At 42.6% G+C, this 144,179-nt stretch overlaps 2 protein-coding genes across 5 annotated transcripts; one reads left to right on the top strand and one right to left on the bottom strand.

Annotated features, from left to right (window-relative positions):
- Window positions 1–65,090: 65,090 nt before the first annotated feature.
- On the top strand, window positions 65,091–83,956 carry ncln (nicalin). Of its 2 annotated transcripts, none has more exons than XM_060941180.1 (15): window positions 65,091–65,365; window positions 67,866–68,056; window positions 68,147–68,288; window positions 68,651–68,745; window positions 69,454–69,534; window positions 70,105–70,208; window positions 70,318–70,406; window positions 70,639–70,778; window positions 72,660–72,838; window positions 72,918–73,005; window positions 73,644–73,682; window positions 76,171–76,334; window positions 76,458–76,511; window positions 81,450–81,528; window positions 82,046–83,956. In XM_060941180.1, exons 1-15 carry the CDS (start codon window positions 65,191–65,193, stop codon window positions 82,106–82,108), a joined length of 1,683 nt encoding a protein of 560 aa, XP_060797163.1. In that variant the 5' UTR covers window positions 65,091–65,190; the 3' UTR covers window positions 82,109–83,956. The 2 variants fall into 2 exon arrangements, with proteins under 2 accessions (XP_060797163.1, XP_060797162.1); XM_060941179.1 differs by having other exon boundaries at window positions 68,144–68,288.
- cers1 (ceramide synthase 1) lies at window positions 83,954–136,537 on the bottom strand. 3 transcript variants are annotated; one of them, XM_060941182.1, is made up of 8 exons: window positions 135,954–136,537; window positions 135,569–135,820; window positions 111,513–111,672; window positions 96,788–96,968; window positions 93,732–93,893; window positions 91,533–91,680; window positions 87,008–87,147; window positions 83,954–85,751 (listed from the first exon to the last, which is right to left on the bottom strand). In XM_060941182.1, the coding sequence occupies exons 2-8, from the start codon at window positions 135,797–135,799 to the stop codon at window positions 85,712–85,714; spliced, it is 1,062 nt and encodes a 353-aa protein (XP_060797165.1). In that variant the 5' UTR covers window positions 135,800–135,820; window positions 135,954–136,537; the 3' UTR covers window positions 83,954–85,711. The 3 variants fall into 3 exon arrangements, with proteins under 3 accessions (XP_060797165.1, XP_060797164.1, XP_060797166.1); XM_060941181.1 differs by having other exon boundaries at window positions 135,569–136,537; XM_060941183.1 differs by lacking the exons at window positions 135,569–135,820; window positions 135,954–136,537 and adding an exon at window positions 122,081–122,100.
- Between the last annotated feature and the right edge of the window lie 7,642 nt (window positions 136,538–144,179).

Raw genomic sequence — 144,179 nt, 5'->3', positions numbered from 1 at the left:
GCAAGCCCCAAACCATCCTTTATTATTATTATTATTATTAAATTGTAGAAGTCTGGGAGGCTTGCTCCTCATACAGTTATCAACTTGGGGCCAATTTAGCATGTTTTAAATCTGAATTTCTTGCGTTTGCTTACCTCAAAGTGTCCGCAGATCATGCACAGACTTATCCATTATATCCACAGTTTTTTGCCAAGTCTCACACAGGTTTCTTTCAAGTCTACTGTTGGGCCAATAAATCATAAATAAAACAGCTCAGATTTGTTTGTTTAAGTCGTTTGCCAGTCCACTTTATTCTCGTGGGTTCACATACCGCTGCCGTTATTTTCCCCAATCACAAGTTTGTTGGTCTTCCAAAATGGCGCAGGGTCTGTTTACTTCCGGTTTCGGGTGACGTCAGTGAAAGGGGTCTATACTTAATGATCTATTCTAGCCTAATCAGTCAGACCCAGACCTACCCGTGCACTGGCAGACTGGTGCCTGAAGGGGGCCCAAGGGGTCATCACAACCTACCCTACGGAGGTAATTTTGGTTTTCAGTTTGTTTGTTTGACTGTGAACAAGATGACGCAAAAACTACAGGCCCAATTTTCATGAAACTTGGTAGAAAGGTGAAGCATGGGCCAGAGAAGAACCCATTACATTTTGGAGCGCATTCGACTCACAGGGTGGCTCGCCAAATTTAGTTTCCCTTTCACCAACATTGCAGCATTTGGCCTAAGGTGGTGGTCTGAGCTGTCCGAGCGCCCTTATTGCAACTCCTTTGACATACGTACACACACGTACAGATGCAGTATTCACTCCACTTCAGTTACAATGCCATTCTGTGTTAGCAAGCAACGGACACAGAGGTTTGTGCACAATTCAGCCTCAGATTCTGAGATCACGGACTCATGTTGCCAGTTACCAACACCTTGACTAATGAATCAATTCTGCTCCATAGACCTAATATATAAACGGGCATGACATAGAGATAACTAAAAGGAGTCAGAATTTGTGCCTCAACTGCCAAATACATTAAATTTATAATTGGCAACAGGGAAAAAAAAAACAAATCATGCACTTACCATTGGTTTTGTTCATAACAAAACAACACATCTGCTGATTGAGTCTCCACACGTGGACGTTTATGGAGTAAAAAAAAAAATTCTTCATTTTGATAATGCTAATGCTAATTTACAAAAAAAATTGTTCTTGGGCTAACAGGATGTGAAAGTAAACTCAAAAGTTCAATGTGTGCTGCACCCTTTGGCTGAAACAGTTCACCTGTGTTGGCTTTCTGTTTTTTAGTCTAAAAAATATTCGGTTTCTTTTGTTAATGTATTTGTTTATTTTACAAAATATAAATAATATTTACATATTAAACATTAAAAATTCTAAATAAACCACAGAAATTTCTCGGGGGTGCTATGGTTATCCTGGGGGAGCTACAGCACCCTGAAGCCCCTCCCAGGTGCTGGCCATGCCTGAAAATGTTGGAAAGCTTGAACCTATAGCTTTATTGTTGATTGTTACGAAGTCATGACCCTGGAGACTCATTCTCATTATCTCTAGCCGCTTTATCCTGTTCTACAGGGTCGCAGGCAAGCTGGAGCCTATCCCAGCTGACTACAGGCAAAAGGCGGGGTACACCCTGGACAAGTCACCAGGTCATCACAGGGCTGACACATAGACAACCATTCACACCTACAGTCAATTTAGAGTCACCAGTTAACCTAACCTGCATGTCTTTGGACTGTGGGGGAAACCGGAGCACACCCACACGGACAACATGCAAACTCCGCACAGAAAGGCCCTCGCCGGCCACGGGGCTCGAACCCGGACCTTCTTGCTGTGAGGCGACAGTGCTAACCACTACACCACCGTGCCGCCTAATACCCTGGAAACTCTTTTCATAAATGTCAAATAGATGCCTCTTTACAGAAAAACTCCTTTAAGTCCCTGTGACTGAGCTGTTACGATAGAAATGATAACATATTAGAATGAGTTCATTAATATAAACCTGCAATTTGCACCTTTACTGCTGTCCTCCTGATCAGAACCAAGAATTCAAGCAGGATCTGAAGAACAGAAACAATTTTTTTTTAGCAAGATAGATGTCCTTTATTTGTTGGCCTTATTCCCCGGCCTTATTCGCCTTGCACGTTCGCCTCAAATCATTTTGTGTAAAAGAGATCTCCAATATTAAAAGCCATGCAACGTTTGAGACAAAAACACAAGTGTATCACACAGAAACACGTGATGGAGTTTTCATTGTGAAAGCAGATAGCTGATTGAGACCTCAAGGCTCCTCTTTCACATGCAGCTGTAAATCTCACCCTGCCTTTATAGCAATGGTACCTCCCAGACATGAAAGGATGAAATCTAAAGTTAGACTCCTGTGTGCAAAAATGGCGTAACGAGGCGAGATCTATGGCGCACCTGAGATATATGACGACCATTATTCACTTGTAAATGGAGGTGACAAAAAGGCCCTAAAATAAGGAGCTGGCCATAATTCACCCTGACTGCCTTTCACGCCCAGGAACACCACAGGGTGTGTTTTTTCCAGCAAGTACAAAGAAAGCAAGCAGAATTAGGTTAAGAGGCAAAAATCACACCGTTCAAGAGCCAGACCTGACTGATGACTGACTGACACAGTGGCCTCGGTTGTGGTGGAGTAATGAATATAAACAGATACAGCACTTATTAGAGATGCAGCAAATTTACCACAGCCTCGCATGTCCAACAGAGTTCATATTTCATCAAAGCCATATAAATTTTATATTCCCAGACAGTATGGGAGGACAGAGAAGTGCGGATGGTGGATGCGGTAGGACTCCTGTTCCTGCTGAGCTGAGCCAGTTCTTTGTGAACACACTGATACCAACTCAGCAGGCACCGGAGGCCTCGGCCCTCTGAGCTTGCTACCTCATTTTACCCTGTGTTTCTTACTATTTTTAAATGCACTGAAATGAAGTGTACAGTAGCAATCAAAAGTTTGGACAGACCTTCTAATTCAATGTTTTTTTTTCTTTATTTTTATTCGTTAAAAGACACTTCATGTCTTGTAGTCGTTAGCACGGTCACCTCACAGCAAGAAGGTTCTGGGTTTGAGCCCAGCAGCTGGCGGGGGCCTTTCTGTGTGGAGTTTGCATGTTCTCCCTGTGTCTGCGTGGGTTTCCTCCGGGTGCTCCGGTTTCCCCCACAGTCCAAAAACAGTGGTTAGGATTACATGGGGCAGCCTTGGCCTGAAGGTTGGGCTGAACTGCTCCCCGGGCGCTGTAGCATAGCTGTCTACTGCTCTGGGTACGTATGTGTGTGTGCTCATTGCACACTTGTGTGTGTGCATGTGTGTGTTCACTGCTTCAGATGGGTTAAATGCAGGGGAGGAATTTCACTGTGTGCTTAAGTCTGTGCTTGAGTGTACGTGTGATAAATAAAGGCTTCTTGCTGTTAAAGTAACGATGGATGTCGTTTCTCTTAGTTGAGCGGTTCTTGACATAATATGGATGTGAAATAGGGCTATTTACTGTATTTTTATTATTTACTATTTACTGTTTGATCTCAAATGCATTAAGAAGGCAAGAAATTGCACTAATTATCTTTTGACGAGGCATAGCTGTCAATTGAAAAGCATTCCAGGTGACTCCCTCATGAAGCTGGTTAAGATAATGCCAATAGCATGTAAAGCATAATCAAGGTAAACGCTGGATACTTTGAAGACTTTAAACTATGAAGCATATTTTGTTTTTTAAACACTTTTTTGTTTACCACATAATTCCATATATTTTCCAGATGTTTTTTCATAGTTTTGATGTCTTCAGTATTGTTCTACAGTGTAGAAAATAGTCAAAATACAGAAAAACCTATGAATGAGTAGGTGTGTCCAAACTTTTGACTGGTACTGTATATCGAAATGTACACAATTTAAAAAAGGCCCGGTGTCACAAAATGTATTAATTACTAAGATCTGAAGAAGTGACTGATGATAGATAGCTTTTAATGATTCATGATTAGTTTATGGCTATACAGAAGATAATTCAAAGTGGTTATATTTTGTTTTTGTTGTGGAGTTTCACGTTACCACTTTTGACTGAAGTCATGGACTCTGAACAGATAAGAAGTTCACAACTGAAAAGTTGCTGTACTACAGACAATTTTTTTTCATATGCTGCTAGAGGGGCGGCACGGTGGTGTAGTGGTTAGCGCTGTTGCCTCACAGCAAGAAGGTCTGGGTTCGAGCCCCGGGGCCGGCGAGGGCCTTTCTGTGCGGAGTTTGCATGTTCTCCCCGTGTCCGCGTGGGTTTCCTCCGGGTGCTCCGGTTTCCCCCACAGTCCAAAGACATGCAGGTTAGGTTAACTGGTGACTCTAAATTGACCGTAGGTGTGAATGTGAGTGTGAATGGTTGTCTGTGTCTCTGTGTCAGCCCTGTGATGACCTGGCGACTTGTCCAGGGTGTACCCCGCCTTTCGCCCGTAGTCAGCTGGGATAGGCTCCAGCTTGCCTGCGACCCTGTAGAACAGGATAAAGTGGCTAGAGATACTGTAATGAGATGAGATGCTGCTAGAGTATTTTTTGCTCCAGTACTCAATTTGGACTGCTGAATTATTTCATTGTATCGACATCCAGATGGTGGTCCACCAGCTACTCTAACTCATTGTGAGTGAATGTTTTCATCGGCCAATTCAAAGTTAAACTTCCCATTAGATTTACAAAAATTTCACTGACTTTCTTTTTTACTTGCATGCACTTGCTGATAAATGTGAACCAACCATAACTTGCTAACTGCATTCACAGCACCCACAAATTTCCATAAAAGCTCACAGAAAATTGAAAATGACAACTAAAGCATGACATGTGGCTAAATCTTCAGCACTATGACTCCTGCAGACAGACAACCTCTTGCGCCATTTATAGAGTGCCAATACCTTTGTCCTAATTGACTATCTAGTTTTCGTTGACCGGCGGCACGGTGGTGTAGTGGTTAGCGCTGTCGCCTCACAGCAAGAAGGTCCAGGTTCGATCCCCGTGGCCGGCGAGGGCCTTTCTGTGTGGAGTTTGCATGTTCTCCCCGTGTCCGCGTGGGTTTCCTCCGGGTGCTCCGGTTTCCCCCACAGTCCAAAGACATGCAGATTAGGTTAACTGGTGACTCTAAATTGAGCGTAGGTGTGAATGTGAGTGTGAATGGTTGTCTGTGTCTATGTGTCAGCCCTGTGATGACCTGGCGACTTGTCCAGGGTGTACCCCGCCTTTCGCCCGTAGTCAGCTGGGATAGGCTCCAGCTTGCCTGCGACCCTGTAGAAGGATGGAGCGGCTACAGATAATGAGATGAGAATGAGATGAGTTTTCGTTGACTTATTTTTGCTTTCTTTCAGGTCATTAATATGGAGTGACTTTCACAAAATGCTCATTAAATTGGTGTGTAACTGAAATAAATAAGTGATTTAAACTTAGTATAATCAACATATAAAATTGCAGTAACTCATCCGCAATGAGATTTGAAGCTGAACAATTGAGATGAGTCTCCTTATATGTGAATTTACACAAACTCAGAAGAGGTTGGGTTTTTTTTTTTTCAAACTAACTGGATTTTACTGAACACCATGTTTCTGAAGTAAACACTCCTGCAAATGATTCATGAATAAATTCATACATATCTACACTGACAGTCTTGAAGCTCCAGTGCAAAACTATCCATCCATTACCTGCAACTGCTTGTCCTGTACAGGGCTGCGGCAAGCTGGAGCCTATCCCAGCTGACTACGGGCGAAAGGCGGGGTACACCCTGGACAAGCCGCCAGGTCATCGCAGGGCTGACACATAGAGGCAAACAACCATTCACACTCACATTCACACCTACGGTCAATCTAGAGCCACCATTTAGCCTAACCGCATGTCTTTGGACTGTGGGGGAAACCGGAGCACCTGGAGGAAACCCACACACACACGGGGAGAACATGCAAACTCCACACAGGAAGGCCCCCGTCGGCCACTGGGCTCAAACCCAGGACCTTCTTGCTGTGAGGTGACAGTGCTAACCACTACACCACCGTGCCGCCCCCAGTGCAAAACTAAAGAAGCTAAAAGTTTGGAGCAGACCCCAACCATGTCTTGGCTGATCAACTGCATTTCTTATAAGACGGAAACTGATTAAATTTCATTTCTGTTTCCTTAATTCCAACAAGAGGAGAGGTATCATTATTATAATAACAGCTACACATGAATTGTACAAATGAGCAATGACGTGTGTTGGACATGTCTGAGTAGCTGAAATGTGGAATGTGACCTTGACATTAATCTCCACTCTAATAGTAGTCTGACCTTATGCCTAATCCAGATATGAGGGCAGGCTTGAGATGTAAATCAACTCTATTATTTAGAGCCAAAATGGCTTTTGAGGGCGCGTTAACCGAAAACTGCCAAGCCGTAACCGGTTTGACATTTACAGCAAACAATTCTGTGCCTACCTGGCAGACCAAACCAGTTTGTTCTTTCATCATCCCATCTGTTAGGCTCTGTTGGGCATTACCACAGTGACTGGTAGAAATCCAGGAGAGCTTTGCAACATCCTGTTAGCTTTCTCACTGCAGACGCTGAACTTAGCCACTGTGAACAGTATATTTAATGGATCAGTGCTCACCAATTAGCTAAGCTCTGCGCCTTGAGCAAACGACGAGATGGTACATGAGGCAAAAAGGCAGTTGACTGTAGTATGAATCATAAAAACATTTCCTGTAAAAGGAGCTCTAGTTGAACATCAAAAGTCAAGGTGGCTTGTTAGACGAGCATGCTAGCATGCAAAACTAGAAGAGTTTCCGTTATCCCTGAGAGCATGTGATATTCACTGCTTGTGTTACTGAGTTTGGAAAACATACTGAAGATAATTGCTCTTAAATGACCTGGAATCTATAGGGATTGCAAATGCAATGAGAAAACACCGCTTCGTTTAGCGGCACCGCCACAACATGCAAAAACGTGCACAGCATCAAAGGCAACTCTGACGATTAGCTAATGTCAACAATTTGTCCAAGTTATGCTGTAGTTGTATATGTACAGCAATCCACTGACTTCTTTCATCTTTTTTTTCGATCATCCTTCTACAGCTATAAGGTGAAGTGATCTCATCTGGAAAGTCCGCCGGTGTGCAGTTCCGGGAGATGGTCAGCACTATGCGAGCCGTGCAGGAGTGGAAATCCCTGGCAATGTGATTTTTTAACTTCTGTTTGTCCACCAAATCACGGTGCCAGGAACCCTCTCCACCACAGCATGGCTACCATCACAAGGCTTTCACCAGCTGCACACCACACGCTCCTCAGAGTCTCACTGTGCCCTGCGGAGAGAGAAAGAAGAGTTTAAATATCCACTAAATCCAAGAAATGTTCACCCAAAGCGACTCTTGGCCATACAATATGGCTGTATTCATGGGCTTATGGGTTTAATGAAAAGCTATAACTACACAAAGAAATTAAACGCACTGTGCCATGTTGTTATAGGAAAATTATTAAGGACAGGGTGATGTGATGAAATGGAGTTATTGTTACCACCCTGGAGTTGATTATTTTCTTCTAACATTATGTCCTGAAGTGATTTATTCCTCTGAAACCACAGCTATTTCCCAATCATTACAGTTTTTTAATTACAAAATGCCATCATACTTTTTATCCATTTATAGTTAAATTTAATGCTGGGGATACATTTCAAGTATGTCTACGTAACAAGTTAATTCTTGTTCTCAATTACATTACAGCAGCTATAAATAGACATCCCCTTACCAGCCTCTCTTTTTTAAGGTAATAAGACATAAAAATGCAGTTTGTTATGGGACAAAGAAACTCCTCTGTCCTGAAGATGTTAGAAAACTTAAAGTTACAGCTTTACGTCTGACTCTTACAAAAGACTGACACTAGAGAGGGACTCCTTCCATAAATGTTTGCATAAACACCTCCTTACAGAAAACATCACCCTATCAATGATTTTACACATTTATAATTTACATCCACTGTACAAGTCCATGTGAATGAGCTGTTGCAATAGAAACAATAATGTATTAGAGCAAGAACAGGCACTGCTGCATGATAGTGAGCAGTTAAAGGTGCTGACTTGCAAAGTCACCCGAAATTTTCAAATTTTTTTTTATTGTGCATGGCATTTTCCTATGTCCCGCAAGAACAATATCATGTGGACGAGATGTGATCAGGGTCGCTTTTCTCTGTTTTGGGACTGTTTTCCTCCCTCTTGAGGTAAACAGTGTGGCCCTACAGAAACAGCCGAACACGAGGAGCCTGAACTCATCTCATCTCATTATCTCTAGCCACTTTATCCTTCTACAGGGTCACAGGCAAGCTGGAGCCTATCCCAGCTGACTACGGGCGAAAGGCGGGGTACACCCTGGACAAGTCGCCAGGTCATCACAGGGCTGACACATAGACACAGACAACCATTCACACTCACATTCACACCTACGGTCAATTTAGAGTCACCAGTTAACCTAACCTGCATGTCTTTGGACTGTGGGGGAAACCGGAGCACCCGGAGGAAACCCACGTGGACACGGGGAGAACATGCAAACTCCACACAGAAAGGCCCTCGCCGGCCCCGGGGCTCGAACCCAGGACCTTCTTGCTGTGAGGCGACAGCGCTAACCACTACACCACCGTGCCGCGGAGCCTGAACTAATTAGCATAATTATGGAACTGGGTCACACCAAGATGGCAACACACGGAAAATGCCGTGACTCTCCGTCGACCTCGGAGAGTTCTGAGTCGCAGGTATGTACTTTGTGGTTGACATTCGCGAACAGATCCGTGAAACAAAAGGCGAATATATATTTTCTCTGTTACTGCTTTTGTGTTATTGTTTCCTTCTCTGTAAGATCAAAACATTAGGTGTATGACTCTATACTCGCTACTGTGGAATCGAGCCTTCTAAGGCTAAGATAGCTAAGGGCTAGCTAGAATGATTTAGTTATCTGTCCAGAAAAACGACATGCCCTCTAACCTTGCTCTATCTTGCAGTTGCACTCACTAGGCAGGCTTTCCTTTTCTTTTCCGCTGGCTTTTAGCTGGCGGGAGCGCGGAGTCTGCCACGTTTGCCCACGCCGACTTGTTTTGGTTGAAAGTAGGTCAAACACATCCCACAGTGGTCACGTGATATTGTTGCTTACTTGCTTCGGGAATTTTCGGAATCGTAAAATGCGGGACGCGTTTTATCTCTGCAAAACATTTACACGTGGGATACATGGTGTGTGCAGCAGCGAAACATCTCGAAACTCCAACAGCAATAGAAATGGAACATTTTGCCCAGAATTCAACTTTGCAGTCAGCACCTTTAAGTAAGGAGATAGTAAAGCTCATTTTTATGTATTGTAATAAACCAGCACATTGTTTCTGCTCACTACAAAAAATATATTATTAAACAGATAGTTCTGGTCCACTAATTTGATTGGACAAGTGGCATTCCAAGAGTGCTGATATTCAGTATAACAGCACTGGTGCATTTCATGGTTTATATCACTTCTCAGAGTTCCCTACAGAAAATTCTACAACCCCGATTCCAAAAAAGTTGGGACAAAGTACAAATTGTAAATAAAAACGGAATGCAATAATTTACAAATCTCAAAAACTGATATTGTATTCACAATAGAACATAGACAACATATCAAATGTCGAAAGTGAGACATTTTGAAATTTCATGCCAAATATTGGCTCATTTGAAATTTCATGACAGCAACACATCTCAAAAAAGTTGGGACAGGGCAATAAGAGGCTGGAAAAGTTAAAGGTACAAAAAAGGAACAGCTGGAGGACCAAATTGCAACTCATTAGGTCAATTGGCAATAGGTCATTAACATGACTGGGTATAAAAAGAGCATCTTGGAGTGGCAGCGGCTCTCAGAAGTAAAGATGGGAAGAGGATCACCAATCCCCCTAATTCTGCGCTGACAAATAGTGGAGCAATATCAGAAAGGAGTTCGACAGTGTAAAATTGCAAAGAGTTTGAACATATCATCATCTACAGTGCATAAGATCATCAAAAGATTCAGAGAATCTGGAAGAATCTCTGTGCGTAAGGGTCAAGGCCGGAAAACCACACTGGGTGCCCGTGATCTTCGGGTCCTTAGATGCCACTGCATCACATACAGGCATGCTTCTGTATTGGAAATCACAAAATGGGCTCAGGAATATTTCCAGAGAACATTATCTGTGAACACAATTCACCGTGCCATCCGCCGTTGCCAGCTAAAACTCTATAGTTCAAAGAAGAAGCCGTATCTAAACGCGATCCAGAAGCGCAGACGTCTTCTCTGGGCCAAGGCTCATTTAAAATGGACTGTGGCAAAGTGGAAAACTGTTCTGTGGTCAGACAAATCAAAATTTGAAGTTCTTTATGGAAATCAGGGACGCCGTGTCATTCGGAGTAAAGAGGAGAAGGACGACCCAAGTTGTTATCAGCGCTCAGTTCAGAAGCCTGCATCTCTGATGGTATGGGGTTGCATTAGTGCATGTGGCATGGGCAGCTTACACATCTGGAAAGACACCATCAATGCTGAAAGGTATATCCAGGTTCTAGAGCAACATATGCTCCCATCCAGACGACGTCTCTTTCAGGGAAGACCTTGCATTTTCCAACATGACAATGCCAAACCACATACTGCATCAATTACAGCATCATGGCTGCGTAGAAGAAGGGTCCGGGTACTGAACTGGCCAGCCTGCAGTCCAGATCTTTCACCCATAGAAAACATTTGGCGCATCATAAAACGGAAGATACGACAAAAAAGACCTAAGACAGTTGAGCAACTAGAATCCTACATTAGACAAGAATGGGTTAACATTCCTATCCCTAAACTTGAGCAACTTGTCTCCTCAGTCCCCAGACGTTTACAGACTGTTGTAAAGAGAAAAGGGGATGTCTCACAGTGGTAAACATGGCCTTGTCCCAACTTTTTTGAGATGTGTTGTTGTCATGAAATTTAAAATCACCTAATTTTTCTCTTTAAATGATACATTTTCTCAGTTTAAACATTCGATATGTCATCTATGTTCTATTCTGAATAAAATATGGAATTTTGAAACTTCCACATCATTGCATTCCGTTTTTATTTACAATTTGTACTTTGTCCCAACTTTTTTGGAATCGGGGTTGTATTTCTAGCAACAGTCTGTTACTGGAACCCTTACTACACTTACTATGGGCTGCCAGTCTGTCTGTGTGTTGGCATGGCAACATGCAATGCTATAGTCAGCTGTATTTCCATTGACGGAGCAAAATAATCTAAATATTTGCCCATATTATGTCTGAAATATCATTGGGTATTAATTTCTTGTTTATAGAACTGACATATAAAAGCAATATCACAGTCGTTATCTTGCTGTTGTACTGAATATAAGCATTACCTGCAGCCTTGTGCCCATGCCCGAATCAGCTGTGCTGATATTTATTACAACAGCACTCTTGCTCATGTGATATGGCTTAATTATTCTATCCACATTCCCTGGATATAAGCAATCACACACTGATTGGCTACTCTACTACTACTAGGCTATCAGCTTTTGTTTTTGTTTGTTTTGTTCAGCAACACGCGCCGACATTTTGTTTTTTCCCGTGAATTGGGAAAAACAAAATGGCGGCGCGTGTTGCTGAACCAACCGAGGACGAAATAAAAACTCTACTCGAAAACAAAACCCCAAAAAATGCAAAAAAAAAGCAACAAAATATGGAATAAAAGTTTTTGATGGTAAGAATGTATCTTTTACATTTTTTTTCAAGAATTATTATTATAACATTTTTCACAAATTGCTACTGTCATTTCGCCGGTTTGTTTACATTCTAAGCGGAAATGATTTTGTCGGACGTTTTGTATAAAGTTTTTATTTATCGAATTTGCAAAAAATAAAAACGCTCTGTTTCTCAAAATCCAGAGAATGCGGATAGAATAGAACAGTTATTCCACTCAATCTCATCATACATGGCTTATAGCCAACTTGATGCCTATCAGCTCGTGTACTCGCCTCATATACGTGCCTTGTTGGCTATCACCTCGTGTACGACTTGATTTCATGGAATAACTGTTATATATGCCTTATCTGAACACCAATTTAAGTATACAACTAGTAAGATTAGGCACAAAAACAGCACCACAACTTCCAGTCTGCCCTCTCAACTAAAAAAAATGATTAAAAAAATGAAAAGCAAATATATAAAAATCAAATTAATAAATTTAAATATTTCTTTAAAAAAATAATATAAACTACTAAAAAAATTACACAAAAATGACTTAATTTTTTTTAAACATGGCTGCATTTAGCTGATTCTATAGCAGTTTTGTTTCCCCCATCATTAGACTACTTTACTACAAATTCATAAATCATTTCAGAAAAATGATGACATGCTTGAACTTGATAGACTTAAAGCTGGAATGCAGTCATGCATGTCTGGATATGAATTTTCTTAATGTACGGTATATGAAGTGGATGAAAAAAACATGGATCGAAGTTAAACAGCAGATGAACAACATGTAGACAGTAAGGCTGGGCGATACGACAAAAACATCACATCACAATTCTCAAAGACATACAGTATATCAGTATACACTCACTGGCCACTTTATTCGGAACACCCATCCACATGCAGAAAAGATTCAGACAGTTTGCAGTGTGAACAGGTATTAAGCTCTCTCTCTGTTAAGGTATTACGTTCCCAGATTCTTATTTTAGATCCTGATGATGCGAAACATTTCTCGACCATTCTCGGCCCTCTGAAGTGTGAACCGATCCATACTGCAAGTGTGTAATCTGCGTTCCTCAGCCAAACAAATGACCAGATAAATAAAAGAAGAGAGAATAGAAATATGCAACATTTCAGACCAAGGCCGAGTGAATAATGTTCTGTGTTATTGTTACCATCCTCCACTGGAACATTCCTGCACCACCCTCGCACTGGTCTCCATAATGGCTCGATTATGACGTGCCGTCTGCTGAACTGTCTGATTCTCTCTGATAACTCCACCACAACATGACTTATTACAGCGCATTTTCCATCTTTTAGGCTTCCCGTACACAGCACACACTGTACGCATCCTGTCATATGAAAAGTGTAGATCACACATCCACAAGTGCATGATCAAGTTATTATAAAAGTTGCGCAAATTAAAGTTCTGAAGTTGCAAAATAATGAATTATTATACTTATGAAAGCTTATTAGTAATTCTTCTCGTGACATCTCTTTGATACTGAAAGAATAGTCATTTATATTTTTTTTATTAAAGAAATATATTTTAGACAAGTTTACAATCATTTTTAATTCTGATGGGCTTTTTAAAAAAAAGCCTTTGAAATGTATTTTCAGTTTCTGTATTTCTATTAATATTCATTTTCATTAATATTCTATTTATTTTTGATATTCTATTTATTTATTCTATACTTTAGATTCAGTTTTGACTTTCGACACATTTGTGTTAATTGCGTATTCAATTAAAAAAAATGTTTATTTATATATTATATATTTTAATTTCGTGTCGGCCCTGTGATGACCTGGCGACTTGTCCAGGGTGTACCCCGCCTCTCGCCCGTAGTCAGCTGGGATAGGCTCCAGCTTGCCTGCGACCCTGTAGAACAGGATAAAGCGGCTACAGATAATGAGATGAGATGAGATATTTTAATTTCTGATATATGTCTAGCCCTTTTAGCCATGCTTTAATTTTTTATTTATTTTTTCTTTTTCCTTTTTTAAAATGTACATTCAGATATATTCTATTTATACGTATATTCTATACTTTAGTTTTCGTTTATTATTATAAATTTATTTATTTAATTTCAGGCATGTCATCTTGGTAAGTAAGTAAATAAATAAATACGTTTATTTTCCCCTCAGTATCAGCCCTGCCAGCAGGCATTGTTCACACTAGAATTTGAGCGTATAAAGTACTGACAGAAATGGGAAGGCACTGTGGACAATATAAGCTAAATACATTCTGACCTAATACAATAAACACATACGAAACCTAAATAAACTCCGACATCATCCAACAGGCATCGATTGTATATTTACACCATTGATGACGATAGAAAACTTCAAGCTAGTCTGTGAGTGGAACAATGCATCACAGCTGCTATGCAGTTATTATCGTTTACTGTTAAAGACAACATGTTCTGGTTAAATACACAAATAAAAAGAGTAAGTGAGTTAGGGGAAGACCAGAGCACTCTGCGAATAAGCACCGAATGCTATGAGGAGCTCAGTTCTACTGAACCATCATGCAGTAAAAGGTCATGAGAGATGAGCTGGGGATGGATGAGATAATACTCCAGTCTCGTAGCTTCTGACGTGAGATCAGAGTAGGCAAAGTGATCTGGGTTTGAAATGTCAGCTCTCACTCCTACACACGTCCCTACAGCACAGTATTAAAAGATTACAGCTTCTTTCCTGAGTGGCGGCGGTCAGAGTGAACTGGAAGGGGTGTGGATTCCTCCTGCTCAGATTATACTCTGCTAATGCATGAGTTTCAAGTGATGTTTAAGTTTCCATCAATGAAGAGTTATAACATCAACAAAACTGACTTCTTGTTAAAACTGTTAATGTTATAGTCATGCTGTCTGTTGTTGCCCAAATGAGGATGGGTTCCCTTTTGGGTCTGGTTCCTCTCGAGGTTTCTTCCTCATGTCGTCTGAGGAGGTTTTTCCTTGCCACCGTCGCCACAGGCTTGCTCATTGGGGATAGATTAGGGATAAAATGAGCTCATGTTTTAAGTCGTTCAAATTGTGTAAAGCTGCTTTACGACAATGTTTATTGTTAAAAGCGCTATACAAATAAACTTGACTTGACATGTATGAATGATACAGTTCACACATCAGAGGACGATTCACTGCGACAAGATCGAGAGCTGTCCCGACACAATACTCTCTTAACAGCACATCTTAAAGTGTTTTATTCATCTTGTAGACTCGCAATTCAAGCTTTTATAAATGGAAGAATATGGTGTATGTTTTATCTTTTTTTTAATTTTAAGGTATTTTTTGGGGGCTTATTTCACCTTTATTGGATAGGACAGTGTAGAGACAGGACAGGAAATGAGTGGGAGAGAGAGACGGGGAGGGATCGGGAAATGACCTCGGGTCGGAATCGAACCCGGGTCCCTGGATTTATGGTATGGCGCCTTAGCCACCTGAGCCATGACGCCCCCATGTTTTATCTTTTTATAATCGCATTTAAGATACACTACCGTTCAAAAGTTTGGGGTCACCCAGACAATTTTGTGTTTTCCATGAAAAGTCACACTTTTATTTACCACCATAAGTTGTAAAATGAATAGAAAATATAGTCAAGACATTTTTCTGGCCATTTTGAGCATTTAATCGACCCCACAAATGTGATGCTCCAGAAACTCAATCTGCTCAAAGGAAGGTCAGTTTTATAGCTTCTCTAAAGAGCTCAACTGTTTTCAGCTGTGCTAACATGATTGTACAAGGGTTTTCTAATCATCCATTAGCCTTCTGAGGCAATGAGCAAACACATTGTACCATTAGAACACTGGAGTGAGAGTTGCTGGAAATGGGCCTCTATACACCTATGGAGATATTGCACCAAAAACCAGACATTTGCAGCTAGAATAGTCATTTACCACATTAGCAATGTATAGAGTGGATTTCTGATTAGTTTAAAGTGATCTTCATTGAAAAGAACAGTGCTTTTCTTTCAAAAATAAGGACATTTCAAAGTGACCCCAAACTTTTGAACGATAGATAGATAGATAGATAGATAGATAGATAGATAGATAGATAGATAGATAGATAGATAGATAGATAGATAGATAGATAGATAGATAAGCCTTTAGTGTCATTGTAGTTATACAGTGAAACTTAGGTTGGTAGTGCTCAGAGAAAACAGCAGCAATAAAAAGAATATAAATAAAATACAAGAGAAAAAGTAAGTGAGGGAATTGCAGTGTAGGCAGATACTGCACAATTGTAATAGGTGTATTTACATTCCTATGTGTAAAGTGATCAAGTAAGTAAAATAAAGTGCAGCGTAAGCAGATATCGCACAGATAGTAATAATTGTATTTACAGTTCTGAAAGTAAAGTGATCAGTGCGTTAACAGCAACTTGGGGTGTATATGTGAGGGGTGTGTGCGGTGTGGTGTAATGGAGGCTACAGCTCTGGGGAAGAAGCTCTTCCTCAATCTATTTGTGCGTGCTCTGATGGTCCTGTATCCCTGTATCTTTTGCCCCACAATACTGTGAAAACAAGTTATTTCCTGCTCTCCTTTATGTTACAGCAGGTATAAACAGTCACTCCCTGTTACCAGTATCTCTTTTTTCTCTCTCTCATGAAGTTAAGAAGACCAAAAAAAAAAAAAAACAGTTGCAAATGACAGGTTTATTAATTAATTGGCTTCTTCTAATACATTATCATTTCAATATTTATCATAGTAACACCTCATTCACAGAGGCTTAGTGACTTGTACAACGGACGCTCCACATAAACGGATTAAAAATGTGTGTAATCATAATATAGCTAGATCACCTCATAACCCCTTCATGTTCACTGTCAACATTTCCACATTTGCCAAATAATGTCTGACACATTTTTTTTTTTGAAGACATGTTCAAATCAAACAACATACTGAATGAATGAAACTAGCTTAAAGAATATAACGAACCCTTGGCGCCTCATCTGCGTGTGTAAAAGCTGTAAATGGATTGCTCATGGCCGGCACGTTCTCTTTCTGTGCATGTGTGAGCTTGAATTAATCGCACACGGCGAAGCTCTGGTGTGTACTTGTTTACTGCCTGGTTGTAAACGTAAAAATGTGCTGGTCTGGCCTGTTAAAGAGTGCTGCTTGCATGTGTTGGATTATACTCATGGATAAGAGGAGTGAACATTTACAAGTGAATTATATTTGAGATTCTACAGTACACTCAATTCAATATTAGCTATGTTCTACGCAAACAACACCTGACTTTAACAGCATTAGAAGCAAACAAGATTCAGCAAGTTAGTCTTGTTCAGTCAGAACATAAATACAGTGTATAGGAATGCTGTTCTGCTAAATCTCTTAATTAGAGCTGAAACGCCAAACACAGCTCACATGAATCTTACTAAATACCTAGGATGCTCATATAAGATATGGCAGACTTGGATGCACCAGAAATCTTCATGAAGATGCTATTTGATTTGAGTTTTTAAAACATTGTACTACTAATATTACTAACGCCTCATCAGTGCTTATTCTGTACATCCCAGCTAGCCTGAAAGCCAGCCTGCTAGTCCATCCTGCTTATTAAAAATAAAACCTATAGCTTCTTCTCGCTGAGCAAATTAATTTTGAATGTTAGCTCAAATAAATAAAGCATTTTATAACAGTATTAGCCAACCAAGTATGTGTTTATCCACACACAAATCTAACCAGTTAATACTGCTAGTCATTTTGGTTTGTTAACCATCTCTATAGCTAGCGATTTCTGATTCATGCTGCCGTCATCTGCTATCAGAATTAAAGGTAATATAAATTCCAAACGTCAAAATTTTCATGTCTTTCAAATCACAATTTCTAAGTGAGTGGGAGCTCCAAAACCAATTTTGAACAACTTTTTACTAACCTACTTTTTCATCATGGCTGAGTAAGGACGGTTTCAGTAGTCAAAGATTTAGTTTTAACTTTATTTTTCTGAATGCAGCTTTACTTTTAAAGTGTAACTGTTTATTTTTTTGCCCCAAAGGGAAATGTTAGGAAGATACCAAAATAGACCAGAGTAACTGTAATTGAATGCATCTGTTCAAGTTAGATTCAGGACTAATCCATGTATCTAGGGATAATTTAGCAAAACAAATTCAGCATACATAATCGTTGCCCTTACCCCAAATGCAGCTGCTCTAATTACAAAACTAATGTTGGTAATAAATAGTGAAAGTCAACTTCACTTGTCCAGGGTGTACCCCGCCTTTCACCTGTAGTCAGCTGGGATAGGCTCCAGCTTGCCTGCGACCCTGTAGAACAGGATAAAGTGGCTACAGATAATGAGATGAGGGGATAAAATGCAAGAATTGGAATAAAATGTCATTGGTCAGCCATCTTGGACAACTGACATCATCTTTTTTTTCCTGTAGACATGTTTGATATTGCTCCACAGATCCTACTTCCTAAAGTGTAAAGGCGTAATTGTACTCAAAAGCTGAGTGTTAGTCTATGTGGGTAATATATTTACAATTTTAACTTAAGGAAGAACAGCACCATGAAACATTAAAAATATTTCATTCACTCATCTTCAGTATGTTCTTTATCCTGCAGGGTTGTGGTGGATCTGGATCTTATCCCAGGAACACTGGGTGCAAAGTGGGAGAACTGACTCATGGGGAGGCCCATCCATCAGGCACCATACACACACATTCACACCGAGGGACAATTTAGTGTAGCCAATATATATATATATATATATATATATATATATATATATATATATGCAGCATGGTGGTGTAGTGGTTAGCGCTGTCGCCTCACAGCAAGAAGTTCCTGGGTTTGAGCCCAGTGGCCGGTAAGGGCCTTTCTGTGTGGAGTTTGCATGTTCTCCCCGTGTCCGCGTGGGTTTCCTCCGGGTGCTCTGGTTTCCCCCACAGTCCAAAGACATGCAGGTTAGGTTAACTGGTGACTCTAAATTGACCGTAGGTGTGAATGTGAGTGTGAATGGTTGTCTGTGTCTATGTGTCAGCCCTGTGATGACCTGGCGACTTGTCCAGGGTGTACCCCGCCTTTCGCCCGTAGTCAGCTGGGATAGGCTCCAGCTTGCCCGCGACCCTGTAGAACAGGATAAAGCGGCTACAGAGAATGGATGAATGGATAATGTTTTTGGGAGATGGGAGAAAAACAGAGAACCTGGAGGAAATCTGCAAGAACGCAGGGAGAAACTGTGAAAGTCCACGTAGACAGTAACCCACACTAAGGACTGAACAGAGGATCCTGGAGCTGAAGAACCAGCAACGCTACCTGATGTGCCACCATGCCCGCTGTGTGGATTTAGGTAGAACATTTGAGGTGAGATAAAAGTGCTTAATGAAAACGAATGAATGAGTTACTTGATCATGATGATACCCTCACCACTCCAGTGCAAACCTAGAAAAGCAAACATCTGGCCCTAGACACGGCTTGGTTTACCATGTTTGGGCTCGGAGTATAATTGTCTAGATTATTTTTCTCCCCAAAAGTATTCCTTTGTGTTTGTGAGCCAAAGGTCCGGATAAGGGCAGTGAGTGAGGACACCACATCCTCACCCACCAGTGACACTGGACCAGTCAGACACTTCCAGGCGAACCGCTTCACATTAATTATCCAATTACACACACTACTTTTTGTTCCACAAGAAAATACTATTAAAATATTTCTTTATACCTTACAGAGAGAGAGAGAGAGAGAGAGAGAAGCTTACCGTAGAGATGATATTCGGATATCTGGTGACCGAACAGCACCAAGCGATAACGATAACGGCAGAGCGGTGGAGCTCCTCGAGCCGTTCCGTTCCGTTCTGATTTATTTCTTTGTTTTCATTTCTTCAGTCAACGAAAAAAAATCAGGCGCGTGCAGTCAGTCAGCGTGTCGGAAAAGTTTGAAAATGAAGTTCACGCGCAGCAAACACGCGCATCCACCCACCGACACCGGACTGCGCGCGCGCGTGAGAGAGAGACAGAGAGAGAGACGCGCGCGCGTGCGAGAGAGAGAGAGAGAGAGACGCGCGCGCGAGAGAGAGAGACGAGAGAGACGCGCGCGCGTGCGAGACAGAGAGAGAGAGAGAGAGAGAGAGACGCGCGCGAGAAAGCGAGCGAGAGAGAGGCGCGCGTGAGGAAGGGAGAAAGAGAGAGACGCGCGTGCGAGAGAGAGGCGAGAGAGACGCGCACGAGAAAGAGAGAAAGAGAGAGAGGCGAGAGAGAGAGAGAGAGAGAGAGAGAGACGCGCTCGAGAAAGAGAGAGAGGCGAGAGAGACGCGCTCGAGAAAGAGAGAGAGGCGAGAGAGACGCGCGCGAGAAAGAGAGAGAGGCGAGAGAGACGCGCGCGAGAAAGAGAGGAGAGAGAGAGACGCGCGCGAGAAAGAGAGAGAGAGAGAGAGAGAGAGGCGAGAGAGACGCGCACGAGAAAGAGACAAAGAGAGAGAGACGCGCGCGAGAAAGAGAGAGAGAGAGGCGAGAGAGACGCGCGCGAGAAAGAGAGAGGCGAGAGACAGAGAGAGAGAGACGCGCGCGAGAAAGAGAGGAGAGAGAGAGACGCGCGCGAGAAAGAGAGAGAGAGGCGAGAGAGAGAGACGCGCGCGAGAAAGAGAGAGAGAGAGGCGAGAGAGACGCGCGCGCGAGAGAGAGAGAGAGAGAGAGGCGAGAGAGAGAGAGGCGCGCGAGAAAGAGAGAGAGAGAGGCGAGAGAGACGCGCGCGAGAAAGAGAGAGAGAGGCGAGAGAGAGAGAGGCGCGCGCGAGAGAGAGAGAGAGGCGAGAAAGAGAGAGAGAGAGAGAGGCGAGAGAGAGAGAGACGCGCGAGAGAGAGAGGCGAGAGAGAGAGAGGCGCGCGAGAAAGAGAGAGAGAGAGGCGAGAGAGAGAGACGCGCGCGAGAAAGAGAGAGAGAGGCGAGAAAGAGAGAGAGAGAGACGCGCGCGAGAAAGAGAGAGAGAGGCGAGAGAGAGAGAGGCGCGCGAGAAAGAGAGAGAGAGAGGCGCGCGAGAAAGAGAGAGAGAGAGAGAGGCGAGAGAGAGAGACGCGCGCGAGAAAGAGAGGCGAGAGAGAGAAAGAGAGAGAGAGGCGCGTGCGAGAGAGAGAGACGCGCACGAGCTCTCGGTCTAGGTCTGTCTTTCTTTTATTCCTTCTCTTTCTGTTTTGTTTCTCTCTCTCTCTCTCTCTCTTTATGGGTGTGGTGCTTTTCTTCACAGGCATGGTAATACAACATGACTTAAACTAATTAAAGCACAGTATTTAGCTCCAGTATCGTGCATGTGTTCATCATTCTTTAGCATCTTGCTCCAGGTGCCTCCTCCTTCTCCTCCTCATCACAATCATATTAACCTGAGAAAAACAGCATCTCTCTCTCTCTCTCTCTCTCCACTAGACCTACAAACTACCCTCCTTCTGTAGTCTCGCTGTTTTAATGCAGTTAAATGTGCATAACACACATCAGATAAATGGTATCTGAAGCTTGTCTTTAGGGTTGGTGAATGTAGCTAACAAGAAACAGACATGAGGCTTCCATCTGGGTTTCCATTAAAACCTGATTCATGTTCAATCTGAAACAGCGAACTAAACAACGACTAATGGAAACATGTGAATCTCAAAAAGGAAAAATCTCTTAAATATCGCAAAAAAAATTGTTTATATGTTCACATAAGGTGGTTTCGGACGATTTGACAAGGCAATATTTCGTAAAATAGAAATGGAAACTTTTTTTTTTGCACTTAAGCTGAACTGACTGTACCAAACACACAGGTCATGAGAAAAATGTGTTTCCATTTCAGTTTTACCACTCATGCAAGCATGGAAGCATTTTTGCGATGTTTGAGGAGGGTTTCTCAAAATTCATATGTTTCCATGACTCACTTTTTAGTTGATAGTTTCAAACTGTGCATTAGCAGGGTAATGGAAACACGGCTGATCAATTCCTGGCTACTAGCTTAGCATTACTCAAGCTACATGCTAAGTGCTCATTCATAACACATTTGCCTCATTTGGATGAGCAACATTATTTATTAATTGTATATTACAAATAGTTTTATTATTATTATTATTATTATTATTATTACACAGCTATAAGTTGGTAGCTGGAATCGAATTTCAGTACTGAGGGCAGGCTACATCTTGTAACCTTAGGCCTCAAGTACTTTTCTAAGGAGGCGTGCTGTGCCAAGGAGGGCTGCCTTCTGAAGCAGCTCAATCTTCGTGGTCACATCAATCAACTCAAGGTGTTTAGTTAGGTTTGGCGTGACTGTGCTCAGCACGCCCACCACCACTGGAACCACTCTTGCTTTAAGGTTCCATAACTTTGCTACCTCCCTTCGCAAATCCTGGTACTTATCAATTTTCTCATTTTCTTTTTCAGCAACTCCAGCATCTCCAGGGATGGCGATGTCAATAATGTTGCACAAACCCTTCTTTCTATCTATCACCACTAGGTCTGGTCTCCTTGCTTGGATGTGGGAACACGTCTGGATATTGAAATCCCATAGCAACTTCACTTCTTCGCTCTCCATTATTATTATTATTATTATTATTATTATTATTATCACTTCTGAAGCAAGATTGTTCCCTCAGATTTTAGGCCACACCCCATATCTGAGTGCTGAGGAAGAAAGGTATCTGGCTTTGAGATGGAGGTGCAACTGTTTCTAGCTTGGAGATGTCCTTTTGTCCTTTTTTTGTCCATAATTATCATCCTTGACATTGATATCTATGCCTGATATGTGGATGGGGTCACAGGACATTTTATATATATGCAACGTACACGTTGCAATGCATAAGTATCCATGTGAAACCCCTAAATTAGTTATTTTGGAAGATATTATATTTGGAAAAAATGGGGAAGCCACGGCCTAATGGTTAGAGAAGCAGCTTTGGAACCAAAAGGTTGTCAGTTTGATTCCCTGGACCAGCAGGAATGGCTGAAGTGCCCTTGAGCAAGGCACCTAATCCCCAACTGATCCAGGTATGTTGCTCTGGATAAGAGCATCTGCTAAATGCCATTAATGTAATGTTCAGCATCACGGGTGCAGACAGAGGGTGGGACGGGTGGGATTCGTCCCACCCAGATTTAAATTCACCTCGTTCGGTCCCCCCCCCCACTTATAGGGAGGAAAAAACATCTATGCTGTCTTTCTTTGCATAAGGCAAACCTCACGGAAAAATCAAAAGACTAATTACCATTCAGTTTATTGAGGTGCACAGCAGTACATACATAGTTGCAACAACTCACATAAAACAAAACAAAGACTGATATTCGGTTGGTTGAGCTGCGCAGACTGCACAGGTTGCGAGCTCGAGCTTGGTTGCTATGGTTACCCACAACAAGTTTGACTGGCATATCGGGGACAGCTCCTAGTTCAGGACCCCAACACGGCATGATGAAGGGTGCCAAACCAAAAAGGCAGAAAACGATTGCATCGTTTTTTCAAAAAACAACGACTGTAAGTAAACTGTGCCTTACTTTATCATATCACCTTGCAATTTTTTGATAGTCTGTTCAAAGTAATGTCGTAGTGAAAGTAAAATCATATGGAGTAGAGATGACTTTCTGGTAGCCTCCTTCTTTCGGTGGTAGCCTGTAGATACAGTGCTCAGAAGGCAGTTTTAATGTTTAATCTGGCGTTCCCTGCCATAATTTCAGCGAGCATATTGTTTCATAAGGAAACTTTGAGAAGAGTTGTTGACTGACTGCTGCTCACGCAACACACAGGCATAGTTAGAAAGTCAACACATGTTGACAACACATGGCAGGGGCGCAGATAGGAATTTTGAACTGGGGGGGACTGAGCTGTCAGCAAATGATTCCATTTTGTGTGTGTGTGTGTATATATATATATATATATATATATATATATATATATATATATATATATATATACACACTACCGTTCAAAAGTTTGGGGTCACTTTGAAATGTCCTTATTTTTGAAAGAAAAGCACTGTTCTTTTCAATGAAGATCACTTTAAACTAATCAGAAATCCACTCTATACATTGCTAATGTGGTAAATGATTATTCTAGCTGCAAATGTCTGGTTTTTGGTGCAATATCTCCATAGGTGTATAGAGGCCCATTTCCAGCAACTCTCACTCCAGTGTTCTAATGGTACAATGTGTTTGCTCATTGCCTCAGAAGGCTAATGGATGATTAGAAAACCCTTGTACAATCATGTTAGCACAGCTGAAAACAGTTGAGCTCTTTAGAGAAGCTATAAAACTGACCTTCCTTTGAGCAGATTGAGTTTCTGGAGCATCACATTTGTGGGGTCGATTAAATGCTCAAAATGGCCAGAAAAATGTCTTGACTATATTTTCTATTCATTTTACAACTTATGGTGGTAAATAAAAGTGTGACATAACATTTTAACATAGCCTATGGAAATCCAAAGTTTGCACATTATCATCATGCACAGAAATTGCAAAACTGCAAAACTAGTTTTAAAACCGCTAAGTTCCAACTGTTAAACATAGTGAGAGGCTGGGCTACGTGTGTGTGTGTAAAGTGTAAACCAGTGCATCCTGACTTTCTAACTATGCCTGTGTGTTGCGTGAGCGGCAGTCAGTCAACAACTCTTCGCAAAGTTTCCTTATGAAACAATATGCTCGCTGAAATTATGGCAGGGAACGCCAGATTAAACATTAAAACTGCCTTCTGAGCACTGTATCTACAGGCTACCACCGAAAGAAGGAGGCTACCAGAAAGGCATCTCTACTCCGTACGATTTTACTTTCACTACGACATTACTTTGAACAGACTATTGTAACCGAGCGTTGGTACTTATCTTATAAACAGAGTTTTGTAATAACTGAGGAGACACACGTTCGGAGGGAGACACAGATCTACATCCGTTTATTAGAACCCTTTTTCCCACCATTCCAACTCACACACACAGATCTCGCGAGAGCATTAATACATTGGCAGTCCTATGGAAAGTCCCCGAGGGGATAACATGCATTTTAAAGCTCATATTAAATCTGCTATATACGTCCCCCCCAACGAGAATAAACGTCCCGTTTATAACAAAACAAGACACAAAACAAGGAGGGAATGCATGAAATGAAAAAAAACCACAGCATGAGATATGAAAAAAAACACACTAAACAGAGACAATGCTGGCTAAACACCAGCCTAGACCCATTGCATAGGGAATACAATATAGCAACATTGCACATCCTGTTTTTTTTTTGTTTTTGTGTCAACATTTTTTTTTCCGACAAGATCACGGAACAACTTGTCACAAATGCACAATCAGTAAACAACAAAATCACTCAAATGACCAGGCGCTCTAAGCACCCTACCTGCCCTGCTACTGACCGGTCCAGGCGACACAGTGGCCTCTGCAGAACAAGGCAACTCAGCAGAAGCCGGCAGGTCATCCAGGCCAGCATCTGGTAACACAGGAGAACCAGGGATGGGGGACAAGGAAGAGTCTAATGTCAATGGCTGAGGGGGCAATTGAACTGGTAATGTATAAGGTCTCAGTCTGTTATAATGCACGACCTGTTGCCGCTCATCACTATTGAAGGGGTTGGAGATGCGGTAAGTGAGGCCGGGAACCTCACCTGAGTCCATCACCTGCAAGACCTGATAAGGCCCTTTCCAGTGAGGGGCTAGTTTCATGCGACTTTCAACCGGGTTGTCAAGCCACACCATAGCACCTACTCCATAGGGTTTGTGCCTTGCCCTCTCATCATGGTAAAGCTTCTGGCGCTCATGAGCTTCAGCACTACGCATTCTGGCTCTACTGAAAGCAACGTCCAGTTTTGTTTGTAAAGAGGAGGCAAACTCTGTGTGAGACTCAGGACTCTGCGACTCAATAACATGGGTAGGTATCAGTACGTCTACTGGGACTCTGGCTTCGCGCCCATGGGTAAGAAAGTAAGGAGTGTAATGTGTACTAGCATGAACTGAGGTATTGTACGCAAAGGCCACCTGTTTCACATAATCGTCCCAGTCACCCCCACAGTCCAGTAATGTTTTAGCCAGTTGATCAATCAAAGTTCTGTTAAAGCGCTCAACCATCCCATCCGATTGCGGATGGTAGGGAGTAGTGCGCGTTTTTGTTATCTTTAACAGACGACAAAGACCCTGCACAATGTCCGCCTCAAACTGCCGTCCCTGATCGCTGTGCAAGCGCTCAGGTACACCGTGTACCAGTACATAATCTTCAAAGAGGCACCGTGCCACTGTTTGTGCTGTCTGATTAGGTAGGGGATAGAGATTAACAAACTTCGTAAAATAGTCCTCGACTACCAGTACATACCTATTTCCTCTGCTAGCCACTGGCAACTCAACAATGTCGGCCGCCACTCTCTCAAAAGGACAAGTCGCACCAGAGCCTCCCAGCGGAGCACAACGAGATGGCACTGGGGACCGACGCGTCTGGCATGCCTTGCACTGCTCACACCATATCTTTATGTCTCTGAACATGGATGGCCAATAGCAAGTCTGACGTGCTCGTTCCCACACACGCTCCACCGCAAAGTGGGCTGACGCGGGGCTTCCATGCAGCTGCTTCAGGAGGTCAGGTACCAGTGAAGAGGGGACCACAATCTGATGGAGCCTCTCACCACTGCAGGGGGAGACAACAGACCGACACAACAGTCCATCTCGCATGAGCAGGCGATCAAACTCTGCCCACAGTTTCCTCACATTAATAGAGGCCCCCCTCAACTGCGCCCTAGACGGCTTTCGTGATGATTTTAGCCAGCTGCAAACAATCTGAATATCCGCATCTGCCTCCTGATGAGCTTTAACATCCGCCAGGTCATGGTCCAAGGCGAAAAACAGTGGCTGAATAGGCCTTGGGTCACCAGTAGATGCTCCTAATGACCCGCAGGCTACTGTCTGAGGCTGCTCAGGGGAGGGTGTGGTACTGTCTATTAGCTGGTGAACGGCATTAACCCCTCCTGTGGTGTCAGGTGGGTGTATTTCACAATCAGCTCGGCTGTCTCTCTCCGGGTGTCGGGAGAGAGCGTCAGCATTCATGTGACGTTGACCATCCTTATACACTATGTCCCAGTTAAGGGGGTCTAGCTCCAAAATCCATCTACCCCGTCGGCCAGTTGGGTCATCACCAAGCGCCATGCGTCGCAGGCCCAACAGAGGACGATGGTCAGTGACAATGGTAAAAGGCCTAAGCCCAATGTAATGCCGGAATTCGCGAACAGCCCATACAACTGCCCACAGCTCGCGGTCAAATGTTGACCATTTCCGCTGTGTTTGGCTCAGAGTCTGGCTGGCGTAAGCCACCACATGCTCCACCCCTTCCTTTATCTGAGCCAGAACAGCACCTACAGCCTCCCTAGAGGCGTCAGTGAACACCCTGAAGGGCATACTGAAGTCTGGGAGGGTCACGATGGGAGCAGAGGATAGCACGTCTTTAAGGTAACGAAACGACGCTTCACAGTCCACAGTCCATTGAAAAGGCACGTTTTTACCCATTAAGTGATTCAGGGGAGCAGTGTGTTTGGCAAAATTGCGTACAAAGCGCCTATAGTATGAGCATAAACCCACAAATGCCCGGACTTCTGACGTGGACTGAGGGGCAGGCCAATTCTTGACCTTATCTGTGTTTTTTGGATCGGGCTGGAGACCCTGCTGGGAAATTACATGGCCTAGGAAAATTACATGATTTCTGGCAAGGTGACACTTGGACGGATTTAACTTAAGACCAGCGGCCTCAATCCTAGCAAGTACTTACCTTAAGCTGGAGAGGTGCTGTTCGAATGTGTTACTATACAGAAGGACATCATCTAGGTAAACCATGCAAATATTCCAAGGCAAACCCCTCAGAACTAACTCCATCATCCTTTGGTACGTGGCAGGTGAGTTAGATAAACCCATTGGCATAGAACGCCATTGGTAAAGACCCCTACCTGTAGTGAATGCCGTTTTTTCACGGTCCTGCTCAGCGACCTCGACCTGCCAGAACCCGTTTGAAAAGTCCAACGTGCTGAACCACACGGCGCCAGCTAGTGCATCCAGTGTGTCGTCCACCCGCGGCAGAGGGTGGCAATCTTTCACAGTCACACTGTTAAGACGCCTGTAATCAACACAGAATCTCCACTGACCATTTTTCTTTTTGACTAAAACGACCGGAGAGGCCCAGGGGCTGCAGCTCTCCTCAATTACACCATCAGCTAGCAGGTCAGCCACTTGTTTCTCAATCTCGGCCCTTTTTTCAGGAGTGGTGCGGTAGGCCCGTTGTTTAATTGGTGGGTGATTCCCTGTATGGATACGGTGTTGCACAAGCGTACACTTGCCGACGTTCCTATCATTGGAAGAAAAAACATCCCTATACCGTAGGAGCAATGCAGACAGAGCCGCTTTCTGTGATGGTGAGACAGGCGAATCGGCTAGCGACACAGGGGGGGTCAAATCAGAAAAAGAGGGGTCATTAGCAGCCACCGTGGCCACAACGTGTGGTAGTGCATATATGTCTGCCTCGTCGACAGAGTAGATCTCCCCTAGATGAGTGCCTTGTTGTAAAACAACATCACCTTTAGTGGGGTTCAAGACCCGAGCACAAGTCATCCCATTTTTCACTGATGTAACTGTGTGTGCTACCACTAGGCTAGAGCTATCAGGGATATTGGGCTCTAAATGGCCGACAAAATTACACGAATAGGCCTCGGATGATGTAGGTGGAAGGACATTAACAGGCACAATAATTTCACTAAGTGGGGGGAAAGTCATAGTGTTGGCTATGGTGACATTACAGCATACAGGGGTTAGGTCGTTTCTCGTAAGTAAGGGGATGGTAGAGCCCTGCAGTTGAACCCTGCCGTACGGGAGGTCCAAAAGAGCATTGGTTTTCAGCATGAAATCCCAACCTAAAAGCACAGCTTGTGTAGTTCCCCTAATTACATGAAAAGTGTGCTGCCATGATGCTGTCCCCAACCACAAAACAACAGATATAGTACCCAAAGTGTCCAACATTTGTCCATTCACTGCACGGGCACTGACATAGTCTTTCTTCAGGGGACGGTTACGAAGTGCAGGTACAGACGTGCGGAAGTCAGCACTAATAAGAGACACACTTGACCCAGAGTCTAACAACACAGGGACTACTGTGCCTTCAATCACACCATTAACATAGGATACAGGGATCTCACCTTCAGTGCTGTTCACAGAGTCATACATTACAGGGGTGCTGCCACAGGTAGTGGTTGAAGGGCCCAAGGAAAGGGCAGCTGGCGTTCGGCCCGCAACATCAGCTACACCCCGTTTCCCTGATGGCTGGACTGGTGGTCGCTGTGTGGGGAGATGAAGCGCACACCCCGTCTCCTGTGAGCGTCGTCCTCATATTGCATGCGTCGACCCGGGCTGGGGCTGCGTCCTCTTGGTGACCAGGTAGCACCAGGGCTCCGACTGCGGGATGGTGTGAACTGGCCCCGGTCTCTGCCAGGTGACGGGAATCTTCTGTCACGCGAACGGCTATATTGAGGCTCATGTGACACCTGCGACTGGCATCCATAGCCTCCACAGGTGCAACGGCATGACATCCTCCCTGGTGAAGAAGAGCCACGCCACCCCCCTGGACTCGTCCTCGTCCGCAGCCGTTGATTCTCCTCTGCCATCCTTTTCATGTCGACTCTCATCTCCCTAAGCTCCTCCGTCAGGCTGTGTACCGCCCTGTGAAGCCCTCCATAATCAGTCACAGAATGAACAGAGGCGATATGCCCTACTGCGCTGCCAGCTGCTGTGACTTTGGAGGCAAAGTCCTGCTTGACTGCCTCTCTGGCGTTCTCACAACGCTCAGCAATCACCAACGCCTCCTCCATGTCTGTGGCACCTTGTTCATGACACTTGAGTTTAAGTTCAGAATCGAGACCGCCAAGGAAACGGCGGAATTTCTCCTCTCTAGTCGCATTCTCGCCATAGTCTGGGAAAGCCTCCGAAACGAGACGGCTGATCTCAGCAGCATAAACAATGAGGCTCTCGTGAGGAGCGCGTGGGCGAGCCGACAGGTCGGTCCTGAAACGGTTCAAAAACTGCTTACGACCAAAGGCTTCTTTGAGTCTCTCTTTCACTGCACTGTAATCGCTCTGCACTGTCGCGGGCAGATTATCCCACAACAGGAATGCAGCTTTGCTCAAACGGGTTGGCAGAATCCTTACAAGTTCGTATTGATAGTCTCTTTCATTGCCCCGCTCGGTGAGAGCGCGCACTGCTACCTCAAATTGACGTGCCCAGCAGAGAAAACTTTGTTTGTCGTCTTCACCACAAAACGGAGGTGGGAGGTCAATCTTCACTCGAGCAACGTGATAATCCTTCCCCTGACGAAAGGGAAATGCATCCAAATTCTCTTCCTCTTTGAAATACATTTCGAATTGTCCACTAACTACTCCACGCTTAGGTCTGAATTAGCAGAGGAAGCCGTACATGCAAAGCTAGGCACGGATAGTTAACAGCGGTATACAAAAACTGGTAAAAGAAACGACTATTACAAAATAACCGTTCGTAAAACAAATTCAACCTACACCGCTGCCACCAATGTAACCGAGCGTTGGTACTTATCTTATAAACAGAGTTTTGTAATAACTGAGGAGACACACGTTCGGAGGGAGACACAGATCTACATCCGTTTATTAGAACCCTTTTTCCCACCATTCCAACTCACACACACAGATCTCGCGAGAGCATTAATACATTGGCAGTCCTATGGAAAGTCCCCGAGGGGATGACATGCATTTTAAAGCTCATATTAAATCTGCTATACTATCAAAAAAATTGCAAGGTGATATGATAAAGTAAGGCACAGTTTACTTACAGTCGTTTTTTTTTTTTTTTGAAAAAAAAAAAAGATGCAATCGTTTTCTGCCTTTTGGCACCCTTCATCATGCCGTGTTGGGGTCCTGAACTAGGAGGCGCTGTCCCCGATATGCCTGTCAAACTTGTGGGTAACCATAGCAACCAAGCACGAGCTCGCAACCCGTGCAGTCTGCGCAGTTGCAGCTGTATGTACTGCTGTGCACCTCAATAAACCGAATGGTAATTAGTCTTTTGATTTTTCCGTGAGGTTTGCCTTATGCAAAGAAAGACAGCATAGACATTTTTTCCTCCCTATAAGTGGGGGGGACCGAACGAGGTGAATTTAAATCTGGGTGGGACGAATCCCCCCCGTCCCCCCCTCTATCTGCGCCCGTGACACATGGTGGGGTTGGGGTTGGTTTGCTGGCAGCTTTGTCCCCCCCAGTTCAAAAAACGTATCTGCACCCCTGTTCAGCATATACATTTAGTATGCTGGGTTTATGGCTGAGTATTTTGCTCTATTTTGTCCCATAGTGGAATCAGAGACTAGTTCTTTTGTCCATCCATCCATTATCCATAGCCGCTTATCAGGGGCAATTTCTCAGAGACAACAAGGGAAGCCGAGCTTCCCCTAAAATTCTCTCCCCAAACTGCGGCGTCTACGACGTTGAATTCTCATTAAAACAATAACTTGCATAACATAATATATGCCCAAGATTGTATTTATGTTCATAACTATCCTGTAACTTATTTGAGTGATGTCTGACGAACTTGCAGTTCGCTACGAGAATCACCTTTGCTGCCAGGCTGTAACCTTTCGTATTTCAATGGGCTCTATGGACTGGCAGCAGTGTTGCCAGATTGGGCGGTTTTAAGTGCATTTTGGCGGGTTTTGAACATATTTTGGGATGGAAAACGTCAGCAGTATCTGGCAACACTGACTGGCAGCCAGGTATCCGTTGCAGTCTACGAGACGGCTCTGAACAGCCAATTTCAGCTAGTTGTTATTGGTTAAAATCAACAAAATCGTCACTTCCAGGGAAGCCGGGCTTCTCTGGGACTAAACGAGACAGTGGGAGGGACAAGAAGCCGGGCTGATAAAGGATTATTGGAGGTAGTGTTTGAAAGACATGAGGAGGGCGGTACTTTGGCGAGGAACACGGAAGTATGATCAGTCCCTAGCGGATGTCGAGAAAGTGTAGTCGTGTGCTAAAGTGCTGTCCGAATTTCTTTTCATATAAACGTTTCTTCTCATTGATGTCTCTGTACATTACTCTGTAAATAAATGTAAATATTACTCGTTGTGCTCCGTTAACTTTCATCCATTCTATCAGTTTGATCATTCGTGAATTCACTCGTTTATTTCATTTGTAGTTCAATCTGGTTGTAGGCTAGCTTGAGCCTTATTGGGATCTGCAGTGCTAGCTGCTAACAGAAATTGGTAAAGTCTCTGGAAAGTACAACCAGCTGGTATGACAGGGTCACAGACCATTTTCTGGAAAAGGAGTGGAGGGCAGAATTTGTGTATAAATAGTGTTCATGTTCATGAATCTGAAGTGTGTATATTGTTCAGTAATGTTAAGAGAATGGTGGGCTCTGTGTTATAGGTTATACCATGATATTCAAGGTTCTGTGTGTTGCATAGCCTACCTGGTTATGAATTTCCAGACTGTGTTGCAGAAGATGTTCAAGGTTATGTTGCACAGCTGGGTGTTGTGTTAAAGACTCTGTGTTGCATATCAGGGTATGATGTTCAAGGCTCTTTGTTGAATAGCCAGTGATTTTTGGATGTTTGATATTTTTGATTAAGGATATGAGGCACTAGCCTGGCAAGCCAGACTATAACATGAAATGTACTGTACAAGCAAAAATACTTTCTGCCACTAGGTAGGGTTGTCTAGTTCACTATGCTAATGGGGCACACCTTTCTATGCTTTGATATCCGGCCTACAGGTTTTACGATGAATGCGTAAAATGGGCTTCCCCTGTTTTAAAAACCAGCAGCCGCCACTGCCGCTTATCCTGTACAAGGTCACAGGCAAGCTGGAGCCTATCCCAGCTGACTATGGGCGAGAGGCGGGGTACACCCTGGACAAGTCGCCAGATCATTGCAGGGCTGACACATATACCCCCTTTCCACCAAATCAGTTCCAGGGCTGGTTCGGGGCCAGTGCTGGTGCTGGTTCACAACTCGTTCAACTTGCGAGCCAGCTGAGAACCAGTTTGCTTTTCCATAGCTTGTGGTGCTAAGGGGAGCCACGTCATTACGTCGCTGTATACGTCAGTTACGTTGCTGTATACGTCAGTTACATCGCTGCGTTTGCATAAACTTTGGCGCGAATATCGAAGCAACAACAACACGGAGAAGAAGAAGCAGCAACAACAGCAACAACAATAATGGATGACTTCACATTTGTACAGCTGCTGCTTCTCGTCGCTTAAAAATGGCGACCTTTTGCGGTCTTGCGATTGTTGTTGGTCTTAACAACTCCGCCCCCCCGCTGACGTAAGCGGTTCTTTCCTCTGGCCCAGCAAAGAGCTGGTACTACCCTGGAACTGGTTTTTCTGGCCCCAGAGCCAGTTCTTTGTCAGTGGAAACAGAAAACCCGGTTCCAAACTAAGCACTGGCCCCGAACCAGCCCTAGAACTGCTTTGGTGGAAAAGGGCCAATAGACACAAACCATTCACACCTACAGTCAATTTAAAGCTACCAGTTAACCTAACCTGCATGTCTTTGGACTGTGGGGGAAACCGGAGCACCCGGAGGAAACCCACGCAGACACAAGGAGAACATGCAAACTCCGCACAGAAAGGCCTTCATTGTCCACTGGGCTCGAACCCAGAACCTTCTTGCTGTGAGGCGACAGTGCTAACCACTACACCACCGTGCCACCCCAGCTCTTTTGCCAAATATTTACATAAGACATGAAATAAACTACAATCTGGGAAATGGTGATAACATGTAAACTGTATAATGTTCCCTTTTATCTAAAGGCATAAAAATATGTAGAACTGAGCAGAGACTGTATTATCAATCACAATACAGTATATTTTACCAAGGCTTATTTTTGCTATCTTTGCAGAATGTTGACATTATACTGTGAAAATGCGTCTCTTCCCCAGCTAATGAATATAAATTATTTAATAATAATACTAAATAACATGTAAAGGTCAGAGAATTTAACCAGTGATTTTTTAATGAATGAGATTGTGTCTGTTCCTCAGCAGAAATATGGAGATATTTTATGAATTCTCATAGTGAGCTTGTTTCCCTAGTGCCAGTCGCTGATCACTTTTTCTTCCTAGGTGCCAGTCTCTTTCAGTGTGGACTGTGGTTGTTGGGATGCCTTGTCTAATGCTCGGAAAAATGCCTACTATCCAAACACACACTCATAACTATGCATGCCCACACACACACACACACACACACACACACACACACACTATGCTGTGCCCACTGGAGGCCTGTGTGCTATGTGACCAATGCTCAGGCTTGCTGCCCACACCCAGCACCAGTCAGACTTGGTCTGTTCACAGACCCAGCTTAGCAGCCCAAAATGCGCTGTTTATCCTCCAATTCACAACTTTAATTGGATAACAGCCTGTGTTATGATTCAGTCAGGATCTGATGTAAGTGAAAATATTTTTGATGAGTTATGGTTTGGCCCTGATGGTTATCGCTGCCATTTTGTATAAACGGAAATACTGGAGGAAAATAACTAAGCAAAAAAATGTAATACCGACAAATAATTTGTGTCTCATTTCATTAAAATCTTTAAAATGTCTGAAGTTTGAACCCTCATGTATTTGCTAAAAGCTGGCTAAAATATTTTGGGGAAAAAAAACAGAATAAAAAACTGAAGACTTTCACATGCCAGAAAACTTACTGACTGTTACAAAGTACTGCAGGAGGCACGGTGGTGTCGTGGTTAGCACTGTCGCCTCACAGCAAGAAGGTTCTGGGTTTGAGCCCAGCGGCCGGCGAGGGCCTTTCTGTGCGGAGTTTGTATGTTCTCCCCGTGTCTGTGTGAGTTTCCTCCCGGGTGCTCCGGTTTCCCCCACAGTCCAAAGACATGCAGGTTAGGCTAATTGGTGGCTCTAAATTGACCGTAGGTGTGAATGTGAGTGTGAATGGCTATTTGTCTCTGTGTCAGTCCTGCGATGATCTGGTGACTTGTTCAGGGTGTACCCTGCTTCTCGACCATAGTCAGCTGGGATAGGCTCTAGCTTGCCCGCGACCCTGCACAGGATAAGCTGTTATGGATAATGGATGGATGGATGGATAGACAAAGTGCTGCCACTGGATACTTCTTCCATAAATGTTCAATAAATATTTCATCACAGAAAATCTCACCATATCAATGATTACAAACCTGACAAGTCCAAGTGACTGAGCTGTTACTAAAGAAATGATAATGTATTATAACAGCTGTGATTTACAGCTGAACTGCGCTGCTGTTATAGAAACTTAATCAAAACCTTTTGACAAATCCAAATTGCACTGTGATATAATGAAATTTAATACCGGAAGGTATCATGGAATATTCATAAACATTCTGTATTTTCGCATCTTGAAGATTTGGCTTTGGACCTCAGATAGAGTTCCCCATCTGGCTGCCACGCTTCCTCACCACATCAAAGACTGAATGACACAGAGCACAAAGACAGCTTGTTAACACCACTCATCCCAAATGAAGTCCATTCCAAGACCAAATCAGTCATCAATCATCCCCAATGTCCAAGGCCAAATCAGCCCAGATCACTCCAGTGTTGAAAACCTCCACATCACCCCAAGTCAAACTGCATGAAACAGATCAGCCCAAATAAGCTCTGATCACTGCAGGCTTTAAAAAACATTCTAAATCACACCAAGAATCTCAGAAAACTCCAGATCACCCACAAGCTTTCTAACCCACAGCCGAGTACACAGAAGCCCCAGTTTACCCCAAATCACCCCAAATCACTCCAGATCCCCCTAATCCGCAGCCCTCAGATCAGTCTTGATTATCCAAAATCAGACATAAGGTTATCCCAGAGATCCCAACACCTTTTTATTTTTATTTTTTTCTTCTCTTTGTTTTTCTTTTTGTGTTTGTATAGTTTGATGTTTGTTTTTGGTTTGAATGTTTTGTCCACCAATTGTGGCATAGCTCCAGACCCAGTTTTGGGCGTCGGTTTCCTTCAGGCCTTGGTGCGCCGTGGGTGATGCCTGTGCTTCTTGCTAAGGACTGCAGTGAGCTCATTGCTCTTTGACATCGGGGTTGTCCAGTGCTCTGTGCGGCGGTGCTTCTGTGCTTGGTGAGGTGTTCCAAGCGATGTTGCCCGGTGACATCGTGGTGGCTGTGCAGGTGGTTTGGGACACGCTGGCGGTCTGTGTGGCAGTGCTTCTGTGTTCGCTTTGTGGATCCATGGTGCGGTGTTCCGAGTGATGTTGCCCGGTGGTGGCGTAGTAGCTATGCCAGCAGTATGGGATTTATCTTCATGCGCCTTTTGGTGGGATAACTGCATGGATAACTGCTATATCAGACGATAATAAGAAAAAGATACTGTGAATCAAAAAAGGCTTGCACACCATGGTGACAAAATTTCTTATGCAATGACCATGGTTTTTGAGATTTATTTGGAAAATTAGATAGACATTTAGCTGAGACCTGACAACCCTGAGGAAGTTTTTAACAGAGAAACAGAATATTTAAAGACAATGGACAGGGATATACAGTATTAATCAAAAGTTTGAACACACCTTCTAATTCAATGTTTTTTCATTATTTTTATTAATTAAAAGGGACTTCACGTCTTAAAATAATGATGGATGTCGTTTCTCTTTACTTAGTTGAGCGGTTCTTGACATAATATGGATGACTACAGTTGTGGAATAGGGCTCTTTACTGTTTGATCTCAAATGCATTAAGAAGGCAAGAAATTGCACTAATTAACTTTTGACGAGGCATAGCTGTTAATTGAAAAGCATTCCAGATGATTACCTCATGAAGTTGGTTAAGATAATGCCAATAATGTGTAAAGCGTCATCAAGGTAAACGGTGGCTACTTTGAAGAATCTAAAATATCAAACATATTTTGTTTACCAGGGAAGAATTACAGTAGTGGTTTCCCATTGCCTTCTGCTGGATTATTATCGAGGTTTTCTTGTCTCATACATTGACACCTATGGGCAATTTAGAGTAACCGGTTAACCTAACTGCATGTCTTTGGATGATGGGAGGAAACAGGAGCACGTGGAGAAAACCTATGCAGACACGGGGAAAACATGCAAACTCCACACAAAAAAGCCATGAGGTTCAAACCTGGAACCTTGTTGCTTTGAGGTGACAGTGCTAACCACTGCACCTCCATGCCACCCCAGTATTGTTCTACAATGTAGAAAACAGTCAAAATTAAGAAAAACCTATAAATGAGTAGGGGCGTATAAACTTTTGACTGCTATGGTATGTGTTAATTCCTCTTGCTTCAAGTTGAAAACACATGTACCTCAGAATAGAGGTGTGGATTGTGACAAAAAAGTCACAGAAGTGTGTGGTTTTTACTTTAATACAGGCAGTCACGCATGAGGCTTGTGGGACAAGGAAACCACATATTATCCCAGTCTCTGAAATCCAAAATTATCCTAACCCCCCCCCATAGCTCATATGGTAATCCAAGCTGTGGATGCTCAGGAACTCCCTGATGTGAGCGGTGTTAATGTACCTTGTTGCTTTTGGCTGCTGAATCTCATTGCTGCCTCTGAGTTTGAGTTCACCTTCAGTCTGCCAGCACATCGGTGAGACTTGACATAAGGCAATTCATCACTACTTTCCAAGACACCACGTTATGGGCTCGGGTCATTTATCATAGGCAGCAATGGAGGGTAAAACTGGAAAAAAACCCCTGGAAGATCATACCATCTGCAGAAAGATGTATATACACATATATTTCTGAATGTCTGATTCTCTAAAGAATGTAGACAAAAACGTTGTTTTCCCTGAAAACAGGAATTAAGGAATCGGTGTTGTGCTGTTACAGCAAAATAATCAACGATAGAGTAGTGTGAATAAGTTCTGTTACCACACAGAAGTTGATTATTTTCCGATAAGATCTTGAAGTATTTTATTCCTCTTGTACCACAGCAATTTTAGTGATTGTTAGGTTAACTTATTAAAGAGTAGTATACTTTTTATCCATTCATAGTTATTTTAATGTGGTTGAATATCTACAAAACAAGTTAGTTTCTGCTCTCACTTATGTTATTATCCAAATCAGAATCCAGAAATCAACAGGGATGTACAATGAAACACATACCACAAACATGCATGGAAAGAAGGAGTGGAGTCGACATGGTCTGCTTCTCTGCCAGTGGCTGTATAGTTACTTCATTTCCTGTTCACACAGATTTCAGTTTAATAGGTTTAAGTCTGGCTCCCTGATGCTGGCATAATTCCTGCATAAATAATTCCTCAGTTTGTCAGACCTACATTGGGCCCTGTCTAACAGATTGTGTTTTGGATCTACGACCCCAAATCAGAAAAAGTTGGGACAGTATTTTGAAATTGAAATTAAAACTGAAAAAAACAATTATTTGTCAATAATATTTACCCGTGTTACACTCAAAACAATCCAACAGCAAATTATCTGCTGCTTTAACTCATGAATTATTTTTATTATTATTATTTTTTTTTTTTCAAAATAAACTCAGTTCAATTTTGATTATTGTAACACATTTAAAAAACAAATTTAGGATGGTAAAGCATTTACCACTTTATAATGTTACCATTCCTTCTCACAACACGTAAAAGATGTTTAGGGACTGAAAACATCAGTGTTTCAGGTGTTACTTTGTCCCATTCTTCCTGCAAACAGGTCTTAAGGTGTGCAACAGTAAAAAGTCATCATATTTTTCATTTCAAAATTCACCACACATTCTCTTTTAGGGACAGATGGGACAGGCACCCTCTTCTTCCATAGCCATGACTTTGTAATGTGTGCAGAATGTGGTTTTGCGTTGTCTTGTTGAAATATCCCTGGAAAAGATATCGTCTTGAAGGCAACATATGTTGGTCCAAATCTCAATGTACTTTTCTCAATGTATTAATGCTGCCATCACAGAAGTGTAAGTTACCTTTGCCAAGGGCACTGACACAACCCCATACCATGACAGATCCTGGCTTTTGGACTTGTTGCTGGTAACAATCTGGATGATTCTTTTCATCTTTGGTCTGGTGCACACAGGGTCCACTTTTGACAAAAAAAGATCTGGAATACTGATCCGTGTGACATCAGTACACATTTCCACTGTATGATGGTCCATTCCAGATGCCTCTGAGCCTAAAGAAGTCAACAGTGCTTCTGGACACTGTTAACATAAGGCTTCCTTTTTGCACATTATGTTTTAACAGGCATTTGTAGATGTAACTCCATATTGTAGTGCTTGACAAAGGTTTGCCAAACTAATCCCAAGCCCATGTGGTTATATCAGCTATAGATAAATGTTGGTTCTTAGTGCAGCACTGTCTGAGGGATCAGAAATCACGGGTGTTCAGCTTAGGCTTGCGCCCTTGCCCTTTATGTCCCGAAATTCCTTCAGATTCCTTAAATCATTTAATCGGTTGATATTATGTACTGGAGAGGGTGAAATATCAAAATCCCTTTGTATTTTCCTTTGAGGAACATTGCTTTTAAACATTTCAATAATTTTCTCACATGTTTGTTGACAAACTGGAGATCCTCAGCCCATCTTTGCTCCTCAAAAGACTAGTCCTTTCCTGGATACTGATTTTGTACCAAATCATGATTACAATCACCTGTTGACATCAGCTGTTTCAAATCACATCATTACTTAATTGTTTAAACTCATTACTAGCCCTAAATTGGCCCCATCCCAACTTTTTTTGAAATGTGTTGCAGGCCTGAAATGCAGGAATGGATGGATATTCCATCCATCCATCCATCCATCCATCGATTATCTGTAGCCGCTTATCCTGTTCTACAGGGTCGCAGGCAAGCTGGAGCCTATCCCAGCTGACTACGGGCGAAAGGCGGGGTACACCCTGCACAAGTCGCCAGATCATTGCAGGGCTGACACATAGACACAGACAACCATTCACACTCACATTCACGGTCAGTTTAGAGTCACCAGTTAACCTAACCTGCATGTCTTTGGACTGTGGGGGAAACCGGAGCACCCGGAGGAAACCCACGCGGACACGGGGAGAACATGCAAACTCCACACAGAAAGGCCCTCGCCGGCCACGGGGCTCAAACCCGGACCTTCTTGCTGTGAGACAACAGTGCTAACCACTACACCACCGTGCCGCCCTGGATGGATATTAATAAATGAAATTAAGTTGACTAGACAAAATATGAAATATCTTGGGTTTATCTTGTCTGCAATGAAAGATCAGTCGAAGTAAATTTAGGAATCAGTGCTTTCTTTTTTTATTTGCATTTTCCATACCATCCCAACTTTTTCTGATTTGGGTTGTACATGAGGAACAAACCTGATGTTGCTGCAGGGCTAATGAGGAGAGAGTGTCTCAGTGGTGTACTAAATAAATCTCTGGATTCATTGACTTATAGTAGCTCAGAGTGGATGTTTCTGAGGCTATGAGGCAATTTTAGGGTGTCAGTTGTCTTAATAACAATGTTGGTGTTAAAAAAAAGAAGTTAGTAAGTTAAAGAACTTAAAAGTTCTTCACTCTGAGAAATATTTCCTTGGAAGTAAATTAGAATCTAAATCAGATAGTTGCTTGCATCCTGTCTTTCTTGGATTCATAACAGAAGAAAAAACTTTACAAGAACTCCAGGAAAAAATAATAAAAACTCTGAAACTTAAGAACAGTGTTGAATTGCCTTTCTGCATTTTTGTTTGTTTGTTTGTTTGTTTATTTGTTTGTTTTTGCACTGTATCATTACAGATGAGAATGAAGAAATGTTCTCACCCTGAATTCAAAATAAAATTTCTTATTCAAACCAACTTCACACACTAACAGACCACGTTATTAGGGCTTCCTGTACTCCTGCTTGTTCACACTGTTATCTAATCAGCAAATCATGTTGTAGCAATATAATGCATAAATAATGCAGATATAGGTCATGAGCTTCAATTAACGTTCATACCAAACATCAGAATTAGGAAAAATTATTTTATGGCAAGGCATAAAATGGGCGGCACGGTGGTGTAGTGGTTAGCGCTGTCGCCTCACAGCAAGAAGGTCCTGGGTTCAAGCCCCGTGGCCAGCAAGGGCCTTTCTGTGCGGAGTTTGCATGTTCTCCCCGTGTCCACGTGGGTTTCCTCCGGGTGCTCTGGTTTCCCCCACAGTCCAAAGACATGCAGGTTAGGTTAACTGGTGACTCTAAATTGACCGTAGGTGTGAATGTGAGTGTGAATGGTTGTCTGTGTCTATGTGTCAGCCCTGTGATGACCTGGCGACTTGTCCAGGGTGTACCCCGCCTTTCGCCCGTAGTCAGCTGGGATAGGCTCCAGCTTGCCTGCGACCCTGTAGAACAGGATAAAGCGGCTAGAGATGATGAGATGAGGCATAAAATGATTTTAAATTTTAAAAGAAATTAAATTCAATTGTACTGGTAATACTGAATGATAAGAAAGTGCAGATGGGTATATGATTGGTTCAGTAGAAATAAATGTAGTTTAAAAAAAAAGCAATTCCAGTATTTTTTCTGATTCTTTCTTTCCTGATGGAAGCAACTTCGATGAGAAAAGTGTCTCTGCTGAGTGTCAAACTCCCTCCTGGTGCACCATATCACATTTTCATCCTGTCCTAACACACTAAGTGCAGCTCATCAGGCTTTAATAACTAGCTTACTGCCATCGTTCCAAGAATATTTTACATCAGTGGCCATTTAAATGATATACAGTTGGCTAAAGTTATGAAAGCCATCACAAGCCTATGTGTAAAATCTGAAAACTCATTTTTTGGGACAAATCAAGGCTGTAAGGCAGGAATTAAGTAGCCACAGTGGAACAGTCTGGCCTGATGTAAACTCTTTCTGAGACTCAGGCGGATCTCCAGAGCGTAAAAGGCTGCAGCCGATTATTTTCTTTGCTGTTCACTAGAGATTTAACAACACGGCAGAGCAAAACCAGACAATGGCGGAAATTGGAGAGTTGATTTTCATTAAGGAGTATTCACAGGCTCGCATTGCATGTTTCTTCAAGAATCATAAGGCTCTCGTTCAATCACACTTGTATTCCACTACTATCATTTATCAAATCTTAATGAAAAAGTTACTGAAAATGACATAAATGCAGTTTTTTTAAATTAAAGAATGGCACATCAAATGTTTTAACCTTTTATAGTGCATTATATATAATATGATAAGAATTTTTATCCTGTAAGTATTACTATAAGTATATACTAATTTATACTATGAGTATAAAAGCATTTATTCTACCCACATTCCCTGGATATGAGCAATTGCGCACTCTGATTGGCTACTCTACTACTAGGCTATCAGCCATATACCGTGAGTAGAGAAAAGCAAAATGGCAGAGCGTGTTACTGAACCAACCAAGGATGAAATAAAAACTCTACTTGAAAACAAAAACACCAAAAAATACAAAAAAAGCAATAAAATATGGAATAAAAGTTTTCGATGGTAAGAATGTATCTTTTTTGATTTTTCAAGAATTATTATTATAGCATTTTCCACAAATTGCTACTGTCATTTTGCCGGTTTGTTTACAGTCTAAGCGGAAATGATTTTGTCGGACGTTTTGTATAAAGTTTTTATTTATTGAATTTGCAAAAAATAAAAATGCTCCGTTTCTCAAAATCCAATGAATGTGGATAGAATAAAACAGTTATTCCATTCAATCTCGTCGTACATGGCTTATAGCCAACTCGGTGCTACGCTCCTCGTCGGCTATCAGCTCATATACGACTCAATTTCGTGGAATAACTGTTAAATATTTAATGTTGTGTCGTTCCCTCACCAGCCGTTCTTTTTTCTCTCTCTACAATATATATATATATATATATATATATATATATATATATATATATATAAAACTGGCAGGAATGTTAACATTTACCGCCAAAATGACCAAGAAAAGACTTTGTATGATTAAAATTACACCGTAATTACACTTAGCACCAACTGATAAACAATTCCAACAAGAATACAAGAGTGTGCTTTGTGTATTGAAGCAACTACATCATATTATGTGAGAACTCTAATTTGACAAACTTCTATTGCTTTTGAAATAACAGGTCTTGGCAATGAATACAGAGAATGCAATGAGCAGGAGCCTAACCCTGACCTTGAACAACCCTGGGAGGAGATTCACGTTAATGAGTCAGTCACCCAGAGCACACTTCCTACTCCTGGCCTGCAGATGTGAATGGGTTCTTTCTTTCACCAGTCAGTCACACACTTCGCTGTAGGAGTTTAATTACTTTCACTCATTGCCTTTTCATCGAGCTCGCTGTCTGCCAGGCCCACACTGCATATTTCTGACCTGCTGCAATTTGTTTGTGTTTATCGTCATCTGAGTCAATCGCTCGCTCTGTGCTCCCTGTGCGTGAGAACAAGTTTGGGTTTTGATGGTGCTGATGTTCCATCACTCCTTTGACACACAAAACCTCAAATTACATGAATTGTCCTGGAAGTGTATCCAAAAATGTTAAATGTTGTACTCAGTTTAAACAGTGGTGCATCTTTATTTGTAGTTTGAAGCTGACTCTTCTATTTCTACAGTGATTCGTGATTAGTATTGCTAATAATAGTAATGCCATAGGGCTAATATTTATAATAAGTTTTGCTATTGTGACTTCTGAGATTGTGATGCTTGACTGGCTGTTTGGTTATTAGTGTTATTATGGTGTGATGAAGAGAAATTACAGCTTCCAGTCTGATATTATAGAACGAGTGCATTAAGAAAAAGAAGAAGTCTTTATTTGTCACATGCACACTCGAGCACGGCGGCACGGTGGTGTAGTGGTTAGCGCTGTCGCCTCACAGCAGGAAGGTCCTGGGTTCGAGCCCCTGTGCGGAGTTTGCATGTTCTCCCCGTGTCCGCGTGGGTTTCCTCTGGGTGCTCCGGTTTCCCCCACAGTCCAAAGACATGCAGGTTAGGTTAACTGGTGACTCTAAATTGACCGTAGGTGTGAATGTGAGTGTGAATGGTTGTCTGTGTCTATGTGTCAGCCCTGTGATGACCTGGCGACTTGTCCAGGGTGTACCCCGCCTTTCGCCTGTAGTCAGCTGGGATAGGCTCCAGCTTGCCTGCGACCCTGTAGAACAGGATAAAGCGGCTAGAGATAATGAGATGAGATGAAACACTCGAGCGCAGTGAAATTTGTCCTCTGTATTTAAGCCATCTGAAGCAGTGAACACACACATTGTTATGCCCATTTATGCCCCCTTCAGGCCCAGCACTGTCAGTGCACGGGTAGGGCTTAGGGCTGGGTACTGGTACCTGATTACCTAATTTGGTACACCTGTAATGCCAGCTGGGGCTATAAAGGGGCTGGCGCCTATGGCCTCACTAGGCTCTCTCTCTCATTGTCCAAGAAAAACAAGATTAATGTCACTGTCTCGACTGAAGGACGCCATTATATCACCTTAACACCACAGACACAATTAAAAATGAAGGATTAACCCGCTAAAACCTTTGCATTTTGCACATATTAACTCTAAATAGTGCATGTTTACGTTTCCTGAAGTCGCATGCCCGGCTGCGCCACGGGGCCTACGCCCGCACAGAATGCGACTTCCGGTGCACAGCCAAGGCAGCTCTGCGCGCACACTCACGCCAGCATGCACCCGCCCACCCGCTACGCTGCACCTGCTGCCCGTACTCCTGCACCAGCAAGGGGGCGCTCAAGAGACACAAGCCTGTGCTCCCGGACGAGCCCCCAAATTATGTAACGGCAGGCTCGTTTACCATCACATAATGAGGGAGACGACAACAAAAGTACGCTTTAAGAAATTTATTTAAACAAAAAAAACGTGTCTAGGGATAAAATACAGGAGTGAGGTTATGCGTGAGTGGATACAAATAAAAAGGGTCAGTATATAAGATTGTGTTCAAAATAACAAAAGAATGAGGCACAAGGGGGAAGAGTAAGAGCTGAGGACAGAGAGAGAGAGCAAGCAGGTAGTGCCAGTCAAGACAGAAAGAGAGAGAGAGAGAGAGCCTAGTGAGGCCATAGGCGCCAGCCCCTTTATAGCCCCAGCTGGCATTACAGTTGTACCAAATTAGGTAATCAGGTACCAGGACCCACCCCTACCCGTGCACTGACAGTGCTGGGCCTGAAGGGGGCATAAATGGGCATAACAGCATGCACACACAAGTGAGCAATGAGCACACACACACATACCCAGAGCAGCGGGCAGCTATGCTACAGCGCCCGGGGAGCAGTTGGAGGTTAGGTGCCTTGCTCAAGGGCACTTCAGCTCAAGGCCGCCCCATGTTAACCTAACCACGTCTTTGGACTGTGGGGGAAACCGGAGCACCCAGAGGAAACCCACGCAGACATGGGGAGAACATGCAAACTCCACACAGAAAGGCCCCCGTCGGCCACTGGGCTCTAACCCAGAACCTTCCTGCTGTGAGGCGACAGCGCTAACCACTACACCACCATGCCACCCACTATAATATAATATAAACATGTGATTTGCGTCTCCACTCCTGCCTGAGCTGCTGTTATAGAAAATGAATCAACACCTTGAAAATTCAACAATAATGCTAAAAAAAGAAGAAAAAAAACCCCAGACAACATTAGAAAGTTGTCAGAGATATAATTTACACATTTATAAATCTGTATGGGTGTTTTTGTGCAAAAACAACAATAATATTCAACCAAAATGAAAGAAAAAAATATGATTCGACTTGCTCACAAAATGCTCCAAGTTAAACATTGTATGAATGTGTAAACATTTTTAAAACAACAACAACAACAAAAACTTCGGTTACCTAAAATTGTTGGGACTGACATTGTGAATCAACCCACATCCATCTCAGTGCAGTTCCCTATGTAGATAAAACATTTAAGCAAATCCAATAATAATAGCAAATAAACTCCAAGGATAATGTTTATGGATAATAGATGAGCTCTGTGTCTGAATATGTGATATGTAAACAGCAGCTGTTTGCCCAGAAGCAGATGAATCATTCATTCACTTTCTGTAAATGCTTTTCCAGTCCATGGCTGTGGCAAATCCAGAACCTATCCGGGAAACACAGGGCTATTGCTGGAGAGCATTTTGGGCTGGCAGCCAATCACACACGCATGTACACACACAAGAGGAGTTTTAATTGGAGTAAAAAAGGTAGGATTCAATCCAATCCAGGCTGCAGTGATGCTATACATGTGGTGCCACTGTGGTGCCCAACATAAGAAAAAGCAAGAACTTCCAACAAACAAACAAACAAACAAATCCATCCATTATCTATACTGCTTATCCATTGCAGGTTGCAGATGAGCTAGCCAGTCCCAGCTAACTTTATGTAAGAGGCGGGGTACACCCGAGACAGGTCGCCAATCTATCGCAGGGCTAACACAGAGAGACAGGCAGCCATTCACACTCACATTCACACCTATGAGCAATTTACTGTAGCCAGTTGACCTAATCTGCATGTCTTTGGACTGTGGGAGGAAACCGGAGCACCCAGAGGAAACCCACGCAGGCATGAGGAGAACGTGCAAACTCCACACTGAAAGACCCCAGCCGACTGGCAGGTTCAAACCCAGAGCCTGCTTGCTGTGAGGCGACAGTGCTAACCACTCCACCACCATGTCGCCCCCTAATTAATAAGTAAGTACAGTGGTGCTTGAAAGTTTGTGAACCCTTTAGAATTTTCTATATTTCTGCATAAATATGACCTAAAACATCATTAGATTTTCACACAAGTCCTAAAAGTAGATAAAGAGAACCCAGTTAAACAAATGAGACAAAAATATTATACTTGGTCATTTATTTATTGAGGAAAACGATCCAATATTACATATCTGTGAGTGGCAAAAGTATGTGAACCTTTGCTTTCAGTATCTGGTGTGACCCCCTTGTGCAGCAATAACTGCAACTAAACGTTTCCGGTAACTGTTGATCAGTCCTGCACACCGGCTTGGAGGAATTTTAGCCCATTCCTCCGTACAGAACAGCTTCAACTCTGGGATGTTGGTGGGTTTCCTCACATGAACTGCTCGCTTCAGGTCCTTTGACAACATTTCCATTGGATTAAGGTCAGGACTTTGACTTGGCCATTCCAAAACATTAACTTTATTCTTCTTTTACCATTCTTTGGTAGAACGATTTGTGTGCTTAGGGTTGTTGTCTTGCTGCATGACACACCTTATCTTGAGATTCAGTTCATGGACAGATGTCCTGACATTTTCCTTTAGAATTCACTGGTATAATTCAGAATTCATTGTTCCATCAACGATGGCAAGCCATCCTGGCTCAGATGCAGCAAAACAGGCCCAAACCATGATACTACCACCACCATGTTTCACAGATGGGATAAGGTTCTTATTCTGGAATGCAGTGTTTTTCCTTTCTCCAAACTTAACGCTTCTCATTTAAACCAAAAAGTTCTATTTTGGTCTCATCCGTCCACAAAACATTTTTCTAATAGCCTTCTGGCTTGTCCACATGATCTTTAGTAAACTGCAGATGAGCACTAATGTTCTTTTTGGAGAGCAGTGGCTTTCTCCTTGCAACCCTGCCATGCACACAATTGTTGTTCAGTGTTCTCCTGATGGTGGACTCATGAACGTTAACATTAGCCAATGTGAGATAGGCCTTCAGTTGCTTAGAAGTTACCCTGGGGTCCTTTGTGACCTCTCCGACTATTACACGCCTTGCTCTTGGAGTGATCTCTGTTGGTCGACCACTCCTGGGGAAGGTAACAATGGTCTTGAATTTCCTCCATTTGTACACAATCTGTCTGACTGTGGATTGGTGGAGTCCAAACTCTTTAGAGATGGTTTCGTAACCTTTTCCAGCCTGATGATTATCAACAACGCTTTTTCTGAGGTCCTCAGAAATCTCCTTTGTTTGTGCCATGATACACTTCCACAAACATGTGTTGTGAAGATCAGACTTTGATAGATCCCTGTTCTTTAAATAAAACAGGGTGCCCACTCACACCTGATTGTCATCCTATTAATTGAAAACACCTGACTCTAATTTCACCTTCAAATTAACTGCTAATCCTAGAGGTTCACATACTTTTGCCACTCACAGATGTGTAATATTGGATCATTTTCCTCAATAAATAAATGACCAAGTATAATATTTTTGTCTTATTTGTTTAACGGGGTTCTCTTTATCTACTTTTAGGACTTATGTGAAAATCTGATGATGTTTTATGTCATATTTATGCAGAAATATAGAAAATTCTAAAGGGTTCACAAACTTTCAAGCACCACTGTAAGTAAGAATGAATAATAATTGCAGTGTTTCTTTACATCAAGTACAAATATCAGTTTGAAATTAGCTTCAGGTGGTAACTTGCTGATTATTTTCCTATAAAAGATATTATTTACATGTACACTTAAAATATCACTAAAAAGGAAGTGCATTCTTAAATAATGCAATCTTGCTGCTTAAAGACTTTTTTCTTTGTTTCTTACTTAAACACTTAAAGCATTTTTTCTCATTCTCCTTTCGATTATGAAACACTTTCTCGAAAGTAGTGGCAGAAAAAAACCTCACTACGGTAATGTTCCTTCACTCCTATTCATCTATGTAAGACTGGGAAGTCAAGAGGCCATCAGCAAGCGCTATGCTGACATTCTGGAGATTTCTAAACTTGATGTGATGAAACTGATCTCCTGCGCTAATGGACAGCATGTTGTTCTGCGCGGAGAGGAAATAGATGTGAAAGAGTACTCAGGAAGCAGGACACACTCTGTGCGCACGCCTCCATCGACCAGCCGAGCCTTGATGCCATCTGAAACAACAACTGAGACAAGAAGTGGAGTGTGAACTTAGTGTGTACATGGAGGAGTATCTAGCTTTAAAAACATAAAATGTGGTTAAATTATACTTGGATATTATGTTTGTGCTCACCTGAAAGAATGGTGTGTGTATATGTATGGTATATGAATGGACGAATATTGGAGAAGATATGCCACAATTAATGCATTGCAGTTTTCATAATCCACAATAATAAAAGTCAGGTTATATGCAAACAAGTGCATCTTAACTAAAACCGCATGCCAAAACAATTGAAAAAATAACCAAGAAATAAACTCTGAGCCATGAAACACATGAAAGTTCCCAAAGAATGCATCCCAACTAAAGTGTCTGTACAGTATATACACATTAATGTGATTGAAATGAGACGAACAAAATTTAGGAAATAGGAGCTAGCAGCAAACAGAGTGTAGCTTGAGAAAACCAGGAAGTGAAACAGGAAGTATACAAAACTTATTAAATAAACTTTCTTATAAAGTGTTTTTGAAAAGATTAATAACATTCAAGTTTTAAATGATACTTGGCCGAAAATATACTTTACTCAATTTCCTGTTTGAATTTTGCACTGTGCGTTAGGAAATTCATATCTAACAAATTAGCTACAGTACCAGTCAAAAGTTTGGACACACTTACTCATTACGGTACTATGAATGAGTATGCGTGTCCAAAGTTTTGACTGGTACTGTATATCAAATCATCCATAGGCCATATACTGTATAGTATATACGCTTATACCACGGAGCTGTGAATTCACAAATATGACTGGTCAGGGTGTGTATTAATTTCCTTTAAGTGCAGATCTGACAGAAGTAATACGTTATTGTTTCTATAGTAACAGTTCATTCACGGGGACTTGTACAATTTAACATCAAGAGAAAGTATATCAAAGTATATCAAAAAGTATATAAAATGACTGTTTATAGCTGCTATAATGTCAGTAAGAACAGGAACTAACTTATTTCGTGGATGATCCACAGCCGATACCTTTCTGTATTAGCCAGCATTAACTTTTTCAGCAGTGTGTGCTACAGTAGCTCTTCTGTGAGACTGGACCATATGTACTAGCCTTCATGCCCCATGCAAATCAATGAGCCTTTAAAACCCATGATCCTGTTGTCGGTTCACCGGTTGACCTTCCTTGGACCACTTTTGGTAGGTACTAACCACTGCATACCGGGAACACCCCACAAATATATATTTGTGCTATTTCATCCATCTGTAGCCGCTTATCCTGTGCAGGGTCGTGGGCAAGCTGGAGCCTATTTCAGCTGACTACGGGCGAGAGGCGGGGTACACTCTGGACACTCTGTCTATGGCTGGCACATAGAGACAGACAACCATTCATACTCACATTCACACCTACGGTCAATTTAGAGCCACCAATTCACCTAACCTGTATGTCTTTGGACTGTGGGGGAAACCAGAGCATCTGGAGGAAACCCATGCAAACATGGGGAGAACATGCAAACTCCACACAGAAAGGCCCTCGTCGGCCGCTAGGCTCGAACCCGGACCTTCTTGCTGTGAGGCGACAGTGCTAACCACTAAACCACTGTGCCACACCCTGTGCTATTTCATCCATCCATGCATTATCTGTAGCCGCTTATCCTGTGCAGGGCCGCAGGCAAGCTGGAGCCTATCCCAGCTGACTATGGGCGAGAGGCAGGGTACACCCTGGACAAGTCACCAGGTTATCGCAGGGCTGACACAGAGACAAACAACCATTCACCGTGCCGCCCCTGTGCTATTTCATTTTATGCAAAATTATGTTATTGACAGGGGCGGCACGGTGGTGTAGTGGTTAGCGCTGTCGCCTCACAGCAAGAAGGTCCGGGTTCGAGCCCCGTGGCTGGCGAGGGCCTTTCTGTGCGGAGTTTGCATGTTCTCCCCGTGTCTGCATGGGTTTCCTCCGGGTGCTCTGTTTTCCCCCACAGCCCAAAGACATGCAGGTTAGGTTAACTGGCGACTCTAAATTGACTGTAGGTGTGAATGTGAGTGTGAATGGTTGTCTGTGTCTATGTGTCAGCCCTGTGATGACCTGGCGACTTGGCGACTTGTCCAGGGTGTACCCCGCCTTTCGCCCGTAGTCAGCTGGGATAGGCTCCAGCTTGCCTGCGACCCTGTAGAACAGGATAAAGCGGCTAGAGATAATGAGATGAGATGAGAACTTCTAAATTCCTGACACAGAATTTGCTGTCACATAAATTTCAGAAAATATAAGATGGAACTTTAGTCCATTAGCAGTACACACGACCACGCCCACTGCATACACAATGATATACTGTATTTTGCTGAATGCTTTTTGCTTGGCTAATGTATAAACTTGATTGATTTCTTTCTTTCCCATCAATATATTTATAGATATATTCATCCATTTATCTGCCCATTACCTGTCTAACCGAGAAAGAGAATAAAGACATCTAATAGCGTTTATTCACTCATATAACAATTTATCTCACAGTGTAGGAGTTATATTAAAACTTATGGAGGTCTGTTACACTTTGTTGCTAGTACACATAAACCAATGGCTATGTTGAGTATTTCTCATCTCAGTGGTGTCTCAGTCGTGGACAATAAAACACACGAGCCATTTATAATCACTTATTTCCCTCTGGTGGTGAAAGCTGGTAGAACAAAAAGAAAAGCCCTCTCCTCGTTATGGATGATTCTGAGTCCCATTTTAAGGAAACTTCATCCCGAAACATCCATCCATCCTTCCATTATCTGTAGCCGCTTTATCCTGTCCTACAGGGTCGCAGGCAAGCTGGAGCCTATCCCAGCTGACTACGGGCGAAAGGCGGGGTACACCCTGGACAAGTCGCCAGGTCATCACAGGGCTGACACATAGACACAGACAACCATTCACACTCACACCTACGCTCAATTTAGAGTCACCAGTTAACCTAACCTGCATGTCTTTGGACTGTGGGGGAAACCGGAGCACCCGGAGGAAACCCACGCGGACACGGGGAGAGCATGCAAACTCCACACAGAAAGGCCCTCGTCGGTCGCTGGGCTTGAACCCAGGACCTTCTTGCTGTGAGCCGACAGTGCTAACCACTACACCACCGTGCCGCCCCACTCTGAAACATATGAAATATTTATATTGAAATATTTGTGATGTGTTTAGTGATTCTTGTGCTGATTTGATGGTTGGTGCCGTACTATTTTCGCGAGAAGATAGGGATTGTGTGTTGCTCTGATGTCAAAGAGTGGCACTGTTATTGTTAGCACAGTCCCAATGGCATTTGACAGGAAAAAAATTTCTGTGACCTCAAACATAGCAGATAACATACCAATGCTGTTAGGTCCGAAAAAAAAAGCTTCTTTTCTCACTCACTGTTTTCCAGCGACATTTAACGACATAAGATGGATCAAAATAGAAGTAGTGATTTTGTGCAAACCTTGGACTCAAAATCCCAGAATGCACTGCAGCTTTACGACACAGCTGACCTGATTTACAGTAAATACTCAGCTTGGTGTTGACAGCAGTATTAAAATGAAAGATGATCTATTTAAAGATTGAACAGATGAGGAGGTGAGAGAGCTGGACAAACTGAAGGATTAATGCCACTGCATCGCTCTATTTAGGTAAAGATGAAGTGAGAGCTACACCCCTATACATCCGACGACACCCCTATCAGCAGTTAGGCCTAGTCACATGGCATTATGGGTGCTGATTAAATGTCTATAACATCTGCTTTGACAATAGTTCCTGCTACAAGTCAAATCACAGGCATACAGTATATTAATGCATAGGTCCCAAGTTTCCATCTTGCAAATGCCGGTCCGCTTCTGAAGTGTTGGTGGAAGCTGAAGCCACGCAGCGGCTGATCGACAGTGGCAAAGCTGCCAAGGAGAAAGGGTGCGGGAGGGGGTCTCCCTCAGAATTTTTTTTTTTGAAATATACAATTTCCAAGCATTTCAGCTTATTTTAATGATATGTCTACTGGTATCAAAACTTGCAAGTGGATGGTGTATTTGCTGACAGTTTATAACAGCACATGTTTAGCATCTGACAGTATAGAGCAGTATTTATTTTGACAGGACATCAACCTTGACATTTGATAAATCAATTCACATATTAGTCTTAGATCATTACAGCCTACACCTGAGTCTATCAGATGCAGATTTAGAGTTTAGATACAACACTAAAACACTGGGATATTTCCAACATGTGGCTCTCTTTACAAACCAGTAATATAAAGGGAAATTTAAGTATTAGGCCGAAATCTTGTAAATAAGTTATTAAAAATAATACAATATATACTCACTGTACAGAAAGATTTGCCTGGCTGATCTTTCACAGGCTGTTTAACACAGAAATGCAAAAGAGCATTCTTTATTGAACTTAGTTTTAGAATGCACATGCTTTCTTTTCTTTGGTGTACTTGTCATTGGTCCATCATAATCTGACATGATTACACAAATGACCAAATGTGCACATAAGATATAAATGATGTACTGTACAGATCAATAGTTATAAAGGTTAACTTACATATGTACATGCATGCTATGACAGCAGATGTCATATGTCTGTAGGCTGCAGGCTCACAGGCCCTGCCAAAGCAATTGGAAAATCTTGGCATGTGAAATGCCAAAAAGCAGTTTTGGAAGTGGTTGACTCAGACTGTTGTAAATGAAAAGACCAGATTTCATTTGTCACTTGTCAGCGTGACTGGTGGTGGTGCCCAATCAACTAACCCCAGACATACCAGAAGATGTACAGGCCCTATACATGTGCATATACAGTTAGGTCCATAAATATTTGGACAGAGACAACATTTTTCTAATTTTGGTTCTGTACATTACCACAATGAATTTTGAACAAAACAATTCAGATGCAGTTGAAGTTCAGACTTTCAGCTTTAATTCAGTGGGTTGAACAAAATGATTGCATAAAAATGTGAGGAACTAAAGCATTTTTTAAACACAATCCCTTCATTTCAGGGGCTCAAAAGTAATTGGACAAATTAAATAATTGTAAATAAAATGTTCATTTCTAATACTTGGTTGAAAACCCTTTGTTGGCAATGACTGCCTGAAGTCTTGAACTCATGGACATCACCAGACGCTGTGTTTCCTCCTTTTTAATGCTCTGCCAGGCCTTTACTGCAGCTGTTTTCAGTTGCTGTTTGTTTGTGGGCCTTTCTGTCTGAAGTTTAGTCTTTAACAAGTGAAAGTCTTCAATTGGGTTGAGATCAGGTGACTGACTTGGCCATTCAAGAATATTCCACTTCTTTGCTTTAATAAACTCCTGGGTTGCTTTGGCTTTATGTTTTGGGTCATTGTCCATCTGTATTATGAAACGCCGACCAATCAGTTTGGCTGCATTTGAGCACACAGTACGTCTCTGAATACCTCAGAATTCATCCGGCTGCTTCTGTCCTGTGTCACATCATCAATAAACACTAGTGACCCAGTGCCACTGGCAGCCATGCATGCCCAAGCCATCACACTGCCTCTGCCGTGTTTTACAGATGATGTGGTATGCTTTGGATCATGAGCTGTACCACGCCTTCGCCATACTTTTTTCTTTCCATCATTCTGGTAGAGGTTGATCTTGGTTTCATCTGTCCAAAGAATGTTCTTCCAGAACTGTGCTCTTCAAGCAAGTCGCAGAGGCCTCGGGGTGGCCGATGGAGCAGCGCGCGGCGCGCCTCCTCCCCCTGCTAATGGGAGAGGCGCAGCTGGCCGCGCTACAGCTCCCCGCCGACCGCCGGCTGGCCTACGCGGACCTCCGCCGGGCCATCCTCCAGCGCATGGGGCGCACCCCGGAACAGCAGCGCCAGCGCTTCCGCGCCTTGCGCTTGGAGGAAGTCGGCCGGCCGTTCGCGTTTGGCCAGCAACTCCGGGACGCCTGCTGGCAGTGACTGAGGGCCAACAACCACGACGCCGAGGAGATCGTCGATCAGGTGGTGCTGGAGCAGTTCGTCGCGCGCTTGCCAGCAGGAACCGCGGAGTGGGTCCAGTGCCACCGCCCGGCGTCGCTGGATCAGGCCATCGAGCTGGCGGTGTTAGGACTAGGACTGTTTTGGCCTCTAGAGGCCGCTGTTATTTCCTTTTCGTGTCATGTTTATTTTGGCCTCTAGAGGCCGCCACTGTTCCTGTGTTTTGTGTTTTTGTTAATTGCCTGTTTAGTCCTAATTATCTTCACCTGTGTCCTTAATTAGTTTGTGTATTTATACCCCTGAGTTCAGTCCTCTTGTCACGGAGTCTTTGTGCTGTTATGTTTATCTCCAGTTTCCTCTGTACTGTGTTCTTTGTTTTGCACTTTGCTTTTCTTTTGGATTTAGTAGTGACTGTGTTTTTTGGATTCTACTCTTTGTTTTTTTTTTTTTGTTGTTTTTGTTTTGCCCTGTATATAGTATATATAGTATAAATAAACCTTTTGATTCTTTTTTTACTTCCGCCTCACGCCTCTGCATTTGAGTCATCCCCCTGGTGGCCTAGTGGGGGTTTGCTGGATTATCACACCAACGAACCAGGTTCAAATCCCAGCAAAACCCTAACAGAAAGACTCCGTCATGACCGACTCAGCAGAGGCTGCTTCAATTGTCTACCCGGCCAACCTTCAGGGAATTATGGCAGCTTTGACACGCTTCGGAGCAACCATGGACGCTCATGGACGTACGCTCACCAGCCAACGTGAGGCCCTTGCTCGCCACGAGGAACTGCTTCAACAAATCGGGAAAACCCTGGCACAGCTGACATCTCTGCCTGCATCTCCTGATCCAGCTCCTGCTCCTGTGCCTGCTGCCTTCTTCACCTCGCGAACCCAGCCTTCCTGCACCACAGAGGTACGAGGGCAAGCACAGTGAGTGCCGAGAGTTCCTTACCCAGTGTCAACTCACCTTTGAGCTTCAGCCTACCACCTACACTACGGATCGCTGCAAGATTGCCTTTGTGATAACCTTATTAGCTGGTAAGGCGCGAGCCTGGGCTACTGCTATCTGGCAAAGACAGGGACCTGAGTGCCTTGATTTCCAGCTGTTCTCTGAAGAGATGCTTCGGGTCTTCGATCAGGCGGACATCAGTACCGACGCAGCCCGAAAGCTCATGTCCATCCGGCAAGGAGGAAGCGTCGCAGATTACGCCATCTTGTTCCGAACGCTCGCAGCAGTAAGTGGATGGAACGAGACTGCCCTGGTGTCAGCCTTCCACCATGGTCTGTCTGACCCCATCAAGGACGGTCTGGCCTCTATTGGATGCCCAAGTGACCTCGAAACCCTCATCTCACATGCTATTCGTCTGGACAACAGGATGAGAGAACGCCACCAAGCCTTGAGCCCCCCCAGCCTCCCTACCTCTACCTGGAAACCGTCTACCTCCTTCAGTGACTGTCCAGAACCCATGCAAGTGGGTCGTACTCGCCTCTCCGCATCTGAGAGGGAGCGCAGAAGGAGGGACAAGTGCTGCATCTACTGTGGCAAGCCTGGTCACTTCCGAGCATCATGTCCCGAACTCTTGGGAAAAGGACCGCCCCGTCCAGCCGAGGGAGGGTTGTGACGGGGCCTACCCTCTCTCCCGGACTCCCTGGCCAAGGAATCTACATCCCAGTCTCCATCTCCTGGGGTGAGTCTGTCCACTCTTGTCAAGCTTTGTTAGACTCAGGGGCGGCTGGGAACTTTATGGATATTCACTTCGCCCAAAGCATCAATATTCCGACTGCACCTCTTGAAGTCCCACTGTCTGTGTCTGCCCTCGATGGCCAAGCTTTAGGTGATGGAAGAGTCGCCCAAGTTACTTCTCCAGTCTTCCTCCAGTCTCAAGGTCACAAGGAAGAAATATCCCTGCACCTGATTCCTTCACCTGAGTTCCCAGTTATTCTAGGCCTTCCTTGGCTTACTCGCCACAACCCTCACATAGACTGGGTAACAAGCCAGGTTGTGGAATGGGGCCCTGCATGCCATGCCTCTTGTCTGCTCTCTAGCTCTCCTGTGTCTCCTGCCGAGCCCCCTGATCTCACCGAGTTATCTCAAGTTCCCACAGAGTACTGGGATCTCAAGGAGGTATTCAGCAAGAGCAGGGCCGCCGTTCTTCCTCCGCACCGGGCCTACGACTGTGCCATTGACTTGCTCCCTGGGACTACCCCTCCTTGTGGCAGACTGTTTTCCCTCTCTCAGCCAGAACGCAAGGCCATGGAGGAATACCTCAAAGACGCCCTGGTCTCTGGGTTCATTCGACCCTCCACCTCACCTGCTGGTGCCGGCTTCTTCTTTGTCGGCAAGAAGGATGGGGGGCTCCGACCATGTATTGACTACAGGGGCCTGAACAAGATCACTGTGCGCAACTGATATCCCCTTCCGCTGATGTCCACTGCTTTCGACCTGCTCCAAGGCGCCACCGTCTTCACCAAGTTGGACCTACGGAATGCATACCACCTCATCCGTATCCGACAGGGAGACGAGTGGAAGACTGCCTTTAACACCCCGTCTGGGCACTACGAATACCAGGTACTTACAATACTTCGGCCTCACCAACGCACCAGCTGTTTTTCAGGCCCTAATCAACGACGTCTTAAGGGACATGATTAACCTGTACGTTTTTGTCTACCTCGACGACATCCTTATCTTCTCCAAGACCGTGCAGGAGCACCGCCACCATGTCCGCCAGGTTCTCCAGAGGCTGCTACAGAACAATCTGTTTGCCAAGGCCCAGAAATGCGAATTTCATGTTCCCGAGGTCTCCTTTCTGGGATTTATTGTACGGACAGGCCACCTCCAAATGGACCCTGCCAAGACCCTGGCCGTCCGGGATTGGCCTACTCCCAAGTCCGTTAAGGAGGTTCAGCGGTTCTTAGGATTCGCTAACTTCTACCGCAAGTTCATCAGGAACTTCAGTTCTGTGGCAGCACCCATGTCAGACCTCACCAAAAGGACAGGTGGATCTTATGTCTGGTCTCCTCAGGCAGAAAAGGCGTTCAAAGACCTCAAGGACCGCTTCTGCACGGCACCCATTCTGGTCCTCCCGGACACCTCCCAACCATTCATCGTGGAGGTGGACGCCTCGGACAGTGGTGTCGGCGCGGTGCTCTCTCAACGTTCGGAAGGAAAGCTGCACCCCTGCGCTTACTTCTCCCACCGCCTGAGTCCTGCGGAGTCCCGGTACGATGTGGGGGATCGAGAACTGCTAGCGGTCAAACTGGCCCTTGAGGAGTGGAGGCACTGGCTGGAGGGAGCGCAACATCCATTCCTGGTTTGGACTGACCACAAGAACCTGGAGTACCTCCAGCAAGCCAAGAGACTGAACCCTCGACAGGCTAGGTGGGCCCTGTTTTTCAGTCGGTTTGACTTCACCCTCTCGTACCGCCCCGGCTCCAAGAACACCAAACCTGACACACTGTCCAGGCTATTCTCTGCCACTAACAGGGAGAATGAAGTTGGGCCTATTATCCCGGTGTCCTGGATTGTGGCCCCTGTCCACTGGGGTATTGAGGAGGCTGTTCGACGAGCCCAACGCCAGGACCCCGGTCCTGGGACGGGGCCACCGGGCCTCTTGTACGTCCCACATCAAGCCCGGGCCAAGGTTCTCCCGTGGGGTCACTCTTCCCCTCTCACCGCCCACCCGGGAGCTCGGAGGACCCTGGACTTCCTGAAAAGACGCTTCTGGTGGCCTAACATGGAGAAGGAAGTAAGGTCATTTGTCCTGTCCTGTGAGGTTTGCACCAGAACCAAGAACCCACGACAGCGTCCCCAGGGTCTCCTGCATCCTCTGACCATTCCCCGGCGTCCCTGGTCCCACGTGGCAGTCAACTTCATCACAGGTCTCCCTGAGTCACAAGGTAACATGGTCATTTTGGTCATAGTTGACAGATTCTCCAAGGCCTGCCGCTTCATACCACTGTGCAAACTCCCCTCTGCTCTTGAAACAGCTAAACTTATGTTCAATCATGTCTTCTGAGTCTTTGGTCTTCCACAGGACATCGTCTCAGACCGAGGGCCCCAGTTCTCCTCCCGAGTGTGGCACGGGTTCTGCAAGGTCATCGGAGCCACTGCCAGCCTCTCCTCTGGGTTTCACCCACAGTCCAATGGTCAGATGGAGAGGCTCAACCAGGACCTGGAAACCACCCTGCGAGGCCTGGCTATGGATAACCCGACATCGTGGAGCACCTGGCTGCCATGGGCAGAGTACGCCCACAACACCCTGCAGTCATCGGCCACCAAGCTGTCGCCATTCCAGTGCCAATTCGGGTTCCAGCCACCTCTGTTCCCGGACCAGGAGGAGGACGCGGGGGTGCCCTCGGTCAACCAATATGTGAGACAGTGTCGCAAGACCTGGAGCAAGGTCAGGAAGACCCTCATACAGACCTCCAGAACCAACCAGACTCAGGCCAACCGAGATAGAAGACCTGCACACGCTTTCCGCCCTGGGCAGCGGGTTTGGCTGTCCACTAAGGACCTTCCGCTGTGGGTGGAGAACCGCAAGCTTGCTCCTCGCTACATTGGCCCCTTCAAGGTGGTGTGCAGGGTGAACCCTGTCTCCTACCGGCTCCAGTTGCCCCGGGCTCTGAGGATCAACCCCACTTTCCATGTTTCCCTGTTGCGGCCCGTACTGACATCTACGTATGCCCCTGCCCCTAGGAACCCCCCACCCCCCCGCATCTTCCAGGGGTAGACTGTGTTCACTGTGCATCGCCTGCTTGACTCCCGCCGGGTCCGCGGCGGGTTGCAATACCTGGTGGACTGGGAGGGCTATGGTCCTGAGGAGCGCTGCTGGGTTCCTGCTCGGGATGTCCTAGATAAAGAACTATGTCGGGACTTCCATTCGGCCCATCCGGATCGCCCTGGGAACATCAGGAGGCGCTCCTAGAGGGGGGGGGTCCTGTTAGGACTAGGACTGTTTTGGCCTCTAGAGGCCGCTGTTATTTCCTTTTCGTGTCATGTTTATTTTGGCCTCTAGAGGCCGCCACTGTTCCTGTGTTTTGTGTTTTTGTTAATTGCCTGTTTAGTCCTAATTATCTTCACCTGTGTCCTTAATTAGTTTGTGTATTTATACCCCTGAGTTCAGTCCTCTTGTCACGGAGTCTTTGTGCTGTCATGTTTATCTCCAGTTTCCTCTGTACTGTGTTCTTTGTTTTGCACTTTGCTTTTCTTTTGGATTTAGTAGTGACTGTGTTTTTTGGATTATACTCTTTGTTTTTTTTTTGTTTGTTTGTTTTTGTTTTGCCCTGTATATAGTGTATATAGTATAAATAAACCTTTTGATTCTTTTTTTACTTCCGCCTCACGCCTCTGCATTTGAATCATCCCCCTGGTGGCCTAGTGGGGGTTTGCTGGATTATCACACCAACGAACCAGGTTCAAATCCCAGCAAAACCCTAACAGGCGGAGGACCATTTGGCGGCTGTTCCGGTGGCAGGACAGCAGACCGCCTCTTCTCTTCTTCTCTCTCTCTCCCTCCTCCTGTGTCCCGTCCTCGCCCCATTCCCCCACTGCGAAGGCGGGGGCTGGCGCCACCCCAGCCGGCCCGCCGCACCCGCGGTGCCCTCCCATTTCTCCCTTCTGTGTCTGTCTCTCCCCCCCCTCAGGTGAGTGAGCCTCGGAACACTGGTGCAGAGAGGAAACCCGGGCCGGTTTGCTGGCGCTGCGGGGAACCGGGCCACCTCCAACAGCAGTGCACGGCAATGGAGGTGGGCGCAGTGGTTCAGATCCCTGACGCGCCAGAAGCCACCCTCGATCGGGCCAGAGCATATCGCATACCGGTGAGTATCCAAGGGGATACCTATCAGGCGTTGATGGATTCTGGTTGTAATCAGACCTCAATTCACCAAAGCCTGGTGCAACACGAGGCATTGGGGGGAGCACAGGGGGTGAAGGTGTTGTGTGTGCACGGGGACGTTCACAGCTACCCTTTGGTGTCAGTCCACATTTTTTTCCGAGGGGAAAAATTTATAGTGAAGGCGGCGGTTAATCCTCGCCTTACCCACTCTTTAATTTTGGGGACTGATTGGCCGGGATTTCGGGGTTTAATGACACGCTTAGTAGAGAGTGGGTCCTGCCATTTAACAGGGGGAGGTCCCGGTGTTGCTTTGGCGGGAGCAGCTGTCACAGAGCCATCTACGTCATCTCCGCGTCAGAGTGAGGAGCCGCTGGCCCCTCCTCTCTCTATTGGGGAATCCCTCGCAGATTTCCCATTAGAGCAGCCGCGAGACGAGACTCTGCGACATGCGTTTGACCAAGTGAGAGTAATCGATGGTCAAACGCTCCAGCCGAATGCCACCCCGTCCTTCCCCTACTTTGCGATTATGAAGGATAGGTTATACCAAGTGACGCAGGACACTCAAACTAAAAAGCGAGTCACGCAGCTTTTAATTCCAAAGAGCCGCCGGGAATTGGTATTCCAGGCGGCTCACTTTAATCCCATGGCTGGACACTTAGGGCAGGATAAGACATTAGCCCGAATAATGGCCCGATTCTATTGGCCGGGGATTCGCGGCGGTGTTCGTAGGTGGTGTACGGCGTGCCGCGAATGCCAGTTAGTAAATCCAGCAGCCATTCCAAAAGCGCCTTTGCACCCTCTACTATTATTCGAGACCCCGTTCGAAAGGATTGGGATGGATCTTGTCGGGCCATTAGATCGGTCAGCACGAGGGTACCGCTTTATATTAGTTCTGGTGGACTATGCAACGTGATACCCGGAAGCAGTGCCTCTGCACAATATCTCAGCATGCAGTATTGCGGAGGCGCTCTTCCACATTATCTCCTGAGTTGGAATCCCGAAAGAGATTCTGACTGATCAAGGCACCACATTTATGTCACGGACACTGCGCGAACTGTATGGGTTATTGGGGATTAAGCCGATCCGCACCAGCTTGTATCACCCACAAACGGACGGTTTAGTGGAACAGTTCAACCGCACCCTCAAGAACATCATTAAAAAATTCGTAAGTGAGGACGCACGTAATTGGGATAAGTGGCTCGAGCCCTTGTTGTTTTCAGTGCGAGAGGTCCCCCAAGCCTCCACGGGGTTCTCCCCATTCGAATTATTATATGGGCGTAAGCCGCGCGGCATTCTAGACGTGCTGCGGGAAAATTGGGAGGAGGGACCTTCACAAAGTAAGAACGAAATTCAATATGTTATGGACCTGCGTGCAAAACTCCACACGCTCACCCACCTAACCCAGGAGAATTTGCGGCAGGCCCAAGAACGGCAAGCCTGCCTGTACAACAAGGGTACGCGCCTTAGGGAGTTCACACCAGGAAAGTACTCGTACTGTTGCCCACATCGAGCTCCAAATTGATTGCCAAGTGGCAAGGACCCTTTGAGGTCACACGGTGAGTCAGGGACGTCGACTACGAGGTGAGGCGAACGGACAGGGGTGGGGCGCTACACCTCTCAATCTGCTTAAACTCTGGAATGGAGGTCCCCGTGGCGTTGGTGTCGGTGGTTCCGGAGAAGGCGGAGCTGGGACCGGAGGTTCAAAAAGGGGCATTGACATCACATACCTCTCCGGTCCCCTGTGGAGACCACCTCTCCCCGACCCAAATCATGGAGGTTGCCCAGTTGCAGACCGAGTTTTCGGATGTGTTCTCACCCCTGCCCGGTCGCACTAACCTCATAGAGCACCACATAGAGACGCCCCCGGTGGTGGTAGTGCGCAGCCGCCCTTACAGGCTACCCGAACACAAAAAAAAGGTGGTTCGGGAAGAACTTGAGACCATGCTCGAAATGGGCATCGTCGAGGAGTCCCACAGTGACTGGAGCAGCCCGGTGGTCTTGGTACCCAAGGCCGACGGGTCGGTCCGGTTCTGTGTGGACTACAGAAAAGTCAACACGGTGTCTAAATTCGATGCGTACCCAATGCCTCATATTGATGAGTTGCTCGATTGACTCGGCACTGCTTGCTTTTATTCGACACTGGATTTGACGAAGGGATATTGTCAGATCCCCTTGACTCCATTATCCCGAGAAAAAACGGCCTTTTCCACACCGTTTGGTTTACACCAATTCGTCACACTTCCGTTTGGGCTGTTTGGGGTGCCCGCTACGTTTCAGCGACTGATGGACAGGGTCCTCCGCCCCCACGCCACCTATGCGGCCGCCTATCTCAACGACATCATCATCTATAGTAATGACTGGCCGAGGCACCTTGAACATCTAAGGGCCGTCCTTAGGTCGCTGAGGCGAGCGGGTCTCACAGCCAACCCGAAGAAGTGTGTGATTGGGCGGGTGGAAGTACGGTATCTGGGCTTCCACTTGGGCAACGGGCAGGTGCGTCCCCAAATTAACAAGACTGCAGCAATTGCGGCCTGCCCGAGGCCCAAGACCAAAAAGGGGGTGAGACAGTTCCTGGGGCTGGCTGGCTATTATCATAGGTTTATACCTAATTATTCGGATGTCACCAGCCCGCTGACTGATCTCACTAAAAGGGGGGCACCAGATCCGGTCCAGTGGACGGAGCAGTGCCAGCGGGCTTTTTCTGAGGTAAAGGCTGCACTGTGTGAGGGGCCACTTTTACACTCCCCTGACTTTTCTCTCCCCTTTATGTTGCAGACCGATGAGTCGGACAGAGGGCTGGGGGTGGTTTTGTCCCAGGAGGTGGAGGGGGAGGACCGCCCCGTCCTGTACATCAGTAGGAAGCTGTCGGTGCGTGAGGGGTGCTACAGCACCATAGAGAAAGAGTGCCTGGCCATCAAGTGGGCGGTCCTCGCCCTCTGGTACTACCTGCTGGGGCGCCCTTTCACCCTCTGTTCGGACCACGCGCCCCTCCAGTGGCTCCACCGCATGAAGGATGCCAACGCGCGGATCATCCGTTGGTATCTGGCACTCCAACCCTTTAATTTCAAGGTGGTCCACAGGCCGGGGGCGCAGATGGTCGTGGCGGACTTCCTCTCCCGTCAAGGGGCGGGGGGGGGGGAGTTGGCTGCAGGCCGGACTGCCACCCGGCCTGAGTCGGGTGGTGGGGGTATGTGGCAGTGGGGGCGTGGTCAAGTGCCGGTCTGTGACAGGAGGGCGGAGTCAGGGAAGGTAAGTGGCAGAATCACTACACCTGACTCCAATTAACCTGTGCTTGTGTGTGTGTCTTCCCAGTGACCGCGCCCTATTTAGGCAGGGAGAGCAGAGAGCAAAGGAGCTCATCCCTGAACAAGATGCCAGTTGTGTGTGTGTGTGTGTGTGTCTGAGTGAAGTATTGTTAAACTGAAAAGTTTAGCAATAAATGCTATTTTGAACCTGATCTCTGTCCTGCTGTCCTCTGTGCTCCACCCACCAATACTGAACCGCTACATACACATTTTTATTTTTTTCTTTTACACATTTTAAACATCTGTGCTTTTTTGAAAACATCTTTTTTTACACATTTTAAACATCTGTGCTTTTTTTAAAAAAACATCTTGTTTTACACATTTTAAACATCTCATAGCATCGTTAGCTAGCACCTCTTGGCAGACAACACACTGTGGCAGTGGAGCATCTTCAGATCCAGTCCATGAAAATCCAAACTTTTAAATAATCATGGTCATACTTCCTTCTTTTTTTGCTTGGCCCAGACTCTGTCTCCTCACTCACTGTAGCTTTAGGTACTAAAAATCGATCCATTTTGTCTCTGGCAAAGGCTAGCTGAAGTTCGCTAAACGTCCGCAGTAGTAACTTCTCATCTCATCTCATCTCATTATCTCTAGCTGCTTTATCCTGTTCTACAGGGTCGCAGGCAAGCTGGAGCCTATCCCAGCTGACTACGGGCGAAAGGCAGGGTACACCCTGGACAAGTCGCCAGGTCATCACAGGACTGACACATAGACACAGACAACCATTCACACCTACGGTCAATTTAGAGTCACCAGTTAACCTAACCTGCATGTCTTTGGACTGTGGGGGAAACCGGAGCACCCGGAGGAAACCCACACGGACACGGGGAGAACATGCAAACTCCACACAGAAAGGCCCTCGCCGGCCACGGGGCTCGAACCCGGACCTTCTTGCTGTGAGGCGACAGCGCTAACCACTACACCACCGTGCCACCCGCAATAGTAATTTCATTCATTCATTCATTCATTATCTCTAGCCGCTTTATCCTTCTACAGGGTCGCAGGCAAGCTGGAGCCTATCCCAGCTGACTACGGGCGAAAGGCGGGGTACACCCTGGACAAGTCGCCAGGTCATCACAGGGCTGACACATAGACACAGACAACCATTCACACTCACACCTACGGTCAATTTAGAGTCACCAGTTAACCTAACCTGCATGTCTTTGGACTGTGGGGGAAACCGGAGCACCCGGAGGAAACCCACACGGACACGGGGAGAACATGCAAACTCCACACAGAAAGGCCCTCGCCGGCCACGGGGCTCGAACCCGGACCTTCTTGCTGTGAGGCGACAGCGCTAACCACTACACCACCGTGCCACCCGCAATAGTAATTTATTCTGGTTTATTTTTCCTCACGTTGCGCCCCCCCGAAGAACTCTGGCGCCCCCTAGGGGAGGCGCGCCCCACACTTTGAAAAGCCCTGTCGTAAACCATATCCCACGCTCATCCTTCATTGCGTAGAGTGACGTCATAGACGTAGGAAACGCGATATTGCATGCCATCAAACCAAATGAATGAAATTCGTTAGAAGGGAATAGAACGCATGTTTTTATTCCATCGAAAAAGTGTCCTGTATGTGCAGTAATTTCCCGATAACGTTACACGAGCTTGTGTTTATACAGTCCGGGAGCGCAGTTTAGGTGTCCGGAGAAATTGCCTGAATAAAAATCCCGGGTCCTTCAGGCAGCCCGTACAGTACTGAATCCGAGCTGTCAGTTTGTTACGGGTTTCATTCATTGTTTCTGGTTTCTCCTAAAACGGATTTCGGGATTTTCTTTCCATCATGTTTGAAGAGGCGAGCGAGGTGTTTGATAACATGCTGAAATCGTCCTTTCCGCTGACGATTATCGTGTTTTTGCCCGCAGTGTTGATCCTGGTGTCTCCGCTCCCAGCTGAAGCGGCGCATGAGTTCACCGTGTACCGCATGCAGCAGTATGACCTACAGGGACAGAACTACGGTACACACCTCCCTTAGCACTGCATAACTTTTATTTTATTTTGTTTAAAAATGATAAGGAACGTAGGTATGACAGGTTTGGCCGCCGTGTGTGTGGGTCGTCCACTTGCAAATACACCTCGCTCAAGTCCTCCAGCTTGTTATTTAAATGCTAGTTATGCTAGCTAGTGGCTGTTAGCTGCTGGTACCTGACTAGCACTGTTACAGTATTTTAATAAATACACAGTACCAGCCAAAAGTTTGGAAACGCCCTCTAATTCAGTGGTTTTTCATTATTTAAAAATTTTCTGAATTGTAGATACTTACTAAAGTCATCGACATTATGAAGAAATCAAGACAGAATATGTTTTATATTTTAGATTCTTCAAAGTAGGCACCTTTGGCTTCGATGACAGCTTTGCACATCTTGGCATTTTCTCAGTCAGCTTTACGAGGTAGTCACCTGGAATGGCTTTCAGTTCACAGCTGTGCCTTGTTTGAGACCATCAGTTGTGTTGTGAAGAGGTAGAGTTGGTATACAGTGAATGGCCCTATTTGAGTACTGCTCTAATCCATATTATGCCAAGAACTACTCAACTAAGTAAAGAAAAACGACAGCCCATCATTACTTTAAGAAATGAAGGTCAGTCATTTCAAGAACTTTGAAAGTATCCCCAGGTGCAGTCTCAAAGACCATCCAACGTTATGAGGAAACTGGCTCTCATCAGGACCGCCCCAGGAAAGGAAGACCTAGGGTTACCTCTGTTGCACAGGATAAGTTCATCAGTGTTACCAGCCTCAGAAACCGCAAGTTAAGAGCCCACCTAAATGCTTCAGAGTTCAAGGAGCACATCTCAACATCAGCTGTTCAGAGAAGACTAAATCAGAGAATCTGGACTTTATGGTCGAATTGCTGCAAAGAAGCCACTTCTAAGGAAGAACAAGAGGAAGAGAATAGCTTGGGACAAAGAACACAAGGAATGGACATTAGACCAGTGGAAATCTGTCCTTTGGTCCGATGAGTCCAAATTTGAGATTTTTGGTTCCAATCGTCATGTCTTTGTAAGACGCAGAAAAGGTGAGCGGATGGTTCCTACATGTGTGGTTCCCACAGTGAAGTATGGAGGAGGAAGTGTGATGGTACGGGGGTGCTTTGCTGGTGACACTGTTGGCGAGATTTATTCAAAATCGAAGGCACACTTAAGCAGCATGGCTACCACAGCATTCTGCAGCGACATGCCATCCCATCTGGTTTGTGCTTAGTGGGCCCATCATTTGTCTTTCAACAGGACAATGACCCAAAACACACCTCTAGGCTATGTAAGGGCTATTTGACCAAGAAAGAAGGTGGAGTGCTTCGTCAGATGATGTGGCCTCCACAATCACCTGATCTAAACCCAGTTGAGATGGTTTGGGATGAGTTGGACCGCAGAGTGAAGGCAAAGCAGCCAACGAGTGCTCAGCACTTCTGGAAACTCCTTCGAGACTGTTGGAAAACCATTTCGAGTGATTACCTCATGAAGCTGATTGAATGTCAAGAGTGTGCAAAGCTGTAATCAAAGCAAAAGGTGCCTACTTTGAAGAATCTAAAACATATTTTGGTTTGATTAACATTTTAAAGTTTACTAAATGATTCCTTACGTGTTGCTGCATAGTCTGGATGACTTCAGTATTAATTTACAATGTAGGAAAAAAAAAATAATAAAAACATCGAATTTGAAGGTGTTTCAAAACTTTTGACTGGTACTGTATATTTTTTAAAAAACCCTCAGCTGGCTTAAAAACTGAAAGGCATTGATTTAATGTTGTCCTTGTAACGTTAAATACGTATACTGTCATATACAACCACAGAGAGATGCAGTACAGTCAGATACATAAATATTGGCACCCTTCAACTGACCATGCAAAAATAAATCTATCCGATTATTATAACTTCTCTTTGTTTAATTTTCATAGGAGCTGATTTTGTGTTTTAAAAAAATTTAAAAAGCTTAAAGAACATCAGGGTTTTTTGTATATAGCACTTACTATTTTTTAAAACAAAAATAATGTTCTAATATTCCATATAACCAGACAAATACAGACATGCATATTTGATAAAACGTGGGAAAATTAATGGCATCATGAAGTCCCATGATATTTTAACTCAAAACCTGGTTTCCTCTGCCTGAAGGTTAACACTTGGTCATCGATGGATTATTTGAAAAAATAAAGACCCCAAACGTGCATCTGAATCAGTGTAATGGTTGTGGTTCAGCTCCGTCTTTGGATTTGACCCATGTTGAAATCCTGTGGTTTGAAGTGAAAAGCAGTTTTAAATGTCCTGTATGTTCTGAAGAAGGTCCAAGATGCTCTAGAAATCTTTTCAACCTGTTTTGGTACTACAGGAAGCAATGCAATGTTGTAATTTTTTCCCTGTGTTCAATAAGGGGAAAAATAATTTTGCAGTTGACCATATGTAGTCATAATGTTATTGCTAGTTTGTATTTTGTCACTGACATGACACTGCACTGTGTTTTCAGGATCGAGAAATGCGATTTTGAACACTGAAGCACGTACGGTGGAGGCGGAGGTGCTAAGCCGCCGTTGTGTGATGATGCGACTGGCTGATTTCTCCTACGAGAAATACCAGAAGGCTCTCCGGCAGTCTGCCGGGGCCGTTGTCATCATCCTCCCCAAGAATATGTCCACAATGCCCCAAGACATTGTGCAAGTAAGAGCTCAGAATCGACTCCACATCTGTGTTCAGAGAATGTTAAACATGTATGCTTATGGTGTATGTGGTCCTCCCCCCCCATAGCAGTTCATGGAGCTGGAGCCGGAACTGATGGCCACAGAGACCATTGTTCCTGTTTACTTTGCACTGGAAGATGATGAGCTGCTGTCTATTTACACCCAGACCCAGATCTCCTCTGCCTCACAGGGCTCCTCCTCTGCAGCTGAAGGTACATCATGTCACCCAGTTTGCAGCGCTGTTGAATTGTAGTTTCTGATTGGTCAGAAAGTGCTGATTAATTTTCTATAGCAATAGCTCTGAGAGTATTGCAGCAGCTGCACATCACAGGGTTATATTAATACTCATTCTAGTTCTTCTTCCTATTCTTTTTCTTTTTTTTCTTCAGCTTCTTTCTCTTCCTTTTCTTAATCTTTTTCCTCCTTCTTTCTTCATATTTGTTTCTCTTCTTCCTCATTTTCTTCTTAGTCTTTGTCATCTTTGTCTTCCTCTTCTTTTTTCTTCATTTTCTTATTATTCCTCTTCCTGTTTCTGATGTGGATTTTAATACTTTTTCCTCCCCCTTTTCTCCAGTGCTGCTGCACTCAGCCACTGCAAACGGATTCCAGATGGTGACGAGTGGAGCTCAGAGTAAAGCTGTGAGTGACTGGGCCATCACCAGCCTTGAGGTGAGCTCTCTTCTACCCCTTTTCCACCAGATCAGTTCCAGGGCTGGTTCGGGGCTGGTGCTGGTTCACAACTCGCGAGCCAGCTGAGAACCAGTTTGCTTTTCCATAGCTCGGGGTGCTAAGGGGAGCCATGTCAGTTACGTCACTGTACATGTCAGTTACGTCACTGTATACGTCAGTTATGTCGCTGCGTTTGCATAAACCTTGTCGCGAATATCAAAGCAACAACAACACGAAGAAGCAGCAGCAACAACAATAATAATGGATGACTTCGTGTTTGTACAGCTGCTGCTTCTCATCGCTTAAAAATGGCGACCTTTCACGGTCTTGCAATTGTTGTTGGTCTTAACGACCCCCCCGGCGTAAGCGGTTCTTTCCTCTGGCCCAGCAGAGAGTTGGTGCTAGCCTGGAACCGGTTTTTCTGGCCCCAGAGCCAGTTCTTTGTCAGTGGAAACAGAAAACCCGGTTCCAAACTAAGCACTGGCCCCGAACCAGCCCTGGAACTGCTTTGGTGGAAAAGGGGCATTCTTCAGCTGTGTATGGGACCAGAAGGTTGCTCTTACTCAATCCTAGAGCTTTAGTGGGACCATTAATATAGTTTTGGGACTTTAATACGGGCTCAGCCTTGTTTGTTTTTACGTTCAGTAATCAGTTGATGATTATATGCCATCACTACAATGCTTGTCTTGCTGTATTCATGGTTTTCAGGGTAAGTTAGCAGGAGCAGGAGGAGAAGATCTGCCCACCATCGTCCTTGTGGCTCACTACGACTCTTTTGGAGTGGCTCCGGTGAGGAGTTTTGTTATCATATGAGATGTTTTCAGTAATGCGGTAGATTAGATTGCTTTTTATTTTTTTTAAATAAAATACTTTGGCAAGATTAATGATCTGCTTGCTTCATAAAACGGATTTAGACTGAATAAAACAATAACCAGTGGAGTTTAACTGCGAAATTAAAACTGTGTTGTAATATGCTGATTATCAGCAGCCCAGTCAGCTTTCCTTTTAAACACTTTTTAAAAAAAATAATTTTTAAATATTCCGTTGATATTTTCAATGACATTTGATTCAAGCATCAATTAAAACCATCATGTCATAATGTTCATCACTACCTATCCAAGCCGAGGTGGTTTTGGCCACGCCCCCTCAACGCTGATGGCCAGTCAACTTGCATTTTGCAAGTCCACTTTTTATCTCCACTACTTCATATGTACCTAAACACATCACAGATATTTCACTCTAAGCTTAATATTAATATCTAATGTGTTCCAGGGTGGAGTTTTCCTTTAAGCCTCTCAGTACTGCATGCAATATACATAATGTGTTATTTTTCTGTTCATTGTGTGTGGGTGACTTTAGTGGTTGTCGTACGGAGCTGACTCCAATGGAAGTGGTGTGGCTGTGCTCCTGGAGCTGGCGCGACTCTTCTCCAGACTCTACTCTCACAAACGGACTCACGCTGGGTAGAAAAACCCACTCAATCAGTGTCATGTCGTCTTAGAAAATGAAACATGATCCAAAATATAACTTCATATTCTCTTGTGTAACCAGTCTTTCTTGTTCTTGTTGTAGGTATAATCTGCTATTTTTCTTGTCTGGGGGTGGGAAGTTTAACTATCAGGGCACTAAACGGTGGTTAGAGGATAATTTGGACCACACAGGTGAGAATGCATGCACTCTGTGTTATTCTGTTATCGGAAAATAGTCAATGATGGAGCGTAACAATAAATTACAAGTTGTTTTATTCCTTTTAGACCATAGCAATTTGGCAATTATTACACTTTTATTAAATAATGACACATGGTACATCTTACCTGCTTATAGTTATGTTTAATGTTGTGGAATGTGCTTTTTTTTTTTAAATTAATTTATTTTTTTAAATATCTCGGTTAGAGTCCAGTCTCCTACAGGATAACGTGGCATTTGTCTTGTGTTTGGACACATTGGGGAATGGGGACAGTCTTTACCTGCATGTGTCTAAGCCTCCTAAAGAAGGCACACCTCAGTACGCTCTGCTCCGAGAGCTGCAAATGGTAAAAAACACACACACACACACACACACACACACACACACACACACACACACACAGAGACAGACAGAGCTAACTGCTTGCCTGTGGTTTGTTTAAAAAAACAAACAAACATAAATTCATGTGCAATTTCATCTTTGTTTGCAGTTTGTGTGATACTATACGCCATGTCCTTTTCTGTTCATATGTGAACATTATCCTATAGTCTTATAGAACTTTTTATTTATTCATTCATTCATCCATTATCTGTAGCCGCTTTATCCTGTTCTACAGGGTTGCCTGGCAAGCTGGAGCCTATCCCAGCTGACTACGGGCGAAAGGCGGGGTACACCCTGGACAAGTCGCCAGGTCATCACAGGGCTGACACATAGACACAGACAACCATTCACACTCACATTCACACCTACGGTCAATTTAGAGTCACCAGTTAACCTAACCTGCATGTCTTTGGACTGTGGGGGAAACCGGAGCACCCGGAGGAAACCCACGCGGACACGGGGAGAACATGCAAACTCCGCACAGAAAGGCCCTCGCCGGCCACGGGGCTCGAACCCAGGACCTTCTTGCTGTGAGGCGACAGTGCTAACCACTACACCATCGTGCCACCCAACTTTTATATATTGAGTTGTGTATTTGTTTTGAGATGCCAACAAGGCCTGTTCTTGGGTTACATGGCAATTAGTTTGATGATTCATTATTGAAAATTCTTTTTAATTTAGATTTAACTGTATTTGTGCTATACATTGTATTATTCACACACACACACACACACACGGCGGCACGGTGGTGTAGTGGTTAGCGCTGTCGCCTCACAGCAAGAAGGTCCTGGGATCGAGCCCCGGGGCCGGCGAGGGCCTTTCTGTGTGGAGTTTGCATGTTCTCCCCGTGTCCGCGTGGGTTTCCTCCGGGTGCTCCAGTTTCCCCCACAGTCCAAAGACATGCAGGTTAGGTTAACTGGTGACTCTAAATTGACCGTAGGTGTGAATGTGAGTGTGAATGGTTGTCTGTGTCTATGTGTCAGCCCTGTGATGACCTGGCGACTTGTCCAGGGTGTACCCCGCCTTTCGCCCGTAGTCAGCTGGGATAGGCTCCAGCTTGCCTGCGACCCTGTAGAAGGATAAAGCGGCTAGAGATAATGAGCTGAGATGAGACACACACACACACACACACACACACAAAAAAAAAGTTACCATTTAGGAAAGAATCAATAAATAATTTAATTGCCCAGAACTGATAGCCAGGAATATGAACATTTCCACCATTTCAGATGTACTGCACACAATCATTCCAGATTCATGCCTTAATTGGCTCATCTCCTGTTTTATTGAAAAGAAAATGAAGGCTACCTGTTTGGTGTGTTTTTGATTTTCTACTAGAGTACGCTAGTGTTAAATTCTGGAGCTCCTACTCAAAATCTAGAAAGGTGTAAATATCATGTAGAGGGCAAAAGGATGCGAAAGGGGTGAATTTGTTTCTGGGAACGGTTACCTGCACCTTCATAAGCCTTGGCCTTGTGAGCTGATCGAATACTAGAACTGTGGTCTCTCTGGTCGTGTAAAGAAATGCTTGGTGGACATCTTTCAAAAAAAAAAAAATGCTGTCTTGTCCACTGACATACGGTATGCTAGGATTTTTGCGGTAAAATTCTGTTTGTTTCTCCCTGCTAGGAATTTGCTGTTAGCAATGTTGAGACTTGATTTTTTTGCTCTGTAATGTTATTTTTATAAATCTGTGCCATGCAGAGTAAAGTTACATTAGCCTGATATCTCTCTGCCAAATATTAGGCAAGTTGAACATTATGTACATTTGATTTTAAACTAAAGCAATGTCCAGTCATCGTTGAGATTACAGCTGATCGCTATCTTTGCTTTATTCTCCTGTCAGGTTGTATCTCAGCAGTACCCGGAGCTGAAGTTCTCCATGGTGCATAAGAAGATCAACCTGGCTGACGACACCCTGGCATGGGAGCATGAGCGCTTCGGGATCCGCCGCCTTCCTGCCTTCACGCTCTCGCACCTGGAGAGCCACCGCAGTTCCATGCGCAACTCCATCATGGATATGCGGTCAGTGACCCCTCTCTGAACCTGTCGATCCATCTGTTCCCCTGTGTAATGAGCTTATATGGGGTGTTTGTGTGTCTAGGTCTCACGTGGATCTGAAAAAGCTCAGTAGGAACACTAAACTAATCGCAGAGGCTCTGGCGCGAGTCGTTTACAACCTGACTGAGAAGGTGAGGAAGCTGTTTAAAGATTTCTTGACTGTAATTCACAAATTGCAGCAAGTATCTCACTGAGAAGTTTGCTTGTCATGAGAAATGCTAAAGGCTGGTTATTTAAAGAAGGTGGCGTTTAGTATACAGTCCTGTATACTGCACATTCTGATCAGATCTAGGACCTCTAGTATCAAGTAAGGATAAAACAAAGACGTTACCAGAAAAGTGACAGCTTTATCTCTGACTGTTACAAAGCGCTGACGCTGAAGACTCCTTCCATAAATATTTAAATAAGCATCTCCTTACAGAGAACTTCACTATATCAATGATTTTTAAATCAGTTTATATAGCGTCTACCATACACATCCCTGTAAATGAGCAGTTACTATGGAAACTAGAACGTTTTAGAACGAGTGCATTAATATAAACCTGTGATTTGCAGCTGCACTAATGTCAGAGATCAGAGCTGCTGTTCTAGAAAATTAATCAACACCTTCTGACCAGTCAGAATCCAGAATTCAACAGTGCTGTGGTGTAATGCACGTTAACATGGTAGGCTGATGTTGGGGTATTTATCAGTGATTTTCTATCAGACTGTGTGGATGAAGGGAAAGTCAAGTGAACATTGGACTAACAGCATCATGTGAATCCCACAGGGCACTAATGGAGATCTGGAGATCTTCACAGAGCAGATGGTAAGTGCATGACTTAGGAGTCGTTTCTTGTCATCTTCAGCATCAAGAGTCTGTTTTGTAGTTTGACGTTTCAGCATGCAGCATTAAAAGCAATCACCTGCCAGGAGAACTTGGATTCTAGCTCTCATTTAGGAAAGATGTTGATGAAGCAGTTTTACATTTAATCGACAATAACAAGGAGAAAAATAGAATAGCATGCCTTTATTGTCACTGCGCAAACATAAAACGAAATTTAGTTCATCATAAGAGAGCAAAGCTGCTGCGTACGCGTGTGCCGCCACTCTTGGGTACTTCAGCCCAAGGCCACCCCATGTTAACCTAACTGCATGTCTTTGGACTGTGGGGGAAACTGGAGCACCCGGAGGAAACCCACGCAGACACGGGGAGAACATGCAAACTCCACACAGAAAGGCCCTCCATCAGCCGCTGGGCTCGAACCCAGAACCTTCTTGCTGTGAGACGACAGTGCTAACCACTACACCACCGTGCCTTATTGTGATGAAATTAAAATGTTTTACGTAAGCAGAAAAGATAAATTGATAAGTCATGTTTTTAGCTAATATATATATATATATATATATATTTATCCCCCTCGCTGAGGACCGCACTGAGTGGAGGCGCACCGTCATTCAGGGAACAGACCGCATGGAGAATCAACGACGTTGTGAGGTAGAGGCCAAGAGACAACAACGGAAAGAGCGGCTTCTCCTTCCTCACTCACCACCCACCCTGCCTTGCACAAAGTGTCCCCGACTCTTCCGTTCTGCTCTGGGTTTGAGCAGCCACATAAGACATCGTCACCCCCTGAATCAGTAACAATTGAGGTGGATCTGACATGAACTCTAGTGCTCGGTCATGAGCGACTGCCATCAATCACTTTATCCCCCGCTGGCTGAAAGGCCCGAAGGGGGATTACGTCGTGGCGACGTCTGTCCGTCCGTCCTGGGAAAGGCACTCACCTTCTGAAATCAACTCCCCTCACAATTTTTGGAGGACATTCACAAAACTTGACAGGATTCTTTGTTCTATGTCAGTAATGCGCATATTGCAATTTTGTTCAGTTCAGTTGCATTTTACCAGAGTTATAGCCCTTGATTACCAAACTTGTACTTTGACAATTTCATGAGGGTGTATTAAGCACTTGTAGCACAGATATAGTTGAGCGGGGCATATTGTGCTCTCCGAGCACTCTTGTTGTATTTGTAAGTGCTTCAGATTAATTTTTTTTTTTAAGTTTTAAAATAAATAATTATCGGATTGATATCAGCTGATACTTGAAAGTTTCAATACCGTGAACGAAAATGTGTTCTCCTTAGCGGTGCCATCACTAGTTAAAAATAAATACATCAGTTTCAGAAAATAAAGTGCTCAATGCTAGGCACAAGTAAAGCAGAGAATTTTTTAACCCAGATTTAAAAATGGTTCAATTTAGAGCATGAGACATTTTCAGGGTGTTTTGTTCTAGTCACATGTATTATAAAAGTGAAACTTGGCAAGAGTCTGTAAGAAAGACCTAGTCCAAAATCTTGGCTGTGTGTGTGTCACGATTGCCCCTTTTCCACCAAAGCAGTTCCAGGGCTGGTTCGGGGCCAGTGCTTAGTTTGGAACCGGGTTTTCTGTTTCCACTGACAAAGAACTGGCTCTGGGGCCAGAAAAACCGGCTCCAGGCTAGCACCAACTCTCTGCTGGGCCAGAGGAAAGAACCGCTTATGTCAGCGGGGGGGGCGGAGTTGTTAAGACCAACAACAATAGCAAGACCGCGAAAGGTCGCCATTTTTAAATAAGCGACGAGATATCATGGATTGCAGTAAAGCAGCAGTCATCCATTATTGTTGTTGCTTCTTCTTCTTCGTGTTGTTGTTGCTTCGATGCTCGTGCCAAGGTTTATGCAAACGCAGCGACGTAACTGACGTATACAGTGACGTAATGACGTGGCTCTCCTTAGCACCCCAAGCTATGGAAAAGCAAACTGGTTCTCAGCTGGCTCGCAAGTTGAACGAATTGTGCACCGGCCCCGAACCAGCCCTGGAACTGATTTGGTGGAAAAGGGGTAAATGTGTAACCAATCATCAAGAACAAGTGCTGCTAGCCCCGCCCACCTCAAAGTACTGATCTTGAGCAGCAACAGGAACAAAACATCCATCTGGAACTACTAATTTTCATCAGTCCTTGCTCTCATACCAGTTTATTTTTTTAATTTTTATTTATTTATTTTTACAAAGTCGCAGTACTAATATATATTAAATAAATTAATTAATAATATTTTTGGGTTTTTTTTCTTTCCTTTCTGTCAAATTTCGTAGCTGAGGGTTGTTTCTCCTGAAGAAATTCCAGTGATGGCCTTTGGTAATTCAAATAACAGCTGCTGGGGGGAAAAAAGCTAGCTATGTATTTACACGAATGCAGCAGGCAGACAAAGATTCGTGTATTGGTGAATCAGCTGGAAAACATGCATTCTGTTTCACCACATTATACATGCTGTAATTAGCAGGTGCAGGAGGATCAGCTGCTCTCTCTGGTCGACTGGTTGAGCGCTCAGCCTCGAGCAGCCCAGTTGGTGGATAAAGACAGCAGTGTGGTCAGCACCCTGGAGTATTACCTCGGCCGCTACCTCAAAGACGTCAAGAGGCATTTTGTCAAAGCTGACAAGAGGTATGTTTAACATGAGCATCTCGACATGATGGCATACAGTCGTGTGTGTGTGAGAGAGAGAGAAACTACCACTGGCTCACAAACAACTTTCTGCTTTTTATTTTGTCAAACATTTTCTTCTAGGGATCCTGAGTTTGTCTTCTATGATCAGCTGAAACAGACAATGAATGCATACAGGTGAATATCCAACACTAAAGACGCCTCTGTAAAAACGCTTTGTTTTGGGATTCTCAGTGTCTGTATGCCATATAGCTTCTCGCCACACATGAAGTGTTTTTCCTCATTACAAATTGGTGCTTTTTCATACGAATATGAATTAATGGTAGTCATTTTTTTTTCTGGTGCTAAATATAACTAGAACACACTTCATTGAACAACATACAGTGGTGCTTGAAAGTTTGTGAACCTTTTAGAATTTTCTATATTTCTGCATAAATATGACCTAAAACAGCATCAGATTTCCACACAAGTCCTAAAAGTAGATAAAGAGAGCCCAGTTAAACACATGAGACAAAAATATGATACTTGGTCATTTATTTATTGAGGAAAATGATCCAATATTACATACCTGTGAGTGGCAAAAGTATGTGAACCTTTGCTTTCAGTATCTGGTGTGACCCCCTTGTGCAGCAATAACTGCAACTAAATGTTTCCGGTAACTGTTGATCAGTCCTGCACACCGGCTTGGAGGAATTTTAGCCCATTCCTCCATACAGAACAGCTTCAACTCTGGGATGTTGGTGGGTTTCCTCACATGAACTGCTCGCTTCAGGTCCTTCCACAACTTTTCGATTGGATTAAGGTCAGGACTTTGACTTGGCCATTCCAAAACATTAACTTTATTCTTCTTTAACCATTCTTTCGTAGAACGACTTGTGTGCTTAGGGTCGCTGTCTTGCTGCATGACCCACCTTCTCTTGAGATTCAGTTCATGGACAGATGTCCTGACATTTTCCTTTAGAATTCGCTGGTATAATTCAGAATTCATTGTTCCATCAATGATGGCAAGCCGTCCTGGCCCAGATGCAGCAAAACAGGCCCAAACCATGATACTACCACCACCATGTTTCACAGATAGGATAAGGTTCTTATGCTGGAATGCAGGGTTTTCCTTTCTCCAAACATCACACTTCTCATTTAAACCAAAAAGTTCTATTTTGGTCTCATCCGTCCACAAAACATTTTTCCAATAGCCTTCTGGCTTGTCCACGTGATCTTTAGCAAACTGCAGACGAGCAGCAATGTTCTTTTTGGAGAGCAGTGGCTTTCTCCTTGCAACCCTGCTATGCACATCATTGTTGTTCAGTGTTCTCCTGATAGTGGACTCATGAACATTAACATTAGCCAGTGTGAGAGAGGCCTTCAGTTGCTTAGAAGTTACCCTGGGGTCCTTTGTGACCTCACCAACTATTACACACCTTGCTCTTGGAGTGATCTTTGTTGGTCGACCACTCCTGGGTAGGGTAACAATGGTCTTGAATTTCCTCCATTTGTACACAATCTGTCTGACTGTGGATTGGTGGAGTCCAAACTCTTTAGAGATAGTTTTGTAACCTTTTCCAGCCTGATGAGCATCAACAACAGTTTTTCTGAGGTCCTCAGAAATCTCCTTTGTTCATGCTATGATACACTTCCACAAACATGTGTTGTGAAGATCAGACTTTGATAGATCCCTGTTCTTTAAATAAAACAGGGTGCCCACTCACACCTGATTGTCATCCCATTGATTGAAAACACCTGACTCTAATTTCACCTTCAAATTAACTGCTAATCCTAGAGGTTCACATACTTTTGCCACTCACAGATATGTAATATTGGATCATTTTCCTCAATAAATAAATGACCAAGTATAATATTTTTGTCTCATTTGTTTAACTGGGTTCTCTTTATCTACTTTTAGGACTTGTGTGAAAATCTGAAGTTTTAGGTCATATTTATGCAGAAATATAGAAAATTCTAAAAGGTTCACAAACTTTCAAGCACCACTGTAGCTATGTAGCCAACTAGCAAATATAAAATATCATGTTTTGTTAATTTAATAACACAAACATCCATCTGTAACCGTTCGGTTCCATCAGTCCATGCTCTTATACCAGTTTTCTACAAAGTCTCAGTGCTTCAGTTATTTCTTTCAGTGTGAAGTTTGTTTATTCCACGAAACTCCAGTGATGACCCATGGTTATTCAGATAGCTAGTTTTAATTTCCCAGCTCTGTGTATGTGTGTGTACAGTGCCCTTCATGATTATTGGCACCCCTTTTAAAGATTAGTCAAGAAGAATTAGAAAAAAATCCAACCTTTAATTAAAATGCATTTATTTGGAGAAAAACAAATCCCTCATCAAGAAATAATAATTTTCACAAAAACACCTTCCACTATTACTGGCACCCCTGCATTTAATACTTTGTCTAGCCTCCTTTTGCTAGTAAAACAGCACTGAATTTCTCCTATAACATTTTGTAAGGTTGGAGATGCAGAGCAGGGTGTCTGAGACTGTTCCTCTTTACACAATCTCCCCAGATCATCCAGGGTCCGAGGCCCTCTATTGTGCTCTCTCTACTCTTTAGCTCACCCCACAGGTTTTCAATGGGGTTCAGGTCAGGGGACTGAGATGGCCATGGCAGAAGCTTGATTCTGCGGTCCGCTAACCATTTTTGTGTTGATTCGGACGTATGCTTCGGACCATTGTCCTGTTGGAAGATTGAATGACAATCCAGTTGTAATTTCCTGGCAGAGGCAGCCAGATTTTGATTTAAAATGCCCTGGGATTTCATGGAGTCCATGATGTCATGTACCCTAACAAGGTTTCCAGGGCCTTTGGAGGAAAAACAGCCCCAAAACATCACAGAACTTCCACCATATTTTACAGCTGGGATCGGGTTCTTTTCATTATAGCATCCTTCTTTTTACACCAAACCCACCTTGAGTGTTTATTGCCAAAAAGCTCCATTTAGTTTCATCAGATCATAGAACACGGTTCCAGTCAAAGTTGTAGTAGCGTTTTGCAAACTTTAGGTGCTTATGTTTGAGGTTAACTGAGGTGGGTTTTTTTCTTTTCTTTTTTTTTTTTTTCTCTGACGTATCTCCTAAATAATCTGCTGGTATGGAGGTGGTGTCTGATGGTAGTTTTGGAGACTTGGAAGCCCCAAGATTTTACTTTTTCTTGTAATTCATCACCAGTGATCCTTGTGTGTGTGTGAGAGAGAGATTTTTTTTTTTGTGTGTGTGTTTTTCTTATCCTCCTCCTCACTGTATGTGGGGGCAAAATAAACTTGGTTCATCTTCCAGGTAAGTTTGTAACAGTTCCAGTTGGTGTCTGTTATTATTATTATTATTATCATCGGGCGGCACGGTGGTGTAGTGGTTAGCACTGTCGCCTCACAGCAAGAAGGTCCTGGGTTCAAGCCCCGGGGCCGGCGAGGGCCTTTCTGTGCGGAGTTTGCATGTTCTCCCCGTGTCCGCGTGGGTTTCCTCCGGGTGCTCCGGTTTCCCCCACAGTCCAAAGACATGCAGGTTAGGTTAACTGGTGACTCTAAATTGACTGTAGGTGTGAATGTGAGTGTGAATGGTTGTCTGTGTCTATGTGTCAGCCCTGTGATGACCTGGCGACTTGTCCAGGGTGTACCCCGCCTTTCGCCCGTAGTCAGCTGGGATAGGCTCCAGCTTGCCTGCGACCCTGTAGAAGGATAAAGCGGCTAGAGATAATGAGATGAGATTATTATCATCCAAACAGTCAAAATTGACATTTTCAGGTGAGTAGCTTTTTTTTTAATATTATTTTTTTTTTAAATAATCATTCCCTGCCTTATGAAGGTCAACACACTTCATTTGGTCTGTGTGTTCTCTTATCTTTCCCATGTTGATGGATGACTAAGGGAATTTGGCCTCTGTCACCTCATATTTGTTCCCAAGTTAATGAGGAAGTCCTGGATTACAGTTTGAAAGTTCCTACTCGCTCTAATCAACTCAAAAATGTACAATTTAAATGGGAAACATGCTTCAGTTACATTGCATTCACTATCATTTCCAAGGATGCCCACAATAGTGGTGCATGTGTTTTTGTGTAAAATAATAATTTCTTGATGAGGGATTTATTTTTGTCTGAATATTTATTTCAATTAAAGGTTGGCTTTTTCTCAGTGAGATGAGGTAACTTCACCAAAAAGTGGATTTTTTTTTTCTCTCCCCCTCTAACCCTATTTGCTAATTGCTGAGGTGTGTGTGTGTGTGTGTTTTATGTAAAATTAAAAAAATACACACATAGTATACAAGTTAACTAGGTAATGCACTAATGAATGTGAAATCATATATGTTTTGATTGCTGTTGCATGCTCTGCTTCTTGCAAGCTGCATTCTCGGATTAGATTAGAAAAGCAACCGAACTGTATGAGCTACGTTCACTCACCAGGCACTCCAATGATCTCTACTACTTCCTCACAAGCTTAATTTTCTTCATATTGTCTCTATATATGTTTAATAAGGAAATACATTATACATTTTTTGCATGTCAAACCAGCAAGTGGGAGCTAAATGCAAGTCTCATTTTCTCATTATCTGTAGCCGCTTTATCCTGTTCTACAGGGTCGCAGGCAAGCTGGAGCCTATCCCAGCTGACTATGGGCGAGAGGCGGGGTACACCCTGGACAAGTCGCCAGGTCATCACAGGGCTGACACAAAGACACAGACAACCATTCACACTTGCATTCACACCTACGGTCAATTTAGAGTCACCAGTTAACCTAACCTGCATGTCTTTGGACTGTGGGGGAAACCGGAGCACCCGGAGGAAACCCACGCGGACACGGGGAGAACATGCAAACTCCACACAGAAAGGCCCTCGCCGGCCCCGGGGCTCGAACCCAGGACCTTCTTGCTGTGAGGCGACAGCGCTAACCACTACACCACCGTGCCGCCATTATTATTATTATTATTATTATTATAATAAATGGACTCCTCAAAGTGATAGTCAGAAACTTGCTAACATAAACCCATGCGATGCTGTACCCCCAGGAGTAATAAACATTGTCTACCTTGATGGCTGTCTGTCTTCATGACTGAACTGTATGTATGGTGGTAATTAACATCATCCTTTCTTGTTTTTCCAAAATTCTCTCAGAGTAAAACCAGCTATCTTTGACTTGCTGTTGGCGCTGTGCATTGCTGCATATCTCGGCATCGTGTACTTGGCTGTCCAGGTGAGGGGGAGGGGGGAATGAAACCTCGTGGGCCGCTCTCTTATAGGAAAATAACCAGTGACCTGATGGTGTGGTGACACAAAGTTGATTATTTTTAAAGCCTATAACATCATGTATTTTATTTATGAAGTATTTTATTCATCCTGTACCATAGCAATTTACCAACAACTAGTTTTTAAATTATAAAAGAACAAAACACACACACCTGTTTTATCAGTTTATAGCTAGATTTAAGGTTGTGGGATGGCCGTAAAATAAACTGTTCCCTCACTGGTCTCTCTCTCTCTCTCTCTCTCTCTGTGTGTGTTAATAACACAAAATGCAGCTTGTTATGCTAGAGAAATGGTTTACTTTGATTTATGGTACAATTATGAACTGCACTATTCTTGCAGTGCATTATGGGTAACACAATGTCTGTGTGAAAATGAATGTTGATCATGAGATATTGCTTGAACAGACTGTGTAGTTTGGGACACCTGAAGTGTTGAATTAACCTTCTTGCACTTTGTGTTTGCAGCATTTTGGGGTTTTGTACAGTGTTCTTCGTCGGCTCACAGCTCCCCGAGTCAAGCAGCATTAACACTGCTCCAGCTCTCTTCATCCCTGCAATATTAGGGACTCTTGCAGTCCTACCATGGAGCCAAGAGTGCGTTCACGGTTTCTTTTTCTCTGACTTTTTTAAAATGGAACTTTTTTTTTTGGTCATGTGTGTGCACGTTTGCCTGCTTGTCCTCCTCAGTCCAAGGACAGCTTTTTTTTTTTAAAAACAGTCTTCCTGTCTGTCCAGCACTGCCTCACTCCCCTCTGCCTCAGTCTGAAGCTAGTGAGATCTCTGCCAAGCAACAGTGAGATGTCTTCTCAGGCAGCTAAAGTTAAAATGGGCCAAATCACAGCTTTGTGGTCGCTCGATGGAGAAAGTTGGTTCATTTGGAAACTGTTCAGATGTGAAGGCTGATTTTTAGTCCAGAATTTCTTTTGATAGATGAATAGATGTGTTCATCCTCACACGCCCTGGTTTTGCCGAGTGATCAGTTCCACCCTTATTGACCAAGGGACACTGAGGTTAGATTTGATCAGGGGAAAACACAAACTCGGGTCTGTCATCACCACTTAGTTTTCATTTCACTTATTTGCTTTAAATTGGTGCTAACCCTGAACTCACACCGGCAGCAATGTGACACGCTTAAGCGAACAGACGTCATTCATTTTCAACGAGAATTCCTGATTTCCAGTTAAAATCAAAATAACCATTAAAGATGTGAAGTGGGCAGGACAGACGATATGGCAAAGTTGAGCAAAGGTTCATTTTATGCAAGTGAGAAGTGAAGCAACGTGACAACTACCAACAGGAGCAAGGGAGGGTTGTTTTTCCTTTATCGCCACAACTGTGAAACATTTTCCGTGTTTTTGTTTCCACATTTGTTCCACCTCACAGCTCCTGAGACTCATTCTGCTGCTACATGTTTAAAGTCTTCATTAAATCAAGCTCTTAAACATTTTACAAAAATGTAAAATGGCTGTCATGAATTGATAAAGGTAAAATGTTTTAGGATTTTTTTGTTTTTGTTCCCCCCCCACTAGTAGACAGTACAACACTTAATAACGAGAAGTATTTTTAATCAGAAAAATAACTGGGTTTTTTGGTGAAATGGGTGGTTTTCTAGATGGGTTTTCGAGGGGAATTCCATTAACCTGTTGGCAACCATGAGTAAAATAAAGTGTAAATAAGACATGCCCTCGAGCAACGAATGTGCAAAAAAAGACTTTTTAAGGTACACTATATAAATAGCTTGGCAACTTTAGTTTAAGCTAATAAGTGCTCCAAGGTAATGATTTGTAAACATCTCATGTGGTTGGATTTAACCTAGGCTCTGCCCTTGTTAACTTGGGGAAATCTGTCACTCAGCAAAATCTTCCATCAATCCTCTAGGGTAAAAATAATATATTAAATTGTGATTATTAAAAAACTGAGTATTAATTTCCTTATTAATAATTTCATCCCTTTAAGCTTTCCATCAAATTTCTTACATCCACCACTTTGGATAATCATAACAGTCCGTTCAGTGAAACAATCACCGTATACCTCGTCCTTCCTTTCCTTTGTTCTACTTCGCACCAGTGCTGGAGTCACTCGTTCACATTCTTCAGTGAGAGCAAGACACTTTCCCCCCTGCTTCAGGTCTTTCTACTGTTATTTATAGAAGTGGATGAAGCTTCACCTTGCACTGATTTTACATGGTTTCTTTCGTTTTGCTGAGATCTAAGGTTTTGTCAGCTGTGTGAACCTCTGTACGAAAACTTTGACTCTTGCAGCAAAATTAAAAGAGAAAGATTTACAACAGGTCGAGGAATAAATTTTGTTGAAATACATCTGTGATGCTGATTTTCACTGAAACAGATTTAAGTATTAAAAAGTCTGCATTCATTATTTGACTGAAAATTTCAAGTTTATTTTTCAAAATATGTGGTCCAAAGACAAATTTTTGTATGTTCAAGACATTAATCAAAGCCTGTTTTCTAATTTCAGTTATTTCACTAACCAACACTAGAACAGTGCAGTTTTATTTGGTACAGCCCAAATGTTCCGTATATACTGTATTACAAAATAATGCACAGAGTTTTCAGCTTGTGACATTTTTGTAGGTTTACATTTACACACTGCAGGACTAAGAAATAATCTCCCAAAGAAAAATCCCCACCTGGCTACCAGCAGTGCTGTGGTCACGAACTGACACTGATAAGGGCTATAACATGATTAAAACACTATGTGCTGCGGAGATACTGTCACCACCCTAAAGTTAATTATCTTCTTATAGCAGCAAAGGTTTTATTCCTTTCATACCATAACAATGGTACAGGAGTTTTGATCTATCCTTCCATACATGTATAATAATCAGTGTGTCCCCCCCCCCAACACACACACATACAATGTCCAGTGTTAGGGGCCCAGAGTTTCTCTTAATTGCTCAGAAAGTGATACTTCTCTCACTCACACACAAACTATTTTTTTTTTTTAAAGTCAAAACCAGTGGTGAACTACTGTCCTCGAAGAAAAGCAGTCAGTCTACACACCTGAGACAGATAATGTGCATCCATTTACAGCTGGAACAAAACAAAGACAAGGAATCCAATAAAAAAAATTTTGCAAAGGTTTCATTTTCACATGATCAGGTATGAAGCTCATGGGACAGTAAAAGCTATGTTCGTTAACAGAGCGTATTGGGGTCTCTCCCAGAATAAAAGCCCATGATCCTGTACTGGGTGTGCTCATATAGTGCTCCGTAATGCATTTACTGTATTCATCAAGCATGTACAAATAAAAATAATTGCAGGAGCTGGCAGGCAGGCATGAGAGCAGAAAAAATTACACCCAGTCCTCTAACGTAAACAGACTTGGGGTCTTCAGAGATTGGGTTAGGTTTAAATGTTCAAAAACGATTCATTGAGGGAGGTTTAATATTGGAAAAAAAAATCCCGTAAGGCTTTTATGGTGCATCTAGTAACCACTCCTTGTCCTGTGTCAACTGTTTTCTGTTTGAGCTTTATTACAGGCTGTAAACATGCCATGATGAAAGATGCCTTTAATGAAAACACGAGATATTGAATTCATCACAATGGATTTTGGAATGCTTGTGTAAGGACTCCATTTCAAACGGACATGATTTGCAAGAAGGTGGGCCATGGGAAAGTTCGCAGGATTAAAAAGAAGTGGAAATTGCTGATTTAATCCAAAAGCATGAGTGGATCAAAAACAGGTCAAAAGGCTCCTAAGTGGCGCAGCAGAGTTGGTGGTAACTGGCATTCGTAAAAAATTTTACATATTCAGAACTTTGGGTAAGAGGAAATATTGTGTAATTCTGATGTACCCTTAAAGAAAAAACAAACAGCTGAACAAATAATGAAAGTGTGAATAATTCAACTTAAAACAGCCCCATGTTAGTACTAACCACTTATACATACACAATGATAAAACTTTTCCTTCACTTCTACCCGTTTTTGCGTCGTTTAAACACCAAGCTCCTAAAATATTCATTTTATCACAATGAGGATAAAAAAATAATAAAATTACAGTCTAAAACGATCAGGGATTATTTTTTGTTCCTGTAGTATGGACGAGTCAAATTGCCCTTTTTTGTTCCTTGCAATTGCTGTCGAGGACCAGCAGGTGATAGTGCAGAGGCTATTATTGGTGCTTCTTGCCAATTCCATTCTGCATGTGATTCCTAGAGAGAGAGAGAGAGAGAAAGAAAGTGAATGAGAGTTGAGGATGAGGCGAATATCCTTGGTGTATTATTTCACTTGAAAGTGAGAGAGAGATAAGGCCAGGCTGCATGCCAGCTACATGTAAGTCAGCAATTTGATCCTGTCTGTATGTTCTGCAGGTCAGTCACAGTCAGATCCTATTATAACCTATCGGACTTTGAGACCCTGTCAGACTCAGTCAGGCCCAATCAGACCTTATAAGTCTATCAAACAAGATGATACTCTAGGAGACTCAGACTCTTGAGATCAGACCCTCTGAAGGACGTGTGGCCTCTGTGCCTGTCACTTCCCGTAAAAGAGGCGTGGCCTCTGTGCCTGCCAGTCTCAATAACGTAGACATGGCCCGGAGTCGGCACGGTGGTGTAGTGGTTAGCGCTGTCGCCTCACAGCAAGAAGGTCCGGGTTCGAGCCCCGTGGCCGGCGAGGGCCTTTCTGTGCGGAGTTTGCATGTTCTCCCCGTGTCCGCGTGGGTTTCCTCCGGGTGCTCCGGTTTCCCCCACACTCCAAAGACATGCAGGTTAGGCTAATTGGTGACAATAAATTGACCGTAGGTATGAATGTGAGTGTGAATGGTTGTCTGTGTCTATGTGTCAGTCCTGTGATGACCTGGCGACTTGTCCAGGGTGTACCCCGCCTTTCGCCCGTAGTCAGCTGGGATAGGCTCCAGCTTGCCTGTGGCCCTGTAGAAGGATAAAGTGGCTACAGATAATGAGATGAGATGGCCCCGAGTGCCCCTCTGCTAGTTCCAGTGAAGGAGGTGTGGCCTCTGTGTCTGTCAGTTCCAGTGAAGGAGGTGTGGCCTCTGTGTCTGTCAGTTCCAGTGAAGGGGGTGTAGCTCCTGTTGAGGTCAGTCCTTGTGAAGGAGGCATGGTTTCTGTGTTTGTCTGCTTCAGTGAAAGACGTGTGGCTCCTACTATCAGTTCCATGGCCTTGAAAATAACTCGAGTTATGACAACGCCCCAAACAAGTGTCGCAACAAGCGTCATTTCACATTTTGTACTAGCACGTTAGTGGAAAAAGACCTGCAGAACGTTCCCTTTAGTCCAGATCTGTGTGCTATTCCAGCTTAGTGTACACTTGATTCAGATAATAAAGCACTAATCACATGCTCAGTCATTCTGAGAACTGAGCAAAAAACATCCACAACCAAACTCCAGCTCACCCACACATCTCCCGAAACAAAATTACTGAGAAATCGTTTTCCCCCCCCACTCACCCTTCTCCAGTGCGCCGATTTCCTGAGTCATGCCTCCTGGCCTTGACTGATTCCTGGTCCTCATTTTCTTCATACTCACGGACATCACTGATGCCCTTCAAATGCCCAGTCAGTACCTTCAGCACCATCTGCACGATGAACTACACAGCACACACAAGTGGGGTTGAGTTTAGCGAGTGAGCTCTCTCATCCCTCTCCTCACCACAGGAACATTTCATTAAAAAAAAAAAAACAACTGAGTGTTGAGGGAAAGCTCAGTGAGGCTGACGGAATCAAAGTGACTTAGTCATTGGAATCATGTGTCCTGCATTGATGCATCAATAATAAACAAGTCTATAATTCAAGCTTTATCTTATCATGTGTATATAAAGATTTCCTCTCATTCAGGTCAGTAAACTCTCTGAGTAGTTAGTTAACATGACTGGGATTGTTTTTAATCTTGAAGACATTGTACCCGTCACGTCAGCGCACTCTCAAGACGCCAAAGCCCAAAGTTCACAGCAGCCTTCAAACATGGCTGCCGTGGACTACAATCCCCAACAAGCACCGCACTGCCCCCTTGCCAGAATTCTGATCAGCGCTACACCTGTTCCACATTTCCAACCAATCACCTCTTACTACTAAAGGACTGAGTTATTCAACTCATTGTGAAGTATTGCTCAGTGTTCGTGGATCACGGTTTGGATTTATTTGCCAGTTTGCTGAATAAACTCTCCCTCTTCCGTTTACATCCATCTGCTGCCTGCGCCTCCGACAGTATCACTCTTTTTCTCAGGAGTTTTATCAGTTCAGCTGAGTGCTGAGAAATTCCTCGGGTTTACACAAATTCAAGCGTTTGTATTTTAATGATTGTCATGTGACCTTAAAACTTCAGGAACGGAAATTAAATGTACACAACAACTTCCTTGACCCTGTTTCTGATAAAAGTATGATCAATGCAATTCATTCATTCATTGTCTAAGCTGCTTATTCAGTGAAGGTTGCAGTGAGGTGGAGCCAATCCCAGCTGACTTCAGGTGACATGCAAGGTACACCCTGAACAGGTTGCCAGACTATCACTGGGATCAATGCAGGGGCACAGATACGTTTTTTGAACTGGGGGGGACAAAGCTGCCAGCAAACCAACCCCCCAACATGTGTTGTCAACATGTGTTGACTTTCTAACTATGCCTGTGTGTTGCGTGAGCGGCAGTCAGTCAACAACTCTTCGCAAAGTTTCCTTATGAAACAATATGCTTGCTGAAATTATGGCAGGGAACGCCAGATTAAACATTAAAACTGCCTTCTGAGCACCGTATCTACAGGCTACCACCGAAAGAAGGAGGCTACCAGAAAGGCTTCTCTACGCCGTACGATTTTACCTTCACTACGACATTACTTTGAACAGACTATCAAAAAATTGCAAGGTGATATGATAAAGTAAGGCACAGTTTACTTACAGTCGTTGTTTTTTGAAAAAACGATGCAATCATTTTCTGCCTTTTCGGTTTGGCACCCTTCATCATGCCGTGTTGGGGTCCTGAACTAGGAGCTGTCCCTGATATGCCTGTCAAACTTGTTGTGGGTAACCATAGCAACCAAGCTCGAGCTCACAACCTGTGCAGTCTGCGCAGCTCAACCAACCGAATATCAGTCTTTGTTTTATGTGAGTTGTTGCAACTATGTATGTACTGCTGTGCACCTCAATAAACCGAATGGTAATTAGTCTTTTGATTTTTCCGTGAGGTTTGCCTTATGCAAAGAAAGACAGCATAGACGTTTTTTCCTCCCTATAAGTGGGGGGGACTGAACGAGGTGAATTTAAATCTGGGTGGGACGAATCCCACCCGTCCCACCCTCTATCTGCGCCCGTGGATCAATGCAATTATAAAATGAAAAACGACAGTAAATTATTTTGGAAAATAGTTATCCTTGAAGTGTAGCTCTCCAAATCTTGTTTATCTTTTAATTTATTCGTACGTCTTTATTGCATAAGATAAAAATCACATAGCCTATATTACAATATAAACAAACAAAAATTACAGAAGAATAGAATAATATAAAGCTAAAGCTTTCTAATATCATATGTAATACTGAAATGTAAAATGTTACAGGTAATTACTACTACTACTAACAATAATAAAAATGTTACATACAACTTCTAATTAAACTAAAGTGCATTTAAAAATTAGGTGGTTTATAAGAGAACTAACACTGCATATTTATTTTAGGTTTATGGTTGACACTCTTCTGAACTGGTATCTGGTGGTTTCTTTTAGTTTAGGTTTTTTTTTTTTTTACCTCAGGCATCATATAATATAACAGCTGACCTCTCTAAACTCGTAACTTTAGTGTATCTAGTGTATTTAAGCATTTTTTTAAATTTCACTTTTAAGGTCATTCATATAGTACTAGTCAAAAGTTTGGACACACTCATTACTATGTACTTATATACGTACTGTATGTATTTACAAACCTTCCTATTAAGTCCCATTTGTTTCTTTTACTTGTTTTTCAGGCTATTACGATTGCCCAATCCATACCATTTAGTTTACTTTACAATCTTCTCAAGTGAAGAAGAACAAACTTCACTTATTTGGAAATGCAGTGTTAGTTATTGAGCAACATGAAAAATGTTTAGGTTGAAAAATGGTCATTAACAACCTTTTTTTCATGATGGAGAGGGCATGATGACTAAATAATAATAAAAACAATAAATTCACCCTACTGTTCAAAACATGTCAAAACGTAATGGCATTTTATCCAACAAATAACTAATTAGCGAGGTGAGAAAAAGGCCTCAGCACACTTTCCATAACTACAGGAAGAAGACTGCTAATCCTCAGCCAGCCATGCTGTAATGAATCACTTGGGCACACCTCTCTAATGACCAGTTACAGGCTTGGAGGCGTAGCATCTCTGTCCATGGAGTTCACCCAGCTGACATGCTGGACACCCGGCAATTACACCATATTGTTTGTGGAAGCCAACCAAACATCATGCTGATGTCTGCTCTGATCATGCATACTGCTAGTTACACACCTGACTCTTCTCTGATATACAGTGCCTTGCAAAAGTTTTCATCCCCCTTGATGTTTGTCCTGTTTTGTCGCATTACAAGCTGAAATTAAAATGGATTTTTAGGGGGTTAGCACCATTTGATTTACACAACATGCCTACCACTTTAAAGGTGAAAATTGTTGTTTTATTGTGACACACAATAATTAAGACCAAAAAAAACCCAAACAGAAATGTGGAGTGTGCATAGGTATTCACCCCCCCAAAGTCAATACTTTATAGAGCCACCTTTTGCTGCAATTACAGCTGCAAGTCTCTTGGGGTATGTCTCTATTAGCTTAGCACATCTAGCCACTGGGATTTTCGCCCATTCCTCAAGGCAAAACTGCTCCAACTCCTTCAAGTCAGATGGGTTGCGTTGGTGTCCAGCAATCTTCAAGTTATGCCACAGATTCTCAATTGGATTGAGGTCTGGGCTTTGATTAGGCCATTCCAAGACATTTAAATGTTTCCCTTTAAACCACTCCAGTGTAGCTTTAGCAGTATGTTTAGGGTCATTGTCCTGCTGGAGCATGAACCTTCGTCCCAGTCTCAAACCTCTGGCTGACTGAAACGGTTTTTCCTCCAGAATTGCCCTGTATTTAGTGCCATCCATCTTTCCTTCAGCCCTGACCAGCTTTCCTGTCCCTGCAGATGAAAAACATCCCCACAGCATGATGCTGCCACACCATGCTTCACTGTAGGAATCTGTGTTCTCAGGGTGTTGGGTTTGCGCCATACATGGCATTTTCCATGATGGCCAAAAAGTTAAATTTTAGTCTCATTTGACCAGAGAATCTTCCATGTATTTGGGGAGTCTGCCACATGCTGTTGGGCAAACTCCAAACATGTTTTCTTAAGCAATTGCTTTTTTCTGGCCACTCTTCCATAAAGCCCTGCTCTGTGGAGCGTATGGCTTAAAGTGGTCCTATGGACAGATACTCCCATCTCTGCTGTGGATCTTTGAAGTCTTTGTTGCATCTCTGATTAATGCCCTCCTTGCCCGGTCTGTGAGTTTTGGTGGGCAGCCTTCTCTTGTCAGGTTTGTAGTGGTGCCATATTCTTTCCATTTTGCTATAATGGATTTAATGGTGCTCCCTGGGATATTCAAAGTTTGGGATATTTTTTATAACCCAGCCCTGATCCATATTTCTTCACAACTTACAATTACACAGCTTGTAATGCGACAAAACAGGACAAACACCAAGGAGGATAAATACTTTTGCAAGACACTATATGTGATTATGATTTGTTGGTGGAGAAATTTAAGCAAAGGAAAGCATTAGTGTGTGTGTGTGTGTGTGTGTGTGTGTTAATATATCTTGTTTTTTCATTATTTACAGTCCAAAATTTGGGTTTGTGTTTTGCATTAATGATCAGGTGCTTTCACATGACCTGCATCTTCAAGGCATTGTGAATTACACAATCTATAAAATTCTGTAGAAATGTGAATGTTTGTCCAGTGTTATTTTCAGAGCCGGTGTCTTACCAGGAACCAGTAGATGTTCATGAGCAGCAGTGCAAACAGCAGAGCATTAAAGAAAAAGTAAAAGGGGATGCTGGGGACGGATTGCAGGCTTGTGATGAAGGAGGCGTACAGCACTTTGAGGGGGAACCAGTACAGTCGGAAGCAGAACCTAAGGAGGAGATAAGAACAGGGTTACGTGAAGGACCAGCAACTCAGCAGGAGGTAGGAAAGAGAAAATGAGTGCAAACTGGAGAAAACCAAAGTCAGAAAGATGAGAGTAAAGCTCTTTACACATACAGCACAATTTGTCATGAAAGTATATTTTCTTGAATGACTATCCTGTAAATGAACATTTTCACATCAAAGACCAGATGTTCATTGATAACAAAAAGCAGTACGTAGCCTGTCTGAATCCTCAGTAGGCATTTAACAGCAGTCGAACGGCACCTTTGTGTATAAAACCTAGCGCTGTATGACAAGGGAAACATCACTTATAAAGATAATGACTTTAAAGACAGTGTCTGGAAAAAAAAATAGGAGAGGAGCTCGGCAATGAAAATGGTGGGGGTACATTCCGTGGTCTGTAGCTTACTTTGTGATGTGGTGAAGCTTTCCATCAGTCTCAGCAACTTCTGAACCAAACAGGGAAATTCCACACATTTTCGCCTACTTCTCAGGATAGGATGTACCCAACCCCCACCCCCTCCTTTTTTTGTGTAAAAGAATAATTGTTTTTGTGGAATGCTCACATAATCATGTCGCGTTTAATGTGAATATTAATGATGTGTTAAATACATCAGCAATTTTTTCGCACTTTTGCATCGTTTATTCACGTCGCGCTGTATGTCTAAAGACCTTTAAACTGAAGCAATGCTTAACAGCAACGATAACGATGTACACGGGATTCACAATTTAATTTTCGCAGTTAAACTCCTTAAGTATTCATTTGTCTTCGATTTGAAATTACATTCAACCAATCTTAGAGAGTTGTGTCGTTTATGCACTTTTACACCCCAGAGTTGCTGAGTTCTGGATTCTGATTGGTCAGAAGGTATTGATTAATTATCAGTGTCAGTCAGAGATAAAGATGTAACCAAGTTTCCTGACACCTTCAGGACAGAGGAGTTTACGCTTTGTGGTTTCTCTGCAGTGTGACAAGCTACGTTTTTATTTGTCAAATTAACTTCAAGAGCGAGAGAGACTATAAATGGAAAAAACCCATGAGGTACTGTTCTATGTGAATTATATTGTAAAGGCTGCCAATTTTCTGTGGTTTAAGGAGAATAAAACATTATGGAACATGCGGTTATTGAAAAATAATCAGCTTCAGGGTGGTAACAGTAACTCCATCACACCATCACATCATTCAATATTTTACTATAAAAAAAGTATTGCATTTTATAATATATGTTTTCATGATTATTCAAAGACAAAGTCCAATCTTTGTCAAAGGTCAAAGTGCAATTATTTAAATGCACCAGCTTTGATCTTCAACACTGAGGAATTAAAATGTCATCCAGTTTTTCATATGTTGTATCTTTTGCTGTTGTTGCTGTGTCTTTTGCTCATTTCTTATTGTTTTCAATAGTTATGTGTTAAACACAGATCCATCAAACCATTATCTATACCGCTTATAGATCACAGGGGAAGCTGGAGCCAATCCTAGCTGTCTTCAGGTGAGAGATAGGGTACACCCTGGGCAGGTCGCCAATCTATCGCACAGCCATTCACACCTGTGGGCAGTTTAGAGTCGCCTAATACGCATGTCTTTGGCCTGTGGGAGGAATCTGATGCAGGCATGGGGAGAACATGCAAACTCCACACAGAAAGGCCCCAATCGGCCGTGAGGTTCAAACCCAGAACCTTCTTGTTGTGAGGCCACAGTGCTAACCACTGCACCACCTAAACACAGATCATGTTTTTGATTCTCTTTTCCACCTCTGCCTGCATGTGAAGAAAGTAAAGTGGGACAATTTTATTTTGGCCCGATTTTAAAATGGCCACAGGCTGCAAATAGCCATAGTTTGGTCACCCCTGCCCTTGCACCGCCCCTGCAGTGGTGTATTTGGAAGCTGTAAGCACACATCCTCATTTTAGAGGACATTTCATTGAGTTTGACACACTAATCAAAATGTCACAAATGTTTACTTAAACCCATCTGTTATACTCTGTCTTGTTATACTCCGTGTGTGAGTGTTTCATGTACGGTACAGGACTCACCATGTGATGCCAAAGCCCAGAAAGCCCAAGCTGGACAGGATATCATTGATCACATAGTTTTTTCCTCCACGGGTCTTGAAGTAGACGTTGAGTTTTGTGAACTCCAGCAGAATGTCGTTGATGTCATGGAGGAACAGCACGAGGAGCCCGATATTGTGATACCTTTATGAAGGACATATAAAACACACCAATATAAGTAAACTTAAATCTATAATGTACAGTGCCTTACAAAAGTATTCGTCCCCCTTGGTGTTTGTCCTGTTTTGTCGCATTACAAGCTGGAATTAAAATGGATTTTTGGGGGGTTAGCACCATTTGATTTACACAACATGCCTACCACTTAAAAGGTGCAAATTGTTGTTTTATTGTGACACAAACAACAATAATTAAGATGAAAAAAAAACCCACAGAAATCTGGAGTGTGCATAGGTATTCGCCCCCCCCCCCCCCAAAGTCAATACTTTGTAGAGCCACCTTTTGCTGCAATTACAGCTGCAAGTCTCTTGGGGTATGTCTCTATTAGCTTAGCACATCTAGCCAGTGGGATTTTTGCCCATTCCTCAAGGCAAAACTGCTCCAACTCCTTCAAGTTACATGGGTTGTGTTGGTGTCCAGCAATCTTCAAGTTATACCACAGATTCTCAACTGGATTGAGGTCTGGGCTTTGATTAGGCCATTCCAAGACATTTAAGTGTTTCCCTTTAAACCACTCCAGTGTAGCTTTAGCAGTATGTTTAGGGTCATTGTCCTGCTGGAACGTGAACCTTCATCCCAGTCTCAAACCTCTGACTGACTCAAGTTTTCCTCCAAAATTGCCCTGTATTTAGTTCCATCCAGCTTTCCTTCAGTCCTGACCAGCTTTCCTGTCCCTGCAGATGAAAAACATCCCCACAGCATGATACTGCCACCACCATGGATAAGTCCAAGCCAAAAATACCCAATATATAGAAAACTGGTTGCAGCAATATTTTTATTTTAAATGGTGGAAGTTACTGATACAAATATATGTAAATCTAAATTAGTTTTTAAAATTTCAGCTTTCTAGACCCAGAGTTTTTTTTTTATTTATTTATACCATTTTGAAAAATTACTAAATTAGACTAGAATGTACCCCCTAAACCCTCACAAGGGATTTTAAATGCATTTTTCTCAGCTTCTAGGCTACACAGAGGTTTGAAATATGGTAAATTAACTCTCTACATGTTGCTAATCTGGTAGGAAAACATAGAGCCATCTATCTGGAAAATCCTGGCCATAGGTACTTCCTAAAATGCTAAAAATTAAGAAAAACACACTTGTGAGTGGGGTTTAGGGCCCTAAAATTACTAGAAAATAAATGTATTCATTTGTTACAAGAATCTGCCATATTTATGTAAATACTCTATCTAGAGAGCTCCCATTATATAAGTGACCAGGCAATCTGGTTTATAATAAGACCAGGTAGTGATAGCAGATAAATACATTTGTTTTCTAGTATTTTTAGGGCCCTAAACCCCACTCGTGAGTGCATTTTTGCTTAATTTTTAGCATTTTTAGGAAGTACCTATGGCCAGGATTTTCTAGCTAGAAGGCTCTATGTTTTCTTTCCAGATTAGCAACATATAGTGTTAATTTACCAAATTTCAAATCTCTGTGTAGCCTAGAAGCTGAGAAAAATGCATTTAAAACCCCAAAAATACCTGACGAGGATTTAGGGGGTACATTCTGGTCTAATTTCAGTAATTTTCAAAATGACCGAGTTCATTAAATACACAGAATATCAGTTCATATTTCACCAGTATCTATTACCATAAGCTCTCACAAAGAAAATGAATCTGGTGCTGCAACTACCATCTGGTCATTTGGCCTGGACCTACCCCCATGCTTCACTGTAGGAATGGTGTTCTCAGGGTGATGGGAAGTGTTGGAGTTTGCACCACACATGGTGTTTCCCATGATGGCCAAAAAGATAAATTTTAGTCTCATCTGACCAGAGAATCTTCTTCCATATATTTGGGGAGTCTGCCAAATGCTGCTGGGCAAACTCCAAACATGTTTTCTTAAGCAATGGCTTTTTTTCTGGCCACTCTTCCATAAAGCCCCACTCTGTGGAGTGTACAGCTTAAAGTGGTCCTATGGACAGATACTCCCATCTCCACTGTGGATCTTTGAAGCTCCTTCAGTGTTATCTTTGGTGTCTTTGTTGCTTTCTCTGATTAATGCCCTCCTTGCCTGGTCTGTGAGTTTTGGTGGGTGGCCTTCTCTTGTCAGGTTTATAGTGGTGCCATATTCTTTCCATTTTGCTATAATGGATTTAATGGTGCTCCCTGGCATATTCAAAGCTTGGGATATTTTTTATAACCCAACCCTGATCTATACTTCTCCACAACTTTGTCTCTGACCTGTTTGGAGGCTCCTTGGTTTTCATGTTGCTTGCTTAGTAGTGTTGCAGAGTCAGGGTCTTTCCAGAACAGGCTGATTTATACAGACATCATGTGACAGATCATGTGACACTTTGATTGCACACAGGTGGATCTTAATCAACTAATTATGTGACCTTATGAAGTGAATTGGTTGGACCAGCTCTCATTTACAGTAGGGCTTTCATACGAAAGGGGGTGAATACTTATGCACACTCTAGATTTCTGTTTTTTCATCTTAATTATTGTTTGTGTCACAATAAAACAACATTTTTCACCTTTAAAGTGGTAGACATATTATGTAAATTAAATAGTGCTAACCCTCCAAAAATCCATTTTAATTCCAGCTTGTAATGCGACAAAACAGGACAAACACCAAGGGGGATGAAAACTTTTGCAAGACACTGTAACTCTCCAGACTCTGAGAGTCATCTGAGTGCAAAATTTTGCATGTTTATCAATGGAACAAAAAGATCTCTAATTAATAACAGAAGCCTAAAATATAAAAAAAGGACATCCCGTAACAGAATAACAATAGAAACGATAAGCCAATGGTGTACTGAAGTGGAGTTACTGTCACCAACATACTGTTTTTCTATAAAAAGACACAGACCACTGAATTGTGCTCTCTGTCTCCTCCATGTTAAGTCTCCTGACCTGAAGGCGTAGGAGAATGCAATCAGCGCCAGAGTGATGAAGTGATGCAATAGCATGACGCTAGAGTCTTTCCTCCATGCATCCATGTATATGGTGGCATAGATGGAATGGCCGTAGAAGCTCCCCTGGACCAAGTAGGCGATGGCGACGTCCATGGGCACCGGCATTCCGCTCTTCCAGTCTATTGATCAAGTATTAGTGGATCAATATGTTATCAATGATCAGAAACTAAAACAAAGTTCTTCAGGTGAAGGATCAGTAAAAATGTACATGTTACAACATTAAATTGGTCTGAGGAAGTACCTAAGAAACACAGCTGTGACAACAGGAAGTGAGTGGATCAGTGACAACACTTTGTGTGTGTGACTGGATTACCATTATCAAGATCACACAGAATGTCACTTCTGAAAAATCTTTGTCACTTCTTTGTTACTTTCCTAACAAAGTAAACCATGATATTACATAAAAAATAAAACAATATCTCCTACAACATCATGTCACAAAGTGCTTTATTCCTCTAAGGGCCCGGTCCCACAACACCGATAACTATAACTACAAGAAGACAGAGTCATCTATATCCCCCGCCCTATATACCAACTATATACCAAGTTTCAAGATATTATTTGCCACATTTTTCAAGTTCTGCTGCAAAAAACCAACCCTACCTCTTTACACTGACCTCAGCATCCCATGGCATAAACCCACCGGACCTTTGGTCCAGGTGAGCTAAAAATGAACATTTCTTACATTTCTTAGTATCAAAAGGCACAAATACATTACTTAATCAACACATATACCAACTTTCAAGACCGTACCACTCATAGTTTTCAAGTTCTGCTCCGGAAACAAAACCTACCCCTAATACTAACCTGAGAGACTAAGTCTGAAATTGTTTCCATGGAAACATGAAAAATTAAAATTTCTTAGTATGAAAAGGCACATCGACATCACCTTGTTAACATGTACACCAAGTTTCAAATCTGTATCCTGAATAGTTTTGGATATATGCTCCGGAAATGAACATTGCTCTTAGAAACTAAGTCAAAATCTATTTTTTATGTAAAAATTAAAAAAAATGTTTTTTAAAAAATCCATAATAGCAAAATGCACCAGTTCACATGTTGCTTGATATGTATACAAAGTTTCATGATGGTATCTTCAGTAGTTTTAACCCTCATCCTACCATGCTATTTTACACCTTAATCTTACCATGTGGGGTCCGTTTGGACCCCAATACTTTTCTTTAAAATTAAAGCTTCTAAAGACAAAATCACCAGATAAGTTTTGTTCAGAACATCTTGTATTAATAACAGCAATACACTAAAGGGCCCAAGGCATAAAGAACACACTTAACCTTCATCCTACCAGCCAATTTTACATACACAAACTACCAGGCGGGGTCCATATGGACCCCAGGAGGGAATACCTTGAAATCAATGCAGTAAGAACCAATTCAATGCAGCAAACAGACATAACTTTATTGAAGAACAAAATCCACTATGGCTGAATATCAATGATGTATTATAAATGCAATAACATTGCAATAATATTGCAATAACTAGCATACATGTAGCAAATTATAGCGCCACAAAAAAAATTGGCATTATATACATGATTTTTGCAGCTCATGCAGCTGTAAAACATTCTGGATTACAACTTAGGTCTTTTCTTACAGAATTTAAAACAAAAAAGTAATTGTAAAATAATTTAGGGCTTTTGTTTTGCAGCCTGTGCTTATTGCAGCAGTGGGGTCCACACGGACCCCAAGAAGGAATGCCTTGGTAGTTTCATTATGGAACATAAAAGAAATAAAAGAAGTTAACTTTCAGTGTGCTATTCAATTATAAAATGAAAGACAGATAAACTTTACTCTGGGGTCCGGTTGGACCCCAGTAACAAATTAATTATACCTTCACAATGCAAAAAGCTGATCTTCCGGTGCTTTAGTGTTTTAATTAAGACATAAATTCCGACAAATTCATAAAATGGTGAGGCAGTATGTCACATTTTTAAAATGGCAAACAAACATATAGGTGCGGGGTCCAGATGGACCCCACTTGGTAGGATGAAGGTTAAAGATATAGCCCAGAAATGAAAACGTGACCAGACGGACAGATAGACGGAACCCGTTTCTATATCCCCCACCAAACTTTGTTTGGGCGGGGGATAATAACTCCAACTCCAACTATACCTCTGCCTGAATTTAGTTCCAGTCTGGAGTAGTCACACAACAAATATAATCCTGACTATAATATTGGTTGGTCCTGCCACTCAGGGAAATAAATACATGCAATTTAAAAATAGTCATGGAAGTTTTTTCCAAGTTGTAGCACATTATTCTGAGTCATACTGTACAGCTTGGATTTCAAAACAATCCATGCACACACGCCGGTGGTTGACAAAATACAGATAGGTCACGGATTACGGAAATATAATTTTAAAAAAGGATACAAAATACAGAGTGGTTATGGATTTTAATACGGATGCATCACCATCCATCCATTCCATTCGTTATCCATAACCACTTATCCTGTGCAGGGTCGCAGGCAAGCTGGAGCCTATCCCAGCTGACTATGGGTGGGGTACACCCTGGACAAGTCGCCAGATCATCGCAGGACTGACACATAGAGACAAACAACCATTCACACTCACAATTTAGAGCCACCAATTAGCCTAACCTGCATGTCTTTGGATTGTGGGGGAAACCGGAGCACCCAAAGGAAGCCCACGCAGATACGGGGAGAACATGCAAACTCCACACAGGAAGGCCCCCGTCGGCCACTGGGCTTGAACCCAGAACCTTCTTGCTGTGAGGCGACAGCGCTAACCACTACACCACCGTGCCACCCTGATGCAGCACGGATGCTAATAGTTTACGGATTGGTGACAAACGTTTCAGTATATTACAGATTGGTTACAGATTTCATACGGATGATGCATCACGGATAAAAAAAAAAATTAAGAAGTCTAAAACAAATGTTTGGACTGCCGAAGGTTATAATTAAAATATCTTACCTGTATTTATATGTTTATTAATTTACAATTGATATTTCACGGAAAATAATATCCATGAATAAAAGATACATGCTTTGTATTATATTTTTTATTTTCCATGAATCCGTATTCGGTGACTTCATGACGTAACAAGGATGTACAAAGATGCCCGGGAAAAATAGCACGTGCTCAGACAACGTCACATGTAAACAATTACCTTGTTGTTTATGTTTTATTGGCTCAGGTCCAGGCCTGGAAAATCACTTCAGAAGCAATCTCACCGATACCGATAAAGCCAGGCCTGGGCTATAGGTCTCGTTATCTGTCTGGTGTGACCACCAACCACATAAACTGCATCCATCCACCTATCCATCCATTATCTGTAGCCGCTTATCCTGTTCTACAGGGTCGCAGGCAAGCTGGAGCCTATCCCAGCTGATTACGGGCGAGAGGCGGGGTACACCCTGGACAAGTCACTAGGTCATCACAGGCATAAACTGCAGGGGACCCATTTATTTATAGTTATCGTTATAGTTGTAGTTATGGTTATAGTTATCGGTATTGTGGGACTGGGCCTTTACACCAGGCAAGTTAGATAAGATTACATTCAACTTTATTGAGCAGGGTACAAATACAAAGTCAATGAAATGGGGTGTGTCACTCCAAAATGAGTCCAGCTGATCAAAAAATGAAAAGTTGTTTTATTGGATATTCTAAATCTACAGTTACTTATCTTTTAAATAAGTGACAAATTGTTAAATTTGAAGCAGCCAAGCCAGAGAAATTAGTGAAAATGTTTCAGGTGTCGTCATCTTAACAGAAACTCAAGTTTGGAAAAAATCAGCTGTAAACTTTGTGATGTGTAAATTGAAATTAATGCACAGTACACATTTATTTAACCTACTAAGTCATATTTATAGGTTGTTTTACAGTATAATATTTTGGTGATGGATTCATTCTCGATTAAGGAATGTATTTACAGAAAAAGTAGATAAATTATATGTAGGCCATTTTTTTGATGCACTCTCATTTCAGATCACTATATTTCGGAAAGAAATTTTGCTACACTGATCTCATTTTGTGGTCACATGCCCCAAAGGCAGTTAGCGCCCAACCAGAAGTGTAAAACAGCAAGTAGCATTAAGTGTGAAATGCAAAAAAGACAATGAGACAGAGTGCAAAGTGATGTGCAGATGGGCTGGTAACAGAACAGTGCAAATAAGGCATGAAAAACAGTGAAAATGGCATGATGTGTGTACATGAGTCTGGTGGATTAAAGTATCCATCCATCCATCCATCCATCCATCCATCCATCCATCCATCCATCCATCGATTATCTGTAGCCGCTTTATCCTGTTCTACAGGGTCGCAGGCAAGCTGGAGCCTATCCCAGCTGACTATGGGCGAGAAGCGGGGTACACCCTGGACAAGTCACCAGGTCATTGCAGGGCTGACACAGAGACGAACAACCATTCACACTCACATTCACACCTAAAGTCAATTTAGAGCCACCAATTAGCCTAACCTGCATGTCTCATCTCATCTCATTCTCATTATCTCTAGCCGCTTTATCCTGTTCTACAGGGTCGCAGGCAAGCTGGAGCCTATCCCAGCTGACTACGGGCGAAAGGCGGGGTACACCCTGGACAAGTCGCCAGGTTATCACAGGGTTGACACAGAGATGAACAACCATTCACACTCACATTCACACCTGCGGTCAATTTAGAGCCACCAGTTAACCTAACCTGCATGTCTTAATTGAAAACAATTCAGTGTGTTGAACAAAAGTGCAAATTTGCCAATGACAAAGTTTACATTTAATGTTCTCATTTACATTATATCAGCTATAAACAGTGGCTCCCTCACCAGCCTCTCTTATTTTTAACTCATCATCTTCTTCCTCCTTGTCCAGCACTGTTGCCAGGTCAGGGTCCATGTAGACCCTATTGATCCACGTCATATTAATTGGAGCATGGTTTTACGCTAGATGCCCTTCCTGCCACAACCCTCCCATTTCTGGCCCCTGGGCTCAAACCCATAACCTTCTTGGTGTGAAGCAACAGTGAAGCAACCACTACACCACCGTGCCACCCTCTCTTATTTCTAACTCTTGAAGTTAAAAAGAAAAGAGAGCGTAGCTTGCCATGTTAGCAAAAAGATTACATGGTTACTAGTTACTGTTAGTTAGGAATGCATGAATAATGATACTGGTACCGGGTACCAATCTGATAGCTCACTTACTGGTTAAAAATTTGGCTCTGATACCAATTTCCAGTATCACGTGATACTATGTGACTTAAGTCTAATATACAGTAGTGTGCAAAAGTCTTAGGTACATGCAGTGAAATGCTGTAGAGCAAAGATGCCTTCAAAAATAATGAAATGAAATGTTTCTACATTAAAAAAAAATACCATAAAGATTAGTAAGCAGTAATGCAAGAAAAAAGCTCACAAGTGGACGTGACAACCCTTTGCTTAAAAAAAAAAAAAAAAACACCCTCAGGCAAAATTAGTACAGTGTTATAAGGAAATGAGCTGTAGGTTTTACTGAGCGTCTTACAGAATGAGCCACAGTTCTTCAGCTCTTCTGGACACTTTGACTGTTGCACGTCCTTCTTATTTTTGCAGCAAAACCCAGCAGCCGTCTTTATATTTTTGTCTGAAAAGTGGTCTGTTATATAATGCGCTGCTTTCCTTCCTGACATCCAAACATTTTTCTGTAACATTTAATTTTGTGCTGGAAAACTAATGTTTGGAAATCTAAAGTGTTTTTGTACTGGTTCCATAATGTAGAAGTCGTCAAATAAAAGTCTATAACAAAGTTTGTACTAAAAACTAAGACTTTTGCACAGTACTGCATGTTGTCACGCTAATGAACAGATAACAAAAAAATAACAACAATCTGGACATATTTCCCAATTACTGATAAACAGGAAAGAAGACTGTAAACTGTACTCTGTGAAAATATGAAAAGGAGGAACTAGACCATCTTCCTGCAATACAAGTAGCCTAATAAACCATCTTCATAGTGTTTCAACAGTGTGTTTAATCTTTAAGAGAACGTGCAGAAGAAAAAACAAACAAACCTGTACATGAGAAAGAGCGCTTCATTTTTGCAAGCACTGAGACACAATTCTTTTTCATGCCAACTTGCGCATGATTTCTAATGAGTATGCTCACTGTAACGGCGCTGCACGCTCAGGTGTGCTGTTTGTTAAACACACTGTTTAAACACCATAAAGATGTCAAGCAAAAAAAAAGTCAGCACAAGAAGTTTATCCTTAGCAGTAGTCAACATAAAGAGAGCTAAATAATGTTTCATGACGTCCCTGAATGATTAACACCAAATAGATTACTCATTTCTATACCAGTTCAATGTGTATCAAAAAACATGTACTCAGTCTGAAAAAAATATATGTATCCGTGCGTCCTTACTGTTAATTTTATGTTTAATTTACAACAGCAGTTTTTGCCAATTAAAACCTAAATATGTTAATCTGTTTTTCTCCTCTCAGACTATCTTCAAAATAAAGTCTCTCTCATGAAAGTGCTAGAGATTGAAATTTAAAAAGGATGGTTCTTACTGTAGTTCCTGAAACATATAACTATAGGACTTCTACTGACAGAGACTCCAAGAGACTGTAGCAGCACGGTGGTGTAGTGGTTAGCACCAGGGCTTTACATTAGCATCCGCCAAATGCAGGTAAAATTCGGCTTTGGCGGGTAATGACTTTAGTCCCACTAGCCACTTTGGCGGGTGGTTTATTCTGTGGTATGACAATATATTTTAATTGTAGTTTTCTCTGAAGGCATCTGATATAATAAACACATTGCAATGTAATTTTACGTGCCTACAACTCCCATGAGCACCTGCATAAACATTCTGACAACACGTTAGAATTGTTGAGAATGTTCGTTAACGTCTCAGATAAAATCAGTGATACGGTAACCTGTGGTTAATGAACGAAGCAACAAAGTTGCTGACGACTGACAAGCGCACTATGTGGCGGCATATAGCTGGAGTTTCAAACCCTGCTGCTCAGGAAAAAAGGGGCAGAGATGAGCAGGGCCGGAGCAGCATTTTAAAATCACAGAGGTCTGTGATGCGCAAAGCGCGCACCGAAAAATGTTCGCCATATTTAAATGAGCGGGGTGAATTACACATCATACAAGAGATCTATTCCTGAAATTACTCTTAAAGGTGTCTGAACTGAATATCATCAGTTTTGAAAAAAAATCATGTATGTGGCAAGAGTAAGAATAATTTAAGCTTGTTTAATGGTTTGATCTGGCCCAAGCAATGAGGACAAAAGATCCCCTAACCATGTAGCCTATGGAACTGAGATACATTAACAATCTGGCATCCGTTACACCTACACAAAAACATTCTGGGGAAAAAAAAAAAAAAATCAGTATACACCACCATTGTAAAGGCAAAGTTATCCAAGGCAAACATAAGTTGAAACTTTCCACTCTATTGCTTTGGCTTATCGAATGATTTATTTTTAAAATCACAAACAAGGCAGGCTACAACCAGAGGCGATTCTAGAGTCTGTTGTGGCCCCAAGCAAAAATTTCCAGGGGGCCCTTCTGACCAGTGTTCATCACCAATATGTTATAAATAATCTGACACCAACGAAAAATGTATGAAACCAAAGTTTTTTAAATTCCAAATGTGAAAATACAAATGGTAAAGAACAATAAAAAACAATAAAAAACAAAATAAATAAGCCCTCGGGCCCTGACTCTTGGGGGGCCCCTGGGCCAGGGGGCCCCAAGCAGTTGCCTGCCTTGCCTGTTCACAAGCTGCACGTCTGGCTACAACTGCGCTGCTTCGAAAATGTAAATTGAACAGCTTGATGAAAGTGCGCTGATGGTTCCCATGAAAACCCCATGTCTGCTGCACTGCTTTCCTCCGCTGAGTCGCGTGCTCATTCACTTTTGTGTTCTTGGTCTCAGAGCCGCACCAAACACTCACAGAAGACAGAATCAACGTTTAACATAATTAACAATGCACTTTTTACGGAGACGTTTTAATGTTATTCTTTATTTTTTTTTATCCAGTTGTATATTTAGCATACACATGTATTTTCTGCTCTTAAAAATGACCGAGGTCCGGACTGCGAGGGCCTCAGAGCTGGCTACGGCCATGGAGATGAACAAGATGCTAATAGGAAGATAAGACAGTTCAATGACAAATGGAAGTTCGGGTGAGATTGGCTAGTTCATAGCAAAACCGAAAATATCATGTACTGCGAAGACTGTAGAAAGTCTGGCAAAGACAGGCACCAGCAATTTTAAACTCGAAACTATAAAGGACCACGAAAAGTCAAATGCACACATCGGTACTATAACATCAAAACAGGCGGAGACGGCTGGTTCACTCCAGGACAGCATTGCTTTCAGTCCCTGGCTGTCATGAAGTCGGCTGAGCTGGAGAGGATGGAGTTGCTGTTTAGAAACATTCACGTGATTGGAAAGAAGTTGATCTCACCCCAGCTATCAACTTATGGCCTGCTGGAAGCCTCAGGGTTACGAAGACCATTTTTCATGGACCATTCAGACTCATCTGATGATGAATGTAATGAGGACATTTAATGTCTCTCTCTACACATGTTCTCACACCCACACCCACACTATTAATAGATAATACATAATATACATAATAATACTTGATAATACACATAATACTTGCATATCAAAACATCAAATGTTTTTCAATGATAAATGTTTTGAATTGGACTTTTAATATTAGAATCAGTTCAGTTGTACTGAATGTTATTTTTCATATTATACGATATTTCATATTGTAAGGGGCTTGAATTTGAGTTCAATAAACAGAATAATCTGTTTATGTTTTTGTCTGAATTGGTTGCATGTTTTCATACAGGGAGCTACCTTAACAGCACTGAATACTTGAGTGCTACTGTAGAGATACATTATATGCTGCCATTCATAATTAAATCTAGATCTTCCAAACTTTAACGTATCATGGTGAAGAAAAAAATGCAATTTCCTGGCAACAAAATTGTGGCTAGTGAAAAGGCTGAATGGCTAGTGACTCGGGAAAACCACTAGCCACAGTGGCCAGTGAGCAAAAAAGTTAATGTAAAGCCCTGGTTAGGCACGGTCGCCTCACAACAAGAAGGTTCTGGGTTCTCCCTGTGTCTGCGTGGGTTTCCTCCGGGTGCTCCGGTTTCCCCCAAAGACATGCAGTTAGGTTAACGTGGGGCGGCCTTGGGCTGAAGTGCCCTTGAGCAAGATACCGAACCCCTGACTGCTCCCCGGGTGCTCTGATGTGGCTGCCCACTGCTCTGTGTGTGTGTGTGTGTGTGTGTGTGTGTGTGTGTGTGTGTGTGTGTGTGTGTATTCACTGCTTCAGATGGGTTAAATGCAGAGGATGAAGTTCACTGTACTTGAAGTGTACATGTGACAAATAAAGTTTTTTTCTTCTTCTTCAGTCACCCTGTCCAATTGAAAAACATCCAATTGAGAAATGCATTTTCATATTTTTATACATCTTTGAATTCAGTTATAGCTTGTGGATTTTTAAGCCATGGCCTAATGGTTAGAGAAGCAGCTTTGGGACCAAAAGGTTGCTGGTTCAATTCCCTAAACCAGCAAGAATGGCTGAAGTGCCCTTGAACAAAGCACCGAACCCCCAGCTGTACCCCAGGCTGCTCTGGGTATGTTGTATGTCGCTCTGGATAAGAGCGTCTGTTAAATGCCTGTAATATATTTATCATTTGTTTTGTTAAGAAAGAAAAGTTGATAATAAACACTTTTCATTTTAGTTTTCGATTAAAACTTTACATTTCTTTGGCATCCACAGTTTCACTTTACTCACAACCACTCAGCGCTACAGCGACAAAGAGACTAAAGCTGGAGAATCGGCTGTCAAATCACTGGAGCCTTCAAAGACAATTCTCCACAGATTATCATCATTAATGACTGTGTAATGTTATATGAAGACAACGTGAGTGCTTCACATGAGAATGACCACAGAGAATGTCTAAAAAGCTGTTAGTTAAATTATACACATTGCTTATGTCTGCTAATGTTTATCGATCAGATCCTCCTCCAGGTCTCGAGTCGACAGCAGGAGCAGAGTGCTTTCAACATCAACACTAAATCAATTTTTCCCACCACAATATGCAACGTTCACATAAATGCTCACACACTTAACCGTAAACTCTGATTGCTGCAGAGTGACTGGAACTCTGTGGTTGTTGTTTTTTCTAGGATAATCACTTAAAGCTAGACGGACTTTCGATTTCATAAAATCGGTGAAATTTAGTTCCCTCTGAAATTTGGTCATTGTGATGTATGTTTATTTCTGTAATATCTCAAAAAAAAGTTCCGTGGCTGGGAAGTTATTTAATTTGCGGGGATTCCCGAGCAAATAATGTGCATGAAATCGCTCACTTCGTGCAGTCAAGCAGGCAGAGGAAGTCCGGTGTGCACATGCACAGGTTTACCACGTTCTTTTTCTTTTCCTTCTTCTTTTGGATTTTACGGCAGCTGGCATCCAGTGTTGCATTACTGCCATCTACGGGTTTACCTTGACCGTGCACTGACAGTTACATCATTCTGTCGCTAAACGAACAGCTGATCACACCGAGGTGCTCACTGACCGCCGATATTTATTAGTTTGGTCCTGAGTTTCCTTTCCTTCACAACATAACGTCTTTTCTTCTCGCTTTCTGTTACTGTAGTCGGTCTTTCATGTTTTAGTCGCATTCTCCATTTTTCTCTCCTGTTTCAAATTTGTATCCCACAATGCCTTGCGCAAACGGAGAAAGCCCACCATGTGATGCATGACATAGTATCTTGAATTGGGTCATGGTGAAGCAGGAAATAATAGCAGAGAATTTAGGGCCACATCGCCTTAAATTCATTAACTGTTCTATTTAAAAAATTTTTACAAACCTAATAAAATTGGAAGTCTGTGCTTCGAATTCAGTACCTTTTGGTCCACTAAACAAAAATAATTGGGTGTCAGGGAAAATTCTTTTTATGACCTACACTTGAAAAATCTGAAAGGCAGTACAGCTTTAATCTACCAGGGCAGATGTTGTGTGGATGAGTCTATATGTACCGTACATAAAAGCTATACTGTACATGTAAGGCATAATACAGTCTGTGTGATGCTCTTCTAGGAAAATAATAATAACTGGGTGGTGTGATAAGGCAGAGTAACAAGGCGAGTTTCCATTAACCTGCTTAATGGACAGTTTAAAATTGTGGATTAAAAAAATGGAGAATGGAAAGGCATGAATTTCAAAAAAATTCTCAAATGTCACAAAAAATTTACGCACTCATATGAGGTGGTTTTTCAGACAATTCAACAAAGCAATATTTTCCAAAACTGAAATGGAAACACATTTTCTGCATTTAAGTCACGGCTATTGAAGTGGATGCAATCAAAATCACCCATGGTAATCAAGTCTTCCAAGATTATCAGGTCTTGGAAATCTGTTGGCATATATACAGTTAGGTCCGTATATATTTGGACACTGACACAAATTTTCTTTTTTTACCTGTTTACTGAAACATATTCAAGGTTATAGTTATATAATGGACATGGACATAAAGTCCAGACTTTCAGCTTTCATTTGAGGGTATCCACATTAAAACTGGATGAAGGGTTTAGGAGTTTCAGCTGCTTAACATGTGCCACCCTGTTTTTAAAGGGACCAAAAGTAATTGGACAATTGACTCAAAGGCTATTTCATGGGCAGGTGTGGGCAATTCCTTCGTTATGTCATTCTCAATTAAGCAGATTAAAGGCCTGGAGTTGATTTGAGGTGTGGTGCTTGCATTTGGAAGATTTTGCTGTGAAGAAAACATGCGGTCAAAGGAGCTCTCCATGCAGGTGAAACAAGCCATCCTTAAGCTGCGAAAACAGAAAAAACCCATCCGAGAAATTGCTACAATATTAGGAGTGGCAAAAACTACAGTTTGGTACATCCTGAGAAAGAAAGAAAGCACTGGTGAACTCATCAATGTAAAAAGACCTGGATGCCCACAGAAGACGACAGTGGTGGATGATTGCAGAATAATTTCCATGGTGAAGAGAAACCCCTTCACAACAGCCAACCAAGTGAACAACACTCTCCAGGAGGTAGGCGTATCAATATCCAAATCTACCATAAAGAGAAGACTGCATGAAAGTAAATACAGAGGGTTCACTGCACGGTGCAAGCCACTCATAAGCCTCAAGAATAAAAAGGCTAGATTGGACTTTGCTAAAAAAAAAACATCTAAAAAAGCCAGCACAGTTCTGGAAGAACATTCTTTGGACAGATGAAACCAAGATCAACCTCTACCAGAATGATGGAAAGAAAAAAGTATGGTGAAGGCGTGGTACAGCTCATGATCCAAAGCATACCACATCATCTGTAAAACACGGCGGAGGCAGTGTGATGGCTTGGGCATGCATGGCTGCCAGTGGCACTGGGTCACTAGTGTTTATTGATGATGTGACACAGGACAGAAGCAGCCGGATGAATTCTGAGGTATTCAGGGACATACTGTGTGCTCAAATGCAGCCAAACTGATTGGTCGGCGTTTCATAATACAGATGGACAATGACCCAAAACATAAAGCCAAAGCAACCCAGGAGTTTATTAAAGCAAAGAAGTGGAATATTCTTGAATGGCCAAGTCAGTCACCTGATCTCAACCCAATTGAGCATGCATTTGACTTGTTAAAGGTCCCATGGCATGGTGGTTTGTTGATGCTTTAAATGGGCTCGTGGAGGCTTCTGGATGTTATATCCGCAGCCTTTCTCAAAATGAACCCTCGGCACGTAAATATAGCCTCCTGGGAGAAAGCCCCATTTCAGCGCTTTTCCCAGTGCGTCGTTTTGCTAATGAGAAGCAGGAGGCGGGGAAGGGTAGAGGGTGGGGGCGGGTCATGGGGGAGGGGGAGGGGCTTGACCAAGCTGCGCGCGCACACACATACTCGCTGCTATCAGCACCTGTAGCCACGCTGCTAAGACAAAACCCCATTCTCCCTCGGACTCCTTTCGTAAGCTCAACGTGACACAGAGAACAGAGAGTGAGAGTGTTCGGAGTGGTAGTTTACGAACGTATAATACCCTAGGCTTGAACACGCACTCCATAACCAAAGAGGATAGAAGCAGCAACTACAGCAACATAGCGCTTATCCAGCAGAAGACATGCATTGCGGAGCAATAGTCAAACATAAGCTCATAAGTTACAGTCAATTTCCAGATTAAACTCAGTTTAACAGAGCATGCTGCATGCTCTTTAGTTTTGTAGCGCAGATTACCTGGCTAACTGCAGGAAGTGGTTAGCTGCACAGCTAATGTAGCCATTGCTAGGCTAACGCACCGATTTTAAAACACGGCAAAACGACCAGTTATACACTTACTTGTTCGGTGTTTGTTGCTGATGCGGCAGGGATGCTTGGTACAGACCTAGGCTTCAGTGACAGTTGATGTGCAAAACCTACCCTGTACTGTCCCAACTTGTGGAAACATTCCTCAGGAAAATGCTTCCGACAAACATATATCGTCTTAGGTAGACTCGATGGCGTATTATTGAAGTAAATAAAATTAAGCCACTGCGTCTTCAGGGGCTCTCCCGTCGGCAGTAAAAACAGACTCTTTTCTGTGTTGTCACATCCATGTACAGCGCAATTTCCATGTTTCGCTCGCTTAGGTGATGCCATGTTGTGTCCTCTATGGTCTCCTCACCACAACTGGGCGGGGCAATCCATACAGTGGGTGGGAATCCAGAGGGGGGGCGTGGGGATCATCTCCCTTGCTGACGTAGTAAAGGGAAGAGTTTATCAACGCGCCGTTTTGACGCGCCATTCTCAAATGTTGGGCATAGTTTGGTTTACACATTATGAAATTTCTAGCCACTGGGGTGACTTAAGAAGGTCAGAGGAACTCATTTTAATGTTAAAAAACCTCAGAAAGTGAAAATTTCATGCCATGGGACCTTTAAAGACTAAACTTCAGACAGAAAGGCCCACAAACAAACAGCAACTGAAAACCGCTGCAGTAAAGGCCTGGCAGAGCATTAAAAAGGAGGAAACACAGCGTCTGGTGATGTCCATGAGTTCAAGACTTCAGGCAGTCATTGCCAACAAAGGGTTTTCAACCAAGTATTAGAAATTAACATTTTATTTACTATTATTTAATTTGTCCAATTACTTTTGAGCCCCTGAAATGAAGGGATTGTGTTTAAAAAAAATGCTTTAGTTCCTCACATTTTTATGCAATCATTTTGTTCAACCCACTGAATTAAAGCTGAAAGTCTGAACTTCAACTGCATCTGAATTGTTTTGTTCAAAATTCATTGTGGTAATGTACAGAACCGAAATTAGAAAAATGTTGTCTCTGTCCAAATATTTATGGACCTAACTGTAATTGTCATGATTATCGCAAGATATGAAACCCTAGCTTTAATCACATTACCGTACATCACTCAATGGAAACACAGACCATTTGCAATTGTATTTTGTTGGTTTAAAAAAACTAAAAAATAAAAATTAAAAAATCGCTTCTATTTTGCACAAAACTGCACTGGAAACCCATCTTCAGATACGATCTGTTTATGTAACACATCTACCATACAGGTTCCTGTGAACAAGCTGTTACTATAGAAATGATAATGTACTGCAGTGAGTGCATCCTTTATATGTAAACCTGTGGTTTTGGTCATAGCAGCGGTTATAAAAAAATGAATCAGCTTACTGTAAAAGACAGAGGGTGGGTTATGAAAGAAGCCATAGTTGCAAAAGAAGAGCAGGTAGGTGCTGTAGGACCACGACATCGTGTAGAAGATCAGCTTCCAAGCACTTTCTGGCATCTTCCCCACATCTTTGGGATGGAGCCGACACCACTGGGCAAACGGCTACAACAGACAACATTGCAGATTCTTAGCATTTCGTGCTAGATGGCAGGTTTAAAAAAAAAAAAATTATAATATTAAGTACAATCCATTGACCATTTAATACACTTCCAGAAGAAAATGTGTTCAAACCACTGAGCTCTATATAAAATCTGGAGAGCTCATAGGCTCATCAGACTGAAGCCATCTGGCCACCATCTTACCACTCACATTGCATGTATTTGGCTTGTGTTAAACCATTGTATCTGATCAAATTTGCCCCAAGAAAAGTATCTCCTGACTTTTTTCCCCCTTTCATTACCTCCTCTTATTTTCTCAACTTTACCTACATTCCTTACATATATTTATAGCGCTCCCCTTCACTGTTATTGTTTTTTTCCCTTTATCAGTCCAGTCTCTGATCATTGTTTTTGAATGGCTTTTTTACTACTATAATTATTTTTACAGAGAATATTTCAGTTTTTGGGCGGCACGGTGGTGTAGTGGTTAGCGCTGTCACCTCACAGCAAGAAGGTCCTGGGTTCGAGCCCCGTGGCTGGTGAGGGCCTTTCTGTGTGGAGTTTGCATGTTCTCCCCGTGTCTGCGTGGGTTTCCTCCGGGTGCTCCGGTTTCCCCCACGGTCCAAAGACATGCAGGTTAGGTTGACTGGTGACTCTAAATTGACCGTAGGTGTGAATGTGAGTGTGAATGGTTGTCTGTGTCTATGTGTCAGCCCTGTGATGACCTGGCGACTTGTCCAGGGTGTACCCCGCCTTTCGCCCGTAGTCAGCTGGGATAGGCTCCAGCTTGCCTGCGACCCTGTAGAAGGATAAAGCGGCTAGAGATAATGAGATGAGATATTTCAGTTTTTCTCTTATACAGTGTATCTTTCTCTTTCATATAGTTCTTCTTCCTTTCTATCTATCTATCTATCTATCTATCTATCTATCTATCTATCTATCTATCTATCTATCTATCTATCTATTATTATTATACCAACACAAAGGCTGGACAATAATTCCTTTCTATGTAGGACAGTCGTTGAAACAGGATTATTTTCTCATGTTATTTGTCATTTTCACTTCATTCTCACAGTCATGTCTTAACAGTATTTCTTGGTCACATAATTCACTGTCACAATATTCATGTAGCTTGTGAACAATATGACCAATAAATACTGTTAAGGCATGACTGTCAAAATGAAGTGAAAATGGCATTCATAGAGCCATTCAAAAAAAAAAAAAGCTCAGAGACTGGACTGGAAAAGGAAAAAAAGCAATTACAGTGAAGGAGAGCGCTATAAAGATATGTAAGGAATGGGGGTGAAATTGAGAAAATAAAAGGAGTTAATGAAAGGAAAAAAGTCAGGAGATACTTTTCTTGAGGCAAGTTGAGTGGGAAGATGGCGGCCAGATGGCTTCACTCATCTCTACAGCGGAGAATGGGCTATGAGCTCTCCAGATTTGATATAGAGCTCAGTGGTTCAAACCTACAGATATGTCACCAATCAGAGACTTGGGATCTTGAGAACAGACCTTTATAACAATTTTGAAAATAGCAACTAAGTAATAGCTAGTTAATAATTTTGGAAGATAAATTACAGGTTATAACTATCTAATCAGTCTAAATATTTAAAAAAAAAATATATCTTTCTAACAATGTACAAAAAAATTTAGTATTCAAGAAAAAAAGCAGAACACTCGAATATAATGTTTAAAGCATATTGTTAAAGATACAGTTTTAAGAATAACAGTGATTTTTTTTTGCCAGGATGGACAGTATAGACTCATGAATAAATAATAAGTACACAAGGCTTCATCAGATCAGAGCATGAAGCAGCTGAGCATTAAAGAGTGTGAAACAAATTTCAGAGCTAAGCTGTCATATTAGATTCAGAGACCAGAAGGTAAGCTTAGGTAGGTTTAATTAACCTACTAACCATAGCTTGGCTTCTTTGACTCATCCATCCATTATCTCTAGCCGCTTTATCCTGTTCTACAGGGTCCCAGGCAAGCTGGAGCCTATCCCAGCTGACTACGGGCGAAAGGCGGGGTACACCCTGGACAAGTTGCCAGGTCATCACAGGGCTGACACATAGACACAGACAACCATTCACACTCACATTCACACCTACGGTCAATTTAGAGCCACCAGTTAGCCTAACCTGCATGTCTTTGGACTGTGGGGGAAACCAGAGCACCCGGAGGAAACCCACGCAGAGACGGGGAGAACATGCAAACGCCACACAGAAAGGCCCTTGCCGGCCGCTGGGCTCGAACCCGGACCTTCTTGCTGTGAGGCGACAGTGCTAACCACTACACCACCGTACCGCCCCCTTCTTTGACTCATTTTCTTTTTAAATGTATCTGGACGTACACATGAATCATGTTCATGAGTTACTCATCAATTTAAATATTTCTCATTATTTTCAGGGGGCCTGTGTATTATTATGTGCTGTTCTGTTGGTGCTGCTGATCTAAAGAAACTTGACAGCAGAATTACAGCTCACTGTTACTCTCTGACTCCATCTGCATTACCTAGTGACAAAACTACAAAACATGGTTTTCAAAATGTACTTACATTTCCAAAATCTGTGCCAAGGATGTGGAATGGCAGTTACCCTTCACCGGTTTTACTCTTTAAGTACTAGTTTTGAAAGCTAAGAGTCAAAGGACATAATCTGCATGCTTTCTGTACCCAGACTGTGACACTGTCCAAATCAAATGCAACAGGCATTTTAGGGCACTTTCACATACACAGTGATTAGTCTGGAACCCTGGTGTGTTCTCTCCGTCTGCAGGGTTCTTTAGGCAGGTGAGAACACAGTGATTACACTCGGGCTCGAGAGCATCTCAGCAAGTCGGTCTCGGTATATGTCAGAGTTTCTGAACTCCTGCAGGAAGTGAATCAAACACCTCATCTCATTCTCATTATCTCTAGCCACTTTATCCTGTTCTACAGGGTCGCAGGCAAGCTGGAGCCTATCCCAGCTGACTACGGGCGAAAGGCGGGGTACACCCTGGACAAGTCACCAGGTCATCACAGGGCTGACACATAGACACAGACAACCATTCACACTCACACCTACAGTCAATTTAGGCTACATCCACATGACAACGGCAACGAGATTTTATTAAAAAAAATACTGCGTCCACATGGGCAACGGATCAGTAAAATATCAGGTACATATGGCAACGCAACGCTTGCTGAAAACGATGCAATACACATGCCACACCTCTACGTGCGCTGTAAGACGGTCCCATCGGAGACACCAGAACAATAGAAGAAGTAGGACGCATGCGCATAAACCCCTTCTTCTACCCGGCGTGAAGCACTCACAGGAACAAGCACACAACAACAAGAAGAAGATGGCTGCGACTACACGAGGAAATCGTGCCTTCTGTGTGTACAAATTAGTTTTATTAGTGTGCATAGTTTTATATAACTTAATTTTCTTATTGTGTGTGAACATTTTGAAAAGCATTTTTATATAATTTATATAACTTTTTATATTGTGTGTGAACATTTTGAAAAGCAGTCTTATCCAATAAAAAAAAGAAATTCAAGAAATGGTTCAGTTACTTGTTTATTTAAAAGAAAAGCTGTATACAAAAGTGAATGCAATGCAGTGGTTCATACAAAACAGCGAGAGTGCTGCTTGTTCTAGTCATGTGGTTGTGACGTCATTGTAAACAAATCCGTTCTACTCATCCAAACGACTTCACAATGGCGCCGTTGCCAGATTTTTCCGCTCTGGAACCCGTTCTCGTTTTGGGGCACCCAAAACGCCGGTGCCGTGTGGACGCCAGGCCGAAACGATAAACAATTTTATCAGATTCACCTGAATCCGTTGCCGTGTGAACAGCCTCTTAGAATCACCAGTTAACCTAACCTGCATGTCTTTGGACTGTGGGGGAAACCGGAGCACCCGGAGGAAACCCACGCAGACATGGGGAGAACATGCAAACTCCGCACAGAAAGGCCCTCGCCGGCCACGGGGCTCGAACCCGGACCTTCTTGCTGTGAGGCAACAGCACTAACCACTACACCACCGTGCCGCCCTGAATCAAACATGCTGTGTGTTTTGGGTCGCAGTGTTTTTTCTTTAGATGTGAGTAGCTAAACTGAGTTATAGGACAGAGCTGTAGTGCTGTGGAAACGCCATGCAGAACAAAAAGAGAAAATAAATGCTGTATGTGACACACAAAATGTTTTAAAATCGTTATTTATATAACTATCTAATTATTTATTTAGCAGTGGCTCCGGCCCTGTTTACACTCGGTTTTAAAAGCGTCTTGGGCGATCGGCTCACAAGTGGACAGCCAAGAGACATCGCCATTTACACCTGTGTTTATCATGCATCTCCAAGGTGTCCAGCTGACTACCTGGGTTCAGATTTCATTACTGCCGACGTCAATTTTCTTGTTATGTCCTTGTCAGGGATGCATCAGCATGCATTAACATTTCCATTACAAAAGGTGGTCAAATGCATCCCAGACCACTTTGGCAAATGGTTTGAGTGAACGAGTCTTGGTGGTCTTGGTGGCATCTTGGTGGTCATGTACACTTGTACATAGTGCTGCCCACTTGTGACCTTATCACCCATAACGCATTTTGAAACCAAGCGTAAACAGGGTATCTGTGTACTCTGTGATTTTTTTTCTATTCACACTTGGTAAGGGTTTGTACCTTTGCTGTTTCCATATTTCTGACCATAAATTATAATGAGAATATTTTCAGCCCAACATGCACCTCAGACAATTTTTTTTTTTGCTTTTTGGTTCCTTTAAGAGTCGTCATCAAGTAGCAAACGAACTAAAAGAATCAATTTCATTCTGATTTGTACTCTCTAACAGGACTAATAGGCGTGAAAGTGCTCTCAGGTTCATGTAAACAGACACTACTTACTAACGGCACATTACAGAAAGGACCTTGGAATTGAAGGGTCAGTAAGTTCTGGGAGGGGGAAAAAACCAGGAAGGTAGCAAACTTGTCTCATGTCACGTACGTCAAGTGCTAAAAACTGCGGAGAATGCATAACACACTTCGTGACACTTTTTTTGCCTGCTGGCCAAACAAGAAAACATGCAAAGGAGTAAGATATTTAGAGCAGATATTTAGTCTTGAAATCAGAGGTTCTGATTGTAATTTGGTAATTTTTGTTTTACTGCCAAAAATATTCAATTTGAGTCTGTAAGAAATCTTTGTCTGGGCCAAATTAATAATCTTCGAGATGCCCTAATGTTTATCAAAAGAGAATCAAAATTCAACAAAACGAATCTTCAAGTGAAGCTAAACTCCAGAGATGGTAGTCTGTGTGAAATAATTCTTTGATGAATTGAAAGTTGTGTCTTTCTGAGAAATGTTGTGATCCAAATTTTAGTAGGAGTGTTGCCATGACGCTCATGTAAACTCCACCAGTAGGACGATGGTATAGGATGACGTTAGTGGTTGTTGACTGGCGATGACTAAGTGGTAAAACAAGATATGCTAATAGAAAGAAAAATCTCATAAACACACAATGTCTTTGCAGTGGTTAGCACTGTCGCCTCACAGCCAGAAGGTTCTGGGTTCGAACATCGCAGCCAACTGGGGCCTTTCTGTGTGGAGTTTGCATGTTCTGCTCATGCCTGTGTGGGTTTCCTCTGGGTGCTCCAGTTTCCTCCCACATGTGGAGGGTCAACTCACTACTCTAAATTGCTCATAGATGTGAATGTGAGTGTGAACGGTTGTTCGTGTCTGTGTTAGCCCTGCGAGAGATTGGCGACCTGCCCAGGGTTTACCCCACCTCTCGCCCAAAGTCAGCTGGGACTGACTCCAGCTTCCTCTCCACCCTGATGGATAAGCAGTACAGATAATGGATTAGAGGATCTTCATTACATAATCTGACAAGGAGGACATGTGTTATGATATAGAATTTGGTGAGACTGTACAGGGATCTGATACAGTCTGACGAGCCATGAAATTGTACAAACTAAAAGCTTAGCATGTTTCAGAATCATTTAGGATGCTAACTGTTTTGTTATTTGTGCATCTTTGTCTACACAATTTTTAGAATGATGTTCATTTGATAGCTTTCGAATATGGAAAGACAACGAGGTTCTCATAGCAATGAGGTTCTAGTAGCGAGAGAGAGTCATTGAATTAAAAAAATATATATTTTTTTACAGTTGTCTTTGAAGAAGTTAGCAACAGTTCAATTTGATTCATGACAGTTGTTAACAGGCAATGAGAGTAAGGTCTGTTTATAACGTCAAACCTTAGAAATAGTATATTGGCATGTTAAGGATAGAAAAGTCATGGACACTTTTCCGGGTGGAAGTTTTACGTTTGTACTGTTTGTTAAATTACAGCATGTGTGTGTGTATCACTAGAAGTAATGCTAGCTTTGTTCTTATCTCTCCGTGATAGTCTATCTGTTCTGCCCAGTACCACATGCAGACATCGAGCTATTGTAATCAGAGACATGAATGATAACTATTTACAACGATTAAGCATTCTCTGTCCATGTTTACCCTGATCTCCAGTTTCCCTTGTACAATTAGTGTTGTACGTGGAGGGCAGAGCCCAGGAATGAAAATGGGACACCACGAAACAATACTAAGGCATCACATGACATCATTCTTGTAATTAAGGAAGGAAATAATCATAAGTCTGAGAGAAGGTCTACTTGTAAGGGGAAAATGTCTCTGATTGGCTCAGATGGCCGGCTGTTGCTGTGAGATAGGGCGAGAGGGCTAAATGCTGATCCTGAAGGGAACTACATGCATCCTATCATGCTGGGGGTATTTATAGAGACCAGCTGTCATCAATGTGTCCCCATATTCCTCTTCAGCTTACACTCCTGCTCCATCTTATAAACACACATTCTCGCTTCATCATTGCTGTTGCTGAGCGTAGTTAATCTAACTATGAGTTCTATACTACCAGGGTATGTACAGTAAACTCGTCACTCCGTTGAGGTCAGGGAAGCGCTTTCGCTCCCTCAAGGCCAACACGGAGAGAATGAGAAGGAGCTTCTTCTGTCAGGCCATTCGAGCTCTTAATCAGGACAGTAAGGAAAAAAAAAAACGGACAACAACTAGGTCTCGTCACCACTTCACCCTCATTCCCCCCATCTCTTACACCTCTTCATGCAATTTCATCTAACCAAAGTGCAATATATACAGTGCATTTCTATTGCAATTGTACCTCTTCGTGCAACTTCACTTCATTACAGTGCAATATGTATTTCAATATATTCATTACAGTGCAATATATATTCACTGTTTTTTCTTTACTGCAATATATTCTCTGTATTGTGTATATTCTGCAAAGCATTCAATCATCATTTTTTATTGTATTTATTACATTCTATTTTTCTACCTTTTTTTTTTTACACTACTCCCCCCCACTATCTTCACGACTTACAATAAGCATTGCAATCAGCATTTGACTGCATGCTGTACTCTGTGTGATTGTCCATCCATTATCTGTAACCGCTTATCCTGTGCAGGGTCACGGGCAAGCTGGATCCTATCCCAGCTGACTATGGGCAAGAGGCGGGGTACACCCTGGACAAGTCGCCAGATCATCACAGGGCTGACACAGAGACAAACAACCATTCACGCTCACATTCACACCTACGGTCAATTTAGAGCCACCAATGAACCTAACCTGCATGTCTTTGGACTGTGGGGGAAACCGGAGCACCCGGAGGAAACCCACGCAGACACCGGGAGAACATGCAAACGCCACACAGAAAGGCCCCCGTTGGCCACCGGGCTCAAACCCAGAACCTTCTTGCTGTGAGGCGACAGTGCTAACCACTACACCACCGTGCCGCCTCTGTATGATTGTGTATGTGACAAATAAATTTGAATTAAGTGTGCTGTCATTATTGGGCCTCAATCTGTGCTAGGTGTTGACTACTCAATTTTGCTAGTTGTCCAGTTATTCAAAAAAAAAAAAGTAGTAGACTAGTCATCTTTTCCGTAGTTAAAACAAAACTGCTTTTCACCATTTTAGGTTGTTTTATTTGTGAAGCAAGAACATGGCAAAGCTTCAATTAACATCCACACACAGGCAAAAAAAAATGACATTCCAAACTTCAACAATGAAACTAAGAGTGTGCAGTACAGTGCTGAAGCTCCTTATAGCTTAATGATGGATGGAGGAAGTGATGTCTACAGCAGCGTCTGGGAGGTTTTTCCACCATGTTCAGCTCCTGCCTCAGTAGCGAGTCTGGATCAGCCTCTTGCACCACTGCATGCACCACTGACCTGACTCTCTGAGTATCTTGTGCGGTCTCACTCATGCCTTTTCGCTTCATGTAAAGTGATATCAAAGAGTCAACAGTTTATTAAAGCAAAAGAAAATAGCATAGTCTTCTGCATCTTTAGAATTGACCAGTCTGAAATATTTTCAGAATAGGGTCAGCCTTAAAAAATTCTTTGTTGGTGGTAAGCCAGCTGGCCATTAAAAAAAAAAAGGAAAAAAATTTGTGGGTAAACATTTGTAGTAAAAGAAAAACAAAACAAAACTTTTAGGCCTGCCGAATGGCCCCTATTGTACACCGTACCCGTACTGACTGTTGCCAAAACCAATACGTGTAGCGCCTAGCGATTGGTCCATTTGACACGGTGAAAAGAAAGCCGTCGTCTCATTGGTTGTTCAGCATGTTTGCTAAAATGGCGTCCAGTGACCATGCCGACTGCAAGTTGTTTTTAATATCTATAGCAGTAAATAATGACACTACAGTACACAATAAAATGGTGCGCGTTGATTGTTCTAAAACTTTCAAAAAGTGTGTTCACAGAAAACGTAGACAAATATCAAATATCGGATATCTGTATAGACGAGGATGCTGATCTAAGTCACGTACATGTTTTCGTTCGTACACATAGTACAAGGGGGAACGCGAAGCCTGCTGCCGGTGCTGATGAACTTGAGATTGACTTGACTTCTTAAGTTTCACATTTTAATCTGTAGCTTAAATACAATAACTGCTTCAGTATTAAGGCCAATTTATGCTGACAACCCAGTCCTCGCAGATGGCGTCGCAGATGGCGTCTGCGAAGCCCCCCCCTCTCGCAGACGCTCTGCGCACACCTCCCAAAAATTGTGACCACCGCAGACAGCCTCGCAGACAGCGTCGCAGACAAGAGGGCTCTGATTGGTCCACTCTACATCCGCTGTACACGCACTTCCGCTTCCCTACTTTCCCGGTTTGTTTTGTTTTCACGACCGCCATTTTTAAAAACACGAGCGAAGGTGGAGCAGCACGAAGAGCGGTTGATCGAGGAAGTGAGGAAGTACGTACATCTATACGACTCCAGTTCTAGTCATTATAAGTAACCGGAGGATAAACACTCCACTAACCACACCCACCAACTACTCCTAGCGATTTCGCGACTTCGCGCCCCCTTGCGTTGTGGCGGTGAATAACATCGCGCACGCCTATTACTCCCCGCTCAACGATAAATTACAACTGTCTGCGAAAAGCTATCTGCGAAAGCCTTGTCGCAAGAGCATGCAGAGGCCCTTACTTTTTGCAGATATTACAATGTTATAAGTTTGTGACATTTGATACTTTATAAAGTTATATATTTCTGTGTCAGACATTGATTTTTTTCTGGCCCCATGTAGTGCTTGAAAGATTGTTAAAGTTGTTTGGTGCAGCTCTATAGTTCCTGACATTATATTAAATGGAGGGTTTGATTTAGATATCGAACTTTGTGTTGTGTGTCATATGTTAGTGACATTTTGATAATTAACATAAAGTTATGAACTTGTTCTGTCAGATATAAAATTTTTCTAAAGCATTATCAGATTATTTGCATGCCAAATAAAATTATTTGCTGTAAAATGGATTACACTGTTACAAGGCGTGTAATGTATGTAATGTGTGGGGTTTTATATAGCCTGTCTGAAAAAATTTTCTCCGCAAATGCCGGGTGATCTTGAACGGGCAAAAAATTTCCTCTGGAAATACCAGGTGATCTTGAAGGGGCAAATTTTTTTTTTTTGCTGCCTACCCACTGGAATTTTTCATACCAAGTTACCACCAACAAAGAATTCATTAAGGCTGGCCTAATCGAGTACATTTTGCTGCTTGCTTTACCGTCTGCCTTGCTGTTTTTGCCACATCCCCACAGTGGCAATTAGTGAATGTAATATAGTTTATGCAACCTTTAGTCAGTGCAAAACTGATTTTACTAGTTCAGTTGGTAAATACTTTAGTGACCCTTTTGCAGTGGGTATATATGGCAACTGTCAAATTCAGGCACTGACCTTAGCACAGACACCACAGCTGGTAGAAACACCTCAAGTGAATCCAAAGTCCAGAACTTCAAGTCATAAGGCCTTAGCATGCTTCATGCTGAAACAACCTTTGGCTGGCTTTCATGAACAATATGACAGAGCATGGACATCGTAAGGAGGCATTACTCACCATGTCGTACATATGGAAGCTGGGCAGACTCTGTGGATGAACACGTTACGCAAACAAGCCTGTGATTGATCATTACAAATAAGGCATGTTTGAGCTTAGTCATTCCAAGCATCAAGTGCTTCACTAGCATGCTAAACTCGCCATCCTCAACCTTTGGTTCATTTAAATGGTATCCTGCATCTTATTTCTCTTTTCCTAAGCAATTATTTCTCCTCCTAGTGTTCTCTCATTTGTTTATGTACTTCATGTGCATGTATAACTCCTGCGTTGCCGTAATTTATGCTGCCAACACTTTGCAGTGAGCAATCTTCTTCCTGCAGTCATGGAAATCATCATGAAATTTTAATAGCTCCATCTGCAGTACTGAAGAACCCAATGGCCAAAACAAAACTGTACGAAACAAGTGGTTTCATGTAACTCTCACAGGCGTAATCTCCATTGGCTGTATGCTGAGATGACACATGTAGCACAACTGGTTGTCAGGAACCTAAAACTAGTTGCTCTACTTCCTCTCTGTCAAAATGACATTTCCTCTGAGAAACATACAGTTTCCACAGCAACCAAGGCAGCCTCAACATGACATTTCTTTCAGCCTTTGTGTTTATTCCTCAGAGAGGACATTAACAATCAGAATGCACTGTTATGTAATACAGTTTATTTTGTCTCAAGTCATCTTAATCAAGCACACTGTATACAGACATGTCCTTTTAAAGAGTTGAGCCAAAAGACCAGGCCACTGCAAAACATCAACAACAATCTGTTTGCCGGAAATGTTTCCTGTGAATAAATGAGCCCTGATGATTCGAGGGCCACTTAGTTTAAACAGCAGGAAAAAGAGAAAGTGATAAAGATCTAACCAGGGTTCTGCAGAAAATCTGAAGTAGCCAGCTAAAAAAAAAAAAAAAAGTAGTAGGTGGCTCTGGAATTTGCAGCAGCAAAGCCGCTGCGGTGCACCAAAGGCGCACTAATGCTAGGGGGGTCTAGGGGCATGCCCCCCCAGAAAATGTAGAAATTTACATGCCTTCTGGTGCATTCTCAGCTAATAAATTACTACCCATTTCGCTGTAAACTACTTGCAAAATATGTATGAAATTTCGTTCCAGATGTATGTGCACTTGGCTTTCTCAGCTACCCTCTGTAGTATGCTGCCTGGCTCTGTAACATAACTACATATGCTATGGTGTGGTCACGTGGTCTGGCTCAGCCAATCAGAGCGTGAGACTCGATCAACAAATATGGCGTCGCTTCTGGTCATGCTAGACCCGAGTCAAAGACAATTTTGTGGTGGAATAATTGGATTTGCAGCAAATTATGGGCAGGGGAGACAATATAAAAATCACTTGAACATCGAAAGGCAAGTTTTTATTTATTTATTTTTTCTCTGGGATTGAGTAGCCGGCGCAGACCATCTGTGTAGATGGAGAAAACCGCCGATCGTCGGCACTTTTGGACATCTCTGTCTAACACTTCCCAGTCCTACCCTAAGTATCAAAGGACCGCAGCAAGATAAAATGCACAAATCCTGACATTAACTGACCTGTCTGTAAGGCGACTTCTGGTGATTTATACCAACAGCATCCATCAAATGCCAATGTTCACCATTAAACACCAACGCCCTCCAGCAAAAACAATATTCATCAAATAACGGTACTCTCCATCAAAGAGTAACTGTTCTCCAACAGCAAACATCATCCATGAAACATCAAAACTTTTCAATAAAAAAAACCTCCAGCAAACACCAATACTCTCCAAATGCTGATGTTCTCAATCTAATGCTCTTCATCAAACACTAATTCCCTCTAACAAAGAGTGATACACTCCAACCAGCACTGTTGCTTTTCATCAAACCCCAAGACTTTTCCAACAAAACTTACACTCTCCATCAAACACCAAAATATTCTCCAAAAACACACCAACACACTCCATTAAACACTGATGCTCTCCAACCAACACCAACACTCTCCAGCCAACATGAACATACCATGCCCAACACTGATGCTCTCTTCAACCAACAGTCCCATCTCCAGCAAACATCACTGTCCAACCTACACCAACATTCTCCAGAAAACACCAGCAAAACCTAAAGCTAATCCCTTCTATGATGGTACTTTGAGAAACTGGTCATGAGTTGTGTTGGTTAAATGTTTAAATGGAAGAATAGCGTTGGGTTTCAGAAACTGATATTTACAAGCAACACACCATTATTTCTCTATCACAAAAAAGGGACTCAAACACATCTGCCAAGTGAGCACATGGAGTTTGTATCTGAATCAATCATTACACCTGTTAGTAAGTGGAGGCAATCTGGCAAAGCCTTCTTTGTTTCATTGTTTGTCATGAGTAATACACAGACAGTGCAACATGAGCTGATGGTTTTGTGAACAGCCCAATAATTGCTCCAGGTTTCTACCCCAGGTAATGTAAATTAAAACCAAAACTAAGTGCAGAGGATTGAAGTTTACCTTCCTTTTGATTGATTTGTTTCGTCACTTACCATGCTTAATCACTTCCCTGTGGTCACTCGGGGTGTTAATCTAAAATTATCTCGGTTTCACTGTACTAAATTAATCATTTGGAAAAACACACAAGTTGGTGGTGAAAATTAAAGCCATTTATCACCACATGTTTTGTACAAAAGTTTCGTTTTATCATATACAACCCCGATTCCAAAAAAGTTGGGACAAAGTACAAATTGTAAATAAAAACGAAATGCAATAATTTACAAATCTCAAAAACTGATATTGTATTCAAAATAGAACATAGACAACATATCAAATGTCGAAAGTGAGACATTTTGAAATTTCATGCCAAATATTGGCTCATTTGAAATTTCATGACAGCAACACATCTCAAAAAAGTTGGGACAGGGGCAATAAGAGGCTGGAAAAGTTAAAGGTACAAAAAAGGAACAGCTGGAGGACCAAATTGCAACTCATTAGGTCAATTGGCAATAGGTCATTAACATGACTGGGTATAAAAAGGGCATCTTGGAGTGGCAGCGGCTCTCAGAAGTAAAGATGGGAAGAGGATCACCAATCCCCCTAATTCTGCACCGACAAATAGTGGAGCAATATCAGAAAGGAGTTCGACAGTGTAAAATTGCAAAGAGTTTGAACATATCATCATCTACAGTGCATAATATCATCAAAAGATTTAGAGAATCTGGAAGAATCTCTGTGCGTAAGGGTCAAGGCCGGAAAACCATACTGGGTACCCGTGATCTTCGGGCCCTTAGACGGCATTGCATCACATACAGGCATGCTTCTGTATTGGAAATCACAAAATGGGCTCAGGAATATTTCCAGAGAACATTATCTGTGAACACAATTCACCGTGCCATCCGCCGTTGCCAGCTAAAACTCTATAGTTCAAAGAAGAAGCCGTATCTAAACATGATCCAGAAGCGCAGACGTCTTCTCTGGGCCAAGGCTCATTTAAAATGGACTGTGGCAAAGTGGAAAACTGTTCTGTAATCAGACGAATCAAAATTTGAAGTTCTTTATGGAAATGAGGGACACCATGTCATTCGGACTAAAGAGGAGAAGGACGACCCAAGTTGTTATCAGTGCTCAGTTCAGAAGCCTGCATCTCTGATGGTATGGGGTTGCATTAGTGCGTGTGACATGGGCAGCTTACACATCTGGAAAGACACCATCAATGCTGAAAGGTATATCCAGGTTCTAGAGCAACATATGCTCCCATCCAGACGACGTCTCTTTCAGGGAGACATGACAATGCCAAACCACATACTGCATCAATTACAGCATCATGGCTGCGTAGAAGAAGGGTCTGGGTACTAAACTGGCCAGCCTGCAGTCCAGATCTTTCACATTTGGCGCATCATAAAACGGAAGATACGACAAAAAAAGACCTAAGACAGCTGAGCAACTAGAATCCTGCATTAGACAAGAATGGGTTAACATTCCTATCCGTAAACTTGAGCAACCTGTCTCCTCAGTCCCCAGACGTTTACAGACTGTTGTAAAGAGAAAAGGGGATGTCTCACAGTGGTAAACATGGCCTTGTCCCAACTTTTTTGAGATGTGTTGCTGTCATGAAAATTAAAATCACCTAATTTTTCTCTTTAAATGATACATTTTCTCAGTTTAAACATTTGATATGTCATCTATGTTCTATTCTGAATAAAATATGGAATTTTGAAACTTCCACATCATTGCATTCCATTTTTATTTACAATTTGTACTTTGTCCCAACTTTTTTGGAATCGGGGTTGTATAACAAAACCAAAAAGAAACAAAAAGCTCAACCCCCTTTCGTTTCTAGATTAGAACTCCAGACATATGTCTGTTGTAATTATGACTGAGTTACACAGGATCTCTGTATAACTCACAGAGATGGGCGTCTCTCAATGATATACACATGCTCATCACACTATAAATAGTCACAGTACACAACCTCATTACAGATACTCCATTATTATGAGCGCTTGATGTGGAGGAGCGTCCATGCAAGTTGTGCTTGATCATTAATAGGTTACATGACCATAACCTGTACCAGGAAATCATCAGAAGGATCGCTTTTCTGAAATGTTGTTTTAAATGTCATCTGTATTGCACTGTTCCAACTTTTGAACTCGATAATGAAAAGAGTTTACTGGGGTGTCTCTACCCTGAAGAAAAAGTGCAAAAGTGCAAAACCTCTTTCTACTGATCAGGTTCATACAACATACAAACTAGTGTTGCTCTGATTGATGGAAGTAATGAAAGCCGGACAGTTTTCCTCTCAGCCAATGATAAGTTGGCATTGTGAGCAGTCAAACTTAGGACATTTGAGAGCCACAAACTCTTTTTCCCCCAGGTTTATCATTAAATTTGGAAAGAATAATACACTTTAGAAAGTACACAACTAACAAACATGCCTAAAAGAACAGACAATTTCTATATAAATTCCTCAAGCGCCAATGAAAACATAATCAAACCAAGTGTCGCCAGGCAAAACAAACCTCGCCCGGTAGCACTTATGATGAATATGAAAGAAGATATCATGAAAAAACAAATTTTGAACTTTTTGGTGACCTTGACCTTGTGTGTATGAACATACTTGGCCAATAAACATGGCTCTGATTCTGATTCTCTGCTGCTCTCAGCCAATCAGAACACCCTGTACTGCTTACTGCTCTCAGCCAATCAGAACACACTGTACTGCTCTCAGCCAATCAGAACACACCGTACTGCTCTCACACCATACTGTGCGATTGTTACACTCTTACATTCTTATAGCACGATGACATAGTGGCTACTGCCTTTATATGAAGCAGTAGCCACAAAAACCTTGACCTTGACCGGATGACCCCCCAAATTTTGGAGGTTCTATTTGAGACCAATGCCCATCTATCCTGAAAGTTTCATGAAGACTGGTATAGCTGTTTTCCCATAACATCATTATGAAAGAAAGAAAGAAAGAAAGAAAGAAAGAAAGAAAGAAAGAAAGAAAGAAAGAAAGAAAGAAAGAAAGAAAGAAAGAAAGACGACTGAAAACAATACCTCGCCCCCTGGTGGACTCCGTCCCGGGCGAGGTAACAAGTTTCAAGGGCAAAGTCAACAGTGCTCGTTTTAAAGCCGAGTTTGCCGTGTTTTGTGACACAGTGCAGGAATGACCAAGCCAGTGCTTTAAAGGTCCACTATGTAGGGTTCAACCAACTGAATGCCCCTCCCTTACTCCTCAAGTCAAGTCAAGTTTATTTGTATAGCGCTTTTAACAATAAACATTGTCGCAAAGCAGCTTTACAGAATTTGAACGACTTAAAACATGAGCTAATTTTATTCCTAATCTATCCCCAATGAGCAAGCCTGTGGCGATGGTGGCAAGGAAAAACTCCCTCAGACGACATGAGGAAGAAACCTCGAGAGGAACCAGAAGTTACTCCTCACTTTCCAAGTGCGTATTAGAATGTATGGTGGCCATCACTTGCCCGTAGTGTACTTCCAACACTTACATTCACTCTCCCTTGCTTTTTCTCATGCTAAATAATAAACATGAGGCTCTAGTTTTCAAAATTTGGGTTCTCAAACTTGTTAGCCAGGACCAACAAACACTCATTCCTCTTCTTTCTTCTTTGTCATCCTTCCTTTCATTTTCTTCATCATCCTTCTCTTCTTCTTCGTCATCCTTCCTTTCTTCTTCGTCATCCTTCTTCTTTGTCATCCTTCTCTTCTTCTTTCTGGTGCTTCCTCCCAGATTTACATTGCCACTTGTAAAAAAGGTGCAACATGGTGCCTCCATGGAAGCGGACCTGCGCCTTATGTACAACCCCGATTCCAAAAAAGTTGGGACAAACTACAAATTGTAAATAAAAACGAAATGCAATAATTTACAAATCTCAAAAATTGGTATTGTATTCACAATAGAACATAGACAACATATCAAATTTCAAAAGTGAGACATTTTGAAATTTCATGCCAAATATTGGCTCATTTGAAATTTCATGACAGCAACACATCTCAAAAAAGTTGGGACAGGGGCAATAAGAGGCTGGAAAAGTTAAAGGTACAAAAAAGGAACAGCTGGAGGACCAAATTGCAACTCATTAGGTCAATTGCAATAGGTCATTAACATGACTGGGTATAAAAAGAGCATCTTGGAGTGGCAGCGGCTCTCAGAAGTAAAGATGGGAAGAGGATCACCAATCCCCCTAATTCTGCACCGACAAATAGTGGAGCAATATCAGAAAGGAGTTCGACAGTGTAAAATTGCAAAGAGTTTGAACAGATCATCATCTACAGTGCATAATATCATCAAAAGATTCAGAGAATCTGGAAGAATCTCTGTGCGTAAGGGTCAAGGCCGGAAAACCATACTGGGTGCCCGTGATCTTCGGGCCCTTAGACGGCACTGCATCACATACAGGCATGCTTCTGTATTGGAAATCACAAAATGGGCTCAGGAATATTTCCAGAGAACATTATCTGTGAACACAATTCACCGTGCCATCCGCCGTTGCCAGCTAAAACTCTATAGTTCAAAGAAGAAGCCGTATCTAAACATGATCCAGAAGCGCAGACGTCTTCTCTGGGCCAAGGCTCATTTAAAATGGACTGTGGTAAAGTGGAAAACTGTTCTGTGGTCAGACGAATCAAAATTTGAACTTCTTTATGGAAATCAGGGACGCCGTGTCATTCGGACTAAAGAGGAGAAGGACGACCCAAGTTGTTATCAGTGCTCAGTTCAGAAGCCTGCATCTCTGATGGTATGGGGTTGCATTAGTGCGTGTGGCATGGGCAGCTTACACATCTGGAAAGACACCATCAATGCTGAAAGGTATATCCAGGTTCTAGAGCAACATATGCTCCCATCCAGATGACGTCTCTTTCAGGGAAGACCTTGCATTTTCCAACATGACAATGCCAAACCACATACTGCATCAATTACAGCATCATGGCTGCGTAGAAGAAGGGTCCGGGTACTGAACTGGCCAGCCTGCAGTCCAGATCTTTCACCCATAGAAAACATCTGGCGCATCATAAAAACGGAAGATACGACAAAAAAGACCTAAGACAGTTGAGCAACTAGAATCCTACATTAGACAAGAATGGGTTAACATTCCTATCCCTAAACTTGAGCAACTTGTCTCCTCAGTCCCCAGACGTTTACAGACTGTTGTAAAGAGAAAAGGGGATGTCTCACAGTGGTAAACATGGCCTTGTCCCAACTTTGAGATGTGTTGTTGTCATCATGAAATTTAAAATCACCTAATTTTTCTCTTTAAATGATAAATTTTCTCAGTTTAAACATTTGATATGTCATCTATGTTCTATTCTGAATAAAATATGGAATTTTGAAACTTCTACATCATTGCATTCCGTTTTTATTTACAATTTGTACTTTGTCCCAACTTTTTTGGAATCGGGGTTATAGATATAAAGGGCTCATTCTAAGCTTAAGAAAACAAAACAATTCATAGTTACAGGTAATTATACACTAATGAAAACTTACATGTGAATACTATATTCCAGTTCTGCTAATAGATCCCCGAAATCCTACACTGTGCACCTTTAAGGCTGCTGTAGTCACATTCACATTACACACTGTCACAGAATAAAATGCTGGATCTAGATTTGAAAAAATGCAAAATTTTTTATACCATATCAGAATTTCAGGCAGGCAGTGGCACAGAGGTAACCAACAGATGCAGAGTATCAGATTCCACAATTGCGATTTTCCGACTTGTGCCCATCATGGAAAAGCCATGCAAATAGACAGGTGCTAGTTTATAAGCAGTAAGGATTTTGCATTTTGCTGAAGGAACCACAGGTAAGATTAAACCACCATCTACTAATGACAACTCATACAGGAAAATACACAATACACAATCTGGGCTTGAGTGGACAATCACACGAAAGGCAAAAGGTTACTACAAGTCATCTCCCATTTTCAATTTCTGTAAATGCAATTCTGCAAACAAGGATTAAACTGCCAAAAACATTAAAGGTTTTTCAATATTTTACTTTCAAATGACTGGAAACGAGGTCAGCACTGCCACTTCACAGTAAGCAGGTTCTGGGTTCAAATCTGCCAGTAAACCCGGGGCCTTTCTGTTTGGAGTTTGCATGTTGTCCTCATGCCTGCATGGGTTTCCTCCGGTGCTCCAGTTTTTTCTCCACAAGACATGCAGATTAGGTGAACTGGCTACACTACACTGCCCATAAGTGTGAATATGATTATGAATTGCTGTCTGTGTTAGCCTCTGTGATAAACTACCTGTACAGGGTGTACCCACCTCTCGCATAATATCAGCTGGGATTGGCTCCAGCTCACCAACGACCCACAATGGATAAGCAGTATAGAAAATGAATGAATTAATTAATGGTTCTCAAGTTTCAAAAGCAAATCTAGTCTAGTATGAAAACAAGATACATCACAAAATACAATCAGTAAACCACATCTTAGGGTATCTGTGTAGCAGTCCACCTATTTGAGGACAACAGATCAATACAAATGTACAACTGCGTGATCTGCGGTGGACTTTCACACTAAATGACACAGGTTACTACAGGTCATCTCATGTTTTATGTTTGGTAATCTCGGGGCACCTTTTTTAATACATTCAAAGAGGGAACTAAGCATTTAGCTAGCATGGTCTGCTTTAGAAACACTTTCCCCCAAATTCAGAAGTGAAAGAAGATAGCAGACGCATCAACAACCTTTTCAGCCAGTCACTTGAATTCCATCACCGTCATCCCACAGCCAGACGGACAAATATTTTTTACACTAACAAATTCAATGCAAATTCCATGCCGTGTTCCAATAGCAGTAAAACAGAGGGTTATCAGTCAAACCAAGCAACGATGTTTGGCCATCTGTCGAATATCTAGGGAGTAGGAACTATAAATATGCTTTTATCAGAAAATAAGGAATGGTTGGTGTGATAAAGAAGTTACTGTTAGCACCCCAAAAGTGATTATTTTCCAATAATAGCATGTCCTGAAGTATTTCATTTCTCTTCCACCACTGTGATTGGCCAACAATTACAATTTTATTTATTAAACAATGGCATGTACTTTTTATCCATTTATAGTTACAGTTAGCTTTTATTAGTATAATAAGATGTTCTTATCCAGAGCAACGTACAACATACCCAGAATAGCCTGGGGAGCAGTTGGGGCTTAGATACCTTGCTCAATGACACTTCAGCCACTGCTGCTGGTCCAAGGAATCAAACTGGCAACCTTTTGGTCCCAAAACTGCTTCTCAAACCATTAGGCCATGGCTTCCCTGAACATTACAAAGTACTAACATTAGACATTCCTTCCATAAATGTGAAGTAAACACATTTCTCCTTATATAAAACGTCACCATATCAGCATGTTGATCACGTTTTTTTAAAAATCTCTTTCTGTGGCATGCGCACCGTATGAATGATAAAATATTAGAATAAGCACATTAATATAAATCTGTGGTTTGCAGCTGCACTGTTGTCAGAGGTGCTGTTATAAAAAAAAAAACTGTTCAACACCTTCTAACCAATCAGACATGAGAATGTTCTCATGTGCCATTATTGCTGAAATTATGTAGCTCAGCGTGTTATTTAAAAACAATCTGGCTCCATGAAACAGTCCAGAGAATACAAATCCTTGCATTAGGGTTCAAATCAAGTGTCCATCAAGATCCACAAAACTTTTTTTACCCACTTAAATGCTTCATGTTTACATGAGCAGCTAGGAGCCACCAGATTATGACATTTGCACGTTCCTTAGTTGCCCTTTGTGTCCCCAGACTCATGACACAATGACAAAACAGCAGTGATCTAAAGGCCACCAATCTGGATGGATTTGTTGGGGCAATATACACAAACCTTTAACACCTGAGTCACCAAAACTGATTTTAGCTTCCCGAGCACTGGATAAACCCAGAGCAAGATAGGGGCATATGCCAAGAATTGATTATACACAATAAACTGCAATGTTCAATACATGGACTCTCGAAATTACAGTCATTACTCATGTGTTCCAATTGGAAGGAAGGTGCTTCAGCTGAATGAACACTGCACAACTTTCAAAACCTCAGAATCGCAGCCCTCCCCACACTATACAACGCTTATTTGGTAGAGGTAGTGGTGTGCACACTACACAGGTGCTTGTAGGTGAGGTGCACATACTATAAAATCACAGACGAGTGTGTCCAATCCCCAAATCCCACTTTCTCTAAATACATTTTAAAAAATAAAATAATAATAATAATAATAATGATAATGATGATGAACACCAGAGCTACATATAAAGTGACTTCCCTTTTTCTTATAGAAGTGACTTCCCTATTTCTTATAGAAGTGTTATTATTGTGCTATACTTTTTCCTTACCCTCCAACACAAACAGATGGACGATAAACTGGATTCAGAGATCTGCTACGAATGAGCGCAGATGAATTTGATTCCTTGCCACAGCACTTGCAGTATGTTTTCTATGTCCAGTGTCTGTTGTTTTCCATCTGTTTTTTTTTTGTTTGTTTGTTTTTACCCTCCTGGGTTTTTTTTTTGCTTGTCTGTGTTTTTTTTAATCTTTGTCAGTCTATGCTGTTTTATACTTTCATTTTTTTGTCCATTTTTATCTATTTTGAATCCGTCTCTTTTTGTCTGACCTTTTTGTTTTCTTTTTTTATAATTTTTTTTTGCATTTATATCTTGATTTTTGTGTGTTTGTTTTTTGTAATTATGAAGTAGCCTGGGCGGCACGGTGGTGTAGTGGTTAGCACTGTTGCCTCACAGCAAGGTCCTCGGTTTGAGCCCAGCGGCCGGCGAGGGCCTTTCTGTGTGGAGTTTGCATGTTCTCCCGTGTCTGCATGGGTTTCCTCCAGGTGCTCCGGTTTCCCCCACAGTCCAAAGACATGCAGGTTAGGTTAACTGGTGACTCTAAATTGACCGTAGGTGTGAATGTGAGTGTGAATGGTTGTTTGTGTCTATGTGTCAGCCCTGCGATGATCTGGCGACTTGTCCAGGGTGTACCCCGCCTCTCGCCCATAGTCAGCTGGGATAGGCTCCAGCTTGCCAGCGACCCTGCACAGGATAAGCAGCTACAGATAATGGATGGATGGATGGATGGATGGATGAAGTAGCCTGAAGTATGAGAAAAATGCTCAATAAACAAAACATTATTATTATTATTATTATTATGTACTTCGCACATAGAATATCGGTTGAATTTTTAAATTGCCATTTTCACTTTGTTATCAGACAACAGGTGTAAGATTATCAGACTTCAACGACAATAAAAAAATATGTAATACCCAAGCAAACACACAGCAGCCTCTGCCTTTTTAATACAGTACCATTCCAAATATAGTCAACATTGGCAAACTATTAGACAAAGCAGTTAAATAATTCTGGTATTAATGAACATTATAGCATCTATAAAGTACACACACAAATCTATACAATCATAGCAATATAGATGACTGTAAAATGGTTTGTGTTGTCTGTATTATCTTCCTAAGATGATGATTACAACAAAAGACAAAACATCATAACTGCTGACTTATGAGCAACCACTGAGACACTGGTCAAAGTGCCCAGATAACTTGTTAAATTGAGAAGCCTTGAACTACCCCCCCCCAAAAAAAAAAAAAAAACACAAACACACACACACAACCACATACACACTCACTATCTGCAACACAATCTCATGTATCAAAGCTCACTCTCTCCAGCTTGGGTGCTGTTTAATAAAGATGCAGTGCTAGACATCCGGCTAGCATTACTGAACCCTTTCAAATATTTAGTGAGAAAGTGAACACGCACGTATGGAGTGCAAAATGAAGGACGCAGATGCATGTCATGGTCGAATGAAAAGGGCTGATATACTGCCACATCCTCCCATGATGCTCTCTGCCTGCAGGTCTACACAGTTAGCGAAGCAGTGCTCTATGTTCAGGAAGTTCTGCTGCATGTGCACTTGTGCATATCATCTTGCATGTCCTGAGACTAATTAAGCAGAATAACTGCCTAAACTTTAGTCACAGTTTACAATGCAATCACAAAATAAACAGCAAATGTTTCCCAAGTTGGACCAGTGCAACAGACAGTTCTGTGTATTGTGATTGTGATAAAAGACAAAACTTTTGCTCCATGAGAACAACATAAGCAATGCTGCCAAAAACAAAACAATCATGATGTCATGGATGTCTACAAAATAGCTCATAATATGGAACAAAAGAAAAAACTCCCAATGTTTGAACATTGTGCACAACAGCATTTAATCCCTTATATAAAAAATGGAAAGAATATGACACATAGATATAGTGACTGCCGAGAGGAGACCGTCTACCAAAGCTCAGTGACCATGAGAAGAGGAGATTAGTCAGAGAAGCAATTCTACGTAATTCCAAGAGCCAAACCAAGAGTAACTCTGAACATGATGCTACCACCATCGTGCTTCACATCCTTTCCAATAATTTTGATGATTGCACTGTCAATTTTAAAAACCACTATGAAAATGAAAAACATAAAACATGCAGCATACTCTTATTTAAATATGGCCTTCAGAAGAGCCATATTTTTTCAGAAAAATCTCCTAAATTATCAAAATTATTCAGTTCTGGAAAGGAGCGTGTTTAAACTTCATATTTACAGAACAATTATTATTTCTTGATTAATTAAAAATGTTTTATTATGATTTTATTCATTCCCTATATCTCGAATTGCATGTGTCACTAAAAATTTGTTTTCTTTTCTTTTACTGTAGTCATATTCATTTATCTGTTGATTTTACAATGTTCACTTCATGTTTTAAATCATATAAATCTGACTTGAACTGACAACCTGGGTACGGGCGATATTTTGACATATCCACAATAATAATTATAAGAATCAGTAATGCAAGGGATATACTGTATAAGACATATACAACATACGAGTAAAATTCGCATTGCGGCATTATAGATTTGCTCACTTCTGTTAATTCATTTCATTACATTTATTAATAATTATGCATTGGATATCAGGCACACTGACAAAACCTGACCATGCAATAACATACCACAAACAGATGACAAGTCAGTGCCCATCTCAGACTGGTCCACATCACCACGCAGAGGAAGAAGAGAATGATTTCTGTAGGTGTGAGGTATGCATGGTCCAGCAGGGTCTGTACGGACAGACTGATGCCACAGTCTTGACAGTTTCTATAGGCATCCAGTATAACACTGGGGGCTGTCGACAAGAGCTGCATGTACCCCGGCATGGGCTCCTCCGCTGGCACACCTGCCATGGTCTCGAACACACCTTGAGACTTTTAGAGGTTAAATGTGGCGTTGGATGTTAATGTAAAGCCAGAAATTGAGACTTTGAGCTATTTAACATCACACTAGGCCCCCTAAATCTGTATTCCCTTGCATTTAACAGGTATATTATATTATATTCACCTTTTTTGATTTATAGAATTTGTTTTAAAAATTATACTGGTCAGAGATTCCAGTGACACAAACATCCAGGTTATAATAGTTTATAAAAGTCTGTCAGACGCTTTATGGCATCTCAACTGTGCTGAAAATAAGATTGAATAGCAAAAATACCAAATAATTATGAGAATGGACAGCAGAAAAAAACGAGTTAAGATGAAATAAAAAGTCGATGACGCTCAAATACCGCACTTGAGCTGGTTTAATGCCCCGAATACAGGGCGGATGTGCTATTTCCCGTTATATCGCCGCCCTGCCACTTCATTAGTCATCCACATCTCTGTCTGGAGCACAAATCTATAATCTGCTAATGATTTAAGATAAAATAAAAGCAGTAAAAATCCTAAATAATCCGAGGCTGTATGGGAATCCGGCTGCTGCTGATCCGCTTTCAGTCCACATTGTGTTAAAAAAAAAATACAAATAAAAATGTTGTATTTTAAAGATAACACGCTGTAAATCCACTAAACATATAGATTGCGAAAGTTGGTAAATAAATATAAACCGGCTCTCCAGCTGCTGCTGTGCGACTCTCAGCTCGCTTTAATCCAGACTTAAAGAAGCAAAGCGCGTGAGAGGACGCTGCATCGTGACGTCATGACGTCGCACTACGTTGGTTTAACTGTCTTCAGTGTCTCTCAGCCAATGAGACGGTTTTAGCTAAAGGAAACCCATGTGATTAGGATGTCGTCTTAGGCCATTAAAACTATCTGTGCAGAGTAATAAACTGTTTAATGATTTTTTAAATAGACTTATTAAACTAATAAACTCGCCATACCATATACCATATATTCCCAAATAGCTAGCTGTACTGACCCAGCCTGTTAGGTGAACTCGCTTCATCCTTATGTATTTTTGACAGTCAAACCTGTCAAAACATACCATAACATACATATATGTTATTTACCAGCTTAAGGTCAGTCCGTATCGTGAAATACCGTGACCGAGGTCTTGAAAGTACTGAGCGAGGCCCTCTGGGCCGAGGTCAGTGTTCAAGGCCGAGGTCACGGTATTTCACCATACGGACCGACCTTAAGCTGGTAAGTAATATATTTATTTTTTTCTTTACCAAATTCTAACAGAAAACGAGAGCACCCGAAAGGGAAAACCGAGCCACCATTTTGAATCCTCATTCACGGCTGTAATGCAAATGGCTTCCTCCTCGGTATACAAGTGCATTTCCATGGCAGGAAAAAAAAAAACTACATTTTGCCACCTATGTAGTCCCCTATTTATAAAAAATTGAGTCATTCAGGATTCAGCCATGTTTTTGCTCAGCGTTAGCAAGTTAGAGGTTTTTAGCTTTCTCCTGAAATGTTTTCTTTTATTTCTTCTTCCTCAGGGTAGTAAAACTCGCTTTTGCTGTGAACACTGTCATTATCGCTATCCATGCTGTAAAATTAATGCTATTTTGAATCCTCATTCACAGCTGTAATGCAAATGGCTTCCTCCTCGGTATACAAGTGCACTTCCATGGCAGGAAAAAAAAAACTACATTTTGCCGCCTATGTAGTCCCCTATTTATACAAAATTGAGTCATTCAGGATTCAGCCATGTTTTTGCTCAGCGTTAGCGAGTTAGAGGTTTTTAGCTTTCTCCTGAAATGTTTTCTTTTATTTCTTCTTCCTCAGGGTAGTAAAACTCGCTTTTGCTGTGAACACTGTCATTATCGCTATCCATGTGGAAAATTAATGCTATTTTGAATCCTCATTCACGGCTGTAATGCAAATGGCTTCCTCCTCGGTATACAAGTGCACTTCCATGGCAGGAAAAAACTACATTTTGCCGCCTATGTAGTCCCCTATTTATACAAAATTGAGTTATTCAGGATTCAGCCATGTTTTTGCTCGGCGTTAGCAAGTTAGAGGTTTTTAGCTTTCTCCTGAAATGTTTTCTTTTATTTCTTCTTCCTCAGGGTAGTAAAACTCGCTTTTGCTGTGAACACTGTCGTTATCGCTATCCATGCTGTAAAATTAATGCTATTTTGAATCCTCATTCACGGCTGTAATGCAAATGGCTTCCTCCTCGATATACAAGTGCACTTCCATGGCAGGAAAAAAATACATTTTGCCTCCTGTAGTCCCCTATTTATACAAAATTGAGTCATTCAGGATTCAGCCATGTTTTTGCTAGGCGTTAGCAACAGTTACAGGTTTTTAGCTTTCTCCTGAAATGTTTTCTTTTATTTCTTCTTTCTCAGGGTAGTAAAACTCGCTTTCGCTGTGAAGACTGTCGTTATCGCTATCCATGATGTAAAATTAATGCTATTATGCTGAGAAATCCTGGCAAAAATTTATAAGATTTTTGATAAAAATCTTATAAATAAATCTTATAAAAAAGATAAATGTTGACAAAAATTGCTACTATGTTTGTTGTTGTAGTGAACGAACGAGTCACCAGAGGTCCGTAACCGGGGTCCGTAACTGGGGTCTGTACCATAGGATACGGACCCGCTCGCCAGCCAATCAGAGCGCAGGATTTGATGGAAACTGGACCGCTAAAAAAATTAAAGTATGTTATTTTTTGACAGTCCGGTTTCCATCAAATCGTGCGCTCTGATTGGCTCATGAGCGGTCCGGAATCCTACAATCCAGACCCCGATTACAGACCTTTGGTGACTCGCTCGTTCACAACAAAAACAAACATACTTGCAATTTTTTGTCAATGTTTATTTTCGCATTTCTCAGTATAATAACATTAACATGACACACAGTTAGGTTAATATGAGATGGCCTTGGGCTGAGGTGCCCTTGAGCGAGGCACCTAACTCTGAACTGCTCCCCGGGCGCTGTTAGCAGGGGCGATTTCTCAGAGACAACAAGGGAAGCCGAGCTTCCCTTAAAATTCTCTCCCCAAACTGCGGCATCTACGATGTTGAATTCTCATTAAAACAATAACTTGCATAACATAATATATGCCCAAGATTGTATTTACGTTCATAACTATCCTGTAACTTATTTGAGTGATGTCTGACGAACTTGCAGTTTGCTACGAGAATCACCTTTGCTGCCAGGCTGTAACCAGCGTTGCCAGATACTGCTGACGTTTTCCAGCCAAAATATGTTCAAAACCCGCCAAAATGCACTTAAAACCGCCCAATCTGGCAACACTGGCTGTAACCTTTCTTATTTCAATGGGCTCTATGGCTGGCAGCCGGGTATCCATTGCAGTCTATGAGAGGGCTCTGAACAGCCAATTTTGGCTAGTTCTTATTGGTTAAAATCAACAAAATCATCACTTCCAGGGAAGCCGGGCTTCTCTGGGACTAAACGAGACAGTGGGAGGGACAAGAAGCCGGGCTGATGAAGGATTATTGGAGGTGGTGTTTGAAAGACATGAGGAGGGCGGGCTCTGTACTTCGGCGTCGGCGAGGAACACGGAAGTATGATCAGTCAGTCCCCAGCGGATGTCGAGAAAGTGTAGTCGTGTGCCAAAGTGCTGTCCGACTTTCTTTTCATATAAACGTTTCTTCTCATTGATGTCTCTGTACATTACTCTGTAAATAAATGTAAATATTACTTGTTGTGCTCCGTTAACTTTCATCCATTCTATCAGTTTGATCATTCGCGAAATCACTCGTTTATTTCATTTGTAGTTCAATCTGGTTGTAGGCTAGCTTGAGCCTTATTGGGATCTGCAGTGCTAGCTGCTAACAGAAATTGGTGAAGTCTCTGGAAAGCACAACCAGCTAGTATGACAGGGTCACAGACCATTTTCTGGAAAAGGAGTGGAGGGCAGAATTTGTGTATAAATAGTGTGCATCATGTAATGTTCATGAATCTGAAGTGTGTATATTGTTCAGTAATGTTAAGAGAATGGTGGGCTCTGTGTTATAGGTTATACCTGGGTATAATATTCAAGGTTCTGTGTGTTGCATAGCCTACCTGGTTATGAATTTCCAGACTGTGTTGCAGAAGATGTTCAAGGATGTGTTGCACAGCTGGGTGTTGTGTTAAAGACTCTGTGTTGCATATCAGGGTATGATGTTCAAGGCTCTTCGTTGAATAGCCAGTGATTTTTGGATGTTTGATATTTTTGATTAAGGATATGAGGCACTAGCCTGGCAAGCCAGACTATAACATGAAATGTACAAGCAAAAATACTTTCTGCCACTAGGTAGGGTTGTCTAGTTCACTATGCTAACGGAGCACACCTTTCTATGCTTTGATATCCGGCCTACAGGTTTTACGATGAATGCGTAAAATGGGCTTCCCCTGTTTTAAAAACCAGCAGCCGCCACTGGCTGTTAGCATGGCTGCCCACTGCTCTGGGTATGTATGTGTGCTCATTGCTTACGTGTGTGTGTTCACTGCTTCAGATGGGTTAAATGCAGAGAGGAATTTCACAAGTGTGTGATGAATAAAGTTGTGCTTTCTTTTCTTTCTTTCTTTCTTTCTTTCTTTCTTAATTTTACAGCATGAATAGCGATAAGGACAGTGTTCACAGCAAAAGCGAGTTACTACCTTGATGAAAAAAAAATCAAAGTCCTTCCCACACCATGTGTTGCTGATCTCCATAGCCCTTGGCCTCTCACATAGCTAGGGTTACAGTGGGGGGCTGATCCTCTGGTAACCACAAGAGTTTGATTCCCCACTCACATTTGTATTGGAGCATGCCTTGCCAGACAGCAGTAGGTACCATTTTTACAATGGTCTTTGGTATGAACCAACCATGAATAGAACTCACGAGCTCCCGAGGTAGACACGCTAACCACTAGGCCAATACACGGTACTACCCTGATGAAGATGAAATAAAAGAAAACATTTCAGGAGAAAGCCAAAAATGAGCTTGTAGCAGGTTTGTTTTCTAAATATGGTTTCCCTCTTGGGCGCTCTCATTTTCTGTTAGAATTTGGTTTAAAAAAAAATATATATATATATATATATATATATATATATATATATATATATCATCTCATTATCTCTAGCCGCTTTATCCTGTTCTACAGGGTCGCAGGCAAGCTGGAGCCTATCCCAGCTGACTACGGGCGAAAGGTGGGGTATACCCCGGACAAGTCGCCAGGTCATCACAGGGCTGACACATAGACACAGACAACCATTCACACTCACATTCACACCTACGGTCAATTTAGAGTCACCAGTTAACCTAACCTGCATGTCTTTGGACTGTGGGGGAAACCGGAGCACCCGGAGGAAACCCACGCGGACACAGGGAGAACATGCAAACTTCACACAGAAAGGCCCTCTGTCAGCCACTGGGCTTGAACCCAGAACCTTCTTCAATATCTCCTGTTTAGGATCAAACTGGGGATCTTGTGAGGTGGGAGCACAATCTCCTACACCACTGTAAGTCAGCACTACACAGCACTGAAAAAAAGAAAGGGACCACCACACACCACTGCTGAGCAGATATAGTATGGATGATGAGTTATTCTCAGTGTAGCAGTGAGAAATGCGGTAGTGTGTGGTGCAAGCACACTTACACTCCAGTAAGCACAAATCTCCAGTTGACCCTGATGCGGTGTTCAGAAACACTGATAAAGGCTAGCAGATGATTAACACACATTGTGCATTGAAGAAGATGAGCTTTAGTCTCTAACTGCACACTTACAATGTTTAATAAAGTGTTTAACACAGTGTCTAAAAACCTAAACAACACCTATACCTGTGAAAACTGTGCTTTCTTCAGCCAGAAGAAATCATTTTATTATTGTTGTTGTTGTTGTTGTTTCAGATCCCTTTTTATTTAACCACAGTAATGTTAACAGTAATTATAAAATTTTTCATGCAGTGTTTTTTTTTACTTTTAACACAGGCCTAACCTCAAAAGGCTTCCTGATGACTTCATATACTTACTACTTTATATAGAGTTTAAAAAAAAAAGGATAGCGTTGTAAAACCCATATGCACTATAGTCACAATAGAACAACATTTGCGATCTAGCCACATAACAACTATTCAAATGTTTAACACTAAACATTTAAATGTGTTTCCTTGTACCTTAGACTATACCTTTATACTTAGTGCCCATTTAGCTGTTAGTTATGTGGGTTATTGGTACACGTTTACATATATAAATAGCTCCCCCTAGTGTACAGACCTGTCCTCGGTAGACCTGTCACAGCACATACTGCCACAGCACATACTGCAGGGTATAGATAGATGGATGGATGGATGGATGGATGTACATCGTCATCTAAACCACATAGATCACAGACTGGATGTCAGCATAATGCCTTTTTTATTACACCTAATGTCAATATTTTATTACTGATAACAATCCTAAGGAGCCAAAAATAGAATTAAGTTAGGTCAGTAGTTTTAGCTAACCTGTAATTCAACCATCTTCTTCTTCTGCTTCTTTTGGCTGCTCCCGATTAGGGGTCACTACAGCGGATCTTTCGTCTCCATTTCTCCCTGTCTTCCGCATCCTTCTCTACCACACCTGCCACTTTCATGTCCTCTCTCACCACATCCATGTATCTCCTCTTTGGCCTTCCTCGTTTCCGTTTGCCTGGCAGCTCCATCCTCAACATTCTCCTTCCAACATGCTCTGCATCTCTTCTCAGGATGTGCCCATACCATCTCAGTCTCATCTCTCTTAGCTTAATTCCCAAGCTCTCCACATGTGCTGTCCCTCTGATGTGCTCGTTCCTTATCCCGTCCAACCTCCCATCGCAAACCTTAACATCCTCAACTCCGCCACCTCCAACTTTGCCTCCTGTCTCTTCGTTAAGGGTACGGTCTCCAATCCATACATCACAGCTGGTCTCACTACTGTCTTATACATCTTACCTTTCACTTTTGCTGGGACTTTCCTATCACAAATCACTCCCGAAATCCTTCTCCAATTGCTCCACCCTGCCTGCACTCTCTTTCTCACCTCACTATCGCAGCCCCCATTTTCCTGCACAGTTGACCCCAGGTACTTGAATTCACCAACTTTCTTTACGTCTGCTCCTTGCATCTTCACTACATTCTCATCCCCACATCCCCATTCTCATTGATGCACATGTATTCTGTTTTGCTACTGCTCACCTTCATTCCTCTTCGTTCCAATGCATACCTCCATCTCTCTAAACCCAGCTCAACCTCCTTTCTACTTTCACCATATATCACAATATGTGGCAAGAAGAGGGGTAACGTGGGAGGAATGAGGGAGGTTATAGACTAGGTGAGCTGAGGTTATAGGGAGGTTTAAGACTAGGTGACTAGGTGTAATTCATCCATCTATCCATTCATTATCTATATCACTTATCCACTGAGGGTCATGAAAGAAGCTGGAGCCATCCCCAGCTGACTTTGGGTGAGAGTTGGGGTACGCCCTTGCAGATCATTAAACTATCACAGGGCTAACACAGAGATGAACAAACATTCACACTCACGTTCACACCTATGGGCAATTTAGAGCAGCCAGATAACCTAATCTGCATGTCTGTGAACTGTGGGAGGAAACCTGAGCACCTGGAGGAAACCTATGCAGGCACAAGGAGAACATGCAAACTCCACACAGAAAGGCCCTGGTCATTCGCAAGGTTTGAAACCAAAACCTTTTTGCTGTGAGGTAACAGTGCTAACAACTGCACTGCCCTGCTAACTTTTAATCATATAAATCTGCTGCAATAATTCAATTGGCAATTAAATTAGTAATCCTAAAGAACATTTTAAAAAAGGTTAGTGAAAAAAATATAATACATTAAATACATCAGATGAAATCAGGTGATTTTAGCATTGTATCTGTCCATAAGACTGTACAATCTCAGTGAAGTGTGTGAGAGTGACAGACCTGGTGTACTTTCTCAGCCTCCATTAGATTCAGTCAAGGACAGTGCCAGCTTGGCCACTTTACTGACTCTAAATACCCCTTTCATACCAAGTGGCCAACCCGGGTTATACCCATGTTGATTTGTGTCCGAAAGAGTTAACCTGCATAGTCTGACTCAAGAAGTGGGTTAAACTTGGGTCAGACAAGAATCAACTTCAAGGTGAATTGCACCACCCATGTCGCTAACAGTCAGGGCGGGACTAATAAATCTCATGTAAATGGTGGTGCACAGTGCTTTGTCCTGCAAGCACACCCAGGCGCGCGCACACACACACACACACACACACACACACACACACACACACACACACTGTAATGGCTGAGTGTGCTGTAATCAATATCAGTATATAGAAAAATCTATAGACTGTTCCATGCTTTACCATTTGTAATTTTTTTTTTCCAAAT

Source organism: Neoarius graeffei, chromosome 15 (genome assembly GCF_027579695.1).
Source record: "Neoarius graeffei isolate fNeoGra1 chromosome 15, fNeoGra1.pri, whole genome shotgun sequence".
Classification (NCBI taxonomy): Eukaryota; Metazoa; Chordata; class Actinopteri; order Siluriformes; family Ariidae; genus Neoarius; species Neoarius graeffei.
This window is presented reverse-complemented; position numbering and strand designations above follow the sequence as displayed.

Excerpts from the sequence above, each read along its gene's own strand:
- ncln (XM_060941179.1), top strand. The coding sequence starts at position 65,191 with ATGTTTGAAGAGGCGAGCGAGGTGTTTGATAACATGCTGAAATCGTCC. Across the intron at positions 65,366-67,865 it reads CCTACAGGGACAGAACTACG|GATCGAGAAATGCGATTTTG; the intron begins GTACACACCTCC and ends CTGTGTTTTCAG. Across the intron at positions 81,529-82,045 it reads TCGTGTACTTGGCTGTCCAG|CATTTTGGGGTTTTGTACAG; the intron begins GTGAGGGGGAGG and ends TTGTGTTTGCAG.
- cers1 (XM_060941181.1), bottom strand. The coding sequence starts at position 135,799 with ATGGCAGGTGTGCCAGCGGAGGAGCCCATGCCGGGGTACATGCAGCTC. Across the intron at positions 87,148-91,532 it reads TGAACATCTACTGGTTCCTG|TTCATCGTGCAGATGGTGCT; the intron begins GTAAGACACCGG and ends TGTGCTGTGTAG. Across the intron at positions 85,752-87,007 it reads AATCGGCGCACTGGAGAAGG|GAATCACATGCAGAATGGAA; the intron begins GTGAGTGGGGGG and ends CTCTCTCTCTAG.